Source organism: Eleutherodactylus coqui, chromosome 10 (genome assembly GCF_035609145.1).
Source record: "Eleutherodactylus coqui strain aEleCoq1 chromosome 10, aEleCoq1.hap1, whole genome shotgun sequence".
Classification (NCBI taxonomy): Eukaryota; Metazoa; Chordata; class Amphibia; order Anura; family Eleutherodactylidae; genus Eleutherodactylus; species Eleutherodactylus coqui.
The window spans coordinates 100,772,207-100,916,385 of NC_089846.1; the positions used below are offsets into that span (position 1 = coordinate 100,772,207).

The following is a 144,179-nucleotide window of genomic DNA, read 5'->3' on the forward strand; positions in this document are numbered from 1 at the left end:
GGGGGGTAGAGTAGCTGATTATTGGATATGCAGGTCATTGTATAAAGTTTCACTCTGGGAGCTCTTTCACCAAGCCAGCACAATGTACACAATAGACAATAGACACTCCTGGCCTGTGGGTGGTGGCTGGCTGGTCTCCCTCCCCCTCTTCTTCCCTGGCTTTCTCTTCTCTTCCCTCCCTTACTCTGACCCTCTGAGGTCACCTATTATTTTGCTTTGCAGTGTATTGATAAAATGGATCAGTTGAACACTGAAGGTGGAAGGAAGCCCTACAGTTTGCTTCCCTCTGCCTTGACTTTAATGCAAAAAACTAAATGGAAATCTGCTTTCCATTTTTTGGACAGGAGCGATAACTCTGCAAGCTGCACTTTTTTCCCGTTCCTTATAACTGAGAGTAAATGGAACAGAGTCAAACTGAACCCATCTCAAGGCAAGAAATTGTATTGATCTCTACAAGTCTAGTTTGCTTGAAAACAAGGACAGAGGAACAGACGCCGATCTGAACCCACCATATACAAATGTCTGCCATAAATCATACGCTGTGATATTGGGCCGCTGTTTTTGGCTAAAACAAAAAATCCCTGAAGTTGTCTGTTTGGGGAGAAGTAGTATGATTTGTTAATAACGATGGCACACATCTATGTTCTCTGATCCATTTGTGCTATTTTTGCCCTTGAGTGCACTTTAGATACAAGCTGTTCTCGTCCTTTATGAATGAAGATGCTGGGAATTAATAATTGAACATGCTGCCTGCTCATTTTCTGCTAGCACATCTCCTCCAAGGCTTTCCCTAATCCGCGAACTGCCCTTAGACATTAGCCTTATGCCTGCCGGCCCCCTTGTTTTTGGGGGGATGCAATGTCTATAGGCCTGGTGCCTGCAGGAAGAAAGAGAAGATTGGTAACATGGAATTATTTTTGGATGATCATCTGATGTTTACCCCAGAGAAGAGCTGTGCCAAAGCTGTCAGGCGGCTGCTCATCCCTCCTCCTTCCATACGGTAGATATATACTGCATGTATGGTGCAAGGGAATTGGGGAGGAGAGTTGCCAGCTTTATGACATTTTGTCTTCATTTGCCTAACCCCCATGACATCACTCTGGTCAGCCTTAACCCTTTGTCTGCGTGGCATTACAGACAGACCTCTGGTTGAGTCAAATCTTAATCTATGTATACAATAGGCCTCCTTCACTCGAGTGCATGTGCATTTGTGGGCGCTTCAGCGCAACTTTTTTGCTCGCTGAACGAGGCTTTTTTTGTGTGTGTATCTGTTTATTTTACTGTTCTTTTTGCGCATTCAGGGTATGTTCATTTGTGCGCGGCAAAAAGAGATGTACTAATTGGAATGACCAATTAGTTTAATAAGTTCCAGATGTGTCCTTTTTTCCTGCCGAATTACGCAGGGTTTCACGTATGTCCTTCCGTATTGTGTGCGCATTTGTTGCACTTTTTTTGCGCCCGTTGTTTTCGTGGGAACAAAAATGTAGGACCTGCTCTCTTTTATGCGTATTTGTGCACCAAAGAGCCCCTTAGAAGTCAATCAGAGGTGAGCAAACACGGACATCAGCATGCATACCCGCAATCACTGGAAAGTCGTTAGGCTAATTAGCCATTTAAATCAGGGTGGGGTGATTCCCCCACCTGTGTGAATGTGCGGTGCCTGCACAAACATGCACAGTATTTGCCAAGGCACGCACGCAAAATCCACTTATTCTCTGTGCAAAAAAATTGCGCTCGAGCGAGCATATTGCGAAACACAGTCGTCTGTCAAAGCCCTTAATGTGGTTATCTAGTGCAGTTCTCATATGGTGCATGTGTTAGGACAGAAATGTAAGCATGTGTAGTAGGTGAGGCTGAAGTTTTGGCGCAATATGACTGTTGGGGCTAGTTCACACAGGCGTCATTGTGACACTGTTTGCCGCACTTAAAAATGGCGACTAACTGATGCAAATCTAATAAACGAGGAATAGCCATGATCAAGTCGCGGCTGCAGTGAAGTAACGCCACAATACCGAAATCCCTTGGTCACCAGAACAGCTATAAAAACTTTTAAATGCTTCAACTAGAGGCACCTGTCAGTGTTAAGCATCATTCGTCACCGCTAAACTCCCTCCCACTCCCTTTTTCAGACGGCTCCCATAGACTCCCATAGGAGTCTATAGAGCCTCCTGCGTTGGTCCATCAAAAGATAATCCGTGTCCTATCTTTTAGCGCACCAAGAAATTTTGACATTAAAAGAACGTGCTCATGTCATGCAAAATTTTTTTTTTTTTTTAAGAAACGCCAAAATCGTTTGTCTAAGGGAATCCATAGGAAACAATTGGTTCTCATGAATGCGCCTACATCGCATCAAAATGACCCCCGTGTGAAAGAGCCCTCAGGGCGGCTTCAGATGAGCATGTCCGATTTTGGTCTATAAAGACAGATGCGCTCGTGGTCCCTCCGAATCCTTTATTATATTTCGGTATATCATCTTTTTTCTAGCATGTAAAAAAAAAAACGAAACGAGGCCCAATTTTTTTCTCTAGCCTTGCTCAGCAGTAACCCGTAAAAAAAAAGATGTTATCTATGTGCGCTCCATTTTTTGGTGCAGCCATTGATTCAAATCAGCCAAACCAAAATAGGACACGCTGCCATTTTTCCCCGCAGCCCACCGGCACCCTTTGACTATAATGGGCCGGTGTGCAGTCAGTTGCAAACACAGATGTGAGAATCACTTGTGTGAATAAGCCCGTATTACGGCCCGGAACATCTGAAGACACGGGAAGCCCGGCTATGAAGTGTGTTTCTGCTTCACTATGCCGTTTGATAGAGATTCTCCTCTTCCCTTCCCCCCCTAACCATGGAGCAGCCTTGAATTCCAAACGTACGACATTCATTAGAGCTCGGAGCATGTGGGTTATTACAAATGAGACTGCTATTCAGGTTACCTCCGACTAAATCCTATAATATTGCTATGATTTGCAGAGGAGACTGTAGTATGACACATTGAACTCTCGGTAATACAGATAGGCCAGATTCAAGCTCTCTTGCATTCTGCATGGTTGCATTGATCGAGTTCATTGCATTCATGCATTATGAATTTTTCACATTTCCCTTTTTAACTGCCTCAATGCCAAAACGCAGAAGTTACCAGCATCTGTCTGCTCAACAGATACACTCTTCAATTATACTTGATATTCATGTCTGGTATTATAACATCTATGCAGGGTAAATGTATAGTATATTATTGGATACAGGGTGAAGCTATATCCGTAGTACAGTCATTGCCATAAATATAGCGCACCAAGAAAGAGTTGTTGGAATCCAATGAAACTTCCTATGTATGACTGTAATGATGATATATGGAAAGTATTACAATTCAAAGGGGCGCCTCGTACCCTGTTGGGCCACCTCTAGCCTGGATATGTAATGAGTTGTGGTCAGGCACGGAGGCATACAAGTTCCATTTGTTATCATGCAGCATATTTGCCCATAGATGTCGCAACCAAGCATCTAGATCCTGCACACTCATAGCTGCCAAAGTTGGCATTGACCCGCTTGTGTGTGTGGCTGAGCATTATCCTGCTGCCTCTTGGAAGCCCCCATGAGAGGAACACATGTGGCTGCAGGATGTCCTGAACATATTGCTGAGCTGTCATTGTCCCTCGTACCGCTACTAGGGGGGACCGACTGTCGTATGCGATGGCCATCCATCACACCAGCAAGGGGCAGTGTGCCATTCCACAGCAAAGGCAGGATTGAAGCACTCATCATAAGGTTTCTATACTCAAACATGATCATCATTGGCTCCCAGACAGAATTTGGGCTCGTCCCTAAAGATAATACCGTTTCAGTCTGTAGCAGTCCAGGTTTCTTGTTTACGATACCACTGCAGACAAAGGCGACGGTGTTGAGGTGTTAATGGCGGGGCACGTAATGGGCACGCCAAATTTACTTCTGCTACGCACCTGAAAATGGTCCAGGAAGACACAGGGATCTTCAGTGATGGTGCCACTTGTGTCTGTATGGTGGACAGCAAAGCTATTAGATCTGCTCAAGCTTACTGGCGGATTAAACTATCTTCTTTACTTGTAGTCTGTCTAGGTTATCCAAAGCGTATTCACCATGGGTGAGGAATGGTTAAAGGATCTGGGAATGTATAGCTTGCAAAAAAGAAGGCTGAGAGGAGACTTAATAGCGGTCTACAAATATCTGAAGGGATGTCACAGTGCAGAGGGATCAGCCCTATTCCCATTTGTACAAGGAAAGGCTAGAAGCAATGGAATGAAACTGAAAGGGAGGAGACACAAATTAGATATTAGACAGTGAGAGGGACCAATGAGTGGAACAGGTTACCACAGGAGGTGGTGAGTTCTCCTTCAATGGAAGTGTTCAAACCAAGGCTGGACAAATATCTGTCTGAGATGATTTAGTGGATCCCGCATTGAGCAGGGGGTTGGACCAGATGACCCTGGAGGTCCCTTTCAACTCTACCATTCTATGATTCTCACATAACCACTAGACCCAACACCTCCTAACAGCTTGGGCAGAACAGCCTACATGACAGGCAATTCATTGAAACGATCATCCTGTTTCTCTCTTTCCAATGATGCGCCCCCTCTGTCAGCTGGGCAAAATGTCTTCAAGTGAGTTACAGCAGTCAACAATCTATCAGCAAGAGGTACACTACACAGAAGTAGCCCCTAAGAGCCTTTTTATAGGGTAATGGAGGAAGCACTCTTGCAGCATCAGATGGCAAGACCAAGTGTCTAATCAGACCACAATTGTAAATATGTATATATTGCCTGAGACATAAGTGCATGGCGAGTTTTGCAGTAATCTAACATTTCAAATTGTAAACAGATTTGGACAGTGGTTTGACATATTCAGCTGAACATCCATCTAACACCTATTGACTCACCTGACTATACAATATATGCTGCACTTTATACGTTTTTTTCATGGGGCCCTTTTATTGAAAAGTGTAGTTGATTATTGTGAACTAATTCATTAGAAACATCGATATTGCTTGGAGTGGTCACTGGCAAAAGAAGACCTGGCCACCAAAGAACTCCCTGGATTGATACTATCAAAGCCGACACCAACATGCATAGGATCGAACTGAAAGAAGCCATACAAAATAGAACCGTGTGGAGAGGGCCGATCCATAAAGTGTCTGAGAGTCGGCCCTACTAAATGGATAAAGATAGATAGTTAATTATTATGTTCTAACTGTAGATGAGGAAACAAGGAGAACATTGATAAAGAAGGACACACAAGCTATACCATATTCCGCATTGAATTCTAAATATCTCTGAATATTATTTCAGAACCTATTAAGCAGGGTTGGTCTGGAGCAGCAGAGTACAGAAGGTCCTCACATGGGTCCAGGCTCTGATGTAACAATTGTCCACAAAGGTCCAGCAGTAGACAACTCCAATGGAGCTGATTTCGAAGCCAGTCACTTACCAGCAGGGTCTTATGGATTGATTCACAAATGACCTATTAGTCTTTAGTGATATGTTCTGGGTATATAATGGTAGCAACAAAGTTAAAGTTGCAATTAAAAGTACAGATTCTGTATTAGCTCCTCAGAATTATATCCTACAGTGGACCCAAGGAACGCCAGTCCAACACGGCAAGTAGTGGAAGAATATGTTATACCAGAGATTTGATAACTACGCGTGCAGTTAGCCTTGTACCAGCCTCATATGTTCTGTAGTTGTGCTAAAAGTTGATCAAGAAAAAAGGTTTGGTACGGTGTTAGACAGTAGAGAAAAATGTGATTGTTCTCAGTAAGAGAAACCAAGTAATCTTGTAGATATGATAGCTTTTAAAAGCTAACAAAAATACATGATCTTATTGCGAGCTTTCGGACCTCTCAGGATCCTTGCTGAGGCATAATGAAACATATCTGGATTGGGCATATATATATATATATATATATATATATATATATATATATATATATATATATATATGTATATACAAATGTACGCACATGAAAAGGCACAGATATAGTGAGACTAATTTGCACTTAAAACAATACCGGATAAGATGAGCAGAGAAGTAAATACTTAATTAGTCCACTGGTAGGGAATGTGACAGTTTTATGATCTTTAAATTGGTGTTAAGCCCCATTTACACGCAACAATATTTACTCAAAAGCCATAGTTTGAGCGATAATCGTTGTGTGTAAATGTTCCCATCTTTTACTCTTCAGCTGAACGATGATTTTTAGGTGAGCATAAAATCCATTATTCAGCCAGAGAGTTGATAGCAGGGACCGCATGCTGTGTTCTACACAGGAAGCACTGATTTCATTGTATTCATCTTGCAGTCCTGAGGCGGAGCAAATGAACTGTATGCAGAGAACAGACCACCTGCTGTTCTCTGCATACAGCTTTGGAAGCTAATTTACATGCAAATGAAGGTAATAAACTGCTAATAGACATTAGTGCCTATTAGCAGCTTATGCAAAATGATACCTCAAACTGTCATTCTCCCTGTCTTTTGAACAAAGTTTGAGCGATCATCTTTGCGTGTAAATGGGCCATAAGGGGGGGTCACAGACCTGTGTGTTATCTTTCCTTCTGTCACATATACATACATTGCCTTTTGACTCAAGATATCTCCAGATGAGAAATGCGAGATGACTGGAGGCTTTGCTTGATTCATAGCTAGTCAATTAAAACACCACTCAACTTGAATTATATCGAACCAAGAGCCAAGATAAAGAAGAGCCAGAAGAAAGAAAGCATGGTGCGACTCTTGATAAGGATGTGGTCCAAAAGGTGAAAGTAGTTTTTATGAGATATATAATAAGGTGGTGGCAGTCCAAATACCGTCACCATAGATAACGGGGCTTCACAATGCTAACCAGAGAAAGGGAAGAATAGTGGATGGTAGGCTATATAATGCAAAATACATTCAGATGAGGGGATTGACCTGATTCTCCTTTATTGATTAACAGCCACACATAATACGTTTCGTGGACGCAGCCCCTTCCTCAGAATAGGTTGGATAGAGTATAGAAGTATTGTCGCAGCTTCTTCCGTACTCCAGGTAAAGAAGAATTGGCAGTTTCCCAATTATGGTCAAATTGGACATCCAACAACAGGAAACTGAGTGCATTCTGTAAAGTTTTGTCACTGACTGTTCTATAAGATGGTAGACTTTCTTCCATTCCAGAAACTTTTCTTGTTACATTTCCTGGGAGAGAGGAGAGATAATGGGTGATAATTGGTATACATGTTACCAGCTGCATCTTCCTTGATAGGGTGGAGCATTTAGAAGAGGTTTTGTTTCCCAACTCTAGGCAATGGTAGAGGCCCATTCCAAATTTAGGCGTAATTACATCACCTTAAGCTCTTTCTTTAGTGATTACCTGCTTTCAGAACTGATTCTGCACTGAACAGTTTGAATCCAACAAGGGCCAGAGACCCCAGATTTACACTAATCATGATAAACTATTCTGAGCGGGCAAAGTGGCTTCATTACTATGGTAACCAGATATCAGTAAAGTACTGGAGACCGAGTGCAGGTAATACCAACTTAACTCTTGTGCCACCTCACACTGCAATGTAAAGGCTTTCACGTTCTTCTAACATTCCTTTAAATTAATTATCAAACTAAAAACTTTGTAAGATCTGTGAAATCTATTGATTTTCTGTCCGGCCCTGAAGTTACAGCAGTGGTAGAATATCTCCCTTGGCTGATCCGTGTGCACTCTTGGGGTTTACGCTGCCTTGTTCCTATTTATGTACATAAATAATTAGTGGGTGCAGACCTTTAACCCTTTCCAATCCACTGTCTGACCTCTGAAGACATTATGATTTAAGGCTGTACAGCCCCGATGTTGGAAATCATCCTTCGGGGTTCTCTTACTGTATATTGCCAGCCTCTCTGCTGTCAGAGCCTATCCAACGTGTCACCTCATGCAGTACCGGCTTTAGCCAGCATATAGCGCCATTTTATAATGGCAGAAAAAGAGTAAGCCCCCTAGGAAAACCAGGATACCAATAGGATTTGAAAGGGTTAACATACTGCAATTGTATCAATACAGATGCACATTGCTGCTCCTGTTCATTAGTATTGATACAACCAAGGTATGTACATTTCTACATGACACATCAATTCTGCCAGTGTTTTTTTTTTTTTTCTGCAACGTTAATCATGCAGCATAAATGACATTATAAATGTTTTCTGCAGGTCAATACAATTACGAAGAGACCAAAATTATTATTCTTTTTTTTTTAGGTTTTTCCACTTTTGCACAATAAAAACCTTTTTATGTAAACAAATTTTTTTTTTATATCATTGTATTCAAAGTCCAATCATTTTTTTTTGTCCATGTTTGGAGCTCTATGAGGGCTTGTTTTTTGCGTGATGAGCTGTAGATTTTATTGGTACCATTTTAGCTTTTTTGATCACTTTATTGCGTTTTTGGGAGGCAAAAGGAACAAAATAAGCACTTTTGCCTTGTTTTTTTAATTTTTTGTTTTTACATTTTTCGTGTGTTCAATTTATTGTACAGGTCATTATGGATATGATACTAAATATATATTTTTTTTTAATTTTTATTTTTTTTATACAGAGGAAATTTTTAAGTGTTTTTTTAATACTATTTTTTTTTAAAACCTTTTTTTTTACGTCTCTGTAAGGGACTTGAACCATAAAAGCTATGATCAATATTACAATTCATTGCGGTACTTCTGTTCTGCAATGCAGTATTATTCACAACAGCAATCATAGGCAACGGTGGGCCCAGATACCAGTGTATGGCGTCCAATTCCCAAAGGCTACCCATCGGCGATTACATAGTGGAGTGCTGTTGTGAACCCTTTACGTGCTCCAATGTAGATTGATTGTAGCATGTAAAGGGTTAAGAGTGGGGATTGTTATTTTTAGCGTTCCTCGCTGTTGCAGCTGGAGACTGGCTACTAGTCACAGCCGACTCCCGCTGCCGGATGATGCAGGCGCACTTCTGAGCCCTCGCCATCCACAAGACGTAAGTTTACGTCCTGTTGCGTTAAGTGCCCCCTAACCAGAAGGTACACATACGTCCTGTAGCATTAAGGATTTGCTACATACATATGCTATATCTACTGATTGAACTAAGGAAATAGAAAATGTCACCAAATGTGATGGAAGTTTAACCCTTTCCAATCCACTGTCTGACGTCTGAAGACATTCTGATTGAAGGCTTTACAGCTCCGATGTCGGAAGACGTCCGGCAGGGTATTCTTACTGTAAATTACTGGCCACTCTATTGTCGGGAGCCTCTCCAGCATTTCCCATACAGCAGTACTAGCTCTAGCCAGCAGATGGCGTCATTGTATAATGGCAGAAAGAGAGAACCCCCTAGGAAACCCTGAATCCAAAATTGCATTGCAAAGGGTTAAGGAGAGTTAATAGTAGCATACATGGTCAGGGGATTTGTCCCCCAGGACAGAAGGGACTGGTCTTTGTCTTCATAATCACACCCTTTCCATAAACTTTGGGCAAATTCTCCACCCTCTTGTTGGCTAACAATACACTTCCTCCATAGTGAGGAGTTCTGTAGACGTTTTCAACATCCCATAGAAAAAGAGTTGAGAACAACCAAGACTGATCCCCCTTTTTCAAAGGGCCCACTAGAAGCAGCATGGTCTGCCTCTATGTAACGGAACCCCTTGTCAGTCTATGCTGTTCCACATATGGCTACTATAGTATTGGGTGAACGTAGACAGAATTGATAGACTTATATGCAGGATCATATGTTATTATTTAAGAACACCCCTTCCCCGTTCCTTTATGACACAATTATTTACAAGTATGTCCATAGAGTCGCTTAAAGGCTTTGATAGGATTGTTGGTTTCTTTTTAGGTTATATTTACTACTTTTGCCTACAAATGTGTTAATATTGCAGTTTGAATGTTGTAGTAGTCGTCTATGTATCGCCTCTGAAAACATGTAACAGCTAATAATAAACCTTTATGGAATAAAGCATTTTCTAGGATTTAAGAACTTTTTTTAACAACTTGTATCAATTCAAATTTTTTTTTTTTGCAATTCATTTCTACAGCATTCACAAAGCAAAAGCAGGACATCTGGGACTGTAACATTGCTGTGCCGTGTGCTTGGAACATGGGGGGGGGGGGTGTATCGGAATGATTGGCAGCTCCGTCTCTGCTGTGTATTCTGCGTACAAGCTGTTGTGTTTCTCCATAATTGTTCTGCATTTTCCACAACTAATAGGCAGAATTGCAGCTAATTGGTCCATGAGCTGGGAAGGAGGTCAGCAGGAGTTACACTTCTCCCACTAGCTCTGCCAGAGACTGACCCCTGCTGACTTATATTCCTTTTTCTCTTGGTCTGCTGGGAGTGATTTTTGTGTTTTCCAGTTTTTGCAAACATCTCTTAACTAGAAAAAAAAAAACATGAAAAATCAAAGTTTTGTCTCGCCGCATGAAATCCTAGAATCGGAATAAAAGTACATTGATTTAAGCCTTTATAAGCCAATGACTACATTCCTGTGATAAACAGTTCTTTAGGGGAAAGGCTAACTGCATAGTAATATGTAATAGGTCAAATGCAACAAATTGATGGAAATGAAAATCCCATGTAAACCATGGAATGAATATCTTACATGCCAGCTGTAATTCACAGTATTTACTGGCAGGGATCTCGGACTTGATAATAAGAGGTAAGCGTCATTTCTTATTGTCACTAGAAGGCAACTTCCTTTCTTTTCCAGTCACCAAATCTTGTGGACCCCAGAAGAGGAGTAAGGAAAAGTATTCCTGGAAGATTGTTTTTAAAGTTCTGGGATCCCATTTTTGTAACAAAAATTGTAAGGATGAATGCAAGAGGGCATGTAGGGGTAATAGCCGCATCCAGGCCCCAATGTCCCAAGAAGCCCATAATTAAAAGAAAGACTGTGCTTCAGGAATTAGGATGATAGAGTAGAATCCAAGAACTAAACCAGAGAGGACTCACCTGGTGTGGACAGCCTGACCTTCCTGGCACATCTATGGCCCCCGCAGACATGACCAAGATGGCCGTGACACTCCATCAGTAAGACATCCACAGTGGGAGAACACAACAGAGATGGCCGAGAAGCTTCTAGAGATCTCCGTGATGCAGAAGTATGAGTAGCAAGAAAAACACAACAAACTCCAGTGCTCAAAGAGTGCGTCTCCAAAAGGTGTCTAGAATTGGGTCAAATGAACAAAACAGGTACTAACTTGAAAGGGGGGTCTGATGGATCGCCCTTATATTCCGAGAATGCATTGTATTAAGGTCTTGGTTGGCTTTCCAGGAATTACTTAAAGGGGTTCTGTCACTAAAAAAGAAAAATGCTATACTTATCTATTCCTCCCCCATCAGTCTACTTACCAGATCTTCACCTCCCTTATCTTCTCCTGTCTCCTGCAGTCCAGGGGGTCACTTCACCTCCAGCTGCCTGATTCTTCTCCTTCCTGTGAGGTTACATACATTTGGTTGGCAGTCTTCCAATGTACATTACGTCACAGCTCACAGGCCAGCAGGAGGACTGCCTATCTTCTTCAGAGATTGCTCATGTGAGCTGTCTCTGAAATAGATTACAATTCCTTCCTAGGCAGTGAAGCTACAGCACAGGGAAGTGACCTTTACTGACCCAGCCGGAAGGAATTTGTGATAAGCAGCCCTCATAACAAGCAGGGCCCAGTCTGCAGTGAGCTGACCTGGGGCACTGGAGAAGCTCAACCAGAAGATGTGATAAGAAGACAGACAGGGAAGGAATAGGTAAGTTTAGATTTTTATTTTTTTTTTATGACAAAACCCCTTTAAGTCCACTTGTCTTTGGAAACTATTTATTTAATGAAAATCAATAATACATGGACAGTTCAACGCATTTCGGAGTATAGTTCTGTGCTTGATAAAGGAGAACCATACTCCAAAACGCGTTGCACTCTCCCTGTATGATTCCAAACATAAGTGGACCTGATCAAGTAATTCCTGGAAAACCAGCCAAGATCTTAATACACTGCATTCTTGGAATATAAGATGGTGTGGACGTCCATCCGTCCCCCTCTCAAGTAAGTAACCGTTTTGTTCATTTGACCCAATTCTAGACACCTCTTGGAGACGGGCTCTTTGAGCACTGGAATGTATTGTATTTTTCTTGTTACTCATACTTCCAAGAAGCCTGTAGGCCTCTCTGCATCCTAATAAACACCAGAATTACAAACAACACACGGTAGGTCAGGGAGTGGATCTTGGAGAGTTGACCCTTTGTTAGGCTTGTCTGCTTGATATTATCTCAAGAATCCACTTACCTTAAAACTTCACCAATTTGAGAAGAACATACGATATCGATTATAATCAAATGTTAATAAATATTCTCCCTGCGGCTCTAATCCATCAGCATGTAGAAGCGAAGGTTATCCTGGTCGGGCCACTAAGGAATAAAGTCTTGAGCTAAATGTTAGATGAATAGGAATGTTGCTTGCAGTTGACTTCCATCGTAGACTGTCAGGCCAGACCCGCCGGCCAGATTTTCAGATAATACACATTATGCTACAGTTCTATCTGAGGTACTAACAGCTTGTCCATTCAGGCATTATCTACACTGCATATTTTTGTCTTCCTGTAAATCTACTACTTTATTTGTAATTTATAGGCTGCATTCAGACAGCCATGTGCAAGGTGCGCCCAAGATTCTTGGGCGCAACTCGCATCGGACAGCACACGGACATCCCACCCATCTGCTATCCTCCATTAGATGAACCAGAATAGGACATGCCACGATTCTCTTCACATGGCCATCGGTCTAGGTGTAAAACTGCACATGTGAATAGCCTAATAGGCTGTAATGGATTTGTGTGCTGTCCGTGAAATATATGAACAGCATATAAATGGGAAAACCAGGTCCTTACAGCCTACATTCCAAAATCACAGGCCTGAACAAGCTGCTGCACCCTTTCTACCTGACAGACATATGTTAACGATAGCCATTGGGTGCTATATAGGGCATTGGCATCGAGGAACAGGACCTACATATGCCACGATTGGCAGGTAGCTCTGTGTATATATTGTTTGGCTGTTCATACACCATTGGGAACTATTTGTCCACCTATGCACAAGCTAGTGGTCAATGTATATAGCACTAGAAACCTGTGAACTGCCAACAATGTATCTGCCTATATGACCAGGCTGCCCAAGCAAACGGGTAAACTCTGGTGTCATTCGCTCGTTCAAGCTAGAAATCGGCAGGTTTTAACGGACCGTAAGTTTGCACTGTGTAACTACTGTACAGAATTAGTAGATCTTTGTCCCGTTGTGATCAGTTTATCATATAGAGAGTGTCAATTTGGTCTACTACTTGAAATCAGTCATCATTTGGGAAGCTTGTGAAAGTCTCTGTTGTATGTGTGACTATGTGTTAGCAATTAGAAACTGTATAATATAGAGTATATCCCTCAACACTAGGGACTCAATAAGTTATTATATGTACTGTATGCATTTGCCAAAACATATACCATTAAGTTTTTTAATATATTGTTGGCTAATGTATACACAGCTGGGCAACAGGCAGTGGCCAAGTTATATAGAATACGGAAATTTATAAGGTGTTTATTTTTAACGGTGTTGTCCAGTTGTAAACTACTGATGGCCTACCCTCAGGAGAGGTCATCAATAGTAGATTGGTGCAAGTCTGTTGCCTGGAATCCTCGGTGATCAGCTGTTCTCTGGGCCAATGTGCTGCTGCACTGAGTTTATATCTGCAGGGAGTAGACAGCTTCTCTCCCAGTGCAGTGGCTAAACTTGGTATTGCAGGCCAAGTTCCTATTCATTTCAGTGAGAACGTTGCCTGTAATACCAAGCCTGGCCACTGCAGTGGGAACAGAACTGATAGCTTCCTGAAGAAATCAACTCAGTGCACAAGAAGTTCCCACTGAAATGAATAGAAACTGTGCCTGCAATACCAAGTCTGGCCACTGCAATGCGAACAGAGCTGTCTGCTTTCTGTAGAAATCAGCTCAGTGCATGAGCACATTGGCCTGGCTAACAGCAGAACGACGAGAGTCCTAGGCAGCGGACTAGCCCTAATCTACTATTAATGAGCTACCCCGAAGATAGGCCATCAATAGTTTTCAACTGGACAACCCCTTTAAGTCATATATCTGCTGTTGTATCATATGTGGTCAGTATGTAAGGCAGGGATCATTTTACACCTGTTGCAATTATTAAATATATTCTACACTATGATCAGTCACTTGCTGACATGTTAGTATCAGCGTGACGTTGCAAATGTGTTGATGAGTCTTGCAATGCAGTGGGTGACTATATAGCATCAATTGCTTCGAGAGGAACCGAATATGAATGGTATTTGCGATAAATCTCTTGAAGTTCTGGGGAGTTTACACAAGCGCTCCGCTGCCAGAGCAATATAAAATAATGCGGAGGGGATTAGAGGCATCCATGTGTAAATAAGAAATTCTGAGAAATATTAAAATAAAAGTCTGGTAGATAATAGAATATATCAGGCCTTCGTCGCACATCCAGCGTCAGATCCTAGAAACGTTTTAATCAAAATGCAAGACGCTCAACTTTTAATTTTTAGAGTGGAGCGAAGGAAAAAATGTCGGCAGCAAGCAGTCAGGTGTCGGCTTTTATTCCTAACCCGCACCAGCCAAATAACTTCAACAACAGAGAAAACTGTATAGAAAACATTCTAAATCGATCTGTCAGCACCACCTTGTTGACGGTTTCCAATTAGCAAAGGTTAATTAAAGAGCATTATGAAGTTGCAAGAGCTTTGTACTGGGTGGTAAATGGCCTTTGACTACGTTTCTGCAGCTCATTGTATACTGAAGAAGACTTCTAATGATGACAGAACAGGGGGGAACTGAGCCTCTCTGCTGTCTGAGGTGCACTACAAAACAGCCCCCCTTCCAATAGTAAACTATCAGTGGAAATCAGTCCGAGTTTACTCTTTGTTAATTTTTGGGTGGGGACAGGGTGTAAAAAACACCCATCAGTTCAGACATTTTTGGGGGAGGTTTTGTTGTTACGGCTTTCGTCATGCAGTATATAGGGCTTGATAACGTTTTTCTGTGGGGCAGATACAATTATGATGATACCAAAAACATCTAATGATATCATTCTTTAGGTCTATCCGCTTGTGCACAATAAAACCCTTAGGTCGGGCTCACACGGGTGGATTCCAACTGTGGAATCCGCAATCGGCGTCCGCTGAGAAACGGGGACATTGAAACCATGTAAATTTACTTTTTCACTCACACTTGTGAATACAAATTGCATATTCTGCGAGCGGAGGAAGAATCGCACCATGTTCGGCTTGATCAGCTTCCATTGAAGTCAATGGAGGCCGTCCGGCCCGCAGCCCATACACGTAACATTGCGTATGGGCTGTGGGTATCCGCGTCATCTATAAGAATTTTTTTTATTTTTGGCATCACTCCTTTCATAGACCTAAAACTTTTTAATTTCTCCATTGTTAGAACTGCATCAGGGCTTGGTTTTTTTTTATTAGTATAAAAAGTTGTATCATTTTTATTGCATGTTTCAGGAGGCATTAAAATCAAAAACAGCCTTTCAGCTTCCTCTCTGCTGATAGGGGAGAGGGGTCCTCAGTAGTTTATGGGTACTTTGCAGAGCACCCCTGATAAGTGAATGGGTTTTGCATTTCTCCTGCCTGGGTCCACTGTTCACTTCAGAAACAATTAGATACATTGTCTCCCCTCAGCTCCGCAGTCCTGTTCTGCCAGCAGTTCTACTATTCCTCTGCTGGCAGCGTGAGTCACGGGAGCCGCAAACACCAGTGATTTGTTTGCTGGGCTGTTCGTTTGGGGGGCAGAGTAAAAATAAGCTTAGCACTGACTGGCTGAGGGTCAGCAACCAATGTTAGGCTTAAAGGGGTTGTCCCGCGCCGAAACGGGTTTTTTTTTTTTTCAATAGCCCCCCCGTTCGGCGCGAGACAAACCCAATGCAGGGGTTAAAAAAAAACAAACGGATAGTACTTACCCGAATCCCCGCGCTCCGGTGACTTCTTACTTACCTTGCGAAGATGGCCGCCGGGATCTTCACCCTCGGTGGACCGCAGGTCTTCTGTGCGGTCCATTGCCGATTCCAGCCTCCTGATTGGCTGGAATCGGCACACGTGATGGGGCGGAGCTACAAGGAGCAGCTCTCTGGCACGAGCGGCCCCATTCAGAAGGGAGAAGACCGGACTGCGCAAGCGCGTCTAATCGGGCGATTAGACGCTGAAAATTAGACGGCACCATGGCGACGGGGACGCCAGCAACGGAACAGGTAAGTGAATAACTTCTGTATGGCTCATAATTAATGCACAATGTACATTACAAAGTGCATTAATATGGCCATACAGAAGTGTATACCCCAACTTTGTTTCGCGGGACAACCCCTTTTCAGAATGGATCTTCTGAGCGGGGTTAACCAATAAGCTAGATATGGAGAGCTGTAGTGCGGAGGGCGCAATAACTAGCCTGTGACTGAAAAACTCCAAGCACTGATTAGATAAGAATGGGTTGCCATCAGTCAGGATTTGGCTCAGAAGCTGATATCCAGCATGCCAGGACGAAGTGTAGAAGTCTTGAAAAATAAGAGTCAACACTGTAATTATTGAGTCTTTGCCTATACTTAATGTGTTTGTCAATAAAAGTTTAAAAACTTATGAAAGGCTTAGAATTGTACTTCAGTAACCATAGAAACATCTGACTAAAAGATCTAAAAATACAGAAGCAGAAAACTTTGTGAGAACCAAAATTTCTGCCAGTCTCCAAACTTTTGGGCCACGACTGTGGATTCAGTAGTTATATAATAGTAGCGCAATTATGCCGGTGCTTCAGACTGCTGAGGCAAGACTTTGTGGAGTCATTAGAAAGTCGATTTCCATGTCCTTTCCTACCTGCAGCTAAATCCACATATGACAATGTCTTGGAGATGCGATGCAAAGGATGAAAATCAATCTGCATGGAGCCAAATTTGCAGCACGGAGTATTTATCTCTAGAGGGAATGATACTGAGTTATATCAAGACCCATAGATGTCTGATTACGTGGCTCTTTGTCTGGTATCACCAACTCTGTACACATCTAAGACATATATTACTGCGTTCATTCATAAAATAGGCATTCTGTAGCAGATATTTAACCCTTTCCAATCCACTGTCTGACGTCTGAAGACATTCTGATTGAAGGCTGTACAGCTCCGATGTCGGAAGACGTCCGGCAGGGTATTCTTACTGTACATTACTGGCTGCTCTGTTGTCGGGAGCCTCTCCGGCATGTCACATACTGCAGTATTGGCTCTAGCCAGCAGATGGCGCCATTGTATAATAACAGAAAAAGAAAACCCCCTAGGAAACCCTAAATCAAAAATTGGATTGCAAAGGGTTAACAAATAGAGATGAGCGAACGTACTCGGTAAGGGCGATTTCGCAATCGAGCACCGCAATTTTCGAGTACTTCACTACTCGGGTGAAAAGTACTCGAGTGCGCTGTGGGTGAGCGGGGGGTTGCAGAGGGGAGTGGGGGGGGGGGAGAGGGAGAGAGAGAGGGCTCCCCCCTGTTCCCCGCTGCTACCCCCCACTCCCCTCTGCAACCCCACAGCGCACCCAAGTACTTTTCACCCGAGTAGTGAAGTACTCGAAAATCGCGGTGCTTGATTGCGAAATCGCCCTTACCGAGTACGTTCGCTCATCTCTATTAACAAACTGTATGATCCCAGAATATATCAAGTACTTCAACCACAAGATGAAACATTCTGGTTAAAGGGGTTGTCTCACCAAAGCCTTTATCTGAAATGCAGCCTTGGTGTGTCCCAGAATACGCTGGGCTACATATCAGATAAAGGCTTTGGTGGTTGGACATTTAATGTTCCATCATTCCAGCCGACAGATGGGGGAGAATTTATCCAGTCATTAGTGCCAGAATTCTTGTTGAGAAAACTCACTAATATTGGCGCATTTTTGCGAACATCTGTGACTTTTTTCACTTTTACGTCATGCTTACTGTGTTTAGAGAAAGTGGGCAGGGCTTCGTGAAAGGGGCGTGGCCTTACACGGGTAAGCGATTTCATTATAATTTAAGCCAGAAACTGACATGAACTGTAGCGTAAATCTAAGCCTGCCCATAGCTGCTGTAGATGTACAAAGACCGGACAAAGATTCGCCAATTTTATTATGATCCATGTGCTTTATAATACGTTTTGTGCATATTATTCAGGCGCTGCTGAGGACGGGCGTAAGACCTCTGGCCCGTCTTTACTAGTTTCCCCCAATAGCTTTGTGCTGCAAATCACCCATTATAGCCTCTAACCAGACATGTAGGAACTAGATAGGAACACGGACTTAGGGCTCCTTCACACAGTGTATGCACATTTGCGCACTTTTCAGCGCTATGTTTTTGCGAAATGAACTATACTTTTTTGTACACGCATTGGGAAATTTTACTGTACTTTTTCCGCACGCAGGGCGTATTCATTTGCGTACGGATGTCATCTTTTTCCAGTGCAATTACGCAGCATATCACACATCGCCTTGCACATTGCACGCACGTTTGCGCACCTCCCATTGACTTCTATAGGGTCCTCTGGTGTGCAAAAGTGCAGGAAAATATAGAATTCATTTTTTTTTGTTTTTGCGGTACCTACATACGCAGGATAAATACACGCATGTGGATAAACCCCATCAATGGGTTCTGTTCGCTGTGTATTGGCCATGCAGAATTTGCGTACGTAAATACACCCCTGTGAAGCCGGCTGTAAGACTCGTTCACACTGCTGCTAGCCTCACTTAACCATTTCCGTTTCTCTATTTCATTTGAGGACAAGGGAAATGGAAATAAAAATGGAATTAATAGTTTCCATTGTTTTCCCTAATTGAATGGGTTTTTCAAAAAAATGTGAATATTTCCATTTAACGCCATTGTGTTTCATTTCTGATTTTGAAACGGAACCAATCGCGCGGTCAGCGAATTTTCTAACATTTTTTTTCCTACAAAAAAGTCCGTAAAAAACAATGTTTGATGGAAACCATTTAGGAAGGATTAATATGTTAGGCTATAGCACACTTGTCGGAATTACTTGGGCTCCATCAGCTAGAGCGCAGTGAAGTTCCCATTTGTAGGGTTCTATTAGTGACAATGACGATGATGATGACGGTCTATATCCAGGATAGACAGCAGAAACAAAGGGATAAACATTCCCCCGGCTGAGCTTATTGCAGCTCCAGCCACATGCTCAGTGCTTGGCTTATCTCTCTCCAGTGCTGGTCACAGTTATTGCCAGGGGACCCTTGTTCTGCATACTAATGGAGGCTTCTGATCTCTTTTGAACTGTCTGTCTGCATACTGTGTACAAAATGAATTTCATACACAGTAACTGAATCAGTGCCATCTGTGAAATGGGTATTTATGCTCCGAGCGGAGGATATGTCGTGCATTTTTAAGGAAAAAGAGAGTACAAAATATTGCATTTCTTCAGATGAGCCGGTTTGTCTGAGATGTGATTTGGAAATAGACGGTTCTGGAATCGCGCTCCCCGGACCCGGCTCTGGATGGGCCTTGATGAGGATGGACGCCCAAGAACGGCAGGGCTCGCTTTTGTCTTACGACCCGCGCTGACTAGTGTAATGTCAGTCTATACAGCCCCTATATAGGGCAGTACATCTCGTCCGGGTCTCCGTGACCCAGAAATTCCAACGGTCCAGGCAAAAATAGCTGCGAAGGAAATGTGAAAATGACAAATGCAAAGTCTGAAAGAGATGGGAACATTAAAATGCATCAGACATCCAGCACATTAGAATGATGGAATATATCAGATGATGTAATATGAGTCTTATCATTCCAAAACGGGGTATCTGGCCCAAATAAGAAACTACTTGTTCCGTAGCAGGAATTATTGATAACCCGTACATTGAGTCTACAGTAAGTGTTGTCCCTCCCGTCCCACTAACGTTACTGTTAGTAATGACATCGGAGCATTGCCAATATGATTATACCCGGGGCCGGGCGCGGCTTCCATCTGGGCATGCCCTCTTACCATTCCATTGGAACCTTTACTGCAGTCCTCATCAGTATGAAGAGAAATAAGTTAACCCCTCAAAGACCTAAAGGACCAAACACGTTTTATGCATTTTACCCATCTGGTGGTTTTACTGGCCTTTTTTTTTTCTTCAGCTACCAAAATTATTTTTTGCTCCATTTTTTTTTTTCGTGACATATAGGGCTATTCTTTATACCTTTTTTTTTTCACTGATCTTTTTTTCTGTTTTATTAGAGTTAGAGGCTAAAAAAAGGATTTTAATAAAATAAAATACAGGAATGGGTTCCTCATTTTGTTTTAATATGTAATTTTTATAGTCTTGGAATACATGGTACATATGGCGACGGCTTCAGTTGGCGCTGGCAGTGGGTCATTTTTAGAGATGAGCGAGTATTGTCCTTAGCGAGTACCTGCCCGCTCGTGAGAAAAGATTCGGGTGTCGGCGGGGGTGAGCGCTGTGTTGCGGGAGTGAGCAGGAGGGAGCGGGGGCAAGAGAGAGAGAGAGAGATCTCCAACCGCTGCCCCTCACCGGCACCCGAATCTTTTCTCACTAGCGGGCAAGTACTCGAAAAGGACAATGCTCGCTCAAGTATTTGTCCTTAGCGAGTATGCTCGCTCATCTCTAGTCATTTTCTTTATATATTGTGCGCACAAATACGCCCGTGTGATGGGGGCCTTATTGTAAAAGGGCCCTAAATCATGTGACATTAGTTACGCTAAAATGTTGTCATGCTGCTAGAAATGCCAGAAAAAGTAGAGCAGCGGCAGCAATTATTTTTTTTAGTAAAATGCTGCAAAGCCAACGGATGTGATTCTAGTCAGTGGGATCTACGGAACGCCGGTGGTGTGCGTCACGTGACGGATCCATCCCTGGCCACATTCCGTTCTTCTGTTCCGGTGATGCCCAATGTCCAACACAAATGGCTTATGAGAAAAATGGTTGAAACCACTATGGCTTCCCTTCCCACACAAACCTTCATTCAGCTTTCCCAAAATCCTGAATAGCAAACCTGCCGAACCATTTATTGTCCTCAAACAGTTGTAGAATTCTGGTGTCACAAGGGTTAGGGTAAGCGCATATTTGTGTGATGGCCTTTGCATTTTTGTGCAGACCTGTGTGTGCTTTACTGTATTTTTTGCAAGGGAATTAAGTTAATTAGTTCAATATGTGCTATTTTGATGTGCAAATGTGCAGGATAATAAAAATATAATATATATATATATATATGTAAAATTTAATATAATTTATATAATATAATAATATAGAGCATGCTGTATATTTTTGCACAAACAAAATATATGCAAAATACACTTATGTGAACGAATCTATTGAAATCACTGGGCTCCATTCTCTGGGTATTGTGGCGCGCCTGGAAATACTCGCTGCAGTCACTCACTGCATTGGCATAGATCATGTGAGCAGCACTGGCCAATCAGAGCAGTATGAAGTGTCTAGCAACTAACACATTTTATCCTGGGATGGACCGTAGCTGTAATATATTATAGCCATAGAGCTAATATGGTAATAATTGGATGACTGACTCACCTTCTTGTATCTCTGTAGGTACTGAAGAATGCAGGATGCCGATACGACGAGCCCGACAAGCAGCCTGCAGATTTCACTTGGCGGCCCAGAGATAAGACGGGAATGCACTCTTCAAGGTGAGCGGCGGCATCCCATCTGCACGGTCATCTGCCATAACGATGCCATGCCCACAAACCACTAATGCCGCCCGTTCATTGCTCATGCCCTGAGCTTTGATATATAGTGTTCTCTTAGGGCTCCATCACACGGAGGATAGAACCCATTGATTTCAGTGGGGTCGTTATCATGAGCGTATTTTGCGGTAAAAAGTAGGACCTGCTCTATCTTTCTACATTTTATGTGGAAAAAATCCCATAGACGTCTATGGGAGGTACGAAAATACACAAGGAGAAGGGTGGGACACTGCGCAAAATGCGGGGAAAAGAACACGCCGGCACCTCATTAGGCTTAGCCATTAAATCCATGGAAAGCGTGTATCGTGTGCGCGGTGAACTGCAAAGAATACAGCAACGTTCGCATATCCAACTCCTCAAACCTCCTTCATGTGCAAATATGCTGCGCTGCGACACGAGTTTTTGCGCATAGCCTTGCGTGAAGCTTAGTGAGGTCTAATGCCTGATAATTACACGTACATGTTACCTATAGTGTATACACGGAGGGGCGAGACAACGATGGGCTCTTCTCTCCGGAGCGGCTCTACCGCTGCCCATGGGTTGTGTCTGCCAGTCACATGGACTTACTGCTTAAGGCCCTCATTCCAAAATTGTTCAAACTAGCATAAACAGTAATCCGTTGCTTTTCGTTCGTCATTTTCTGCAGGCATAAAAATCATCGTTGGCTCCTTCGTTAATCATTCAGTTAAAATGGCGCTCGTTCAGTCGCTCTCAATCACTCAGCGATGTGAACGACTGAACGACTTCTCCTTTTAACGAGCCAACGATGTGTCTGCTGTATAAACGTGCGGCCGAGCGAATGATGACGGCGTTCACTTGTTCAAATGATAAATCCTGTAAAGTAAAAAGACCCTTCACACGAGAGTATGCATATCTGCACGCTTCAGCACTGAACAAGGCTGTTTTGCGCACGTATTGGTGTATGTTACCGCACCCTTTCTGCATGCAGGGTATGTTTATTCGCGTGCAGCACAGAAATGCACCAATTAAAATGGCTAATTAGTTCCAAATGTGTTGTATTTTCAGCACAATTTCACAGTATTTCACGCATCACCTTGTGTAGTGCGCACGCATTTGTCCCCCCCCCCCATTGACTTCTATGGGGACATTTGGTGCGTAAATACGCAGAAAAATAAAAAAATAGAGCATGTTCTGCACATGCAAAATGCAGAAATGTGAATGAATCCATTGAAATCAATAAGTTCTATTCTTTGTGTATTGCGCACCGAAATTTTGCCCAATAGAAATGGGTTTTCGGCACCATGTATTACCTGGGACATACTCCTGTGAGAGCGAGCCCTTAGAAGTGCACTTTTTAGGCCGGATTGGCATTTTGTATTTGTGTGCATTGGTGTATTTTTCTGTACTTTTTGCTCAGCTGATCGTGCGCCCGCTGATAGCGCCGCAATTACACAGGGGTCAGAGTGGAAGCAGCAGAGGTCTCTGTTCTGACTGCCGTGTAGTGGCCGGCGCTTGTAACTGCAGGAACGGTTCCCATTGGTTTCAGTTGTAATGGACCCCAGCTGATCAACTATTGACTTATGTCATAAAAAGACAAGTCCTCATGTAGCTGCACTGGTGGAGAAATAAAATGATGGCTCTTGAATTGTTACAATGGAAAAAAACATTGCGTAATGTGCGGTGAATGGAGGCAATGAAAGTCAATGGACTTTCATTCTTCCATGCACACCATGCTGCAGGAGACTCATGTGAACGAACCCTTAGGGGCTAGGAATGCATTCTTGGGTTTAATCAGAATATTAGAACACAGTGAATCAATTGTAAATGATTGATGGCTCGGAGTGGCTCATCCATTACGTGAGCCGCTACTAATGATCTGCATGCATAGTGTGAGAATCGTAAAAGTCTGTTTTGTGTAACCTTATAGCCCAGGGGCGTAACTATAGGGGATGCAGAAAATGCAGTTTCACCCAAGTCGAGGAGCCTTAGGGGGCCCATAAGGCTTCTTCGCTAGAGATGAGCGAGCATACTCGTTAAGGGACAATACTCGAGCGAGTATCGTCCTTTTCGAGTACCTGCCTGCTCGTCAGAAAAGATTCGGGTGTCGGCGGGGGTGAGCTGTGGGTTGTGGGAGTGAGCAGGGGGGGAGAGAGAGAGAGATCTCCCCCCCGCTCTCCCCCGTCGCCCTCCGCCAGCACCCGAATCTTTTCTGACGAGCAGGCAGGTACTCGAAAAGGACGATACTCGCTCGAGTATTGTCCCTTAACGAGTATGCTCGCTCATCTCTATTCTTCGCTTCATATAGGGAGCCCAGTACTATGAATCAAGCATTCTAGTTGGGGGCCCCGTTACAGCTCAGAAGCTACAAGTTACGCTTCTGCTACAGCGTTTTCCAGACCTGCACATCTGATGCATAGAGAACAAGTCACCTGAGCAATTACCCTATAGTTTGTCCGGCACCTTTAATATCAGTTCAGGACAGTGAAATGAGTACGATGATAACCCTACCAGCTTTTACGATGGCATTTCTAGGTATGGTTCAGTGCAGCAAGTGACAGTTGGTGGTCACTGCTTACTCTGGCGGTGAAGCATAGTAAATTGTGCGTGCAAGGGCAAAATGGTGGGTTTGATAAAACCTATCATTAGAGCAGCTAATGCAGAAATAGTTGGCTTGTCACCGCACACAAGTTGGGTATATTTTCCCTTTAATACACTTCTTCCATATGGTTACTCAGAGAAGAACATTTAGATGATTCCACCCCATTTCACTGTCATTAGGTCGCCAGGCTATTATACCTAACACATAATTTAACATTACAAATAAAACCATTTATTTCACTACTGTTAGTTTTCCATTGGAATTAAGTGCTCAACTGAAAAGGCTGCTTAGCGGTTTAAAGTGAGTTTGGGTCAAAGGCCATAAATGGTCCTGTAATAAGCATAGAATGTTGTCAGCATCGCTGCACTTCATATCTGGAGTCTACAGGACAGTCAGTCATAGGGACGTGAAAGAACAGGCTTGTTCTTGGATATCAAGAAAACTAAGACCATGACAACAGCCGGCAACGGGACAGGAAGTATCAGCAATGAAGAAATCGAAGCGGTTCAAGACTTCATCTTCCTCGAAAATCGACTGCAATGGAGAATGATGAATCTGGTAGATCGCAGCACAATGTTAAGTATTGATAAGATCTAGAAAACAAAGATATAAGCATTCCAACGAAATGCTGGATAGTCAACATCACCTACCCAATCACAACTTATGGCTGCGAAAGCCGGACACTGAGGAGAACGGACCGGAGGAAGGTTGATGCCTTCATACTTTGGTGCTGGAGGAAACTTATATGAATTCCTTAAACCACCAAGATCACAAACAAAACAGTCCCAGACCGCAGCAAACCAAAGCTTTCATTGGGGGGCAAAATTACGAAACAGAGACTCTCATGCCTCAGCCACATAATGTGAGGTGGTTCATTAGTAACATCGATAATGCTTGGAGTGGTCAGCGGCAGAAGAAGACCTGGCGGCAAAGAGCATGCTGGATTGATACTATCAAAACCGACACCAGCATACTAATGATCAAACTGAAGGAAGCCACACAAAACAGAACCGCATGAAGAGGGTCGATCCATAAAGTGTCCGAGACTCGCCCCGAATAAAACGGATAGATATAATGTTGTACTTCCTAACCGCCGTCTACAGGACAGCCCACCATCGGTAACAGGCCGCTGATATAGCTCATACTACAGCCTTCGTCCTGCACATGTAGTTGACGTGTCACTGTGTTTCTCCTCTCCGGTGGTGAGCACAAGTGTTCGGCTGTTACCGCTCTACACATATAATGTGCATCTTCAGTATTGATTTTCATCACCGGTGAGCGGCTGAGCTTGTCACATGCTAAAAGGTTTTCAAGGACAAACATGGTTTGTTGTGTGGCCTTTGAGAACACTCTGCCCGACTGCTGAGAACATGACTTCTTTCCCAGGCAACCTGACTAAAAGGTGAAGCCTGCTTACGCATGTAGCGTGTCCGTTCTATGGGGCTCTATTATTAGATCAGATCGGCTAGAACGTTACAACATTTTAATACTGAAGAAGAAAAACACCCTACAGCCACATATGGCAGTGCCGCTGCAGTGCAGAGGGCAAGCCGGCTCAACATACGGCTGCCAGTGACCCCGATTGTGGGGCATCGGAAGCCTTGTCTTCATATATGGTTGTATTGAGAAGTATGGTTGACTACGCTGCCAATGCAGTTGGGGTGATGGTCTAACAATGTCTACCTGTTTAATAGGAGCTAGAAGGACATTCTATTTTAGATTGTGGCTTATGCGCTCATTTAAGGATTTCCCAACCTCTACGCCAAATATAACTACAAAACTGAAGTTCTGTGAATCCGAGATCTCTAAGCTGAGGCTGAGGGCTTGTAATTGTCTACACACATCCAGAGAGTTGTTTATATGGACATGTTGCACACATTGGGGGGGATTTAGCTAAGGACAAAAACACATGGGCATGCACTAATACACTCACCGTTACGGAGCGTATTAGCGCATGAACAAATTTTTTTTCCGATTATTCAAATTTGCGTGAATTTGAAAAAAAAAGCGGAAAACTTTGCAAGAAAGATAGGGAAAGTCCTATCTTTCTTGCATATATTATTAACGCATGAGAATGTTGATAGTGAGAACGAAACCATTGAAATCAGTGGTTTTTGTTTCGTCCCATTATGAGGCCATGATTTTCACGGCCACATAACGGGACTAAAAACACGCCCATGTGTTTAAGCCCAAAGACCGGCATTTCATACACTGATCTCAATCTAAAGTGTGCTGGAGTGAGATGCACCAAATGTATTAAGGGGGACACGCCTCATAATAAGTTTGGCGCATCTTTTTGCCGGCCACGCACCAGAAGATCAAGTCTACAAACTTCTGAACCGGTGTAGATTTGCTTTGTATTCTATACAAGTTAATTAGTCGGGCTGCGGTGACCCAACCTCTTTTAGTAGGGGCGGCTTCGCATTGGTGTATCCACACGCTTCGGCGCATCATTTTTGTGCTATGCATGGTTGATTTGGACACGTATTGGCGCATTTTAATGTACCTTTTGTGCAGGCAGGGCATGTTCATTCGCGTGCAGCATACGGACACGCCCTGATTTAAATGGCTATATAGACTAATGGGGTCCAGATGTGTTCTTTTTTTGTGGAATTGCGCAGCGTATTGCGTATTTGCGCGTGCACTGAGGGCGCATTTGTGCCCCTTCCATAGACTTCTCTGAGGACCTTTGGTGCGGAAATGCACAGAAAAATACAGCAGGTTCTACTTTTTTATGCACGAAAAAAAGGAAAAGAGAATGAACCCATTGAAATCCATGGGGTCCATTTTCTGCATATTGCGCGCACAACTTTTGTACACGCAAATATGCCAGTGTGAAGCCGCCCTAAGTGCTTACTCACATGGGCATATGGGGGCTGCATATTACGAGGGCTTACATTGAGGACCGTCTTTGCAGAAAGTTTTGCAGGCGTGAAAAAATCACGCCCGCAAAACGTGATGAAGTGAAGCCATTGGTTTCAATGGTTTTGCTCTCACCAGCGTGTTTCTCATGCGATATTCCTACACACAAGAAAAGATGGTCCGTGCCCTATGTTTCGGCTATTTTTTTTTTGTGCGCCCAATAGTGTGGAGTTTGAACTGCAGAAAGAAAAGACTTTGGACCTGTTCATGAGCAAATACGCTCTGGAGCGCTCGTCTGTCAAAGCCCTAAAACCTTATTGATCTACTTTGGGTCATTCAGACATGCGTCCTTTTCCATGCGCGTATTACATGCGTAAAAAAAACCCGCAGCAGGTCTTATTTTGGTGGGTATTACAGACATTATAGGCTACGGGGTATAAAGTGCGCAGTAAGGGTGGTTTCAGACGGGCGTGTGCTAACTACGCTCGCTGGTACGGAGCAGAGTTGCGCAAGAACAAGGCTTTTGTTTCCCTGGCTGCCGTTCAAAGTGCGCCATAGTGCAGAAATTTTAAAATTAGTTAGAAGATAAGTCTTGCCCTATCCTTCCCATGCGTAGTTAATACTACATGCAGTAAAGATAGGACATGTCCTTACGCCTGTGAGCCCTAAGCCCTGCATACTTCCAAGGCCCATAAACACGCCAAAAAGTCACAATTTTTTTGGTGTAAATACAGCTTGCACCAAAACTTGCGCCTCCTTTTCAGAACACCGGCACAGAGGTTGTGATGAATCCCCCCATGACCTGCACGTATGTAGCGGGCCTACATAATGTATCTGACCCAGTATAGTGATATACATAAAGGGCTCTGCTAAATACGCGGTCAGCCCTAAGTGCGGAGCCCCCTTATATCCTGCTTGCACACAAGATAACCCATTGCTTTCCTGAATGCACCTTCCATTCAGTCCATGGTCCGATGCATGGGAGCCTGTTGGCACGAATCACAATGCGATCGCTGCGCGCTCGAGGACCAGCTGATGCGCAGAACACGGGGTAATGAAGAGGTGAAAGGTTGCTGTTAGAAGTGATTATAGGGCCAAGCTCAAACACATGCTTGGTCTTGAGAAGAATCAGAGGCACGGCCCTACGGCGATGGCCGATGAGCGCTGCCGGCAGTCACTGCGGTCATGTAACTCTCTTTTACTTTTCTTCTCCCTAAAATGGAGCTCCTGCTCAAAAGTAAGGTGAAATCCCTTGGTGTGAGCACCGAGTCATGACCGACTCCTAGGGTGACGTCACATCGTGATGTTTTCTTGGCAGACTGTTTTTGCGGGGTGGTTTACCATTGCCTTTTTCATCAACCCCCACCCTTATATAACCTCATTCCTCCGAATTACCATATCCCTCTCTCCAACAACCCCTCTCTTCCCCTTTTTCATCCCCAGCCCCCCTTTTCCACCTAACTCTGCAGTAACCCTTTCCTCTACTCCTGATCCCTAGCCACCCTGTCATGTAGGGCCTCCCCTTAGGACCCCTGATCCGGCCCTGTACTTGATAATGGTGCATGTACATAGTTACACAGTAGTGAGCACAGTTTACATCTTACTACATGATGGCCGTCCGCAATCACATATGTCCTCGTCCTCTTATCTTTTTGTTTTGCGTTCTTTAGAATATTTGCACAGTTATTAAACCCAACACATCCGTTATTCAATAAGAGCCTAAATAGATGGGCGTATGCACTAAGACGCTCGCCTCTATGGAGTGTATTAGCGCATGAGCCAGTATTTTTTTTTTTTTTTGACTATCCAAACTATTGCATACGAGTCTGAAAAAAAAGAGGCAGGAAGATCGGTCCTGCTCGATCTTTCTTGCATGTAGAAAAACTACGTATGAGAAAGAAAGGCCAAGTCTTATCTTTCCTCGCTTTTACTATTAACGGGTGAGAATCCCGAAAGTGAAAACAAACCATTGATTTTCACAGCCACAAAACGGGACAGAATCATGGCCGATTAAAGAAGTCCCAGGGAGGTGTATTAATACGGGTTGTTGTACGTAAGGTAGGCCAATCTTTCCAAGAGCGGCACGGGTCACTCGTCAACAAGATGTACACCATCTTGAATATGGTGCGGGAGTTTAATCAACACCATTAGGAGGAAAGTGGTGGAAAAAGCTTGAAAAATGAGTCACACGGAGAGCTTCTTTGAGACCAAGGGCACCTTTTCCAACATATCCGGACATGTTTGGGTTTGTATGGTTTAATCGCTGCTGCCCATATCTCCTAACATAGTATAGTTCCATACTTGAGTACCCCAACCTTCTCTGTAGCACTTTATCCACTTTAGAGGACCACCAGCTTGTAGGACCTTGTTCACAACCTGGACAGCCATTGTAATAAGAATTACCAAGAGCAGGACCAGATTGTAACATCCCAAATAGTCATGTGACCTTAAAGGGGTTGCATCGGATAAGAAAGAGGTGACTTTCTTCTTAAAACCTGGCCACACTAGCCCATGAGTTGTATGAAGAAAATTTGACCTCTACCTCATTGGGGTTTTTTTGCCTTCCTCTGGATCAACATTAGGGGGGGGGTATGGTGAGGGGGGAAAAGCTGTACTGGATGGACACAATTTTTTTTAAATCTAAAATACTATGTTACTTATTACTGACCAATAAGGCTGATCTGCAATGTCAGACACGAGCCCTGGCCATATGGGGGACTGTTTTTGAAGAAAGCAGCCATGTTTTTCTCATCCTCCTCTGATGTCATCGATCCCTTCCCCACATTGTCTAATGCGTCTGCGGTGTAGATGGGTCGCCGGGGGATTTATGGCAGATTGTTCTAACGAATCTTACAGTCATTAAAAATTCTATAACATGAAAATGACACAGTAGTCAGACGATTACTCATCCCGGATTATTACACCTAGAAATCGCTCTCACGTGAATGACAAGTATGAGTTAGATCGCTCCCAGAAAGACGAGGATGATGAATTCTGTCACGAACATGCCTCAGGTTTTCAAACCTCTCATTACAGAGCTTTGTGTTGTGCACAAATGACTCAGGCCGGCTTCACATGGGCAATATACAGTGAATACACGCCACCGATCTCAATGGCTTCATTCACATATGTGTATCTTTCCTGCACAAAAAATAAAACCCAGCATGCTCTATTTTCCTGGGCAGCAAAAGTCCCTGTAGAAGTCAATGGGGATGAGCAAATGCATGCAAAATAGGAGATGCCTGTAACATTGAGCAGGAAAAAGAACTCATTAGACTAATTAGCCATTTCAATCCGCATTTGTTTGCTGCCCACAAACGCACATGCCCTTGCACATTGAAAAAGTATAGTAAGACACGCCAATGCGCATGCAAAAAAGCATAGTTCGTTCCACAAAAATGCTATGCGCAGGCGCGCACAACTATGCATACGCCTATGTGAAGCCGCTGCTAGGGCTTATTCAGACGACCGTATATCGGCCGCGTATTCACGCCGGCCGATATACGGCGTCCTTCTCTGCAGGGGGAGGAGGCTGGAAAAGCCAGAAGCAGTGCACTGACCTCCCGCCCCCTCTCTGCCTCCTCTCCACCCCTCTGCACTATTTTCAACAAGGAGAGGCGGGATGGGCCAGAGCTAATTCCCAGAATGTAGCCCCGCCCCCTCCTGCCTCCTCTCATTGCAAATAGTGCAGAGGGGTGGAAAGGGGGTGGAGAGGAGGCGGAGAGGGGGCGGGAGCTCAGAGCACTGCTTCTGGCTTTTCCAGCCTCCTCCCCCTGCAGAGAGGGACGCCGTATATCGGCCGGCGTGAATACCCGGCCGATATACAGTCGTCTGAATAAGCCCTAAGGGCTCCCACCCACTGGCAATATTTTCTTTCTTGCGCTGCGAGAGCACGAGAAAACTCTCGCATCGCAGCGCAAGAAAGAGGCCGGTATAGAACCGGCATATCGCAAGTGGTTTCAATGGGGCCAGCGACAGCAGCGCTAGCCCCATTGAAAACATAGGGAGAATGCCGCAGGCTTCTGCCACAGCTGTGGCAGGAGTTTCCTTCATCCCCGCGGGGCTAGCGCTGCTGTCGCTGGCCCCATTGAAAAGACTGCCGATATCCCGGCGTCATGCCGATTTTTTTCTCGCACTGCGATGCGAGACTTTAACTTTAGAATCTCATCGCAGTGGAGAATATATCGCCAGTGGGTGGGAGCCCTAAGGCTGCTTTCACACCAGCGTTAGGGTCAGTTCAGGGTTTCCGTCTCTGTGCTCCGCTTCTGGAGGAAAGAAACTGAAATAAAATGGGGAAATAAATCGATGATTTTTATTCCCCATTGATTTTTTGGGGGTTTCTAAAAACGGAAAGGCTTCCGCTGGCTTCCATTCTGTCAGTTTTCTGTTTAGACAGCGCTATTTTTCCATCCAAAGAAAAACAGAAACCTGAAGAAATGGAAGCAAATGGAAGCCTCTTCATTTATTCTCCGTTTTTTTTATTGAAGCCCTGATGAAATCAACAGGGAAAAAACGGATCAGATTTTCTCCATTTTATATCAGTTTCTCTCCTCCAAAAACGGAGCGGAGAGATAGAAACCCTGAACTGACCCTAACGCAGGGGTGACAGCAGCCTTAGGCCGGCCGCACACAGACATATTTGTCTTCCTTTATGCAATATGTTTTTGCGGAATGAATGTTGCACACCTCGGCATATTTCACTGTACTTTTTGCTCATGCAAGTTGTGCGCAAAAAAATACGCCTCAATGCTCTCAGCCATTGGAATGGCCAAACTCTTTAATGAGTACCAGATGTATTCTTCTTCCACACGCAACAGACGTAGCGTTATGGAAAGCGCCGGCCCCGTGTCCACGAGCGGAGAATCATTGCGATTCTCCGCGGTCAGTCTATCTGTCAGATAGGCTTGCTGGCGGAGATTTGTCTCCCGGCTCATACTCCAGGGCGGCAGCTCCCGCAACGCCCGTGGACAGGGGGCTTTACTTAGGAAAATGGATCCTTACACCGCCTTAGGGTTTATTCACACGGTTGTGTTTGCGCACACAATTTGCAGAGAGTAGAACTCATTGTTTTCAATGGTTTCCTTCTCACTGTGATTTTCGCATTTGCATTTTCCTTACATGCAAAGAACGCAACAGGCTCTATTTTCTAAGGTCCCCATAGGAGTCGATGTACAAATGTATACGTGGGTATGCACAAAACACTGTGCATACTCGTGAACACCGACACCTAATTTGGCATAATAGTCATTTAAATCAGGGCAGAGATGCACACAGTATTTGCACAGGCACACACGCAAAAAGACTGGTTCGCTGCGCAAATGTGTTGCGCAGGAGTGAGTATTTTGCACTTAAGCCCTTGTGAAGGAACCCTTAGAAGCAGGCCTTCACACCCTACCATTCTGGGCCCCATGTTCCTGACGAGACAGTCTACGAGTATACCGGTGAAAGTTTTTTCGCAGATGTTCCGTAAGTTTCTGACCTGGAATCACATTGCGTTTGTCGCGGTCGCGCAGTGATTACCCGGTGAGTGCAGAGTGCACAGAACAATGCAGGAGTGACAGGCGGACGGCGGGAAGGGGCAGCGCAGAATATATGTGTACTTTTCTCCTCTGGTATTATTTTAAAACCACTCTCGGTAAACACGATGAAAATGCTCTTTGGGTGCGAAGATGTCATGTTTGTGCTGACACCGTCTTTATTACATCCTGGATGGATGATGGAAATGAAGAGAGCCCTCTTGAGATACAAAGCAATGATATGCCTGTAAATATAAAAGATGCCATCACTTGATTGACGGCGGCAGACCTTGGAGATAAGACGCACCCGCCAGGCTGGAGACTGCTTATTTATCCTTTTAGAAGCCATTTGGACTATACGTACTACAGTATGAGCAGAAGACAAGGGACAGGATCTAGGTGGCAAGTGACACTATTCTAGTAATGTTCTTCATGCTCAACATGGGCTCACATTGAAACCCATCAATTAAATCAATGGGTTGTTTTCTCTGTGTGTAGCCAGCAACTAAAGTAATAACTGGAATGGGCGGACTACAACACTCAGAGAGGTCATCAAAATTGGGGTTATTTAAGTTAGAAAAAAGACGGCTGAGGGGTGATCTAATAACTATGTATAAATATATCAGGGGACAATACAAAGATCTCTCCCATCATCTATTTATACCCAGGACTATAACAAGGGGGCGCTCTAATAACTATGTATAAATTTATAAGGGGACAATACATAGATCTCTCTCATCATCTATTTATACCCAGGACTGTGACAAGGGGGCGCTCTAATAACTATATATAATATATCAGGGGACAATACAGAGATCTCTCCCATCATCTATTTATATCCAGGACTGTAACAAGGAGGTGCTCTAATAACTATGTATAACTATATCAGGGGACAATGCAAAGATCTCTCTCATCATCTGTTTATACACATGACTGTAACAAGGGGGCGCTCTAATAACTATGTACAAATATATCAGGGGACCATACAGAGATCTCTCCCACAATATATTTATACCCAGGACTGTAACAAGGGGGCGCTCTAATTACTATGTATAGATATATCAGGGGATAATACAGACATCTCTCCCACCATGTATTTATACTCAGGACTGTAACAAGGGGGCGCTCTAATAACTATGTATGAATATATCAGGGATCAGTACAGAGATCTCTCCCATCATCTATTTATAACCAGGACTGTAACAAGGGGGCGCTCTAATAACTATGTATGAATATATCAAGGATCAGTACAGAGATCTCTCCCATCATCTATTTATAACCAGGACTGTAACAAGGGGGCGCTCTAATAACTATGCATCGATATATCAGGGGACAATACAGAGATCTCTCCCATCATCTATTTATACCCAGGACTGTAACAAGGGGGCTCTCTAATAACCATGTATAATATATCAGAGGACAATACAGAGATCTCTCTCATCATCTATTTATATCCAGGACTGTAACAAGGGGGCTCTCTAATAACAATGTATAAATATATCAGGGGACAATACAGAGATCTCTCCCATCATCTATTTATATCGAGGACTGTAACAAGGGGGCACTCTAATAACTATGTATAGATTTATCAGGGGACAATACAGAGATCTCTCCCATCATCTATTTATATTCAGGACTGTGACTATAACAAGGGGGCACCCTCTATCTCTAGAGGAAAGAAGGTTTCTACACCAACATAGAAGGGGGTTCTTTACTGTAAGAGCAGTGAGACTATGGAACTGTCTGCTTGAGGACGTGGTGATGGTGAACTTCATAAAAAGAGTACAAGAGGCGCCTGGACACCTTTCTTGAGCGATACAATATTCCATGTTATATCACTGATTACTTCAGAAGGGTCATGTGTCTTTTTTAGCCTAAAATACTATGTTCCTATTCATGAATGGCTTGGGTTATGCAGCTATTCCCTGAAGTGGTATGATCAGATCTGGGTTATTCTGTATGTGCCCAATGCATCGCTTAGTAAAAACCAACTTGCACGGTACATGAAGAGCTCAATCAGACATGGGGCTCTCTAGCACATTTTCTCATGAGGTGCAACGTATAAGGAAGACAAGAGCATAAAAGATGCTGCAGGCTAACAGTGTGTCTATATTCAATATCTGGGTGTGTGGAGGAGCAAATCAAAGCAAGAAAACGGTGCTTCATGTACTTGCTTTGTGTGCTTGTGTAGACTTCTTTGAGGAAGCCTCCATAGATCGTCGCTATTCATGTGGCTTTACTGAATTACAATAATCGCATGTTTTATATTTAGGAAAGTACTCACTTTGGCATTTATATTCTTTTATAATATTTCCCACAATTCCATGCATTGCAGTAGCCTAATACCTGAACTAGGGTGGCTGCCACCTGCCATTTTGAACCATTTTTTTTTTTTTTTTTCACATGGATTGCTTCTGCATGACCTGAATAGTATTATTACCAAGTTTGGCTCCATTTCTCTGGACATGTCTGAATAGGGATACTTTAATTATGATGACCTTTTATATGACTTTCCACTTGATGTACCGTATGTGATGGACATGCTGGCATAGGAAATCTATGGGAAGCGGAATGCTTGCAACTATTTATACTTTGTAACTTATCCAATTTAAGTTAGGTTTGAATTTTAAGAAAAGTGCGCCCTTACTTAGATTAGGAAGTCCTATGCCAGCATGTCCATCAAATGGAAAGTCATATACAAGGCGATCATAATTAAAGTATCCCTATTCAGACATGTCTAGACGTCCTTTTAGGGCACTACAACATTACAGGATATAGACCTTAAATAACTAGAAGGGTTGATGACCCGGGTATCTTCCCACTGCCGGTCTTGGAGTCAGGTAGGAACTTTTCAGATGTTGCTCTAGCGATTGTTCTGACTGCCATTATGGAGACGGGAAGGAACTTTTCCCACAATAAATAAGGGATAAATTGGCTTCTGCCTCATTGGAGGTTTTTTTTTGCCTTCCTCTGGATCAACAAGGCTGAACTGGATAGATATTTGTCTTTTTTCAGCCTAACATACTATGTAGGGTCAGATCTGCAATATGCCGTGAGGAGTTCAAAAGATCATCCCATTTGGTACGTGGCTTTTTTTTATAGGCTTCTCTCAAATATTTAGGAGGATACCCTCTTTAGGGCTATTTCGCAATTGAGCACCGCTTTTTTCGAGTAACTGCCTAGTCGGGCGAAAAGATTCGGGGGGCGCCGGGGGTGAGCGGGGGGTTGCTGAGGGGAGTGGGGGGGGGGGGAGAGAGAGCTCCCCCCTGTTCCCCACTGCTACCCACCGCTCCACCACGCCGCCCCCCGGCGCCCCCGAATCTTTTCACCCGAGTAGGCAGTTACTCGAAAAAAGCGATGCTCGATTGCGAAATCGCCCTAAACGAGTACGTTCGCTCATCTCTAATTAGCATATATAGAGGCGCTAGGTGTCCCCATAGCAGTTTCATAAATTTGATGAAAAAACTTACCAAAATTTTGTGTAATAGTTTTGTGTTAAGAACAAACTCATTGTGACTACCAATCTGAACATCACAAGTGTTTGGAAAACATTGTACTGACCTCAATCCAAAGTCATGGCGAATATAAGCTTTAAGGAACTATCTAGTTAAATAGGTCTCCCCAGAAACAGAGATATCACTTAACTTGCTGATTATATCCTTAGTGTCTCTCAAACATGTTAGTTAAGGCTCTACACGCAACAATTATCGCTCAAAATTCATTCAAACGAGCGATACTTGTTACATGTAAACGCTAAGCCATCGTGCGCTATTTGTTCACATGTTTATCGCTGAGCTCCAGCCTGCATAAAAATACTCGTTAGTTTGTTCGCTTGTCGTTAGATTTAAACATTCGTTCACTCTTTCAATGAGGTGGTGGTGGTGGTGGGGGTGATTGTTTGCCCAGCTAAACACAATGACTTTTTCTTCGCGCTAATTAAAAACCTCCCGGCCAGAGATTCCTCACATAAACACACGCCCTCCAGAGCAAACAACATATACAGTGTTTACATAGTTAACGACGGAAATGGGGAGGATTTCAGACGATTATCTTTATGTGTAAATAAAAAAGTCGTTTGTTCGTTGAAATGACAATCGTTGCGTGTAAATGAGGCTGAACATTACAACAAAATGTGTAAGGGTTAAGTCTTTACCCACATGTAACTTCAAAATCGCCAGCGGCAGCAAGGGGGACAGACAGTGAAAGCCGGCGGCCGCACACTGCAGACTGTCACTGCGGGGAGACCACAGCAGCGTGGGACAGTCGCTGACATGCCTCCCTCGCACACAGCAGTAGGACATCAGGGGGGCATCAGCGCCGGGGGACTGTCACTCATAGGAAGCGTCCACAGGCAGCAGGGAGGGCAGAACTCCAGGGCCGGTGGCGACAGGTGGGTACCTGCAGTCACAGCGGTGCAGCTGAGCAATGGCTAACTTACATGGCACGGCGCTTCTGGCTGAAATGCACTGCAGCAGCTTATAGGACCTTCAGCTCTTAAGCCAATCAGGAACTAGGGGTTTGACAGGGGGTGTTACTCATGGAAGCCCTGTCAAACCCCTAGCTTCCGGTGGTGTCAAGATGCAAGAATACCTCCATCTTCTGCGTGCAATAGCTTTTTTTATTTTTCCGTCAACATAGTTGTGCGAGGGCTCATTTTTTGTCCTTTGTGGTCAAAACATGTTAGTACAATGGCCACTCTGCGTAATATATAATGTATCAAGACCCCTACAAATAAAGGAGCTACAAAAAAGGACCGAAATAACGGTTTGTTAGATGTAGTTCTGTAATAGCTGGAAGGCCAAAGATTGTCACTTTCAAGTTGACTCTACATGGTCGATGTGGCTAGAATAGATGTCATTAAGAAATGAACGGGCTTTGAAATGTGCATAGTGATGGGAGGCTCAACTCTGCATGTGTGAGCATCGACTGAAAATCTAATTGAGAAGCAGAATATTAGAAAACCTTAGCAGCAGTCAGGATAACTCAACGGTGAACAAACAGCAGTCTTGCTCGGCGACAAGCCTTTCCAGCTCCGGAGGGCCCCCAGTTGGCCGACACCAGCTGCGGCTGCCGAGCACCGCTTCACACTGGCATAACAAGTGTTCCTACTCTGTCTGCTGCTGATTTCTGTGCATCACTAAATGCTGGAACACAGTTACTTGGAGGCATGTTTCAGTCCAGCCCTGATGGAGCAGGGGGTGAGTGCACTGGGAGCTCTACTTCATATTCCCATCAAGTGCAGCGCATGTCAGTCTTGCTTATGACCAACTGCAATATGCAAACACCTGTGATATTTCTTCAGACTCTCTGTAGACTGGTACATATGTATTTACTTTGGCCACGTATGTCCAACGGGTGGAGGATCTGCTCCGCAGGCTGGTGCTGGATATGCTTTGTGCTGGTTTTAAATCCCTCTGCTCCTGGGTAATCAAGAAAATAATACTGGAAGTGACTGCGGGGAATTATAGTGCTTGTCTTATGAAGTTCTGCATTTTATTTTCCTTCAATCAGAATGGTTCATTTATCTCTCCGGCTTCTCAGTAGTGATGGACAATATCGAGAAGTGGATTAAAGGCTTAAACTGGTGAATGCATGGCCATATGGAAACTTACAACACTACTGGCATGCTGATTGTAGCATTGTCACACAGGGTATAGCAACAGTAACGTTTTGTTGCCATTTGCCTCTACAAGGATCTGCACACATCCTGGCTTGAGAGTGGTAAGTTAAAACCAAATAGATAACCCCCTCTATAGGTGCTTTTGCATGGGCTGATGATCGGCGCGAATATTTGCACGAATGTTAAATGGGATGTGCTGCCATCTTTGTTGGAAAAACGGGGGGGAATAGTTAAATGATCTCTTACAGCCCCCGGTACACAGGGTGCCTGGTTATATTAAAGAGCTTCTTAGTCCTTTCCAATCCACTGTCTGACGTCTAAAGACATTATGATTTAAGGCTGTACAGCTCCGATGTTGGAAAACGTCTGTCAGGGTTCTCTTACTGTATATTGCCAGCCTCTCTGCTGTCGGAGCCTATCCAATGTGTCACCTCATGCAGTACTGGCTTTAGCCAGCAGATAGCGCCATTGTATAATGGCAGAAAAAGAGTAAGCCCCCTAGGAAAACCAGGATACAAATTGGATTGGAAAGGGTTAAAGCTGTGGATACTTTTGTCTCCTCTACTAATGTTTCCTGGCTATCATGTAATGTTCTCTATGCACCTGTATTCCTGGCTTCTTCTATTATCTTTTTATTTGAGAAAGTATAGCAATTTTTTTGTTTTAGAGGAATTTATTCTTTCTGCTCTTTTTTTGGGAAAATAATATATATTTTTTACTTTCAATTGCTTTTTTTTTTACAAATATCTAGTTGTCTTATGTGGGACAAAATGTTCTGCCTCATTGACCAACCTTTATATGATGTGGTGAGAGAAGCATTGTCTGCATGCGACCACCAACCTTTATGGTCACCTTATTGTGTGCTATGGTTGTTATATAGACGACATCCTTCTGACGTGGAAATCAGATTTATTTTCACCCTTTGAGCATTTGTATTAAAGCTTACTAATTTTTTACAGTTGATTACAAAATTGTACTTTCTACTTTTTATACTCCTTACTATGATCAGATTGTAGATATTTGAAAACACCATCTATACTAGTTATATCAGGATGAAGTCCTACATATCATATATCCATGTTGTTTGTTGTGTGCCTAAAAAAATCCACATTTTTGGTAACTTTTTGTCACCAGTTCCCCCCCCCCCCCCCCTTCTCAGCTTTCTTGGCTTCATTATGAAGGTTTTTTTAAATATGAAACTAGTTGATGTAGTACTTGTAAAAATGTTAAAAATCAACTACTTTTTCATCAGCTGTTACACAAGTCTTACACCAATAATCCTTTTATGACCAAGGGTCATTGATGCGCCGGTGTCCAGGTCACATTCTGCAGTTCTGCCATTCCCAGGTTCAAAAAATCATAACTTTTTGTATTTTTGATATGACATATCTACATGAGGGCTTGTTTTTTGCAGAACGAGTTGTATTTTTTTAATGGTACCATTTGATGTACCATGTAATGTATTGGAAGACTTTAAAAAATTTCTAGGGGGGCTAAGTGGGAAAAAACGTACACTTGTACCATTTTTTATTCTTTTGAGGAGTGTGGGGATATTTTTATGGCATTCATGATGCAGTAAAAATGCAGTATCCACTGGTTGCAAGTCAACATGAAGTAGACTTCACATATTCCGCTGACGGGTCTTAGAAGGCAGCGATGCAAATTCTTTTTTTTTTTTAATGTTTTTTATTCTCCTGGCCCACAATGTTAAATCGGAAACACTATGTGCCATTTGTAATACTGATGTTGTCTTAAGCAGCAAGGTGTTTTTGGCCATCCACAGGCCTCAGGGCCCCAGTACAAATGCTGCCTCTGCTTCCCCTATAACTATTTCCCTGAGAGTCTGTACATATTGGTTAAATCTGTGCAAAAATAAAGGAGAGCTGCCTAAATAGCAATGTCCTAATGTAGTCAAATTATCACAATGACTTCCTTTACAAGTGCAGCATCCGAGGAGCAGGCCCACAGCCTAGGAGACAGCGGGGTAGAGTTTGGGCCTTGTCTCAGGGCTCTACCAGCTCCCACCTTGAGGGTAGCATGGGACTTGTCCAAGGTGCTGCTGGGGTAACTTGCACGGGGGGTTATCCAATACGTGATTTACCTTAAGCAGTCGTGTCACGGGTGACGCCACCGTTCCTTCCTCCACAGTGAATCTGGATGATGAAATAAGTGATCCACACACACGGGTAAACTTTTAGTAGTAAAGCCGGGAACGGTCGACAGAGCTCATTTACTTCTAAACTCTTTACATTCCAATACTAGAATTATACACGCCAGGAGGAAAATGGTGCAGAATCACGAAGTGGTGCGACAGAGAGGAAATCACAGGATATCAGAAGAATCTACAGTCCACGTTATCTGTAGGGTTCTGTTCTCGGTACCAACTCCTTCACTCACACCAGCTCTCTACCGGCCAGCACTCACATTGGCAGGCAGGCACTCTACACTGCATGGCGGCTCCACTCTCACTCTTCTCCTCAGTGGTTCAGGATACCACTGGCATCTCCTGGGTAAAGCAGGCCCAGGGAAGGCTGAGGATACCTTTCAGCCTCTTCCATTCCAGCCCACATAAACCGGAAGGTGTCTGTGTGGCTCACTTGCAGATCCTCACAACGCTCTTCACTCTTGCTGGACCAGGACAGAAGACCAACTCCTCTTGGAGAACACCTTGCAAATATATATATATATATCATGATCACATGACAAACAAAAAGATACATTTTGCAGACATCTCACATATCAGACAGTTAACTCATTCAGTGCTGCAGTTTTACAATACACATCATATTCATACAACTTAAAAGACACTAACAACACATAGGCACAAGACAAATGCATTTATACATTATGGAGGGGCCCTGCTATTCCTGGCCACTACACAAGTGGCAGCTATCCTCTAATAATTGTACATGAATAGACGGAATCCAGACTCCTGCTATTGTTGTAGTACTGCATCAGCAGAGGGCAGGCTGTCATTTACAGTAGACTGTAATCTGTGAGTATGGCGTGGGTTACAGGTCTCATAAACTGTTCTCTAGTTTGTGAGACCACAATGAATTTGAATTGTCTCTAGTCGCATACTGTTCTCTGACTACATTCAGCATATACAGTACTATGCACTTGTATGCTGTAACATCCGCATAGGCTTCTGGAGCCAGACATATGCGAGTGTTCTTTTTAGCATACGTTTGGCTGGTTTACGTCTGGACTCCTTTTACTGAAAAGCATAGTTGCACTTTTTGTTTTACTTTTTAGTACAGCTGGACATGATTTAGAAACGTCTGTCTGTGTAGTAGGTCCCATAAACCCCTGACTAATCCATGTCCCATTTTACCCAATAAAGACAAATGCATAACTTGGATAAATTGGCCACAACAGGTTCTTTAGTTAAAAAAAACCCTATTAATGTAAAATGTATAATATGTAAATAACCATATAAAATATCATATAAATATTCAGTACTGTATATGAAGAATATGAAGGGGTCTTTGAGGTCCACCATATTTTATGAATTTGCAACATCAGTACATCCTCTCCAACTCTCAGGATTATTGAACCACCACCCCACCCCGATAGCAGGTGGTAAGAGTACATCAATTAAATCAATGGGTTCTTTTCTCTGTGTGTAGCCAGCAACTAAAGTAATAACTGGAATGGGCGGACTACAACACCCAGAGAGGTCAACAAAATTAGGGTTAGTTCAGAAAAAAGACGGCTGAGGGGCAACCCAATAACTATGTATAAATATATCAGTGGACAATACAGAGATCTCTCCCATCATGTTTATACCCAGAACTATAACAAGGGGGCGCTCTAATAACTATGTATAAATATATCAGGGAACAATACAGAGATCTCTCCCATCATTTATTTATACCCAGGACTGTAACAAGGGGGCGCTCTAATAACTATGTATAAATATATCAGGGGACAATACAGAGATCTCTCCCATCATTTATTTATACCCAGGACTGTAACAAGGGGGCGCTCTAATAACTATGTATAATATATCAGAGGACAATACAGAGATCTCTACCATCATCTATTTATTCCCAGGACTGTAACAAGGGGGCGCTCTAATAACCATGTATAGATATATCAAGGGACAATACAGAAATCTCTCCCATCTATTTATACCCAGGGCTGTGACTGTAACAAGGGGGCTCCCTCTATGTCTAGAGCAGCATTGCCCAAACTGTGCTCCGTGGAGTCCTTTGGATTCTGTGAGCGATAGTCAGGGGCTCCGACCGAGGGTCTTAGGTCCGTGGTGGCGAACCTATGGCATGCGTGCCAGAGAGGGCATGCAGAGTCCTCTTTGCTGGCACATGCACTGACAGCTGCTCCCCACTATAGTGATTACCGGCCGGGGTGCCGCGACTCCTTGTAGTCAGTGCCACTCCTCCTCTTCTCGGCACTGATCCCAGGTACTACTGAGGCCACTATGGGGGTCACTATTACTACTGAGGCCACTGTGGGGGTCACTATTACTACTAGGGCCTATATACGGGTCACTATTAATACTGGGGCCTATATAGGGGATGCTATTACTACTGGGGACAATATAAGGGATGCTATTACTAGTGGGGCCACCAGTATAGGAGGTTGTTATTGCTACACTGGCGGATTTGCTGTGGAATTCACAGTAGCTGTAGCAGAAAAGTGAATGAGATTTTGAAAATCTCATCCACACGCTGTGTGGATATTGACATGTGGTGCGGGATTTAATTCCAGAGCAAGTTAATTTTAAATCTAATATATATTAATAGCCCATCCAGCGCTGCAGCATTTCTCCATGTTTTTTTTTATCGGCCCTGTCCTTTTTATAAAGACGGAGGTAAAAATCATATGTGGTGATAAGTCACGCCCCTAACCCCTCCCCTGACCACACTTTCTATGGGGCTCCATGAGAAACTTTTGCTTCAAAAAAGGCTACATGGCTGAAAAAGTTTGCGAACCACTGATCTAGAGGAAAGAAGGTTTCTAGACCAACATAGAAAGGGGTTCTTTACTGTAAGAGCAGTGAGACTATGGAACTGTCTGCCTGAGGACATGGTGATGGTGAACTCAATAAAAGAGTACAAGAGGGCCGGGACGCCTTTCTTCAGTGTTGTTATAATGTTACAGGTTATAGTCGCTAATTAATTCAGAAAGGTCGGTGATCTGGACATTATTCTGATTGCCAGATTGGAGTCGGAAAGGAATTTTTTGCCTTAATTGGCTTCTAGCTAATGTTTTTTTTGCCTTCCTCTGGATCAACATTGGGGGGATAATAGGCTGAACTGGATGGACGTGTCTTTTTTCAGCCTAACATACTGAATTATACTGCTTCTATTCTAGCTGCTGTGATGTGGTTTTCGGAGAGTGATGCTCTGTCTGCATGTCATGTTGCCGCTGACCACCTGCACCCGTTCAGTATTCACAGCGTCTGTGTCAGTAATTGATAACACTGAGTGAAGGGAAGGAGGCGCGCGCTGGCATAATAGCATTACATGAAAATAAAAACAATTAGAGGAATGATGGTAATCTAAATATAATTGAAAACACATGCTGGGCTGAGAGAGTTGGGGCTGCGGTTGTTACAACTGCAAGATCTGTGTTCCTTTGGACTGAATGGCAAGAATGTGCTTTATTATTCTGGGTTGTGGCGAAATATGGTAACTTGGGTTTACAAGCTTCGTATGTAATAATAATCATGTTAATGTCAGAAAGCATCTATTGTAGAATATACAAAAGAACAAAGTCCATTCCCCTGAATTCTGGGGACATTAAGGCCGAGCTCACACGCACGGACGACCTCCATGGCAATCAATGGCAGCTGTCCGAACCGTAACACTGCGTATGGGCCATGGGAACCTGCGTCATCGCTAAGCAATGGCGCAGGAAATACAAACATTGAAAAAAAACTGTAATGCACATGACTGACGGTGAGCCGCCACGGTCATCCGCAGTACAAAAACAGTTGGTACGCAGGATCACCATCTGGGCTCACAGCCAGAATCCGATCCGTCTGTGTAAGCCCAATCGTAAGGTGCTGTCCGGGACTTTTTGCATCTATTCTGCTGATGACCATCCTCAGGATGGAGGACTTCAACAGATGGTTGGTGGAAGTCTTCCACCAATCAGCAGATTCCCAGTGCCGCTAATATGATGGACAATGCTGGAAGCAGATCGCGCCCAGGTTGGTGCTTCATGCACAGTTCCTGCAGTACCAACACAAGCCTCTGCGCTATGGTCAGCACAATATGCTTCCTGCGCTGTCCAGAGTCACAGAAGCACCAGGAATCAGCTGATCGTCAGGGATCCCAATCAGCAACTGAGTTATTGATTGGCGTGAAGCTCAAGGAGGTTCTGCAGCTACCCTATAACACACAGCCCGGCTGCCACACAACCTCTTGTCATGTCAGTTACTGCAAATGTCCATGAATTCATTGCTTGAAGCCCCCGCTGCTTCTCCTTTGGAGGTTGTGAATGTATCATATAGGTTATATGTAACATATGGTTTATTGCACAATAAGGAGTTTCATGTGAATTTTCTTCTACTGCGTACTTGAAACAGATGGAACGGTCTGTGAATGGGAGGTGAAGTTCAAGGAACAAGCTGCGGCAGATTTATTTATATGGGTTTAAAGGAAACTGATCAGATCCATTTTAGGGTCTCCACCAATGGGGTACGCAGAGGGGTGCGGGGTGTAGACGAGTGTCCGTATACCTGTCCTTCCCTGTACAGATCCCAGAATGGTAGTAATGTAAACTACTAGCAAACCGCCTGCTGGTCTGCGACTAGTCTGGGCTTACTTCCTTCACCCCACACACACCCTGTCCCTTACCTAATCATCCGTGTCTCTGGCTCCCTCCACCTCCGGGCATCAATCATTAGGCAAAGGGAGAGAGCCTGGAATAGTCGCAGCTAGCGAAACGCCCATTTGACAGTTTGTTAGTAATTTAGATACTCGTTGCACGCCATCATAAAGGTGAGGACAGGGCAGGTATGTTGGCACTTGTCTACACAGCGCCCACCTGTGAATACCCCATTAGTTTAGACAGATTTCATTGACTTATAGTTGGCCTACATGAACCTAGAGGAGTTGGGCTGAAGATGTGGCGGCTTTATCATTAAGGCGCAGGCTACTCTATGTGATAGATTTGGCGCATGTTAAACTCTTCACCTCTTTACAACGAGGTGGATTACTTTAACCCCTTAATGACAGCTCTGCATTAGAAGCCCAGTCCCCCATGCCAGGAGGAGTGGTTTTTGGCTGTCGGATGACATTAGGGACCAAAGAAAACATGGATTCCCAGTGTTTAACCCTTTAAACGCTGAGGTCAGTGTGACTGCAGCATGTAAAAGGCTGACAGAGGGAGGGGGCTCCCTCTGTCACCCATCAAACCCCTGCAATGTGATTGTGGGGTCCCGAGGGGTTGCTATGGCACCCAGAGGCTTGGATACTGCCTCCGGGTCTCCAGCTACAGTGGCCTATGAGACCCGGCCTCTGGCTAAGCTTTGTAGGCTTTCTAATGCACTACTGTACTGAAATATACCTTTGCCTATCTCGCCTTACAAAAAAACAGAATAGAAAGCAGTTTGCAATGGCAGTGGGTGGGGTGGGATGGGGGCGAAGCTAAGCCCCCACCCCCTGTTCATAGCCAGCAGTGGGAGTGGGCGGGACAGAGCGGAGCTTAGCTCCACCCCCCATTGCAAACGCCGGAGTGGCGGAGAGAGACAGAGAGCCGGTGAGGGGGAGGGGGGAACTGCATAGATGCAAGCATATATCGGTAGGCTGTGAAAACGCCAGCCGTTATACGCTCGTGTAAATAAGCCCTAATGGAGGCTTCACATGGGCGTATTTGGGCACATTTATGCACGCACAAAATGTGCATGTGTGAAATGCGGAGAATAGAACACATTAATATCAATGAATCTGTACACATTTCCGCATTTTGCACCTGTGAAAAAAGACGCAGCACGCTCTACTTTTGTGCGCATTTGTGAGCAGTGTGTAGATACTTGAAAAACAGTGCAATTCCGCTGGAAGAAGAACATATAGGTCTCATTAAACAAGTTAGCCATTAATATTAAGGCGTCGTTGTGTCCCGTGCACAAAAAAAAAACCATGCCTTGTGCGCGGTAAAAGTATAGTAAAATACTCAGACTTGCACAAAAAAGACTAGTTCACGATGCAAATAAGTTGAGCTGAGGTATGCGCAATTGTGAATACACCTTTGCGAATGAGCCTTAAAGTCCAATGTCCACGGGCGGATTGGATTTGTGTAATCCGCACGGGTCATCCACGCGGAAGATCTGCAATTCAAAGTGCCCATAGGGAAGCATTGGCATCCGCAACTGAATTTAAGCATGTAGATTTGATTTGTGGACAGTTTGGTGCGGAAAACAAATCGCAGCACGCTCCATATCAGTGCGGATTCCGTGCGGACGGGCTCAATAGAAGTCAATGCAGACAATCTGCAGTTCATCCGCAAATACAATTGCGGATGCACTGAGGATTTGAAAGTTAGAATCAATTAGGAAGGTGGACAAAAGGCTAGGAGGTGCGGTTGAGGGTTTTTTCCCCGTGCGGATGATCCGCAGTGCATCCACACGTAGAAACCCTTACACCCACGATCTCCAATGGTTTCCGCCGGTCTTCCGCTGCGGAAATCTGCATTGCAGAATCCGATCCGGCCGTGGACATGAGGCCTAAAACTGATAATAAATGTGGTCTATGTCATTTGCGCCCGTTTTTTGGCACAAGTCAGAATTCTGATGCATTGGCTTACATATGTACTCTTTGTCCAAATCTGTTGGGATCGGCACAGTTTTGGCCATGAAGTTTACTCAGATGAGACTAATATGAAGAATTATGTATTAGGGATCTTCTATGTGAAGCGGGAATCACTTAACATCCATCCACAACCCGCATAAGAAGTGCACAAATCCCCGATGCGCCATTCTGTGCTCGCACATGTACGGTAGCAGACGAGACGTTCATTACTCGCTGGGACGCGGTTACAATGGCTCTATGAATACTGAGCGGCAGGTAACACCTCCAGCCCTGCACCCGTATAATCACAGTGCACATTGTCTTCTGCTGATAAACAGCTATCATTAGCACAAAGAGAATTGATTGTCAAGTTCTTCCTGGCTTATTAGTGCGGCACGCTCGTTTTTAAAAATGGGAAATGTTGATTTTAAAGGATTTTTTTTTTCGTTGCGCTTAAAATTTAAAGCCATATTCCTTCTCACAGAGAATAATGTGATATGACCATGGAGGATATCCTGGGGTCATACCCATATGTAGTGCTGCAGAATTCAAGACCTTATGCCTCGGGGCGTGTTCACACGTAGCGCAAATACTGACGTGGCACATTCTGCAGCATTCCCGAATCCATCGGTGCAGATTTTGACTTGAAATCAGCTGCGGATTTCAGAAGATGCCGCGATCCCCTCGCCTCCGAAGTGATTTTACTATCAGTACTTCTCGGAACCCGGTGGCCTGTAGTAAGTGCACCGCCGCTGGCCAGGTCATGTGGGAGTGGCTTCACGTAAGCAAAGCGTTGTGCTTACTAGAGGCCGCCAGGTGTCGAGGAGCGCTGACAGCCAGGGGCGTAACTATAGAAGGTGCAGGGGATGTGGTTGCACCCCGGCCCAGGAGCCTTAGGGGGCCCATAAGGCCTCTCTTCTCCATATAGGGAGCCCAGAACTATGAATAAAGCATTATAGTTGGGGGCCCTGTTACAGGTTTTGCATTGGGGCCCAGAAGCTTCAAGTTATGTCTCAGTGCAGCATGGTTTAGGTATGGGTACAGGTACAGATACAGATAGAGGGGGGCCCCAGCTCACCTTTTGCATCAGGGCCCCTGAGCCTTTAGTTACGCCCCTGCTGACAGCACAAATGCGGAGTTCCACAGCATTATTGCTACGTGTAAGCATACCCTTGAAGGTACTCGGTCAGCTTAAACATTATGTCCAAACTGCAGGCAGGATGTTCTAGAGACGGATGAGCTCAGCAGATGGATATATAGTTTTATGGGGAAGATTCAGTAGAATTTGTATTATATTCATCTAAAGAGACTCAGTCACCTACTTTTAGTCTTATGAGCTGAGCTTATGGGCTGAAAGTAGGTGACCCACCGGGTATGTATTATATGGGGGAGGTAAGTATTTATATCCCCGGACTCAGCCGGTCACCTACTTTCAGCCCATCAGCTTAGCCCATAGGACTAAAAGTAGGTGACAGAGTCTCGTTCCTCCTCTGCTCATTCTTAGTGAACAGTCCAATGGGCGGATCTATCAGTCATCCATAGCTTCCCTGTATGTACAGTCATACACAGACAGCTGTCAATCACTGATAGCTCCGCCCACTGGACTGTTCAGTTTAGAATGTGCTGAGATATAAGTGAATATAATACAAGTTCTACTGAATCTTTCCCTATAAAACTATATATCGATATGCTCAGCTCCTCCTGCTCTATACCATGATGCCAGCAGTTGGGACAGTGTGTTCGGCCCGACAGACTCCCTTTACCCCTAACAACACAGGACAAAGTAGAGCATGTTTTTTTTCTGCACACATGAAAGCAAAAGTGAGAGCGAACCCCTTTAAAAACAAATGGGTTCTATTCTCTGCGTATTGTGCATGCAAAAACGTTCGTGTGAAGAAGCTCTACGGCTTGAGTCAAAAGGTTGCTATACCATCACATGTTGGCGTCCTCTAAAGTGCTTTTAGATCCCATAAAGATGAAGTTTCAAAAAGTAAGGGCTTCTTCACAAGGGTTTAAGCTTAAACCCTTTTGATTTGTATTGGGTTGCTCAGATATGTGTTTTTCAAGCGCGCATTTCATGCACGTGAGAATATTGGCAGCGTGTCATATCTTGGTTATGGTCTGAAATTGCTCATTGAGGTCAGTGCGATTCGATACATACGCAGTTATTATGCATGATATATGCGTATTTAGGCATGAAGGCAGGAGAAACAATGGGACTAGAGATGAGCGAGCGTACTCGCTAAGGCAAATTACTCGAGCGAGTAGTGCCTTATGGGAGTACCTGCCCGCTCGTCTCAAAAGATTCGGGTGCCAGCGGGGGTGAGCGGTGAGTTGCGGGAGTGAGCATGGGGGAGCGTGGGGGGGAGAGGGTGAGAGAGATCTCCCCCTGTTCCTCCCCGCTCTCCCTTGCCGCTCCCCGCCCCCCACGACACCCGAATCTTTTGGCATGTACTCGAAAAAGGCACTACTTGCTTGAGTAATTTGCCTTAGCGAGTACGCTCGCTCATCTTTAAATGGGACCTTTTAGTGGTTTTTTTTTGTGCACGTGTGAAACACAGTGAATATGCTGGGAATGCGCTGGGAATTCGCACAGTTGCGATCCGTGAAAACGGTGCATATTTCACATACTGAATCTGCCGTGTGAATGAGCCCTAATAGATGGTTGATAAGATTCTGATGTAGCAATCTAGTTGCTAAATGAAAAGTAGCAAAAATGACTTTCATTAAAAGTTGCTCCAGTTGAGTTTGGAGTTGGAGCAGCGCTCTCTGGATTTCTGATAGCGGTATGCGGTTTCCTATTGTTGCTTCGGGAGAACATGTCACAGCTAATGATGAAAGGAACTGCCACTCTAGGGGCCATAAAGTGTCTACGAGGCCTCGTCATGCCCTGCTTGGTGAATAGTACCCAGTGTGGCTAGGAGATATTGGGACATCTTGTCTCCAGCAGTCACCGGGCTGTTATGTTGCTCGGACCCTCATAGGACTCCTCTTCACGTTTACTGTAACCCTCTGCAGCCATTAACAACCTATGGTGTCGGCTATTCACTAATAACTTACAAGTATTGCTGAACATTTTGTGAAAGTACTTTTTGTGATGACCCAAACCGTAAATCTCCCACAGTTGATGGATGGGTTGATTCATAGCTTTTATTGTCTGTACCAGCAGAGTTTTAGCACTTTCTCCAAAGCTCTAAATAGCTACTTTAACACTATACTGTCATTGACGATGATACACTGTGTCCAAGCAAAGAGCGACAGATGATATAAACATGGTAACATTCAGGGCAGGGAGGTGGGAGCCCCCCAGGTCGGTCCCCCAACAAATAGGGCAGCCGCTTCAGCAAATGGTTGCAGCAAAAGTCAGGCCCTCGGAAAGCCCTGTAGTCTACAAGACCGCAGAGACACCCAAGGCCAGGACTTTTAGTGTCCTGGCGCAGTGGCACAATGGCATCAGTCTATCATGTCGCCTGCTCCAGGTCGGAAGAGGAGTCTGTGCTGGTTAAGTTTAGATAAGTGTATTCTTTTTTTTAAAGCTATTTTCCGGGCACTGTTGCTATTAACTTGAAGGCCTTGGGCACTATTACTATTAAGGGGGTTCTTGGGAGCACTATTACTATTAAGGGGGTATCTAGGGGAAAATTTACTATTAAGGGAGCACTTGGGGATACTACAGCTACTAAGTTGGCACTTTGGGCATTCTTACTATTAAGGTGCACTATAACTACTAAGATGGCACTTGGGGACACTTTTACTATTAAGTTTCCACCTAGGTGCACTATAACTACAAAGAGGTCACTTGGGAGCACTATTACCATGAAGGGGGCATCTGGGAGCACTTTAACTATTCAGAGAGCACTTGGGGACACTACAACTACTAAGTTGGCACTTAGGGCACTACTACTATTAAGGGGGAGTATGGGGGCACTATAACTACTAAGAGGGCACTTGAATACAATATTACTATTAAGGTGACACTATTTTACTATTAAGTGAGCACTTGGTGATACTACAGCTACAAAGATGGCACTTGGGGCACTATTACTACAATGGGGGCACTATAACTACTAAGATGGCACTTGGGGGCACTTTTACTATTAAGGGGCACTTGGTGCACCATTAGTATAAACGGGGCACTATAACTACTAAGAGGTTACTTGGAAGCACTACTACTATGAAGGCGTTTTCTGGGGGCACTTTTACTATTAAAGGAGCTCTTGGGCACACTACTAAGATGGCACTTAGGGCACTACTACTATTGAGGGGGCACTGTAACTACTAATATGGCACTTGGGGCAATATTACTATTAATGAGGCATCTGGTGGTACTATCACTCCTGAGGGAGGAGTTTTGGACACTTACAATTTTGAGGGCACTCTTACTGTTGGGGGTTTTCTTAGGGACACTATTACTTTGTAAAGGTCACAACAGTGGGCATTATTACTATATGGGGACACAAAAGGGGTGTCATTACTTTGTGGGAGCACAAGGGGGAAAATATTACTGTGTGGGCATCAAGAGAAGCACGTTTACTGTCTGTGGCCCAGTAATCAGCACTATAGTCTGCACTATTTTTTAGGCATACTACTAACTGACATTACTGTTTTCCAAGGTGCTGTCTGTGTGGTACTATAGTTTTGCATAAGTAATTATAGTTATGACAGTTATACTTATTTCTGAAGCACAGTATTTGCAGGCACTATGTCACAAAGCAGGTACAGTAACTGGGTCAGATAGGGCACATAATTGTGGTAGCAGCAGAGTTTTTATAGGTAGGGGTTAATGGGTTGCTGTAAATGTGAGGAACCAAAATGTCTTTGTTGCAAATTTAAGAGAGATAAGTCAAAGTGATAGAAAAGTGACCTCCAGAGAGGACGTCACCTGTAAATCACTAAATATAATGATACTGTTATAATGTATATGCTCTGTAAATGTTTTTTTTACAGTTGGTATATACTGTTAGAGCAATGGAGCGCTATGGGTATATTCCTGTTCCCTAAAACAGGGTTAGTGCAATCTACTTGGAGAATCACAGGTTACACAGCATTTGTATAAAAGGATTTCCTTTATTTGTTAACCAGCCAAAGTATTTATAGTCAAATACATTGAAAGCAAGACTAAAGATCACCTGATTTAGCATACGCATAACTTGTTACACTTCTTGATTACTGATATTAAACTTAGCACGTGCGGTGACATCAGTCTCTGCGCAAACCTATTCTCTAGTCACATGCTGTTTACTAACTGTCTGAGATTCCTAATTGGTAATCTATAAGCATTCCTGAGTTTTGGTAAAGTTTACATATATGTATAGAAGATCAAATAAAAAAAAACTCCTTGTAAATTTCTGAACAAGATATCTGAATACGTGTCAGGTAATTTAGAAAATGGACGGGAAACAAGATGGTGTTCAACAGACACTATGGTTTCTCTTACAATACCACTACATTGTCACTGTAAGGTGGTAATTAGAGATGAGCGTGCATACTCGCTAAGGACAATTACTCGATCGAGCATTGTCCTTAGCGAGTACCTGCCCGCTCGGAAGAAAAGGTTTGACTGCTGTCACGGGTGAGAGGTTAGTTGCGGCAGTGAGCATGGGGGAGCGGGGGAGAGAAAGGGAGAGAGAGATCTCCCCTCCGTTCCTCCCTGCTCTCCCCTGCCGCTCCCCGCCGGCAGCCGAACCTTTTCTTCCGAGCGGGCAGGTACTCGCTAAGGGCAATGCTCGATCGAGTAATTGCCCTTAGCGAGTATGCTCACTTATCTCTAGTGGTAATATCAGTCTTTGTATAACCACTCTGATTAGGAGAAATCTCTGAGTTCAGGTCAGTAGACCCAAGGTTGGGCCGAAACATTTGTCTGGATTTTGGGCATGAAAATGCAGTCGAATCTCCTTGTCCTAATATCCTGATCTCTACATGGCTATGACTTGGCCAGTTAGAGATGGATTATAGTTATTGGTTTGGATGCCATATTTATGGTATTCGCCTGGTTCTGGTCCTCTATTTATGTAATGAACTTGGTCAAAAGTTTTCATTGGGACAGAGAAAGCAAGATACATAATGCATCCCAAACTGTTTTCCATTAATAGTGCACATGCACCTTACAATGCACTAACTTTCACACTCCTCTGACTCTCGACTAAGGAGCCTGTTACTAGTAAATTATGTAATGAGCTTGGTTCTGGTGCTATATGTAGACACTGACCCTTGTTTTGCTATTGTATTTGTTAACTAGATAAATAGGCTAAGGGTATAAACACATGGTGTGCTGGCTGTATGCTGCCAAATTATGTCCAGCCACGGTGGCCAATAGCTGCACAATATTGGCAATAAATTGTGCGGCTGTTGGCCGCAGCAGGTGGACATGGTTTGGCTTGGTGCGGCTATCCGCTCCATGTGCTTCCAGCTTTATGACGGTCCTCTACTCATGGACGCATGCTGTGTGCTTGTTTCCCAGGCTAAAATCTGCCAGCCAGCCTTGGGTAACATTGAGGTTTTATATATAGTTATGTTTTATAATATCACAAAAGGTAAGAAGAAATTGGGAGGAAGAGCGTTATTATGACATACTATATTTATAAGTTGACGTTTCATAGTTTTCATGGAGGATTTAATTGATATTCCCAGCATATACAGGGTCGGCCATAGAAAAGAAGCCCACCTCCAATCCTGGCGAAGTCATGTTGTCCCATGTGGAGTGTTCCAGCCTTATTTTACCCTACTGTATAGTCTTTCTGTGCATGTCACGTCAGAAAGATGGTTTTCTTCCCATATAATCAAATAGTTATTGTGGAAGTCTATGTGCAAAGTGGATCAATTAAGGAAACAGAAGAGGCCTTTTGGTACGATACCACCTGCTAAAGATTGTATTCAGAGCCTGGTTCAGAAGTGGTTCCCAACCGGGTCTGTCACAAACATGAAGAAACCAATGCCTCTGTCAATCTGGACATCTGAAGCCATCTGTGACATTCAGTGGCGGATTGCAAATAGCCCGCAAAATCAACTCAAAGACAGTCCCAGCAAGTTGGTGTATCATTAATGATGTATCAGCGGGTGCTAAAATATCCGAACCTGAAACGATACTGAATAGCATGTGCAGGAACTGAAGGAGCTCGACAAAACAAAAGATGTAAATTATTGTACGTGGGTGCAGACTATGGTTGCTAGAGGGCTTTTGGACCCCTTGCTGCACGTTATGATGGAAGAAGCATGGTTTCATTCATCAGGTCATGTCAGGTCACTGGTAGGGCTTTCATTATCACTCTATATACATGCTCCATTTGACTATGATTGTGTATTGGGGTGATGATTGTCTTTTACTACACTTTTCATATTTGTTCAAGACATGCTTGGTGCCCACTACAGTTCCTTTTGGTATTTTTGAATTTTCCACTAGAAGTGACCAGCTTCCGCTTCTTCTTTACTATGGTTTAAAGCAACCCACCAGTTTTTGGACAAAATTCTGTCCGAGAGGGAGGGGAGTATATTACCCACAGTAGTTGTTCTCTGCCGTCCCTCCAATCTGCATGTTCTTGGTCATTTTTCAGCTGTCTAAGATGGCCGATGTAAGCTTTAGACTACCTATTCCCCAAAGTGGTGATTAACCAAGGAGGTAAGTAAAAACTGGGTAGGAAAGTGCACGGCAGACCGCATAATTAGAGTGGGGGAAGGGGGTAAACTCGTATAATTAAATCCTTTTATGTGTCCATTTTTTTAATTCAGACCCATAAGCTAATGGATAACAGGTTATTTCTGGCATAATGACATTCCTTAAAATAGGAGCATCATTAAAATGCAGCCATTTTTTTCTTTAGGAAACTAATTAATAAACTGATGTGGCACTTATGCGCCAGTTTTAATGTCACCATACCATCAGCTATAAAGGAAAGTGTCATCCCCCTTCATTCCATTTATCTACTCTCCCCAGAGGCAGATTTATATCCCTTCTCTAGCAGACTTATTTTTCCCCATGAGCTAAAGGATTTAGGGATCACATATAATGCGTCTAACACACATCCTCGTATTTATCTGCGGTGAAGTGAATTAGCTTCTCCAAGATTTATTGCTTGTGATGGCAGAGAACAGGACATGGCTGAAGACTGTATCTCCTCTCTGGATGTAATGAGCAGTTCATCTTGATGAAGTGACCGATGACATTCAGCATTTCCCAGGTCTGCCGCCGAAATAAAAAACAAAATCTGCCGAAGCTCGGGGTTTATTAACTCTTATGGGGTAATCTTCCATTTAGGACAGTTTGGGATTTCCTGACATTTACTGTCTTTGCATCTTCTAAATTGTATATTATAATGGGAAGTGTCCTGTTCCATTGACCAGTCACTCTTGTCACTCAGAAGCACAAAAACATTCAAAGCGCAAAACCCTGCCGAGTCGGGAGCCGGAACCTTTGTGTACAATTATTGCAAGACTCTTTTGCTAACCTGCATGAGCTCTTCTACACTACGATCAGGCTATCTGAGGGTAGTGATCGATAGCAGACCGTCTGCACGTAGACCAGGAGAGAAATACTAGGAATAACGGTCAGGGGGATGGAAATCATTTTAGGGAAATGGGCACCTCTAAGGCCATATTTGCACTGGTGAATTTCAACTTCTGTTCTGTCTGATTGTAAGATGGATAGAACTCGCACATGCAAAGAACCTATTATTTTCAATGGCTTAAAGGGGTTGTCCCGAGGCAGCAAGTGGGTCTATACACTTCTGCATGGCCATAATAATGCACTTTGTAATGTACATTGTGCATTAATTATGAGCCATACAGAAGTTATAAAAAGTTTTATACTTACCTGCTCCGTTGCTAGCGTCCTCGTCTCCATGGTGCCGACTAATTTTCGCCCTCCGATGGCCAAATTAGCCGCGCTTGCGCAGTCCGGGTCTTCTTCTTTTCTGAATGGGGCTCCGTGTAGCTCCGTGTAGCTCCGCCCCATCACGTGCCGATTCCAGCCAATCAGGAGGCTGGAATCGGCAATGGACCGCACAGAAGCCCTGCGGTCCATGAAGACAGAGGATCCCGGCGGCCATCTTCAGCAGGTGAGTATGAAGACGCCGGACCGCCGGGATTCAGGTAAGCGCTGTGCGGGTTGTTTTTTTAACCCCTGCATCGGGGTTGTCTCGCGCCGAACGGGGGGGGGGGGGGGTTAAAAAAAAAAAAAACCCGTTTCGGCGCGGGACAACCCCTTTAATATACGTAAGTGGTTTTTCTCTTTGACCGAAAGTCTTGTCCTTTTTGAGAAATTCTTGTTCAAGAATCATCCATTGTTTAATTATAGCAAAGAAAACCCGCATTGTATTTGCATGTCATGCGATTTGCATGTGATTGCGTTAAAAAGATGGCTGAGGGGCGACCTAATAACTATATATAAATATTTGGGGGACAATACAGAGATCTCTTCCGTTATCTATTTATACCCAGGAACATAGCAAGGGGGCTCTCTTATAACTATGTATAAATATATCAGAGGGACAATACAGAGATCTCTTCCACCATCTATTATATCCAGGACTGTAACAAGGGGGCGCTCTAATAACTATGTATAAATATATCAGAGGGACAATACAGAGATCTCTTCCGTCATCTATTTATACCCAGGAACATAACAAGGGGGCACTCTAATAACTATGTATAAATATATCAGGGAACAATACAGAGATCTCTCTCATCATCTATTTATACCCAGGACTGTAACAAGGGGGCGCTCTAATAACTATGTATAAATATATCAGGGGACAGTACAGAGATCTCTCTCATCATCTATTTATACCCAGGACTGTGACTGTAACAAAGGGGCACTCTCTACATCTAGAGGAAAGAAGGTTTCTACACCAACATAAAAGGGGGTTATTTACTGCAAGACCAGTGAGACTGTGGAACTCTCTGCCTGAGGATGTGGTGAACTTGATAAATAAGTACAAGAGGGGCCTGGATGTCTTTCTTGAGCGATACATTATTACATGTCATATCACTGATTACTTCAGAAGGGTTGGTGATGCGGGGATTATTCTGATTGTCAGATTTGGAGTTCGGAAGAAACTGTTTTTCCCCTAAGGGTGACTACCCACTACAGTTTTTTTTTCACTGCGAAATTCGCAGCATTTTGTTTTCTGCAGGGGTCTATGGACATGTAATGTGAAAATCGCAATTTCGTGGGAAATTGCGATTTTGCGCGATCGTGATTTTAACATTACAAGTCTTATAGACCCCTGCAGAAAACAAAAATGCTGCGAATCTCGCAGTGAAAAAAAGCCTGTAGTGAGTAGTCACCCTAAATCAGTCAAATTTGCTTCTGCCTCATTGGGGTTTTTGCATTCCTCCTGATCGACATTGGAGGGGATGGGGGGGGGGGGATAGGCTGAACTGGAACAACTGATGTCTTCTTTCAGCCTAATATATTATGTTATTATGTATAGTCATTGGCTGGTACTACCACCCTTCCATGGTCATCTCTACAGCTGATGTATTGTATGCACTTCTTGAACTGTTTTAGTGAAAGAAATAAGAAAAGTATTCCTCGAGGAATCCGTGATCCAACTCAGGGCTAGATATATGGGTGGTATATATTATTACACACTTTTAATGAATGTGGCAATATTTTCACTTTGTGGTATCCCCTACCAGCCATGTTCACTGTTAAGGTGGCCATAGACATCTGATATTTGTGGTCTGCCAATTTGGTAATCTAGTGTTGTGACACACTACACAGAATTATCAGCAGATCCCACTAAAATTGGCTGCATCAGCCAACAGATGTGTTAGAGTGGTTCAGAGGGGACCTTCACGTTATTACAGATCGGACATATAACATAAGCAATCTGTCCTAGATTACTATCATATTGTGGTTAACGTGAAGACAAAGTGACTCTGTTTGGGACATTGGACACTCTATGTCTTTCAGTATTTATACCTTTACATCTTTTTGGATCTGATCCCCGTTTTGTTGCCTCACACCATGTTACAACTTCTATAGTGTGTGAGAATGGGCAAGGGTGTTACTGGAGAACTATGTATAACTATAGATTTAAAACCGAAGTTCCACCTCTGATTAGGGAATTGTAGTAGTTAATATAATGTTATAAAGGGAGCATTTTTGGGCGTCCTATATTTTCTCAATGTCCTGCAAACAATGGCAAGCTCCACCAGAGATTAAAGGCTACTTTACATGGCTCCTGTATACTGTCAATGGCTTCCACAGGGCAGTGGATGGGGTGATTATCGGATTCTTCCAGCTTCTCAATGGAGCGTCTCCAATAATAACTTTGTTTAGAGAATTGCCCAAATCTAGTTTACCCTCTTAGCCTATTTTGTGCCTAAGGGGTTAACGTCTGAGCCCGGCCTAAGTGGTTAATGTGGCTACAATGGAGCACCTATAAAACACTAGTAAGGTGGATGATTAACATTGGGGCTTGGGTAGTAAGAGTACCAATATGTATGTCATCACAGGTTTGGAACGAATTTGACCATCATGGTGCATTTTTTGCAGATTTTCAATGTGGGAGCCACAAAAGTGTAAGATACACTTTTTTCATACCCAGTGTAAACATTCTCTGTGAATTTGAAGGCATTTTGTGGATTTTCAGTTCTGCAGAATACCAATTATGTCGCAGATTTGTGAAAACGTCTGCCAGATACGAACTTAACTTTTTTCATTCTTTAATCAAATGACCCCAGAAGAGTGAAATAACATTATGACTATTGACATGCCCTTAGAATAAAGATGGCAGTTGAGTATGTACCTGGTATGTAGTGATCATGGAAGAACATATCACACGCCTAGTCCGTGTTGAGGTCAGGCTGTCCTCCAGCATTTTCTTGGACAATGGTTTTAATCTGTCTTCTCCTCTGTCACAAGTACCTTTAACCTCAGACAATATTGCCAGTTTCTTCCTCCATACATTATTGAGTAGACCCAAAGATATTGTTGACAGCAGCATCGGCACAGAGACACAAGACTCTTATCACGGCATATATTACTGGGGTTAGCGGACACATTGAGGCTTTGACACTTTGCTAGACCTTGACAGATGTCTTAGAAGGACATAAGCATGTACCTTCACTCCCAGGAGACCGCAGGCTGGTGTCTAATACATGCGCTGACACAAAGGCGAAAGTGGACAATTAGAGTAGCAGCTCCGTCTGTACTGATACAATTCTCATGGATGGATGGACAGTGTAATGACCAGGAACATGTCTTTTAAACATGATTAAATTAAAGAAACTCTTGTTCTGGATCTGAAGGAGATAATATTTATGCAAACACATGGTATAAGACAGCAAAACCAAACTCCATTGTATGGATAATAGAATCTGTTATCAAATCAGCCGAAAAACAATACATTTCCTAATGGCACCTCGACATGGGACATACTATTCACAGCAGAAAATCCTTGATGAATCAGTGTCAAAATCCGCAAGTGTTACACCAAAAGGGTGAAATCTGTAGAGAAAATGCACACGATAAATTGTCATGCTACATGTTGGAAATCCACACCACGGGTCAATTTATGTTGTGCATTGTTGCAGCGAATGAATGAGATTAGTAAAATTTCATTCATTATGCTGCAGATTTGCTGCACACAATTCCATTGCTGCAAAACCACAGCATTGATTCCCTATATGGTCGCATCCTTATTAAAGTGTGGGTTCTCTTTAGATATAATACAATATATTTACTAGAATGCATTTGGAAAGTCTTCAGACCCTTTCACTTTTTTACGTCTTGTTATGTTGTAGCCTTGTGCAAAAATAAAAAAAATTTACTAATAGTCCTTCAAATGTTGTCATTTTGAATGGGAAGGCATGCAACTAAAAATAATACTGTAGAACATGTCAGAAGGGAAAAGGGGGACCTTTTTCTATTTTATTTTTAAAAAATTAACTAATTCAGAAACTGATGGCAGCAAAACATCTCACAAAAGTTGGGCGGGGCCATGACTACCATTGTGTAGCCTCCCCTCCTATTTTTACAACAGTCTGTAAACATCTGGGAAGTGAGGAGACCTATTGCTGGAGTTTTGGGAAAGGAATGTTGTCCCATTCTTGTCTGATGTAGGATTCTAACTGCTCATCAGTTCTGGGTCGTCTTTGCCAGATTTTTAGTTTTATAATGCACCCAATGTTTCCTATTGGTGAAAGGTCCTGACTACAGGCGGCCGGTTCACCACCCGGACTCTTCTTCTGTGAATCCATGCTGTTGTTATTAATGCAGTATGTGGTTTAGCATTGTCTTGCTGAATTATACAAGGTCTTCCCTGAAATAGACGATGTCTGGATGGGGCATATGTTGTTCTAAACCTCTATATACTGCTCAGCATTGATTTGTGCCTATCAAGATGTGTGAGCTGTCCATGCCATGGGCACTAATGCAACCCCATACCATCAGAGATGCAGGCTTTTGAACTGTGCTCTAATAATAAGCTGGATGATCTTTGTCTTTGAGTCTGCAGAACACGGCATCCATCATTTCCAAAAAGAATCTCAAATCTTGATTCATCTGACAACAGAACAGTTCTCCATTTTGCTTAAGTTAATTTTAAATGAGCTTTGGCCCAGAGAAGACGCTGGCGTTTCTGGATTGTGTGGTTGTATGGCTTCTTCTTTGCATGATCCGGCTTTAACTTGCATTCGTGGATTGCACGGTGAACTGTGTTCACAGACAATGATTTCTGCGCCCAGTGCAGTGATTTACATTACAGAATCATACCTGATTTCAATGTAGTGCCGTCTGAGAGCCCGTACAATATTAAGCTCCTGTTACGGCACTCTGCCCCCCGAGCGCCAAGTGGGATGCCCTGATCTTCCCGCACCCCACTGTCCCTGCCTACTTGCCTCGGCCCTGGCTAACCCCAGGCGGACAACTGGACGGCGGTCCCTGCTCTGGCTAGGGACCTGGCGGCTGACAAGCAGGAAACTACCTAATGGGGGGAACAGAGTGCCGACAGAGGAGGCAGATGAATCAGACCAACAAAACTGACGAGGCTGGAGATGGAACTCACAGGCAAACTGGCAGGGTGCTGGATAGCAACTAGTGCTGACTGGGCCAGACTAGATTAGAGGCAAACAGAACCAACAAAAACAGACTGAGTGATAGGGGACCAGAGGGAGCTGACCGACAACTAGGGACTGACTGAGGGGAACCACAGACAGACTGGCTAGGTGCATGCAGAACCAATAACTGGCAATGAGCTCAGTTCACTGCCAGTCTTTTAACCACAAGGTTCCTCCCAGGGGCGGAGAGTGGGAGGAGGCAACTCCACCCACTGCTGTATAAGAAGCACAGAGGAGTGCGGGCGGCACCCTACGGGCGGGCACGCCCACGCCGCCGCCCACTGGCCAACCCAAGCTGCTGGGATGACCTCGACACAGGGCTCCAGGCTGCTGGAGCCGACGCCGGAGCGACGCGCGCCGACCGCGGGACCCCATGCCGCACTGTATGGTAACAGCTCCCTTGAGCACATGAATTTCTCTAGATTATCTTCTGATGATATAATGTACTATAGATGGGGAATTTTCAAAGCTTTCACAATTTTACATTGAGAAACATTTTTCTGAAATCGTTCGACAATGTTTAGACATGGTTTTTCACAGATTAAGGGTGGGTTCACACGAGCATGTTTTTGTGCATACTTAGGTGGATACATACGTGCACACGTAGGTACGAGCAAAAACGCAGGTGAACACAGCTGCATGCTTGTTGTCAATTACTTACCTGTCCAGAGCTGCTGTCCCCCCCGCGGGGATGAATAACACATCTGTTGCATATGGCAGATGTTTTCTTCATCCCCGCTAGTTAAAAGAATTCCCTGCTGCTACATCTGCCACATCTGTGACAGATGCAACAGAGGAATTCTTCAATTCTCTACCGCAGCTGTGACACATGTCAGCTGCTGTAGAGGATTCTGCTGCCAGCAATTGATTTTAGGGAAGGCCTTTAAATATAAGCCCTTCCCTGAAAATCAAGTAAAAGTGGTTTAAAAAACAAAAAAAATAAATACTCGCCTCCCTTCAGCTGCCGGGACTCAGCCGGGTCTTCTCCTGCTGTCCCCTGCACTGTGGTGCTGATATATCAGCAGCCAGGGATTTAAAATTCCCACCTGCTGAAAGTGCTCAGCCAATCACAGGCAGCTCTCGCCCGTCAGTCATTCGAAGCACCTTTTATGGGACTGTGAGTATTTTACTACTTGTCTATCCTGGATGCAGTTTAATCTTTGGATATACTTGCTATTCTCTGGGTTGATACAATTACAGCAAAACCAAATGTATATATTTCTATGTTTTACTAATTTTCCACAATTAAAACAAGAAAAAAATATTTTCCTTTCTGTTATTGCATTCCTTCATACTTTTATAGTTCGATGAACCCACCTTGTATGAGTGCTTATTTTTTGTGGGACAAGTTGAAGTTTTCTTTGGAACCATTTCCGGAGGTACATAGGATTTTTGACCATTTTTTATTCCATGTTTTGTGATGTGGGATGAACAAAAATCAACATTTTTTTCACGCCCGGACGATATACAGTATCCCTTTCTGCAGGGGAGGTGGGCCGGCAGCAGTGCACTGAGCTCCTGCCCACTCTCTGCCCTTTGCCACTATTTGCAGTGGGAGGGGCAGGGTGGAACTTAGCTCCACCCCCATCCTGCCCTTCTATTGTAAACAGTGGCGAGGGGCGGGAGCTCAGTGCACTGCTCCCGGCCAGCCCGCCTCCTCCCCTGCAGAAAGGAATAAGTGAATAAGCCCTAAGTGGGAAGCTGAGAAGCAGCTCTTGGGTTTACTCTCACTGACTGATTTTGAAAATCTACAGTACCTTGGAAAAGAATAAAAGCATAAAAACTAAACAATCAGAAATTTTTAATGAAAACCAATTACTAAAAGTCTTCATTTACAAAGACACATTGAATAATAAAAAAAAAGGATTGCAAAAGTGCACACAGCGTTTAAGCTAATTCCAAATGGACCAAAAAGGTAAGACTGCAGCTTAAAACGGAAAAATTTAAAAAAAGGCATGGCTGTCAGAAGATGGTGGACGAAAATCATTTTAGTTTTTTCTAAATAGTAAAGTAGTACAGAAAAGAAGAACTAAATTAATTTGTACCAATGAAATAAAGTGTGTCTGCCAAAGTAACAATCCCCCCCACCCTGCCCCCCAAAGATAGAGAGGCTACAAGGGATCTGCTTGATAGGTGTAATGGCTTATTCAGACGACCGTATATCGGCCAGGTATTCCCGCCCGGCCGATATACGGTGTCCCTCTCTGCAGGGGGAGGAGGCTGGAAGAGCTGGGAGCAGTGCACTGAGCTCCTGCCCCCTCTCCACCCCCTCTCTGCCCCTTGGCACTATTTGCAATGGGAGGGGCGGAGCTAACTCCCCTCTCCCATTGCACATAGTGAGGGTGGAGAGGAGGCGGAAAGGGGGTGGCAGCTCTGCTCCCGACTCTTCCAGCCTCCTTTCCCTGCAGAGAGGGACACCGTATATCGGCCAGGCGTGAATACCCGGCCGATATACGGTCATCCGAATAAGCCCTAACTGTAAAGGTGCTAAAGTTGCATCTGTGTGTTGTGGCGGTGTGCCCAGAAATACTCTGTTGCCCCCACCTACCATGTGCCATTTGTATCTTCTTATATGCCAGATGGGCTTTTGAGCCCCCCTCACATACCAGGCCCCGATATGACTGCTACGTCTGCACCACCTATTGTTGCATCCCTAACCTGTAGCTAATCATCAGCTATTTACCAGCTCCAAATATTAACATGTTGTCCCCATTTTTCAGAGAATGAATAATTCAGGCAGTGACCGACACAGACTACAGAATTCAGAGAAAAACAGATTTTTTATGGAAACACCAAAGCGGAAGAGGCCCATAAGATTGAGCGAGGTCATATACAATAAAAGCATGCAGTACAGTATTTATTATCCACATGCAGTTTTTAAGAATTCATTCTTTCATTCAGCTTACCCAAACAACTGAATTTGCCCTCCATGACCTTCCTCTTCGTTAACCAAAGCTTATTTTCGGCAAGCTGCAATTACAGGGTTTTTAGTGCTGAGGAAAAGAATGATCAGGTGAAGGCTAGCAAGTTACAAAATATTAATGAGCTGGTTAATAGATGCTTCCGTGGGGCTTTTCATGGGGAGTGCATCTCAACGGCCAAAGGAATTCAGAATATTCAGAAATATTTTTGTTAGTTTTCAAAAACTTTATTTTTAAAAGAATGCAATAATTTACAAAAGTTAGCAAGAAAGGAAGCAGAGGCCACATAGAACTGCAGCAAATACATTCCAACGAGGAGTACAGCGATTGTTCTCAGTAGGAGAAACAAAGTCATATTATAGATGTGATAACGTAATGCTTTAGCATTACGTCATACTGCATTCTGACAAGCAGCCTATCAAGCCACCCCACGGGGATGGCTTGATACGCAGTCTCTCAAGGCAGCCCTGGGGCCTTTCAGAAGGCCCCCAGCAGCAATGACACCTGCATGGCTCCCCCGATCTCACCGCGTGTGAGGGGCGTACGGATTTAAATGCCGCTGTCAGAGTTGACAGCAGCATTTAAAGGGTTAATAGCCGCACTCGGGCCCGTGCAGCTGATCGCAGCTATTGCTCGCGGGTGTCAGCTGTAATAAACCCCCACGCTCCAGGATATAAATGTACGCCCTGGAGCGGGAAGGGGTTAAACACTTGAAGTTCAATGTCTGATATAAGAATGTGAGTCTGGAGGGGTAACATCACTCCTTAAGGAGAGCACCAGGAAGGTAAGTGAGGAGACTTGTAAGAGGTGATGATCCCCCTCCCAACCCACATTAGAGGCCTCCTTACCAGCCAAGCCAGGATCCTACTGCGCACTGATGAGGGTCAAAACCCTGAAACAGCTGTCTGTGCATGGACTCTGGCTTCGTTTCCAATTCCCAATCATTGCTCTAAAGATCTGTCTAAAGGGTCGGGCATTGATATCTAGGAATGCTTTCATCCAATAGGTGGCGCTGCAGAGATATTGTTCCATCTCCCTTATTTGCATATAAGAATGTGAAGCACTGAACAGGAAGTGGACGATTCTCAACGATGATATGCCTGTCTAAGCAGGCTGCATGAGTTCGAACAAGATGACGTCACCAGCTTGTTCGCTCCGACAAGCGAGAATCGTGCATTTCTCTTTGTGTGTAAAGGGGCCATAACAGGGTACCAAACATTTTTTTTAACAACAATTCTAACCCTTTCCAATCCACTGGCTGACGTCTGAAGACATTCTGATTGAAGGCTGTACAGCTCCGATGTCATAGGATGTCCGGCAGGGTATCCTTACTGTATATTACTGGCCGCTCTGTTGTCATGGGCCTCTCTAGCATGTCACATATCGCAGTACTGGCTCTAGCCAGCAGATGGTGCCAATGTATAATGGCAGAAAGAGAAAATCCCCTAGGAAACCCTGAATCTAAAACTGGATTGCAAAGAGTTAAAGGATGTTAGGCCGTAAAGGATAAAGATATCTAGGCACATGATTTATGTCTTTTACGACATTTCTGCAGAGTCTGCTGCTGGGTCTTTCTTTTATTTTTACGGAACAGCAAAAACATAAGTGTCGCTGGAAAAATTAAATCGTATTGAATAGAATTGATCTACTATTAAGAAATGATTTCAGCATGGAGACAGCACAATTAGTCAGACAGATGTATTAACACTAAGTGCCTGGTCCTTGTCTACCGTGAGATATCCCATTGTATGCCGCTAATTATGAAAGTACAATTCTTGATTCAACAATTTGAAAATTCGTGAATTCTGACCGCTCCTCAAAGCGCGGAGTGAAAGGCCCGCATGTTTTACAGTATCTATGAAGCAGACACTTGTGTAAGGTGTCAAAACACTTTATCTAGGCGCTTGTGCTGACTTTGACCTACTTGCCGGAGCCGGTGATACGTCTGAGGGTTTTACTGCATAATAACAAGAGTGGCAGGGCGCACACACACATATTGTGACAGCTATTGATTATATTACGCCTCTCTTTTTTTTTTTTTTGCCATTTTCTCTGCGTCAATTAAGCTGCCAACTTTGAGCTAACTTTAACCTTGTTGCCAGAGAAACTTCAGCAGATTCTATGTTTCTTGAAAGTAATGCTTTTTCCCGATGAAAGATGTGACAAGATGGAACAGAGAGGGGCCGACCTGCAGCTTAGCCCTCAAATTTACAGCTTTTTGCTACAAAAATAACATTCCTCGAGTCTTCTCTTGCCGGTTGATGTTCTCGACGCAAACTCCGGTAACAATCTATGTCTTATAGCTAAACAAATAACAATTATTTATATAATGGCATAGCTTGTTTAATTGGAGTGGTTCCCGTTTTCGTTTTGCGCAAGTCTTTAATATATGTAGCATGAGTTTCATAATGTTTGTTTACTGACTTAAATTCTGCTGAAGGGTCCTTCAAAGACTCTTCACATATGACCAACTTGATATTCACCGCTCGTACAATGAAATATCTATACTCAGTCCCCAGGCATGCTGAATACAAAGTGTGTATGCGGGATATCATGGGGGGGCTTTGCCGCTTATGAAACTCATAGAGGGATGTGCATTTTTAATATGTAGATATGCAGAATGTGGTTGGTGTATTTTCTCACCAGCCAAGCCAGGATCCTACTGATGAGGGGCAAAAACCCCGAAAGAGCTGTCTGTGCATGGATTCTGGCTTGGTTTCCAATTCCCTTAATCAACTATTAAGAAAACCTGGAAGTGATGGAAGAGAGAGTTGGAACAGAATGTACATGCCAAATAGCACTAAAATGAGTTGTGCTTATTGAGGTCTAAATGGGAAAATACTGTTAGGTCACTTTAAGGGAAACCAGCCGGCCCATATATGCTGAGATTAGTATGAAGTAGTGACAGGCCCACTGATTTTAGAAGTCTGTCACTTATGTGTTCATATGTTTTCATTGTGGAGAATTTACAGGTTGTTATTACAGCATGATGCACAGACTTCTCCCCACTCCTGTTACTGATTGACAGCTTTATGCCCATTGCTGTGCATAAGGAAATCCATTAACATCTTGACTACTGTAACTCATTACTGATTGGCCTTTTCCTCACTAAACTATCCCCTCTCCAATCTATCCTGAATGTAGCAGCCAGGTTCATCTTTCTGTCTAACTACCCTGTGCCGATCATAGCACTAGTTGCCCGTCTATTATAGAACACAATATAAACTCATCACTCTTATCCATAAAGCTCTCCACAGAGCTGCACCTTCCTATAACTCCTTGCTTATCTCTGTTTACCACCCTACCTGTGCTCTCTGTTCTGCTAATAGCCTTACACAGTCCCGCCATAGATTGAACATCCCACTCCCATCTCCAAGATTTTTTTTCCATGCTGCACCAGTTCTCTGGAGTGTTCTACCCCTAACAATTAGGTTGATCCCCAACACCCACAGTTTTAATTGCGCCCCAAAAACAGATCCCTTTAGGGAGGCCTATAACATCCCCTTATCTAGCATTTCTCCAATTACCCATCTTCTACATTCTTTCCTAGAACATGATCATAGAATCACCCAAACACCCTAAGTGTGTTAACACTCTAATATGAAGTGCATATATAGATACTGGCTAGTGTCTGGCTCAGAAATAATAATAGCCCTATGCAAAATCTGCCATTAGTATGAGCAAAATCTGAAATATTTTTGTCCTAAAGCCAGAAGTGGGTTCAAAGGGTATGGAAATCATAAAAGAAGGACTTACACTTTTGCTTCCTGCTGGATCCACTTCAGGCTTTCGCTCAAAAAGCTGCATGAAAGATTGCTACAAAATCCTTCATATCAAACACCCCAGTGGTACAGATTGGTAGACTTACATTACATCTATATATATAAAATTGAATGTATGCGCGTGTGTCTGTCTGTCTCTCTGTATGCGTGTCTGTTTGTCCTTTATGCGCTGCTACACCATTCATCCGATCGCCATGAAACTTTGGGAAGTTGTTGAGTACACTCCTGGGAAGATTATAGGCATAGTACAACTATCCTAAGATAAATAGCGCGCGTGCGAGCGTCGACAGTTACGCCCCCCCCCCACGTAGATCGTTTGATTTCCATCACTGCCACCAATTCTCTCACTTCCCAATGTCATAGAAACATGAAGTTTGGCACGAGCATTGATTATGTCATAAATAAGAAAAGTTAATGGGTCCCAACTCGATTATTCAATTCTAAGCACCAAAGAATTAGCGTCCAAATTTTACGTACGGAATCTAATTTTCTCACTTTGCGATGTCATAGAAACTTGAAATTTGGCATGAGCATTGATTATGTCATAAATAGGAAAAGTTAAAGGGTCCCAACGCGATTATTCAATTCTAAGCGCAAAAGAATTAGCGTCCAAATTTTACGTACGGAATCTAATTCCATCACTTTCCAATATTGTAGAAACTTGAAATTTGGCACGAGCATTGATTATGTCATAAATAGGAAAAGGTAATGGGTCCCAACTCGATTATTTAATTCTAAGCACCAAAAAATTAGCGTCCAAATTTTACGTACGGAATCTAATTTTCTCACTTCGTGATGTCATAGAAACATGAAATTTGGCATGAGCATTGATTATGTCATAAATAGGAAAAGTTAATTGGTCCCAACTCGATTATTTAATTCTAAGCGCAAAAGAATTAGCGTCCAAATTTTACGTACGGAATCTAATTCCATCACTTCCCAATGTCATAGAAACTTGAAATTTGCCACGAGCATTGATTATGTCATAAATAGGAAAAGTTAATAGGTCCCAACTCGATTATTCAATTCTAAGTGCAAAAAAATTAGCGTCTAAATTTTACGTATGGAATCTAATTCCATTGCTTCCCAATGTCACAGAAACTTGAAATTTTGCACGAGCATTGAATATGTCATAAATAGGAAAAGCTATTGGTTCCCAACTCGATTATTCAATTCTAAGCGCCAAAGAATTAGCGTCCAAATTTTACGTACGGAATCTAATTTTCTCACTTCCCGTTGTCATAGAAACATGAAATTTTGCACGAGCATTGATTATGTCATAAATAGGAAAAGTTAATGGGTCCCAACTCGATTATTCAATTCTAAGCACAAAAGAATTAGCGTCCACATTTTACGTAGTACGGAATCTAATTCTCTCACTTCCTGATGTCATCTATCTATATATATAAAATTGAATGTATGCGTGTGTGTCTGTCTGTTTGTCCTTTATGCGCTACTACACCATTCATCCGATCGCCATGAAACTTTGGAAAGTTGTTGAGTACACTCCTGGGAAGATTATAGGGATAGTACAACTACCCTAAGATAAATAGCGCGCGTGCGAGCGTCGACAGTTACGCCCCCCCCCACGTAGATCGTTTGATTTCCATCACTGCCACCAATTCTCTCACTTCCCAATGTCATAGAAACATGAAATTTGGCACAAGCATTGATTATGTCATAAATAAGAAAAGTTAATGGGTCTCAACTCGATTATTCAATTCTAAGCACCAAAGAATTAGCGTCCAAATTTTACGTACGGAATCTAATTTTCTCACTTCGCGATGTCATAGAAACTTGAAATTTGGCACGAGCATTGATTATGTCATAAATAGGAAAAGTTAATGGGTCCCAACTCGATTATTCAATTCTATGCGCAAAAGAATTAGCGTCCAAATTTTACGTACGGAATCTAATTCTCTCACTTCTCAATGTCATAGAAACTTGAAATTTGGCACGAGCATTGATTATGTCATTAATAGGAAAAGGTAATAGGTCCCAACTCGATTATTCAATTCTAAGCGCCAAAGAATTAGCGTCCAAATTTTACGTACGGAATCTAATTCTCTCACTTTCCAATGTCATAGAAACTTGAAATTTGGCACGAGCATTGATTATGTCATTATTAGGAAAAGCTAATGGGTCCCAACTCGATTATTCAATTCTAAGCGCCAAAGAATTAGCGTCCAAATTTTACGTACGGAATCTAATTCTCTCACTTTCCAATGTCATAGAAACTTGAAATTTGGCACGAGCATTGATTATGTCATAATTAGGAAAATATAATGGGTCCCAACTCGATTATTCAATTCTATGCGCCAAAGAATTAGCGTCTAAATTTTATGTACGGAATGTAATTTTCTCACATAGAAACTTGAAATTTGGCATGGGCATTGAATATGTCATAAATAGAAAACGCTAATGGGTCCCAACTCGATTATTCAATTTTATGCGCCAAAGAATTAGTGTCCAAATTTTACGTACGGAATCTAATTTTCTCACATAGAAACTTGAAATTTGGCATGGGCATTGAATATGTCATAAATAGAAAAAGCTAATGGGTCCCAACTCGATTATTCAATTCTAAGCGCCAAAGAATTAGCGTCCAAATTTTACGTACGGAATGTCATTTTCTCACATAGAAACTTGAAATTTGGCACGAGCATTGAATATGTCATAAATAGGAAAAGTTAATGGGTCCCAAGTCGATTATTCAATTCTAAGCGCCAAACAATTAGCGTCCAAATTTTACGTACGGAATCTAATTCTTTCACTTCTTGATATATATAAATGAATGTATGTCTGTCTGTCTGTCCTTTATGCATTACTACACCATTCATCCAATTTCCATGAGACTTTGGGAAGTTGTTGAGTACACTCCTGGGAAGATTACTGGCATAGTACAACTATCCTACGATAGGTGCCGCGTGTGCGAGCGTCGTCGACAGTTATGCCCCCCAGACAAAGATCGTTTGATTTCCATCTCAAGCAAGAATGCAAAAGGCATTACGAGCAACGGGATGAGTGTTCAACCAAAAAAATGATGCATCCGCCGAACGTTTCGCAAGACAATTGCTGGATATTGAGAATGCTGAGGTAAAATGAAAGCTGTGCTGTAATTGGTTGCTATTTCTTATACTGCTGAGGTAACATGAAAGCTGTGCTGTGATTGGTGGCTACTTCTTATACTACTGAAGTTGTATGAAAGCTGCGCTGCGATTCGTTGTTATATATTATACCACTGAGGTAACATGAAAGCTGCGCTGTGATTGGTTGTTATATATAATACCGCAGAGGTAACATGAAAGCTGCGCTGTGATTGGTTGCTATTTTTCATATTGCTGAGGGCGCCTACCCACTGGCGGTGCCGACTTTCGTGCGTGAAAAACGCAGCGTTTTCCGCATGTTTTTCGCGGCTTTTTTGCGCGTTTTCCGTTAATTTCCATTGACATTCATGGGTGCATTAAGAGAAAAATAAGGACACATATGCAACTGACAGTTCCTATGTGAAAAATTGCAACGGACCGAAAAAAAAAACACAAATTGACAAGGACACATTCTATACTAATTGCTCTTCAGAAAAAACACAAAACGCAAAGGAAAAAAAATCGCCAGTGGGTAGGCGCCCTGAGGCAGAATAAAAGTTGCGCTGTGATTGGTTGTTATTTCTCTTACTGCTGAGGTAACATGAAAGCTGCGCTGTGATTGGTTGTTATCTAGATATATAAAAACGAATGAATGTATGTCTGTCTGTCTTCGCAGCAACGCGCGACGGATAAGCTAGTATGTTATAAAAAAAAGAATCACTGAGAACAAATGAGTAATGCTGCAAAACGAGCTAATCACTGAAAATAGCATTACCATTAAAAATCAACCTTCAATAATGGGGTTTTCTGCGACTTAAAAAAAATTCCAAACATAAAATTGTGCAAATTGAAAAAAGGCACACTCACCTGTTTCAGCACTGAAGCCCTGGTGCCCGCTGCTTGGAACCTAGGAGAAGCCAGAAAGCAGTCATGTGCCATAAATTGTGCCCATGACCATACAGCCAATCACAGGCTTCATGGCCATAGAGGAATTACCACTGAAACCTGTGATTAGACTTCTGTATAGCGGCTAAGTAGAGTGGTAGACAGAGATGATGGAGGAGATATAGGGAAGTGCAGCCTGTGGAGAGCTTCATGGATGAGAGTGATGAGTTTATATTGTAGTTTATGGTGGCATCAGTGTAGTGACTGGCACAGAGTGGAGGCATTAGTGTAGTGACTGGCATGGGGTGGAGGCATCAGTGTAGTAACTGACACAGGGTGGAGGCATCAGTGTAGTGACCGGCACAGGGTGGAGGCATCAGTGTAGTGACTGGCACACAGTGGAGGCATCAGTGTAGTGACTGACACAGAGTGGAGGCATTAATGTAGTGACCGGCACAGAGTGGAGGCATTAGTGTAGTGACTGGCACAGAGAGGAGGCATCAGTGTAGTGACTGGCACAGAGAGGAGGCATCAGTGTAATGACTGACACAGAGTGGAGGCATCAGTGTAGTGACTGGCACAGAGTGGAGGCATCAGTGTAGTGACTGGCACAGAGTGGAGGCATCAGTGTAGTGACTGACACAGAGTGGAGGCATTAATGTAGTGACTGGCACAGAGAGGAGGCATCAGTGTAGTGACTGGCACAGAGAGGAGGCATCAGTGTAGTAACTGTCACAGGGAGAAGGCATCAGTGTAGTGACTGGCACAGGGGCAGCCATCGGCGTAGTAATTGCACAAAAAAATAAGACTGGCTGCCGCATCCAGGACTGGAGATTGGAGAGAGTTTAGTGAGGGGAAGGCCAATCAGCAGTGAGTTGACCCGGAAGCCAACCATCAAGCTTCAAACAATTAAACCAAAAATCCTCTAGGCCGCGCAATAGACTCATGAGTTGGTATTTATATAGTACTGTCTGGACTATTTTGCGCTACAACGTGCACCATCCATCCGACTTCACACCTTCTCTTCATCCACATGACTCTTCCTCTACCGCCGACATATGCCTCCCCTGGGTACATTGCTGAATTATTTAATGTGTCTGAATATTTGTAGTCTATCCAAACCAGACACATTAATGAATGGCTAAAAATTAGCACCGAGCGCTAGAAGCCTAAATAATTCAGTGCTGCCATTGACGTAACAGAGTGCAGTCTGTGATTCAGCCAGTCATTGTATATTTATTGTTATAGATGCAATGCAAACTAATGTTGGCTCTCGTACTAAAGTGTCTCATAAAATCACTGCTATTACATAATGGCGTAAAGGGCATGGACTAAGAAACCCGATAAATGTACATGTAAATCTATAATTGACCCCTTAAGGACCAGGAACACAAAATCTACACCACTTTGTCCTGGGCTTTAATCCCGATAGGAAAAATACGGTGTGGGATTAAAGCTTTTGCTCCTGCAATGTAGCAGAAGCAGGTCTGATCCTCAGCTGTAAGTCACAGCTGAGGACCCAGAGGAGAAGGCAGGAGTGCAATGAGTGCTATGTAGTGAAGAGAGAAAACAGAAGAGCCACTTCTGCTCTTCAACCAGGCAACCATGTGCTGCTAGGTGCCCCTTGCCAAGGCAGTGCTGCAGGGTCCTTGCAGACCCAGATCAGCTCTGTTAGTGACTACTGTCACCCTAGGGGGATGTTTTCCCCTGTAACTAAAGCTCCTATAGATGCTGTTCCTATGGATGCCCCAGTTAAGAGTGGAAAAGTGTGAAATTTAAACAAATAAGACAATGCGAATGACTCCCAGAGGTCTTATATGACGTCAGAAGGGACACAGGTGTAAAAAAAGGTTACAAAAATAAATTTTAAAAAATTACAGGGTAAAATAAAAAAATGTATATAAAAAGAAAATGACCCACCGCCAACCTAAACCGTCGCCATATCCAGTCTGTAATCCGAAGCTATACAACTTACATATCAAAACGTCTGGAACAAAATGAGGAACCAATTCCCGTACTGTATTTTAGAATAAATATACTAATTTTAAGAATAAACAACGTATAAATAAAAAAATCTTTTTGTTTAGCTTTTTACTCCCAATGAAACTAAAAAAATAGGGGAAAAAGTCATTGAAAAAGATAATAAAAAACAGTCCTATATGTCATTAAAAAAACGCAGCAAAAATTATTTTGGTAGCTGAAGAAAAAAAAATAAGGCCATAAAACCACCAGATGGGTGAAATCCATAAAAAGTGTCTGGTCCATTAGGAGAAAAACACCCTTAATGGGTAAAGCGCCTACTTTTTAGCCCCTGGCATCCTGATGCCAGTGTAAGCTATGAAGTACTGCATGCATGTGGAGGATTTTTGTACCATCACCACTTCAGGAAATTCAATTGCAAATGTGAGGTATCCGAGCCGAGAATGAGACGAGCAGTCAAAACACAAAGCGCGTTGATTAAGGCTGGATATGCCAGGAGCGGCTTTTGCATTTCCGAAGACACAGCGGATTCAAGGGGGCTATTTCTGCTGCGCTGTATATTCATAAATTACACCTTCTCGCTAATAGCCTGGAATTGTCTCAGTAATGAAAATAGACCTTACAGTTCTCAAGACCTATATTGCCTGTTCTACACTTAGCATGCCTCTTGTAATGCAAATGAAAGCCCCTTTAGGTGCCAGGCACAATAGATTGGAGGAGGGAATGTCAAGAAGAGGTTGGCTGCTGGAGACGGTTGATGAGACTGCAGGTTAGTAAGAAGGGGCTTGCTTGTTGACAAAAATGGAAAGAATTGGAGAATAAAGTACATGAGATGAATGATAACGAGTTGCGCCAGGGGCCTCTATAGATCGGGCTACAGATGCAGCATTGCTTACTCTCCTTACTCATGATAATCACCGGAAATTTAGGTCTTTGGCTTAAATTTCACTTTTTTTCTTTGCCCCCCACCCCCTATAATTCCACGTCCTGCCGCTCTTCTGCTATCTGGAAATGGCCTATAGCACTGTGGATCCCAAGCTTGCTGCTTCATAAATAAGTTATCCGAAATGCAGAACTGCCAAAGCTCCAGCGGCCGATGGAGAGGGAGCAGGTGGATACAATGGGTAACAGTGAAGAGTTATATAGTTACATGCATCATATGGAGAGTCACTGGGGATAACAAGAGGAAGAGGCGAGTACACTGACTACTAATGGTAGTAAATGTGGGGCAGCACTCAATGCCAAGCAGGAGCTGCAAAAGCAAGTACGATGATAGGATCCTTACAGATAAAAGCTGTGATTCACATATATTACTGCAAATCACTTTTAGGGACTTATATAAGTGTACGAATATATACAAGAGCTGAGCGGTGGACCAGGGCATATATTGGCGCTCACTAAATTTGCATGCGCAGTGAATAGAACCCGTTGATTTCAAAGGGTTCATTCACATTTCCGTGTTCGTTGCGCAAAAAAAAGAAAATGACTTGATAACTGAATGCTGTGGGTCGGTACAGTTACTATGATATCAACTCACCTGGAAAAAGAGTGTGGCTTTGTGAAAGGGGCGTGGCCTAAATTGCTACAAATTGTATCAAAATTTTGGCACAATTCTTGATGTAACTAAGCCAACTAATAGGCGGTATAAACTTAGACTAGGCAGTCTTAAAATTGGACAAATTTACCATCCAGGCTGTGATGAATCGGGTGCATTTTAAGACTATTTGTCTCAATTTGCACTGTTTAACCTTTGGACCGTATTAGTAAATGTGTTCTTTGTAGCACATTTTATATTTTGCTGTTGACTTTCAGCTAAGATCTGGCTGCAGTGTTTTGGGGGAAAACATGTTAAAATGAAGCATGTTGTGTTCCTACAAATCTTCTTCCATTGGAGTGCATGTGAGGATAATAATGAAACTGACATAGTAAACTCGCCTAGGATGTGAGTATGAGTAACCTTGATATTAGACAAGTAATTCCCATCCATGGTACCCGCTAGAGATAAGCGAATATACTCGTTTCGAGTAATTACTCGATCGAGCACCGCGATTTTCGAGTACTTCCGTACTCGGGTGAAAAGATTCGGGGGGCACCGGGGGGCGGGGGGAGGCGTGGCGGAGCAGGGAGTAGCAACGGGGAACAGGGGGCAGCCCTCTCTCTCTCCCTCTCCCTCCCACTCCCCGCTGCAACTCCCCACTCACCCACGGCGCCCCTCAAATCTTTTCACCCTAGTACGGAAGTACTCGAAAAAATCGCGGCGCTCGGGTGAAAAAGGGGCGTGGCCGAGTAGGTTCGCTCATCTCCAGTACCCGCCAGGAGTGCCGCAACACTCCAGAATTGGCAACATTAGGTATGAATTAGCAACTAATTGGCAGTGGGTGTGGCAGCATGACTGTGCATTTTGGATGGAGCTTGCCTGCGGCGCTTTCTCTAGTCCCACTTTCCATTAGTTCTCACTAGAGATGAGCGAACGTACACGTTTAGGGCAATTACTTTTCGAGAAACTGCCTAATCGGGTGAAAAGATTCGGGGGGCGCCGGGGGTGAGCAGGGGGTTGCAGAGGGGAGTGGGGGGGGGGGAGAGAGTTCCCCACTGCTACCCCCGTTCCACCACGCCGCCCCCCGAATCTTTTCACCCGAGTAGGCAGTTACTCAATAATAGCGATGCTCGATCGAGTAATTGCCCTAAACGTGTACGTTCGCTCATCTCTAGTTCTCACATATTCCGTGGATATGCCCTAAACAAGTGAGATGGAAATACCCAACCAGGAATATCCCTTTAATGAAAGAGTATGTTACAAGTTTTGTGTTTGTCTCATAATTAATGCAATCCGCCGCAATCACTCCAGGAGTGACCTCCACAACCTCTTAGTTATGCCGATGAAGAACAGGACAATAGCATGTGATTGTTACGCTGCATTGACCGGTATCTACCCTCATGCTTTCTGCCACTTCATTTTTCATCAATTCTGACTAAAATAATTCCTAGGGACCCGAGTACTTCTCCGCATAATGGCTTCTCAACAACTGTTTTTCTAGTCCAGCACAATGTCACACAGCGCTTAGCGTATTTTCTGTGGTTATTTGCATACTTTTGCAATAATTGCTGGTTCTCCACCAAGACGTACCTCTGAAGTGTTTTTTTCTCCAAACTAATCATCCATTGGTCAAGAATAGGCTTACAAAAGTTTTAGTTTTTGTTTTACGTATATAATGAATGCAACGCATACCGTAATCTGAATTGTCCCGTAGTTAAAGCTAGCTGTACATAGCCAGATGACACTGACTACTAAGAGGTATTGGAGTAAAGTACCCTAAAGCTAATTCATAGATATGTAAGGATACCCGCAGTTCATCAGACTACGACCAGTAAGCTCTTAAATCCACAATGAAGAAAGAGGCAGCATACAAAGAATTGATTTACAGGAATGCTGCCATCCAATAGGTGGCGCTGCAGAGGTATTGTTCAATCCTCCTTATTTGCAAGTATTTCCCAGAGGAGCTTATAAGTCTCCTCTCCTCCTAAGTGTCTCCTTAAGGAGTGATGATCCCCTTTCCCACCCGCGTCATAGGTCTCTCACTGGCCAATCCAGACTCTACTGCACACTGATGAGGGGCAAAACCCCTGAAACAGCTGTCTGTATCTGGTTATCTGGCTTTTGATTTTCAATTCCCACTCATTATTATAAAGACCTGTATAAAGTGTCAGACATTGATTTGCAGGAATGCTGCCCTCCAATAGGTGGCGCTGCAGGGGTATTATTCCATCTCCCTTTACAAGAAACATTTCTTTTTCTAACATTGTTCAATGTGCAGTTCTTCTCCACAGGAAGTCTTTTTCAAGTTTGCTAAAACTAAGTATACTGTGGACAGGGGTGTAACCATCACCATGTTAGGAGCCAGCACCTGAGGGGGCCTCCGAGGTGAGGGGGCAGTCGTGGATGAGAAGATAGAAAAAAATTGAGTGTGCACCTATGAGAGAAAGTAAAATCCATACTAGTCATAACCTGAACTCCCTGCTGATGGAAGTCATGGGGCCCCATTGTTATTTGTTACACTCTCGTGTATGATGTGTGACTTGTGGGCTCATTGTTTATAAGTGACCGTGGATCTTCAGCAATAGAGCAGGAGGGGATCTTTAAGAGTCCTTTTCTCCTTTTTTCTTTTAACCAATGGAACTCTTAACGGATCTATAGGTTTTCAATGGGGCTTCTGTCAAAGTGGCCGTCTAGGATGAAGAATAAACAGGCCAATGGTGGGAAAAACTAGTACATGTTACCTATTTTATTATCTTGCCAAAAGTGTCCATTTGCCTCCATTTGATAAGTTTGAGACAGAAAATAATTTTTCTGTTCTGTTCAACAATAGGATCCATTTTTTCTACAATGGAAGTCTATGGTAAGAGACGTCTTTGGCATTTGCACACGCAAAATTTGAGCGCCCAGTATGCAGGGAATAAAACTCATTAATTATAATAGTTTTGTTCTGATTTCCTGATTTTGTGCATGCATTCCGCTCATGAGCAAAAGACTAGGACATGTTCTATTTTTCTGTGCATTTGTGCAGCAAAAATCCCATAGAAGTCTATGGGAGGTACGCAAATATATACTCAGTGCACGAACAAATGCGCAATTCTGCTGAAAACAAAGCACATTTGGCCCTTATTAGGCTACATAGCCATTTAAATCAGGGCATGTTCTTCTGCTTTATGCAAATGAACATGCCCTGGGTGCGCAAAAAGTGCTGGGTATTTGTGTAGCAAAGGTCCGTCCCCATAGAAGTCTATGGGAGGTGCGCACAAAAATGCACAATATGCTGCGCAGTACCATGAAAAAGAGAACAAAGCTGCACCTCATTAGGCTAAACAACCTTTGAATCGGGGTGCATGTGCAAGAAAGAACAGGACTATGCGCCGATACGCACACAAATCAATCTCGTTCGCTGTGCCAATACGTTGCGCTGAGGCGAGCATATTTGCGCATATGTTTGTCTGACGAAGCCTCAAAATATGGTGGAAAGCAGTGGAGATTCAGTGCTTTGCGACATAACACTATTACCTCCAGCTGATTTGTTTTTCCATTTGTATATTTATTGGCTGAGAACGCCCTTGTCTATATCTATATTCAAAAACGAAGCCTGGTGAATAGCGCCCCCTATGGGAGCTTTAACACTAGATGGAATATTCTGCAACTGCATTGTGGAATGAGCCCTCCTGCGGAATATTCTGCATCAAAATCCGCAATTGGGCAAGTGGATTTTGCTGCAGAATTCCAGGATGGCATACTACGCAACATTGTTGCAGAAGATTCCGTCCCGTGAGAGGTCCATGATGTAGAAGCAGAGCGGGCAGCGGTGCCCAGCTGTGGTGAACAGCCGTTGACCCTCGTACAAAGGCATGACTATGCGCCCAGATCTTCGCTCCAGATGGGTAATGGCAATGATAAGTATTGACCTTAGCATACCGCACGTACTCTTCCCAGGGCAAGCGGAGATCTTCATGGCGCACCGAAAGAGTTAATCGCTGCCTGTCCTTTCTAAATCAGAAATGAATCATTTCATCGGTCTCTCTTGTACTATAAATATCTATTTTTTCCTCTTTGCAAATCTCAATAAATCCTAATTTAACAGCTCGGCTTGCTGCACTGTGTGACGAAGCTGCCTCGCAGCGGTGCTCTGGAATCCGTACATCTGAATAGTTGAAGCAATAATCCAGCGTGCTTGTGATGGCCTGATCGTGTCATTTGTCATGACTGCTCAATCTGCCTGGGCTCATTACTCCAATAATGGCTGCACACAGGCACAACGTTGCCTTTCTATGGGAGTAGGAGGCTGGAGTGACCTTTGTGGATTGAGCTACTGACCTTGCCACTGTGGTTTATCTCCGCACAGCACACTACTTCTCTGGAAATTATACTAGTACTAATTTGTATCTCGCAGGGCAATGTGAGTTATTGTACGGTTCCTTGCTAGACTGAATAAAGTGTGGCACATGCTCCATAGTAGATGACCCAAATGGGTCCCTTAAAAGCAAGACATTGGGGCATATGAACGTCATACAGGGAGGATCCCGCTTTAATCCAAGGCCGCTTTAAAACCCAAGTCAACCCCAGTGCATGGGTATTAAAACAGGCGCCCTCCGCTACCATCCTCCACCGCCAACCTAATTCAGCAGGTTGCGCTACTCACCGTGGTCTCCGCTCTCTTCCTGGTCCAGCAGTTATGTCCACGCCCAAGCTCAACAACTACTAAGATTGGTGATTGGCCGCACCAGTCATGTGCTTAGACCGCTGAATCTGGAAGTGACCAGAGACTGTGGAGACTGGAGCAGTGGGTGCATGCAAGAGGGTAGGATTATTATTTATTAATATTATTTTTTTTTATTTGTACTATTATTAATCATTTATTGATTGATTAATTAGTATTTTATTATTTTTTATGCTTCTCAATTCTTTCCAACTATGTTGTATCCAAAGGACATAGATATAGTTAACAAGTGGTGCCACTGCTGGGGCACTACTAATGCATAAGCACCATTTGCCCTATGGTTAAAGTGGCCATGCTGGAGCCCCCCCTTGATGAGCGAGGGCAGAGAGTTCATCTGGCAGACTTGAGCCATCTATGTATCACATTCTTCTGTAACACTACATGCCTGGCTAGCCACAATTTCTTCGCCAAAATTAACTACTTTACAGAAGCGGGATCAGGACTATCAGCTAATCACTCTGGCAGCCATATTTTAAAAATGCTTGCCTCGGATGAGACATTCTCTTTAGGTTAGGACAATTAATTAGTCAAACTACTAACGACCACTTGTCTGTTTGTGTGTGAGTGCTTCTCATGCTCCACCCCTGGTGATGCCATCAAAGGTCCTACAACATATATAAAACGCAGAGTCTGACCGACAGAAGAACAACACAGTTAGGGCTCTTGGAAAGGGGGGGGGGGGGGGGACAAAAATAACACACTGAGAATACAACTAAGCTGTTATTATCTCAGAAGACACAACTCAGCGGTCCTGGCAGAAGAGATTGACCTACCTCCTCCACAGAGATCCTGTGGGCTAAAGGACCTGTGCTGATGTCACTGCTATGGGAGGAGCCAAGCTGTATGTGTGATGGGTGGGGTGTAGTACAGCTGTGTGTGTGCATGTACCATGTCGCAGTGCTGTGTGGCGCATTGCGCCACCAGAAACACTAGTGCTATAATATCCTACAACTCAGTAGTCCTGACAGAACACTCTGACCTACCACCATCACAGAGATCCAGTGGGCACAAGGACCTGTGACGATGTCACTGCTGTGGGAGGAGCCAAGCTGTGTTTGTCCTTTGTGGTAATCAAGTTGCTTTGAGTGTGATGTGCCACCAGAAACACTGGGACTATAGTGTCCTAATAATTACTAGTATCTTAATAATGTCTAACTAGACGGGTACAACTTTACTTACTAAATGAGTTACCAAAGTGCCAGTCTGGGGCAGGAGAATCATTTGCCAAGTACATCCATTCCCTGTGTGAATTCTCCCAATGTCTTTTTTAGTAATACATCTCTTTGTCTCCATTTCGTAATAAGCAGTAAAAGCCCTTCTTCTGATTGGTCATATATAAGCCCTACCCCAAAAATAAGCCCTATCTGCCTTTAAAAAAGAACAAAAAACAGTACATCACCTAACAGGTGCTGTCCGCTATGACACACTTCTACTCCACAGCGCCAGCACCTTTCTGTAGTCTTCAGTCAGCACTTCCTGGAAAACCTCCGCCTCCAGGAAGTGCTGGCTCTGATTGCCTGAGCCGCAGCGCTTGATGAACCAATAACAGTAATTCAAGGCGATGGCTGTGATTGATTCATCGAGTGCTGCAGTGATTGGCTGATCCGTGGGACTTAAGAACCAATCAGAGCCAGCGCTTCGTGGAGGTGGGATTTTTGGTACCTCCTGACCAGGAAGCACTGGCTAAAGACTACAAAACAAGTGCTGGAGCTTCAGAAGAAGTTCAGTGGAGCGGACTGCGCCTGTTAGGTAATGTATAAGCTTTTATTTTTTTATGCAGCTAGGGGTTATTTTAGGGATAAACAGTAGGACTTCCTACTGTAAAAGTTGCATCGCACCACACAAAAACCTAATTTGCGTACCAAATGGCACCATAGAAGTCTACAGGGGGATGCACAAATGTGTACGCAATATGCAACAGTATGCGCAAAATACAGCACAAAACGGTGGGGACCTCATTAAGCTAAATAGCATTTGTAATCATGGCAGGGGTGTATCCTGCGCCCATGTGAACATGCCCTGCGTATGCAAAAAGGTACAGTAAGATGTGCCGATATGTGCACAAAAACGCCTTGTTAATGGTGCAAATGCGCTGCGTTAGACGCTTGCAAAACGCATACTCTTATATGAGGGAGCCCTAAGGGTGCATTCCACGAACAGCACGCTGCCCGTAACAGTCCATGAGGCTGTTCAGATGAATGACTTTTCACACAGGTAGATGCTCCTTGTGGAACAAATTGTGCCATGTGCTATTCTCATACATTTTCACAGATGCAAATAGAACATGCAATGATGGCACACAGATGGGTGTCTGTGTGCCGTCTGATGCCAGTTGTGCCCAGGCGTAACACAGATATGGCTGTGTGAACTCTGCCTTGTGCTGTGCCTCTTTTATTGGTCCTGGAAATAACTGAATAAATTGACAGCTGGGTGTTACTATTCCCCCTGTGAGTGCTGATTGGACAGTGCAGACCGTGGACACATATCTCATTGACAAGGAAAATGGTGACACTGAGTGGTCTCTTCCTACCGTTCTAAGAGCCATAACCGAGAAATGTCATTTTCACCTACTTATTTAGTAATTCTCAGCTCAGTAACAGATGGACATTAAGTACGCATTGTAGCAGAGTGGCCACTGTAGTAATGTGGTTGTGGCACTAGGGGACCAAAGTGTAGAAGAGCGGTCAATGGATTTCCCTGCAGTTGTGTTGGCTAACTTGAGCAATTAGCAAGTAGGTTTTCTCACAACTTAAAATTGCTTCACAACCACTTTGTCCTTCCTAGTTGCTATTGACTAGGACATGTGACTGCTGCAGCCAATCACTGGGTATAGAAAGTCGCTGCTGTGGCCAGTGATTGGCTACAGCAGTCACATGTCCTAGTCAATAGCAACCAGGAAGGACAAAGTGGTTGTGAAGCAATTTTAAACCTTGGAAAAACCCTTTAAGAGAGAGGTGAACCCTTCCCACAATACTCCCCGTCTGCGAATAGAAACAGACTAAGCACAAGGCCTGTAGGAGCCACGTGTCAGTGGCAAATAAGGTAAAGATAAAGGCGCACCTTCAGGTGATTTTTGAGGTACTATGGTGTAGACTGAGTGCCTGGTTTAGTAAAGGATGCTAAGTGTGAGTTAGTGGCCAGGTGGCCAGGCTTTGTTTTGCTATTGTATGTGGAATGATATGAATAACATTGGTAGAAGGACTGTGAGTGAACTTCTGTGTGTACCAACCATCTTAGAGTGGTTTCTCGTCCGCCGCTGTTCGGTTCCATTCTGAAATGGAGCCGTTCGGCAACCAGGATTACCCCTGCTCCCCGAATGGAGCAGGCAAGTGGAACCCCCAACACAGATTTGAAGCCACCTTTACCCAAGAAGACCGTGATCCCCGTGAGCTCACAGCACACAAACACCAGCAGGCCATAGACAATAGTTCATGACTCCTTGGACATTGGGTCTCACAAGTGTCTCGTGTTCCAGGTTGATGTCCATTACCGCTTGGTTTGCTGTTTAGTTTTTGTTAACCTGCTATTACTTGTATACAAAAAGTTAAATGAATACCCAAAATGATAGATTACATACAGATTTAGTAAATGTGTTTGCCCAGAAATATGAGGTTTGTGTCTTCTGGCATCAGCGTTGGTCTCACTGGGTGATGTAGCCGTCATTGAAGCCACTGCTATGTTCGTAAAGCCAAGCATTCTAATGTCCTCATCGCCTCGCTAACCATTGTGCATAGTAACGTGCCCAGGATGATTAGAGCTGACAGACTCTTGCCTGGAATATTAAATCTCAATCTCTGAGCTTTAACAGGTGCACTTGTCAGAAAACCAAATCTAGGCAATCTGCTCGCGCCTGACGTCCCAACTACTCTCAGTGCTCCAATCAATCTTCTCATGCCCGGCACATGCCTGCAAGTATGCCTCGTAGTCGTCCAACTGCCAGGCCTTGCCTACTCATATGGAAAATGCTGCATTATTACATGCGGCCAACCTTTACTCTTCTGCAGCAGATCTCCCAAGATCAGTCAGTAAATCTCATTGATCTGTCTTTAGCCCTACGATTGGTACCACCAAACCCTACAGTGTGTAACCAACTGGCGCACGAGTTAGATATTCTGCACCACGTCCTTTCACATGTGGTCTAGGAACACCGTTTATTACATGGCATCTTGGACGGGTCGCCAACCTGAATTTTTTCTTTTTTTTCTGGACAACTTATCCAAAAATCACGGCCGACCAACATTTTTTACGGATTTTTTTCATTGGCGTATTTTACTGTACTTTTTGCGCACACAAGACATGGGCATTGTGTATTGGCGCGTGGCTAAAAAATATGTACCGATTGAAAGGGTAATTAGTTTGAGTAATTAGTCAGGACCCCATAGAAGTGTATGGAAGGTGCACAAATGCGTGTGTAATGCGCACACAAATGTACAGTACGCTGCACAATTCCGTGAAACAAAAGAACAGCTGGGACTTATTAGACAAAATCGCCATTTAAGTCAATGCGTGTTTGTCTGCCGTATGCAAATGAATATGCCCTGCATGCAGGAAAAGTACGGTAAAATGTGCTGATACTCGCGGAAAAAAAGACTCGTTTATAGCGCAAGTATGTTGCACGCAAAAACAAATACACTCGCTTTAAGCTGCTTTTGCGCAGTGTTTCACGCATTTTCTAGCATACTTTGTGGGCATTTGCGCATCCCCATTGACTTCTATGGGGACTTTTGGTGCGAAAATGCGCAGGAAAACAGAGCAGCTGCAGGTTCTTTTGCGCAATGAGATTGCGCAGGAAAATACGTGCGTGTGAACAAATTAATTGTAATCAATGCGTTCTCATCACTGTGTAGTGTACGAATTTTGCGTGTGCAAATATGCCCCTGTGAATGTGGCCTTAGGGCTTAAACAGATGTGTGTGTTTTAGTCCCGTTATGCGGCTGTGAAAATCATGGGCGCATAACGGGACGAAAACATTTTCTCGCGTAAGAAAAAAAAATAGGGCGGAGTTTAAATAGTCCGAAAAAAAGCAAAGAAACGTTTCATGCGTTAATGCGCTCCGTAGTGGCGAACGTATTAGCGTATGCCCCATGTGGTATTGCCCTTTCTATGAGCTGTAAAATGATGATTATTACATACACAATCCCCCCTCAAGCGGCAGCAGCCTCAGAAAAAATCACGGAAACTTTTCTTTCTTCGGCCACTGGGAAAAAATGCGGTATTTTTACGGACGGTCCAGAAATTTATGGGTTGGAACAAAACGGTCGTCCCGCTGTAGGTGAGAGCAGATTAAATTACGCAGATTGCCCTCCATTGTAGACAGAAGGGCACCAAAGCCCGCGACATCTTGTGTTATAGGGTATAAACAGGTACCGCTACATTTATTTGATCAGCCCTGAATGAGTTACTTCAGTTTGCACTGGGAAGGGAATTCTAGCCAGCAGTGAAACTGATAGTCAGTGCGAGGTTTACAAGGAAATCTTTGAAGAAGGATGTCTAGCGCCAGCTGGCAGGGCTCTGTTATTCTCTGCCAGCTCTGACCTGCAGCCCCACCTGCCGACGGGAACAGCAGGGCTCTCCTTAGCTGGGCCAGCTAATCATGATAGATTGCACTTGGCTCCGGGAATGGCAGCTCCAAGCAGTCTATCATGTGCAGCACACGGGGAACAAGACCATGGACTAATGGCAAATGGAACAGTTGTAAAGAGCGAAGCTGTACCGGCTTTCTAGCTGTCATTGAAAAATGGAAAAAATTCTGAAAAACAAAGACTTTGGATTGTAATATTAACATTTTCTGGGATATACAAAAATTATACAATATACACTTATTGGCAAAACCCAATACCTCCCCTAGAAGTTGTCGGAGGGAATGAAACTTGTGTGATTGTAACAGTAATATAAGTAAGTGATTACAGAGCAAAAGCAACATTTATTGTGGAAAACAGGTGGGCATGGAGGCTCTAGTACCCTGCTGTACCACATCCAGCTTTGATACAAGATGTGATACGGGTGGGCATGGCGGCTCAAGTAACCTGTTGAACCACATCTAGCTTGGATATAAGATGTGATACGGGTGGGCACGGAGGCTCTAGTACCCTGTTGTGCCCCTCTCCAGCTTGGATACAAGATGTTATACAGGCAGGTATGGAGGCTCTAGTACCCTGTTAGGCCGCCTCTAGCAATACACCTAAGGGGCACTATGAAATCAAATGTCCTTTAGCCAAGTGCCTGGAAATGTTTCTGCCTTCTGTGTCTGGATGGCGGACAAGGAAACAGTTGGAGCTGCTCATGCTTGTCGGAAGATCAGATCCTCTACTGGTGTTCTGTCGAAGGCATCCTGAGCCCAGTCACCTTGTGTGCCCTCACGCATCCACTGGTCCCAACACCTCCTAACAGTCTGGTCAGAATGACCTAGGCGGTGGATAATTCATTGATACGGCCATCCAGCTTCTCCCATCCCAATAATGCGCCCCTCTCAGACTTTGGTAACAGGTGAAATCTCTTCTCTGCGTCGTAGAGGCGTCTAGTGGCCAACAAGCTCTACACAAGCGGAAGAAGAGGTCACTACACACAAGGAGCCTCTGAGAGCCTTTTATAGGCCAAGGGGGGAACCACTTTTAGGGTCGGGGCAAAAGTTGCACTGCAGTGCCTTCACTCTTTCACTACGACATATAGAGGAAGAGCTTCTTCAATACATCAATATTTTACCAAGCCAGGTAGTAAATAATCTGACTAGGAGTTTAAACATACCTCCCAACCACTCAAAGAATAGTGAGGCATGAAAGGTTGAATTTACTCCTTCTTTAGGGTTTTGCTAAAATGAATAGGATGGTCTGGCTGAGGGACAATATATATACATATAGTTTAATGACTACCAGTTGCTCATCAGCATTACAGCACTACAGAAACTGGTTCAAGTCACGAGTTCCTGAATCAAATGGTACTAGCAATCTAATATCCCTAGTTCAGAAAAAAGGAGTTCTGACTGAAGGACCCCCTTATATAAGGATTATATGCTCTAATAGTCCATATAGACAGATGATGTCTAATAAACTCTTTACAGACCACAAATCTTTGCCCACTTCACATCCGCGCTGGAACCTTCGTTTAGAGATTCCATCATAGATATGGCACTAAATACAAATAATTCTGCATGATCGGAAACCAAACGGACCCCATTATAGTCAATGAAGTCCATTTGGCGTTGTTCAGTTCCATCATAAGACAGAGCCATTGCGTTAGTTTCCGAACGGTGCGGGAAAACGGAACCGCCGTCACAGATGTGAAAGCAGCCTTGGCGCAGGCTCACACAAACGGGTTGGATTCCGCATACGGATTTCCGCAGAGGAAAACCTGCTATACATTGTGAAAAGTAATTGTGAATGGTCGCGGATGCGAGCGTTTTTCTGCAAGGATCTATGCATATGCACAGCATATCATTCGCGCGGAAAATAGATGGAAGACAGAGAAACAACACCAGAAAGTAGTAGGACATCCCTCAGATGAGATTCTCTCTGTTTTTCCTTTCTCGTCTTCTATGCAGCTTTGAGCGATTCCAACTCCCGTACGCAATGTTCATTGCGTATGGATGGTGATTCCCTCGCACCCATAGACCTCAATGGATACTGTCCGCGCAGAATCCGAACTAAGCATAGAGCATTCTACGATTTTTCCTCCGTACCTGCTGGTGTGAAGGAAACTTCGAAAATACATGCCTTTCAGTGCCCGCGTATTACCGCGGATCCTCCATGGCGGAATCCGTAATTCAAATCTGGTTGTGTGAGCGTGTTCTTACTTGGTTTACTCCTTTTAACTATGTTTTGTAAATCGTAACATTGTTTCTAATGCTGGCCTCTGATTGGGCAGGCATTGTCTACTTTGCACGGATTGTCACAAGATCGTATCCTGTTTCCTGACGGCAGTGTCGGCTTCTACATTTGAATTGCAGAGTACTTGGGATGTAAAATGCCTGCTTTGCTATGACAGCTTTGATGAATAGTACACTATGAATTAAGATTTTTCTTCTGTAACCTTGTCATTTCTAGAGGCCGGCCACACTGTCATAATATTATGCTACGTTATTGAGGCTGACAGCGACAAATAGGATCAAGTGACATTATCTGACATTGTTTCTTATTTTTGCTTCTATAATCTTATGATGTAAGTCGTAAGCAGACAAATCCCATGAAGGCATTAAGATGTTCTTTATTGTCGTACTATCGGAACTGCGTCGCTGTAACCTTTCTGTTTAGTGCAAAGTCAGCGTCATAAATATGCGGATTAGAAATCTAAGCACGTTCACATTAATGATATTTTCTTGCCTAATGCAGGCAGAGGTGGGTGAGAGAAGACCCCAAAACATGTTCCTCGTTACAGATGATTAATGACTGCTACATTGTCCAGTTCACAACTTAGAAGCACATAGGTTTGTTATATGCAGGCACACCTAGTACTTACAAGCTTAAAGGGCTCAGTCACACGGGCGCATCGGCGCTGGTGTACGGGTGCCGATGTGCCCGTGTGACTGAGGCCTTAGGCCTTATTTACACAAGTGTCTTTAGGTGGGTAATTGCGAATATGTGAAGCATTGGACTCCAATGCATTCATTCATATGGCTGATTATTAGCCTCGTAAAACCACCCAGATGGCAGAGATAGGGCAAAATATGCCAGCCGATGTTTTGAGGCGGACAGAAAAGATAGTTTTTTTCCTATCCTTCGATCACGATCAGCCGGCAGCTCCCATAAGCTTCTATGGGACCTGCCAGCAAAGGGGGGAGGGTGTTTATCCGCGCCTAGTGCTGCTAAACCATGTCAGCTCGCTCTCCTGGCCGAAGGAATCCCTGGCTGCAGTGTATATATGCTGCACCCAGCCGTGTGAATGGGCGAGAAAAGGTATGATTTAGCTATGACTTGGTCGCGGCTTTCTGTCGTTCAAGCGTTTTCTGACCGTGCTGCGAGTGGACGAAAATCATAACGTTCGTGTGACGAGGCCTTAAAGCGAACCTGTCATCAACCTTAGGAACTATAAACTAAATTATGGTGCTTATAGTTTAGGTGACATGGGGTCCAGGGAGCTGTGTTTGAAGGCCTTTTTGGACGGCCAAGGCGCAACTACGCTCGCCGGCACGGAGTGTAGTTGTGCCTAAACTAAGGGAATCTCTTCTCCCTCACAGTTTAAAATCCGTGTCAGATTGCGGAAGTTTGAAAATAACAGCGGGAAGACAGAGAAGTGGAGAAGATGGCGCAGGTCCTATCTTTTCCTGGCCGTACAAATCTTGTCTGGGAAAAGAGGGGGTGAAAACGAAACCATTGAAACCCCACAGAGATGAGTGGTTCTGTTTTGTCTCATTACACAGCCTTGATTATCATATCAGACTACTCTGGTACCAAAAGTTGAAATTTGTGAATCCACATTGAAAATCTGGAAGTCTATGTAATTCCAAATCCGAGAACCTTGCCATAGAAGTGGCATTGGTGGACACACCGTTAGCCAGAAAACTCTTGCTATTGGATTCTACTGATGCTTTAAAGTAAGATAGCTTAGGGTGCTTTTACATCTGCACTGGGGATTTTGCTTTCCTGTTCCATTTGGGGAGCAGGAAAGGGGAATCCCTGCAGCCGAACGGTTCCATATCTGGACAGAACCAAACAGCATCAGGGGAACCCAATTGACTATAATGGGGTCCGTTTTCTGCTCAGTTGCCTAGCTTTTGATTTTAAAAAAAACAAACTTCATGCAGCACTTTTTCTTCCGGTATTTTCAGCCGTATCTGTGATGGAACTTCCAGCCAGAGATTCCAACGCAGATGTGAAAGTGGCCTTAGAAATGTATATAAGGCTAAGGCCTCAGTCACACGGGCGCATCGGCGCCCGGGTTACTGCAGGAAAGAGACAAACGTACGTGAAGACGGCCGTCTCTCTGCAGCGCCGGAGGAAAGAACATGTGACCGTCTTCATTGCCGGTCATGTGTTCTTTCATCAGCGCTGGAGAGAGACGGCCGTCTTCAGGTACGGCCGTCTTCTAACTGTCAGTCATACGGGCGCATCGGCACCGGTGTACGGATGCCGATGCGCCCGTGTGACTGAGCCCTCACTCTATGATACCACTTTGTATTCTATGATTTATGGTATGTATATCACTGTACCCATTGCCTATCTCATTTTTGTATACTCAATCTTTCCTTTCTTAACTGTTAAAATCTAATAAAAATCACTTAAATGTATTTTGTTAGTCGTCACCTAAAACGTAACCTTTTATTTCTCAGATTGGACGCGAGCGGAGAGGTATGGAGTGAGCCCCAGAACGATAAATTGATGGACGACCAGGACAGTAGAGAGTCTGCCCCCCAATCAGCCACCACACTTCTAATTAATGAGATTACAGGAAATGGTAAGACTTTGTTTTATAAGTGATTTGTAAAGACTTTATGGAAAACTATGTTTACGGGTAAAATGTACAAAGCTTCTTCTGTGGACGGATTATTCACATATAGGTAAAACTTTGAGAGCTCTTATGTTCTCTAGTGATCAGGTCCTGAGGAGGCCATGTGAGCACTCTTCTGTGTGTAATGTCTTCTTCTATGCCATTAGGGCAAAAGCAGACGACCGTATGTGCAACTACGCTCTCTGCTACTAGAGCGCAGTTGCAAATACGGACGTCTAGAGCGTAGTTGCGCATGAACAGAGTGTTTTTTTCTTCTCTGACTTTTCGAACTCCGCATAAAGGCCCATTTAGACACAACGATTGTCTTCTGTATCCAGCTGTTCCCCTGCTCGGAATGCCCGGCTGTTATACAGCCAGGTGCTCCGAGCGGAGGATGCAGAAGACAAGCGGGGTGTCCCCGCTTGTCTTATCCATCCAGCTGTTCCCTGCACGGAGCACCTGGCTGTTATACAGCCGAGCGCTGCGAGCGGAGGATGCAGAAGACAAGCGGGTGTCCCCGCTTGTCTTCTGCATCCAGCTGTTCTCTGCTCGGAGCACCCGGCTGTTATACAGTCGAGCGCTCCGAGTGGGGTATGGAAAACAGAGCTGGATCGCTCTGTTCTGCATACCCAGTCTGTCTTCAGTGAGCCGGGTACAGCTGAAACAATATCCCACTGTGAATTCCTGATAAGGCTGAAAGACATTGATAAGCGAGGGCTTAATGAAAAATGCACGATGTCAGTGCAGTTACACACAACGATTATCACTCAAAAGACGGCTTTCGAGCAAATTTAGAGCGATAATCGTTGTGTCTAAATGGGCCTTAATGCGCGCGAGTTTGATTAAAAACTAGTGGAAAGATAGGTCCTATTTTTTCTCGCCTGTACTATTAATGGGTGAGAATACCACTAATGAAAACGAAACCAATTAAATCAGTGGTTTTGTTTCGTCCCAATATGTGACTGTGATATTCATGGCCGTATAACGCCCATGTGAACAAGCTCTAAGATGTTACTATAACATTTACAAATTAAAGCAGTGGTCTTAGGCCGGCTTCACACGAGCGTATTTGTATATATGTGCGCTGCATATTTGTGGAATGAACTGTGCTTACTGTTATTTGTGCCCCCTTAAGGCATGTTCATCTGCATGGCCAACAATGACGCACCAACTGAAATGGCTAATTAGTCATAATGAGTTCCAATTGTGCTTTCCTGCACAATTGCACAGTGCTTCAAGCATCTCCTTGCGTATTCGCGCGTGCATTTGCGCATCCCACATTGACTTCTATGGGACCTTTGGTGAAGAAATACGCAGAAAAATGGAACATGTTCTATTTTTTCTTCTTCTGCGCAGCCAAAATGTGTGCGCAAAATACAGAAATGTCAACAAACCCATGGAAATCAATGGGTTCTATTCTATGCGCAAAATTTGTGAAGCCGGCCTTAGTTTTTTTATTTAATTAGTGCTCCCCATGGCAAATAAAACGGCCTATATTCACCTCTCCTAGTTGCCCGTATTTCCAGTGCCGCAGCTCCCCTTTGACACTTTGTTTACAGGCTGCAATCAGCCTGTATACAGAATATCACAGGCTACTGCAGCCAATCACAAATCTGAGCATTCGAGTGCTGAGCTCTCTGATTGGCTGCAGCAATCAGTGACATCCCATTCCCATAAACAGACCCAGCGGGGGGCAGGTGCAGTGCTGGACATGCAGGGAACCCCAAGAGATGAGTATAAGATGCCTTAATTAGGATTTACGATGGGGAGCACTAATTCAAAAAGAATGGCTCGGACACCCCCTTTAAGTTCCTATTCGGCTACTAACAAGAGGTAAAGGGGATCAGGATATAATTTTTAAGAGCATGCCCACACATAAGTAATGTCATTATGTGTGTTTGCATACGTATGTCAGATAATTATCGATCCAATCTTTATTGAAATATAATTAGTTTACATACCTAGGGGTCCGTTCTCTGCAGTGTCAAGGCTATTAGCAATCTTTAGCAGTCATTCACTTGAATGGCTGTTAACGATCGTTAATAGCTTTTGTATTTTAGTGACTGTATCCTACTGTGTATTGATGTTTATATACATTTCTACAGTGAATAGCTTCACGAACAAAACCGCTAAAACATTGTATCTTTCCCCCCCCCTTCCACAGAGCCACGTGATCCTGTGGATGATGTGAAGTCCTTCGATGCTGCAGATGCTTCAGTCACATTTCCAGCCTTAAATCAGAAAGAAATCCATGCCTGCCACAGAGCATTGCCACCCATCATTTCCAAAGAGCCTTGCTTGCTGGGTCCTCCTTCTCCACTACGTTTGTCCGATACAGCAGAACATGTTAGCAGTGACCCATCAGCTCAGGCCATATCCTTGACAAGCTGTGTCACCAAAGGCCTCAGTTCTTGGTCTTTGCCCAGCGACAGTGAGAAAACACCTTTCACCATTATGGAGCCTGGGACCATGTCAACCTTGACTGGAGACTGCTTGATGCAGCAAAGTCGGACTTGTTTGGGTTGTTTTATAGAAACCAAGGATGGAGTAGACCCAGAACCTGGCGTCAGTTTGAAAATGGGAGATATAAGTAGAGACTATGACACATGTCCAGTTTCTGACATGGGGATTCACTGCATGAGTACAGCTGACAGTCTAAAATATGGAGATCAACTGCTTTCGGACCAACTCTTAAGTTTCCCTGTCCATAAATCACAAGAGTCCGATAAAAGGGACCATGACAAATCTGACAGTGATTCGGAGGACCCTACTCAAAAGAACTATTATGATGGTTTACTACTGGACAAATGCAATGGAGATGAGGCACTGCTGGCTAACCCAAACCAGGAATGGGGCTACTTTGAGTCATTTATTAGCGAGAGTAAAATTGAACTACTTGACTTGTGCTCTAAAAATGAACTGTCTGTTAATTTGTTTTCAGAAGAAGATGTGGATAATTACATGTTTGATGATGATGATTCAACACTTGGCAGTGACGTGTGCTCCTTGAAAATCAGGTATGAATCATTTCAGGACAATGTGAGAGAGAAGACAAATGCCCTACAAGAAGATGCTCAGTTTAATTTCTTCCCAAGTGTCTTCACGAATTGTCCCAAGAAAGAAAGTAAAGGGTCAAAAAAGAGGTTAGTTGACCCTTCTCAATTCAAACTGGAAGAAGGTGGGATCTGGGAAGATGACGATGCAGAAGAAGACGATGAAGAAGAGGTCGAAGGTGTAAAATCAGGCTTAAATAAGACCTGTGGAAATATGGACGTGGTGCAATATATAAGCACCAAAAGAAGTCATTTTCTGGATTCCATTAACTCAGCTGAAGACTCAGGAGAGTACAGCGATGATAGCTCATGCAGTGAATCTTCATATGATATGCTAGGAGACATCAAGGACTGTACAAGATACCTATCCCGTGAGCACTCTCATTCCCTGATCCAACCAAATTATGGTTTGAGGGTGAAAAGGAAAGTCAGGTATAGCGATGACTACTTGTATGACGTGGATTCACTGGAAAATGAGAAGGTTGTTGAGAAGAAGGAAGGAGCACCAGACGGACCCAAAGAAGAAGACGATGATGACTGGTGTCCTAAGAAACGCCGGAAAGTTTGCAGGAAGGAGCCACCTGTAATAATCAAGTACATCATCATCAATAGGTTCAAAGGAGAGAAGCACATGTTGATCAAACTTGGAAAGCTTGATGCGAATGAGACCACAGTCAATTTGAGTGATGATCAGCTGGGAAAATACCAAAAGCTTGCCCCACTTAAAGACTACTGGGAAGAAAAAAGGAGGAGCACGTCAGCCATCAGTGCGCAGAGAAGTCTTAATGGAAATCAGAATGCCATTCCACCGAGGAAGAGGAAGGCACAGCTAGCGAACCGTCACAGGTTACAGAGGATACAAACCATCGAGCAACCGGTGACCAGAGAGATCCTCTCTTCTTTCGACCACAGACAGGGATGCAGTAGCAAAGATGAAGCTGGCCTTAATGAATTGCGCTCCATAACTCTAGAAACCCCGAACTGTGTGAATGGATTACACATCAGTGACATAGCAGCGGTTGCCCCTGTAAAATGTAGATCATTAGAAAGGGAATTAAAATGTGCCGACCGGAAAGTGATCCGAAGAATAAAATTTAAAAGTGAAGCCAGATTGAAATGCAAACAGCTGAAGCTCGAGCAGATGAGTGAAATTAGTGCCGCCGATCCAATTGAAAACTTCCCTACCATTGAGAACCAGGACTCTGCCGTCCTGTTGAAAGAGGAAACCATTCACAGCGCATCAGACAGTTCCCATCCATCTCAATGCCATGCTGATAACGAAGTTAAAAATTCTCCATTTCTGCAAGCCACCTGCTCTCCCGACAAGCCATTACCATCTGCTCACATCACTACCAATGTACCAGTTATCCCTGGAGGGTATCTACAGACTTTGTTAGATGCATCAGATTCATCTAGTGGCACTGGTATAACATACTTTGCCCCTCATCCCTTGGGGCAGCACTCAGTTAACATCATGCAAGCAGAAAAACAGTTCAGTTCCCTTCAACTTGCACAAAGCTGTGTGCTGTCCCCCCCTTCGGAGTCTGAGCTGCAGCAGTCACCCCATCACTTAGATATGGAGCAGAGCTTCCCAGACATGTGGCATGGCAAGCCTCCTAGCAATCAGGCTGAGTTCATATCTAACCTTAGGGAAGTGTCCATCATATCAGGAGATTTTGTTGGTTCGGCTGCTGTATCAGATACAGACATGACAGCCTCTGGATATAGTCAAGTTCAACCGAACAGCAGCAAACAGCTGTACCACAAAACATATTTGCAGGAAGGCCAGATTCAGCAGGATGACTCTTATCAGTCCTGTCATTATAACAGTGGAGATGGGCATTTTGTTTTGCAGAGAGGCACACTTAGTACAGACAATGGAAGGCTTATTAGTTTTGATTCAGTGGGCTCATTGTCAGTTAGTTCTAGTAATTACAGCTCTTTAAGCATGAAATCTTGTGAAAAGGATGGAGACGATGAAATAAGTGATGATTTCTTAGCTCACTGCAGCCCCAAACTTATAATTCAACAGAGCATTGATGAAATCACCCCATTGAAGGAATCTACTGACCTCCTGGACATCTCCAACTTTACCCCTGACAAATTCCGTCACTCATCCCTATCAGAGATGTCACCACCAGATACACCCAACCTCTCCCCGCAAATTACAGCCACAGATGCAAAGTCAGTAGGGACCATAAAGGCTTTTCAAAACGGTACCCAGGTAGTGCTTAATGGACCAGAGAAGCCTAAGTGGAACTGTAATGTTCTTCCTCCCCAGGAGCAGACCAATGGTGGCTTTGCACTAAATAACCATCAATTTCAGTTCCATATGTTTAATGATGACGATTCTGTCAGTGTTCTAGAGAAAGGCCCCGGTTTGCCAGCATTTGATGAATCTGTTGTTCCTGTCCATGCCAATGGCAAAGCCTCAAAGTCAAAAAAGAAACTGTCTACTAGCAAAAACACAGGTGCCAACCAAAGTTCTTCTCCAAAAAGTAGCAAGAAGAAAACCCCTAAAGCCTGCAAGGGGGCAGATAAAACACAAACAAAGACTCCTCGACAAACAACCCCCAAAACACCTAAGAAAGGAAAAAATGTCAACAGTGAAAAAACCCAAAGTGCAGGAAGTCGATCAGGTCTATTGAATAATGCAAGCCCTACAAAACAGGCTTTAACTGACTGCATGCAGCTTTACGAGCCTGGCTCATCCAAGATAGGAAAGCACATAGCTGGGGTCAACAAATGGACGCTTGATAAAGGTAACAAGACTCCTTGGCCTGAACCTAGAGTAGGGAACGGAAACAATCTCCTTGACGATGATCAGAGAGAATTCGAGGAACCTTCTAACATTCTTTCCAACATCGCATCTGGAATGGCTGATGTTCAGAGGTTCATGATGGCATCGATGGAACCTTTTTACAACCCTGTAGGGCCCAGTGACATCCCTGATATACTACAGTCTCCAGAGTCAAACAGCCTAAAATTGAAAACCCTGAAAATCTTGGCTGGGACACCCCAAGATTTAAAGAAAAAGGTAAATGGCAGTGCGGTGGGGGGCTCCAAGAAGTCAACCAATAAGGGCTCAGGTAAGAACAATGCTAAGTTTGGAGTCTTTGATCCAAGCTGTACATTAGGTTATGGAGCCAACCTTCATGCAGCCTTCTTTGATAAGAACTTTGGAAACCTCAGTATTTTAACCAATAATGTACCAACACACAAAAAGTTGTATCGTCATAAATCGACATCTAAGTCTCTGCGAGATGAAAACTGTAAAGGGAAAAGAATAGACCAAGCACACAAGGAGCCCATGGTCACAGCTGCATTTGAAAAACTGAGGTAATGTTGCACCAAAAGCTCTAAAGCGCATCTTTTTCTTTTCTTCGCATTTGCTAAGCCTGCTGGCCCTTGTTTATTTCTCTTTTTAAATCCAATCTTCTAAAAGCCTAAAGCTGCATGATAGTCATTGCCTTGCAAATAAAAGAAGAGGCTGCGCATGAAAAATGCTAACAATCTACCTAAAAATCACTGGTTCCTGACTTGGCTGGGTTTTACAATGACTGGAGGCTAACAAGAACTTCTATTTTTTTCTGCTCTTCGGCTTCTTTATTTACATTTTTTGTGCTTCTTTGTTTCTAACACAAAGATTTACTTTCTTTTTTTTTTGTTCTTTTTTTTTTCCAAAAACCTTGTAAAAATAAACATAAAAGGTACAAAAAAGGAAAATTATGCATCGCAACACCACAATGTGGAGTCTATAGGATTTGAAACACATGTGTTGGTTAGGTTCATGTGGTCCCATGATGTGTTCTTCAGCTCCCCCTACTGCACATTTACAAGATCTGCATAGGAGATTGAAAATGCGTTAAAACTATTTTATTGTCCACCTACTGTAATGAGCTGAAACCAAGCATTTTTCCTCTGCGGGAATTCGAGAATGCATTCGAAGCAGAAGAAAAAATTTAAAAAAACGTTTTGAATTAAGAAAAAAAACAAAATAATAGACTTTCCTTTTTTTTTCTAGAAAAAAAAAATACATCGATGTTTATGTTTTGTTTCTTTGGAAAAATATATGCCTTGTGGTTTGTTGATCTGTTAAGTGCTGAAATCCAGGGTTTACATTGTGATGACTTGTTCGAAGGGCAGCTTAATCTGGTATTCTCTGTGAAAGACTGTTTTAAAGTCATACTGTTGTACAGTAGTTAATGCACTATTACAACCCACAAAAAGAAATGAAATCGTGCCAAACTCTGATCTGTGACTGTACATATTTTTATTAAATATATATATAATATAAATATATATATATAACATATAGACACAAATATATATTACTGCATTTCGCTGGTGGGTATTCTCAGTCTGGATCTGAGCCTTTTGCTTTACTGCAAACATTCCAAAACACATATAGTAAAAGTCACCGGACAATGAAAAAGCACCTGAAAAACCTAAAGTGACCATTATGATAAAAAAAAAATGGAACATAGTGAATATAGTGCCATATTACCTTACCTCATATCATAGTCTGATTGCTAGGGACATAATATTTTGACGAAATATCAGTTTGATATCATCTTACGAACCCACAGAAGACCAAAGGTGACAACGAATCTTAATCCCTTGTCTTCATCTCATTCTTAAACATTTCAGCACGGAAGTGCGGAGCAATATGCTGCAAGGCCCCATTATATGGAAGAATGGGGACATAGCTAAGTCTTAAGTACTGCACAGACTTTGATTCCTAATGCCAGTATTTTATATAAAGCAATGCTTCCTGAAAGCAACTACTGTAAATCTCTTGAGTCTAAAGCCTTTCCTTTAGAATCTACTGAATAGGAAGGTTTCCTGCACTTGGATAGGGTTGACTTTCTCTACTGAGCCAATGACTGACGTACAAGCAGAACGCCCCTCCTTTCTTACTGAACAATCATAGAGCGAGACTAAAAGCAGAATGTGTTTATAAGAACTTATTGTATCTTTTACTTTGGCTTAATGTTAATTTATTACTCACTTTATGGCATTGCATGTTGGACCATGCCATTATACTGTATGAAGGGATTTTACCCAATGATATATATGAAAAATTGTGATGTTGGTAATACAGCTGCATGTGTTGTAAAGCAATCGTGGATCTATGTATACAAGGTTGTGGTTTATACAAGATATGCACATCGTACATATCAAAGGCAAATTCCAGCACAAAAGCCATGAAAACCTGGAAACAACACTCGACCTATACACGATAATACAGAAAATTCGCAACTTTGTGTTGTCGGGGAGCTTTCATATATGTCAACTAATGTCCTGTCACTCATTTGGTGGCAGGTATTTCCATAAAATCCAAGATATGTCGTTGTCCTTGTTTTCTACAAGTCATACAAATGAAGGGAAATGGATGTTTCATCTGACCATGGCATGAGTATTCTTATAAGGCGTTGGCAAGGGAAAGCTCCTACAAGTTTTTGAGTTAAGCCTAAGAGTCTTCAGCAAGTGACATTACAAGTTTTCTATGAAAGGAGCTTCTTGCCTTTTCCATCTGAGCTTCATCATTGTCATTGCTACATGATGTGGATTCAGATCTTCCTTCACATTGACGTCTTTATTCTAGTATAAGTGATATAGATGGCCTCCATTGGTCTCCGTGATGCTGCACTGCCGAAGGTCATGTCATGTGGACTCAAGGTAGAGAAGCTCTTCTCACCGGCGATCTTAAACTTCAGTTGCTGACAACTCTACGCGGAAAGTTTTCTTTCCACATTGTAAAGGCAACGTCATGTAATACTTGTTGGAGTTTTTCTTTACCGTACTTTTTTTTGTGGCAGCAATTTTAATGGAATTGACCAAGCAAAGACATTTTGACTTTCTGCTGGTACATCGTATACAGGCTCAATCCTTAACCAGCTAATACAATAACTATCATATCATATTTTATTAAATATAGGGATCATTTGCATGCTCATTAGTGATAATGACTTGGAAGCACTATCCGCATAAATCCAATCACTAAAATTAATCCGAGTTTCCTGTCTGATAGAAGACCTATATACGGTTTAGGCATATTGTCTCCGTTTTCTGTAGAGCAGATTGATTCAGAGAATGCAGTGTCAATGTATAGCCAAGTGACCATAAAGGACTTACCAAAACAGCTCAGGCATGCAAATATATTACAGCTCTGCACAACCGGTATGAAGTTGTACAAAGCGGTAATAGAGGCTTCTATTAGGGTTCTACTCTACTTTCACATGCCTCCAATTTCATATAGATGCATACAACGTTTTTCTTTCTGTCAAAGTCTGTATGTATCCAATGGAAAGAAAACCATGGCATAGTCACTTGGATGCCGTCTTGTAGAAGTATTGTTTCTAGGGGGAAATACCTGTCATTTGGTTCCATACGGATGTAACATATGGAAGCACACAGAGTACAGGACTCCTTGTGCCTCCAAACATGTTATGTGCATTAGGTCTAAGGCACCGATAAGCCGGACTCTTCTGTAAGAGTCTATGAAACTGTTTTTGAGCCATGTGAAAAATGCTGCTGTCATTTGGATCATTAATGCCTATGACATCATTTTCTGTACTAGTTGGTCATATCTTGTATGCATTTATGCTTGGGAGATTCGGAAGGTGCCACACAGTCAGCAGTATGAGTAAGACTTTAGGGATAAAATCGAAAAGCATTTGGAAATGTCACAGACTAGAAAAACACATTAATCGCCACATTCTGAAGATATACATATGCTGTTATCTTTCAATGCAATATGTAAACCCCAATTCCAAAAAAGTTTGGAGGCTGTGTAAAATGTAAATGTAATGGGAAAAGAATACGATGATTTAGAAATCTCATATGACTATATTTTATTCACAGTAGAACACAAATCAGAAGCTGAGAGGGAGACATTCTAAAAAAAATTAACTCATTTAGAAATTGATGGCAGCAACACATCTCACAAAAGTCGGGTCAGGGCCGTGTCTACCATTGTGTAGCCTCCCCTCATCTTGTACAACAGTCTGTAAACATCGGGGAAGCCAGGAGACCAATTGCTGGAGTTTCGGAAGATGAATGTTGTCCCATTCTTGTTTCATCTAGGACTCTAACAGTTCTGAGTCTTTTTTTACCCCAGTTTTCGTTTCTTAATGCACCAAATGTTTCCTACTGGTGAAAGGTCTGGATTGCCCGCAGACGGTTCAGCGCCCTGGTAAGCCATGCTGTTGTGATTGATGCAGTATGTGGTTTAGCATTGTCTTGCTAAAATATGCAAGGCCTTCCCTGGATGGAGCATATGTTGTTCTGAAACCTCTATATACTGCTCAGTATTAATTGTGCCTTTCAGGATGTGTAAGCTGACCTTGCCATAGGGACTTATGCAACCCCATACTATCAGAGATGCAGGCAGACTTTTGAACTGTGCACTAATAACAACCTGGATAGTCCCTCTCCTCTTGAGTCTGCAGAATACAGCATCCGTGGTTTCCAAAAAGAATTTCAAATCTTGATTCATCTTACCACAGAACAGTTTTCCATTTTGCCTCAGTTCATTTTAAATGAGCTTTGGCCCAGAGAAGATGCCGGCATTTCTGGATTGTGTGGTTGTATGGCTTCTTCTTTGCACAATACACTTTTAACCTGCATTTGTGCATTGCACGGTGATCTGTGTTCCCAGACAATGATTTCTGGAAGTATTCCTGCACCCATGCAGCGCTTTGCATTACAGAATCATGCCTGTTTTTAATGCAGCACCACCTGAGGGCCTGTAGATCTCAAGCATCCAAATTGTCCTTTGGCACATGAATATCTCCAGATTATCTGAATCTTCCGATGACATTCTGTACTGTAGATGGTGGGATATTCAAAGTCTTTTCAGTTTGATATTGAGGAACATTTTTCTGAAATTGTTCCTCAATTTTTAGATGCAGTTTTTCACAAATTGGTGAACCTTTGACCATCTTTGCTCCCAAGAGACTCTGCCTCTCTAACATGCTTGATACACAGGTATGTGACTCAATAGAAAATTGACCCATCAGCTGATTTTCATTAGCACCACTTACGTTTCCAGCCTTTTGTTACCCCTGGACGAACTTTTGTGAGATGTGTTACTGCCATCAATGTCTAAATAAGTTCATGTTTCTCAATGAAATGGAAGAATGTCTCCCTTTCACCTTCTGATATGTTCTATTGTCCATAACTTATGGTTATATTAGATTTCCAAATCGTTGCATTCTTTTTTTCGTACAATTATTTACATTTTACACATCGTCCCAACTTTTATGGAATTGGGGTTGTACATACCAGGGCATTTGTGCAATGTTGAGAAGATGTCCTTCTATGTAGATCTACTGTACACAGCAATGGTTTACATGTATGTTATTTGTATTGTTGCCTCCTAATACAAGCTGTTTATGTCCCCTTTAGATATACATATCTGTTAACTGAAATATACATTTGATGATGTTGTTTGCACCAGTGAAATCACATATAATGTATTACGAAACAGTGCCAATGTTAAGCATCTAGTGCCAGTCCGGCTAGATGTGGGTAAGACAGGATGGTATATGGACATAGGTTGATGCCGCTATTTATCTGCAAACTATACAGTAGGAACAAAAATATGGGAAATCATTTTGCATCTGAGGACCAAACCATAACTACTGAAAATGCACTCTGACCTTCATATATGTGACATTATCCAAAGCTGTCCAGCTAATCCGTTCACCAGGATCCGCCTTGACTCTTTTTTACATAATCAGATCTAAACCCTTATGTACAATTACATCACAGTAATGTCAGCTGCACGAAACAAAGTGCGCCCCTTCCATTTTCTAATGTTTTTTTTACCATGGCATCTGTTGAATAAGGCATTTTCTGTTCATTCTTTTTATATATTCTGGCAAAAAAAGCCTTGAAAAATATTCTATGCGGAAAAATAGGCCTTGAAAAATCACTTATCAGCCTTTTTTTAACCGAATCCTCATTTTTTAGATAGACTACGTAACCTTTATCCTTCATGCTGCATTTGTTAGCACGCAGTTGGCAAGTGTAAAATGAAGGGTACCGAATTAGAAATTTTGATTGTTATCATTAAACATGCAGTCGCGTAGTACGAGAGGCCGCCGCTAGAGCTGCGCGACGCCAGGTTTGCACTTAATAAAACGTGTTCTTTATAGAGATGGTACTAATGACACCTACAGGCTCAATAAGGTACTACATAAGTGTACGGCTAATTGAAACACAAATTACACATATCTCTTATTTTATATAATGTACTACATACATTTATACTATATAGCTGATTTCTCATTAGAGTTAAATATAAAATTGCCTATAGAATACAAGCATAAATGGGTAATTTTTTTACACTTTTTTCCAACGGTGTGCTCATACAACCAGTGCTATACAGGGGTGGACACAAATATGGAAACACCTTACGAAATGCATGGGATTTTAACCATTAGCAGTGAGCTGCCCTTTTGACCCCTGCTTGGCTGAGAGCTTTACCTCCAAATTTGTGTTTACTTCACCTCTTGCCCTGCTCTGGGTGGTTTTGGGAGCCAGCTGGTAACAGAAGCTGAGTGGCTCAAACCCATGACCAATGGAACCTCGTTGCTCAGGTAGATGTTCACTTCTGCCCGTTAGCATCTGTGTCATATTACCTCCACTTAAAAACGGCCTCTACATGTTTTATTGAAGTATGATTTATAATCTCATGTAACTTAAGTCATGCATTTCTTACGGAGTTTCCAAATTTTTGTCCACCCCTGTACCAGTATAATAAATCTCTTGGAAAAGTTCCCATATGGATATGGTCCAATTTAAGGTGTAATGTGAGGGCCAATTCAGAATACTGTATGTTTTGGCTGTGTGCTGTCCATGTATAGCCCCATAATAGCCTATGAGACTATTCACAGGAACGTTCTTTCATATGATGGTGTATGTGAAAGAAATAGCTGCATGTCCCATTCTCATCCGTTTTCACAGACAAGTATAACAGGCAATATGCAGGGTCTGTGTATATCGGAGAACATACGGACTAGTGAGTGTATGCTTTCCCATGCGAGTTGCGCCCAAGAGTCTCGGGTGCAACTTGCAAAAAGGCATCTAAATGTGGGCTAAGTACGAAGCTGTTGACTCCAATGTGACCTGTACTAACATTGTTGTTCCAGAAACAGTGCCAGGTCTGTTCAAGGACTGTGTCTGGTATTGCATCTCATCCCCATTCAAGTCAATGGACAGATGTGGCTCTATTTCTAGAAAAACAGCAGATCCTTTTTTCTAGTCCTGGAAAAACCCTTTAATTGGTTGTTGTGTATGTACTGTATACCATCCTCACTAAGAGCAGCATACAGTAGTGGCAGACTTGCTGATTTCAGCGGCCTATCACTTCTAGGGTAATGTGCAGTACTTTTTAAGAACTTACAGCTCGTTCCTGCAGCTTCCAGCAAGAGATGAATCCTTGACAGCCTTCTAGTTATTACACTACATACTTAGAAAACTACCAATCAGAGTGGACGGTCAGGGCTGCTAGGTCCTCATGAATAAAGTAACCTCATCTCTTGCTGGAAGCTGCAGGAACGAGCTGTAAGTTCTAAAACAGCACTGCACATTACCCTAGAAGTGACAGACCGCTGAAATCAGCAAGTCTGTCACCACTGTATGCTGCCCTTAGTGAGGACGGCATAAAGTACATGACAGGGTCCCTCTAACAGCAGACATTATAGAAGCACTACGGCAATTGTAGTGCAGCCTATGCTGTGATTAAAGAGTAATGTAGAGGCTCTTGTGTATGCTGTGTGTGCTTCTGCTTCATATGGGTTGCGTGTCATCTTGGTTCCTTCTTCCCTTCTGATATGTTTCACCTAAAGCAGCCTACATTTTCCATCATGCCCCTGACTTTGCAGAGACAGAGGGACGGATGCACAATGCACTTGGTCTGCTTCAAGTCCTATCTAAGGGTGGTTTCACATCTGCACTGGAACCACCAGATGGAGGTTCTGTCGCAGATCCGGCACAAAATACTGGAAAACAAGGGCTGCATGCAGCGCTTTTTCTTCCAGCTAGGAGCTGTCTAGAGATGGTGGGATCTACATCACATTTTTCCACGCGGATTCTGCCTCAACATCTACAGCAGAATTCAGCAACTGAACCGTGTATTTCTGCCACAGATTTGCACTTAAAGCGACCCTTCGGTTTCAGGACAGATTTCTTTCCCGGTGCCGGAGGGTGAAGTATATTACCTGCTGCTGCGGTTCTCTGCTGATCTTCTGCGCTTTGCTGGTTCAGCTGTTCCAAGATGGCATCTTCAATTTTCTAGCTAATTAATGCACACTGTGCACTACTCTCCAATTGGCCAGCACTCATCATGTGATCAGTGCTGGCCAATCAGGGAGCAGGTACAGTATATTAGTAGTTTAGGGCCAGTTTAACACTCTGCGTTGGAACTTCTGTCACAGATCTGTCTCAGAATACTAGAAGGAAAACCACTGCATGCAGCACTTTTTCTTCTGTTCAAAAGCCGGGCAGCTGGGCAGAAAGCAGACAGACCCCACTACAGCCAATGGGGTAGTTCGGTTCTGTCTGAACGGAGCTGGAAAGCAGAACCCCGAGTGCAGATTTGAAACCACCCTAAGACTGCATGTCCACAGGCGTGAATCACGCTGTGCGAAGTTTTCCAAAGCGTTGCTATAAAAAAGCACAGCCGCGGCTTCCACGAGCAGAGAATCACTGCGATTCTCCGCTTGCAAGATCTAAATCGCGGCATGATACGATTCTCCGCGGTGAGCCTATCTGTCAGATAGGCTCAGCGCGGAGAGCTGTCAGCTCTCCCCTTCTCCCCGGCGGAGCTCTGCCGCGGGATATCACTACTCCCGTGGACAGGAGGCCTAATACTACCAGTGCACTGGGCAGATTAGGTCTAATCTTGGATGGCTGAAAATGGGACCCAGAACTAGCAGAATGGGGGTATCAGAACAGAAGACAACAGAACGTAGTTTAACTGCCATCTTTGGTCTCCAGAAGGTTGCTACAAATCTACATGTGGATTTAGCCCTTTTCAATAGGCAAGTTTGGGTTTCAGTTTCTCAACACAAAGTCCACCCAGATTTGACAGGGAATCCTCATCAAGAAGTGTCAGTTCTTTGAGTATAGACTATGACACAGATTCTCATTTAAGTAAATAGGACTATTAGAGGCCGTGGATTTGATGCAGAATCGGTGGCAGAAGAAAAGCCATGTGAACATACCCTAACATTGCAAAGCCTTAGTGTGTCCTATGTGATACGGCTTCACACTGCTTCTCCCTGTCTCCTGCTTGCGATAGATTTCTCCCTGTCGGGGAGGTAGGAACAGCAGTGTGAAGCTCCATCTCATAGGATATACCATAGATCCTGCACACAGATAATATAAACAGTAAAGGCCCATTTACACAGAGCATGATCGCTCCGAAATCGCTAAAAAGCGATCGTTTGAGCGATCATCAATGCGTCTAAACGCGCATCCATCCTGCACTTTTCGTGCACTGCTAGCTGATCGCTGAATTCAGGCCAACCTAAAAATTGCCATTCAGCCTTATCAGCAGTTCTCCATGGGTAGTGCTGATAGCATTGTTTCTCGGCGGAGGATAAAGGAACTGAAAGCAGAAAAGAGCCCTCCGGCTATTAACTGCTTTCAGCTAAGGCTTAATTTGCAAACTACATTGCTATTAAGTAGCTGAGTAGCTACTTCATAGTTTATGCAAAATGATCGCTCAAAGCTGTCACTGTCGTTTGAGCGATCATCGCTCCGTGTAAATGGGCCATTAGTGTGAATCGGGAACGTTGTATACCTCTGCAACTAATGACTGTATGGGCTCACCTATTGTATCACTGCTCTCCTGGTCTCTTAGATAAGGCAGACATTATATCTTCAGCAGCCCTCTATACACTGGGGGGCATACAGAGGAACAATAAAGATGGAACTTAGTGGAGAGGGTAGGTGTCTGAGAGCTGCCAGTATGGATTTAAGAGATGCCGATGTTAGGCTCTGTTCACACTGCACTCTCCACTGGGCTTTCCAGCTGGGGGTTACTTTTCAATACCCAAAACAGTATCCAAAGATATTCCACTGCAGATCCATTCATTTAATGATGCAAATACAGTTTAAAGGTCCATATGTTGGCCTTTCTTTTGGACTTCATTTCACCTGCTTTCCATTTTTTTTTTGAGGATAGACTATACTATTGTGTCTCCAAAAAATGTAAACAAGTGGAAAACACAAGTGGAGTCCAAACTTTGCACCTTTGGACTCTGTTTGCCTCATGAAAGTGAATGGATCCACTGTGGACTATGGCTTATATGCGAGTTGCGCCCAAGAGACTCAAGCACAACTCACATCAGACAGTACACGGACACCTCTCTGTGTGCTATCCCATGTACTATTCTTCGTCTGTGATGAATATTTTTACACGAACCATCGGTCTGCATGAAATAAACGTCAGTGTGTATGTCCACATAACCATACAATGGAGCCGTGGATTAAACTGGACACCACATGGCCCCAAATATGCTAGTGTGCCAGGGGGCCTAAAACACAGCATTGTGATATGGTGTAACAGTAATTGCGTTTAAAAAGAACGACTTTACCTCACTGAGCAAAAGCTCTAAGGCCAGAGACAAGGTGACCCGAGGCATGGCCACTATGCCGAATATACCCTAAGAGTATCAAAGCCAGTGATGAGGCGGACTCTGCATCAGGCTGGATTACACATTGTGTTTTGTAATATTTTTCATGGCTTTTTAGTCGGCATTTTTAACATCAGTTGTTGGTCAGAAACCGCGTGAAATGGTTCTTTAAAGTCCATAGCAAATTATTGAATAATCTGCGCACATTGGAGCAAATTCGCTAGTACTGTCTAATAGTTGGACAATGCGAACTCAGACTAGACAGTCATTAAATGCGCCAGATTTATCACAGTGGCTTATACTGAATGCTGAATCTGACATCTGTAGCTGGTCTAGTCTAACTTTATACCAACTATTAGTTGGCAAAGTTTGTGCCAAAAATTGCGCCAAAATTTTGGTGCACTTAGATCACACAGGTATGTTGAAAAAGTGTCCGAATGTGTCTAAAACACACCATAAATGTGAAACGTATGCCGGATCGTTTATTTTGGAGTTTTTTTTTCACAAAGGCTTCTATATAGAACGATAAAAACACAAGAAGAAATGCATGTTAAAAAATGTTAGAAAATAAAAGCACCAAAAAAACATAAAAATGCTACAAAAAAATTTGCAGCATTATTTTACAAATTTTGATAATGCCCCAAAACACCATGTTTTTGCTTTGTCCTTCCTGGGTGGTTTCGGTGGGTTTTCGCTCTGTGTTTTTAATTCACTTGTCTTACATTTTTGGCTCTTTAAGCTAATTTCACCCGGACGAGTGCGATGTCAGGCCGTGAATCACCACCCAATATCGCGCTCGTCAACATGCGATTTATTTGCGGATGCGAGGCGTTTTTTTACTTCAAAACCGCCTTGCATCGATCCTCCACCACGGCTGTCAGCAATCCTCCGCCACGGTGCAATGTGGGAAAAAAAATCGCTCATGTCAATGACCCCATTCAAGACAATGGGCTTCACATTTGTGCATCTCACAACACACAAATCTCATGGGATTTTCTCAGCCGTGTGAAAACAGCCTTGGGGTTTTTAGGCAAATGCAGCATGTTCCAGGGGTAGCAATTTCCAACAGTTTTTGGCGTTTAGGCCTCATGCCCACGGCTGTGTCAGACTCCGCCAGCGGAATATCACAGTGGAGTCCGACACGGCGCCCCCAAAGACACCATACTCACCTCTCCGGATCCACATGACGCACCGGCATTGGGCGATGACGCGGTGGGCGGTGACGCGGAATCACGCGATACTTCTGCTGTGATTACAGCGGAAGTATCGCGTGATGGACAGCTTCCATTGACTACAATGGAAGCCAGCTGCGCATTTTCCCATGGCAATTAGAACATGCCGCGCTCTCTTTCACGCTACGGAATTCCATGGTAGAATTCCGCAGCGTGAACATTGAACTATTAGGTTCAATAGAACGTAATAGCTGCAGGATAATGCAGCATGAAACAAGGCAGAAATCCATCTGTGGGCATTAGCCCATAGAGGGTAGACAACAATACAAATGTATCCAGTGAAACATTCCACATGGTATCGGGGTAATATATCTTATATAGACTTTAGGGCGGTTTTAGACCGCCCCACAGTGTAGTGCATACTATGTGCGAAAAAGATTAGGCGGCACCTATCTTCAGGCATTTTTTTTCAAACTCCTGCACTTGTTCAGGAGCAACAATGCTCTGTGGCGGCAAGCTTAGTTGCGCCTACGGCCGTCTGAAGCCGCCCTGTTATAGGCTAATAGATGCATATGTGCCAAAATAGAAGACAATTCAAGAATTAGAGATGCATATAACAATGTAGGCTACGGGGATTTAACATACGCAGCAAATACGTATGCACAGGTGTATTTTACATGCGTGAAAAATACGTGTGTAATACGCGGGACCCATCCGCCTGTCCTTATGCTACAAACAACTTATGTGTGGGTTCACACATCGCTGATTTGGTTTGGATTTTGTTGATTTTAGTGCCAATTAAATTCAATTGAAAGGGTGAAATCTGCAGCCAATCAGCAACATGTGAACGCACCCTAAAGAAGGAACATCAGAAATCTGCTTTAGGCCCCCTGCACACGGGCGGATTTGCATTGCAAAATCCGAAGTGTGATTCCGCCTCCCGATTCTGCAGCAAATACCGCCCATAGCATGCTATGGTAAATCGCAATTTCCTGCCCAAGAGCAAACATTGATTGCGATTTTCCGCTCGCATTGGAGAAATCGCAGCAAGCTGTGATTTTGTGCGGGCTACGCATGGTCGGCTTCCATTAAAGTCAATGAAAGCTCTCCGTCCTGCGGTCATTCTGCAATTCTGTTATTCCTCCTGGAGACTTATGAATTAACAACTGTGTGTTACCATTATCCGGGTCAGAAGAGTGTGTCCTGCACAGTCTGACTCTGCCCACGCTGATTGGACACTATAAGACTTCGTGGAGACGCCCCCAACTGGTAACACCCAGATGTCAATTTCTTCATAAATTTCTAGAAGGAATAACAGAGGAACGGCGAAACACAGAGTTCTAAAATAGATGCTCCAGCATTGTTATATTATGATGAATGCATCTAGTTACTAAAAGATGGGTGACAAGTTCTCTTTAAACACCGATGCCAATGTAGGGAACCATGAGGGCATATCAGGGGGTCAATAATCCGATGAGTAACGGCGATGTCTGCCTGTCTCTATGTCTATAGATTCTTATATCAGGGTTGTGGTCAAGCAGTAAAAGCCTTTGGGCTTATTAATATAGAGTCTGGCTGCATAGCCCAACTGTGCCAGCTGTCAAGCAATCACAAACTGGTAAACTGTTTACTATATTAGAAGTATCCATGCTAGTCATTGTACGTATCAGTAGGTAACAGGCAACCATGCAAGGCTTTAATAGATCACTTAATTAACCCTTACTGTAAGTCCTCCTTACTAGAGATGAGCAAGCACGCTCGGAAAATTTAGTTACTCGAGCGAGCATCGCTCTTCTCGAGTAACTGCATTCTTGTCCGAGCAGGCTCGGGGGGTGACAGGGGAGAGAGTGAGAGATCCCCCCGCTATCCCCCACCGCCGACTGCTCACCCCCGCCGCCCCCCCCCCCCCCCCCGAGCCTGCTCGGACAAGAATGCAGTTATTCGAAAAGAGAGATGCTCGCTCAAGTAACTGACATATCCGAGCATGCTCGCTCATCTCTACTCCTTACATCTTCCTTTTAACTACAAATCTTAAAGGACCCGATAGACTTTATTCAAGAGGTTCCTGTATTTTTAGCAGAATGAACAGCTCTGCAGACTGACGAAAGCCCCGGCGGAAGGTCTGGGTGCAGATCTGAACAGATTATTTAAAATATTGTCTATCACTGTATTGCAGTTTATCTAGTATATGCATTGAATTAGATCATGTTATCATAACGCACAAGTTCTCAGGTTTGCATATTAGGCAGTTGAGGGTCAATGTTAGGTGAAGGTCATTCCAAAATATATCAAAAGTTAATGAACTGTTTGGAATATATTAACAATTTGTTAATTCTATACATTGATTAGGTAAATGGTCTAATTTTGGTGAAAGACTTTGTGGTGTAGTCACATGGTGCGGCACAGCTAAGAACCACACGGCTAAAAATCTCTTTTCCTGTAATATGCCATCGTTTCTGTGCTAGCTGCAGAATTGTGGCAATTGGCTGTAATACCGCATGCGGTCTATGCATTGTGATTCTTGCCTGCTCTGTTTGAATACCGACAATAAGCCCATTTACATGCAACGATTATTACTCAAAATTTCTTAAAACAATGGCTTTTGAGCGATAATCGCCGTGTGTAAATGCTACCATTGTTCACTTTACATCTGACTGATGATTTTTAGGTGAGTTTAAAATCCATCATTCAGACTGCAGGCTATGTTCTCCAAGGGAGCAGGAGATTACATTGTATTCTCTCTGCAGCCCTTGAGAAAAAAAAGACTGCAAGCTGTTATCTCCACAGGAGTGGCTGATCACATTGTATTCCCTTGGCAGCCCTTGGCTGAACAATGGAGCTAATTGCAGACCCCCTGCTGAGTTCTGCAAGCAGCTCCAGGAGGCGCATTTGCACGCAAACGAAGCTTCTAAAGTACTAATGGGCCTTTGTTCCCATTAGTACTTTATGCAAAACGATCGCTAATCTTTCAATTTTTTGAAAGATTATCTTTGCATGTAAATGGACCTTAACATCCCTAAATCACTTGGGCAGATAATTGTGCGCATCCTCCTATTTTCCAGGTTAGTTTTCCAACAGCATCATTCGAATTGAAGTCCTTTAAATCACATTTGCATTGGGATTGCAATATATCATGTCACTAAATCTAATAGGACAACAGACATTAACGTCATTCATTCCTGCCAGCCGTTGGCATCAGATGAGCCGCATGTCCAAATTTGACTTTTTACTGGCACCTGTAGTAACCGCTCATTCATTCCAATGTAGAAAACCAACGGATATCTTCCAACTCACCAACTCCACACATCAAACTTCAGAGACGCATGGCCATAATATATACTTTACATCTAAATGTAGCTTCTTTTTAAAGTTTTCAGCTGTAAACCCACATTGTTTCAAAGTTTCGTCATCATCCCCCATGCAACGAAAACGCTATCGCCAGCAGTGTGACTTACCGAAACAGATGTAAAGCCCAAGGTCAGACACATCCACACGTACCATAGAAACCTCTGCCACATTCGGTATTCCATTGGCCTTCTACAATCTGCTTCTTTTGACTACAGAAAGTTGAATGTATCCCCTTCTCATTTTTGTTTCTTATCATTGCATGCACTTTTAAGGAGTTGTTCTTGTTATTCTTAAGCTGTGCAGTCCTGAAGAGGTTTGTACTTATACATATTTTCTCACAACCTCCTGGCAAAAAAAAAAATAAAAAAATTTTAAAAATCTATCAAAAATGTTAAAAACTAAAACAAGGGGTTTCAAGGTGCTAACGATGACATTTGGTTTGCAGTACTCTCCTTCAGTATTACATACACTAACGCAGGCCCCGTTATATGAATGTAACAACAGATGTTTTGTTTTTAAGATGAACTTCTGCAATGTTAATGTTTTTGGTTTTTGCCTTTCTTTTAGAATAAGCTTTATAAATATCTGTAGAATCAATCGAAGTATAATTCTTTAAGGGATCACTCGAAGACGCCTACAAAAAAACTTGTATATTTTTAAGTGTGCCAATTTGTAATATATTTTGTAAGTGTATATTTTTCTTAGAGAAGTGCTGTGAAGTGTCCGTATGTGTGGGTATTCCTTTTCGGGCACCCTGGGGTGTCACTTAAAAGGATGTATATTTAAAGGTTCCTGGTTTTAAAAACCAAAATACAAAAGAAAAAAAGTAAATTTTGTTGGAAATTTTGTAATAAAACAAATATTGTGAAAGAGTGTAGTGATTTCGTGTAAAGATTCATTGAGAATTTTGTGAGCTCTTTGCTGTTTTATAGATTCCCTTGTAAATTATTCTTGTAAGATTTGAGGTTTTGTTGTTCTTGTTGCAAAGTTTTTTCAATATTTGTGATTGATCCTGTATGGTGAAGATGTCACATTGTTAACATGCTGAGTTTTGGTATATTGTTTATGGAATAAATAAAAACAAACTGTTCTTAATTTGAAATCGTCCTTTCTTTCTATTCTTCTCACTTTATTTCTACTTGAAGTCATAGATTTGTACGTCTTTCTATCCGTTATTAGTAGAGATGAGCGAGCGTACTCGCTAAGGCAAACTACTCGAGCGAGTAGTGCCTTATGCAAGTACCTGCCCGCTCGTCTCTAAAGATTTGGGTGCCGACGGGGGGCGGGGAGTGACGGGGGAGAGCGGGGAGGAACGGAGGGGGGGGGGGGGGGGGGGGAGATCTCTCTCTCACTCCCCCCCCCCCCCCCCCTGCTCACTCCTGCAACTCACCGCTCACCCCCGCCGGCACCTGAATCTTTAGAGACGAGCGGGCAGGTACTCGCATAAGGTACTACTCGCTCGATTAGTTTGCCATCTCTAGTTATTAGCTATCCGGCCCTGCACAGTAGGAGGCAAAGAAATAGTTCAGCCCTGAAGTTGTGCGTTTTCTAATTGCCATGCGAAAAATGTATTGAACATCCCTTTATCTCAACAGCTTTATGGTCAACTCTTCAACCCTTTCATTACCGGAAATTTGGATGCTACTATTGCTTAATCCCTAAAAGACCAGGCTGTTTTGTACCTTAAGGACCAGACACTTTTTAGGGATTTTACCCATGTGGCGGTTTTACTGCCCTATTTTTTTTTACTTTAGCTACCAAATTATTTTTGCTGTGTTTTTTTCCGTGACATATAGAACTATTTTTTAAATATCTTTTTCACTGACTTTTTTTTCCCGCTTTTTAGTTTTATTGGGGGTAAAAAGCTAAAAAAAATGATTTTTTTAACATTTCTAGTTATTTTTTTTAAATTAGTATATTTAAACGATAATGCAGTATGGGACCGGGTTCCTCTATTTTGATATATAGTAAGTATGGTTTTGGTTTACAGGGTGCATACGGTGATGGTTTTGGTTGGCATCGGCTTTGTGTTATTTTCTTTCTTATGTATATATTGTTGTTTTATTCTGTAATTTTGTTTTACTGATGTATGTAATTATGTTTTTTACTATCTATGTCCCCCATGACGTCATGTAAGACCTCTGGGGGACATTCACATATATATATTTTTTTTATTTGACACTTTCCCACTGTAGCTGGGACATCCATAGGAGCCCCAGTTACAGGGAAAACAGCACCTGCAGTGACATTAGTCACTGGCAGAGCTGGCCAGGATCTAGTATGACTCCGCAGCTCTGCTGTAGCAGGGAACCCCGGCGGTCACATGACCCCCCCCCCCCAGGCTCCCATAGTGAAAGCTACACTTCCGCTTTCACTTTCTAGTACACAGCGCTCATTGAGCACTGTGTACTCGGGGAAGCAGAAGGCAGAAAGGGTTAAAAACCCCTCATGCCTTCTCCTCAGGGTTATCAACTGTTACTAACTGCTGATAACCCCTCCTGTCTGTGATTGATTGCAGAGCCAGGAGGCTTAAAGTGCCACCGTAATTTTACATCCAGTTAAGCTTTAAGCCTAGGACCAGGCACCGCAAATTTACAGTGCCTGGTCCTAAATGGGTTAAGTGGCCAGACATCTGTTACAACCTATATGCAAATACAGGGGGTGGACAAAAAAATGTGGAAACACTGTACAAAATGCATGCCTTAAAAACGGTCTCTACATGTCTTATTGAAATATGATTTATAATCCCGTGTAACTTAAGTGGAGGTAATATGATACAGATGCTGCCGGGCAGACGTGAACATCTGCCCGAGCAACAATGTTCCATTGGTCAGGGTTAGCTGACTCCCAAAACCACCCAGAGCAGGGCAAGAGGTGAAGTAAACACAAATTTGGCAGGAAAGCTCTCAACCAAGCAGGGGTCAAAATGGCAGCTCAGTGCTAATGATTAAAATCCTATGCATTTCATACGGCGTTTCCATATTTTTGTCCACCTCCTGTATGTTTTTTTTGTTTGTTTTTTAATTAAAAAGACTTTTGGATTTCACACTAATGTATGTCACATGTAAATAAAATAAACACAAATGAATTTCCATAAAATTGCTAGCAATAGCTCTAAAATCATAAACTTTGGGGAACTGTTATCAAAACTGGCAACAAAGGAAGGTGAAGTAGTTACCCATGAGAACCAAACAGGTTGATTTTTTCATTTTCCAAAGGGCCTTTGTTTAGGCTAGAACTTTAAGGTAACTTGGAGACAGCAAGTTTCCGACAAGTGTGAGCAAACACATTTGTGCAACTTAACTATTTTAGATCTGCAGTTAGGCTAGAAATAAGTGCGGTGGCTCAGTGGGTAGCACTGTTGCCATGCAAGGCTAGGGTTCTGGGTTCATATCTGACCAAGAGTACCATCTTCATAGAGTTTGTGTGTTTTTCTCACACTCCAAAACATATTAATAATTTAAACTGGCCTATGATTGAGATGGGGAATTTAGATTGGGGGGGGAGGGCGGGACTAATGTAAATGTGCAGATAAAGGCCGTAAGTGTAAAGCGCATGCATAGTACGCGGTGACAATACACCTGTGTGAATGACCTTATGTTGATTTTTCAAACTACTGGAAAATGCCTTTAATCTCTTCTGGACCATGGTATACGCAATATATACATACATATAAAGAATAGAGACTAACATATAATATATATATATATATATATATATATATAGTTTAGTCTATAAGATGCACCTCAGATTTACGGTAGACAGAATTAATGGGAAGCAAAGTATTCCATACTAATTGAAACTTCCAGAAAGGAGAGGAAATCACAGGTTTGTAATGCAGAAAACCAGAGTTTCAAACATTAATAAGGTGACTGTAGCAATGCTTCAGACATTCTGTTCTTCTTCAAGTGGGGAGGCCGTGCAGAGAGGTAGAGGAAATCATGGATGCACAACTACAAAATGCAAATTCAACACTTGGAATCAACTCAGACCTTTTATTTCCTTAATCCGTGATGAAATAATGGGGAAAAGGCCATTACTGATTACTTATCAGACAAGGAAAATACAGAAACTGTAAAAAATGGCTGCCACTCCTGAGTGGCTAATGCAATATTTTTATTAAACCCCTTGAGTTAAAGCTGAATGTCTATACATCAACCACATTGTTTCAATCACTTGTTTCAAACCCGTACCATGCCTGCTCACCTTGCATACTATCAGCATGCACTGGACAACTTTCCATTTCTGCAGTAGGGACGTTTACATTCTTCGTGGTAAACCTACAGAAGTTTCTGATTTGCTGTTTAAAAAATAGGGTGTCTTCAGGCTTCTCTTCTGGATGGTATATATATATATATATATATACACATGCACAACAGTGCCCCCAGAACATGAACAGAAGTATTGGGTCACACATTGGAGAATGATGAAATTCAATTTTATTCACATTTTTCAATATGGTGTTGGGCCACCTTTGGCCTTAGTGGCTGCAGTAATCTACCTAGGCATGCTTTCCACCAAATTCTGATGGATGTGTGGAGAGAATGTATTAGGATGGTGTCTGCACTCCAAGGAGGAAGATGCCGTAATATCTAGCATATATGATAAATAGAAAAGATGGACTCACCTGGTGTGGGGCCTGTCAGATGATAGGACACCACACCTTTGGTTCAGGTAGGCAGTCACAAAACCAACACAGGCATATAATCCCGTCCAGAGGGGTGGCAGGGAGAGCATCAATAAAGAAACCCGAGGTGGATAGCCTCAGTTGTAGACAGTGAAGGGATCACAGGAATAAAGTGGAAATTAAATTCACAAGGTGAGAAAAAATCTCCAGCACTACTGAATGCTGTGTGGAAGTAATTAGCATATGTACATAGGGACTTACTTCACCAGGGGGACCTCACGATCCAACAGTCCCACATTCCTGGTCAGTAATCAGAATATAATGTCAGATGCTGTAGATCTTGGTTACAACACTTTAATTCCAGACAAGTAGTCAGATGAACAGAAGAAACATATGACATAAATACAAGGTTGCATCGTGAGGTCCCCCTGGTGAAGTACGTCCCTATGTACATATGCTAATTCATTCCACACAGCATTCAGTAGCGATATATGTGTGGAGGGATTTGCCTCCATTGCTTGAGGAAGGCTTCAGATAGTGATGCAGGAGATGATGGGTGTGTTTGGTGTGCGTGGATGTGGCATTTTTAATTTGTCCTAAAGATGCTAGATGGGATTAAGATCCAGACTTTGGGCTACCAATGAAGTTTGCAGACATGCTGCTTTTCAAATCAAGCCTCAACACTGCATGCTGTATGACATGGTGCGAGTTCATGCTGGTGGAGACATGGAGCTGTAGCAAAGAATTGCCACAGGGTAGGTAATGCCACAATGTTCAGAATGACTCTGTACCCATTGGCCTTGATAATGCACGTCGTTATAACTTTCCAGCAGAAACTCCCGCACACCACAATAGAACTTCCTCCAAATTTTACTGTTACAAGGATACAGTCGTGTAGAAACCACTCTTCAGGCAACCCTCACATCCAAGTTCTGCCACCCGATCGGAAGATGGTATATCGCGATTCAGATGTCCACAACATTTGCTTGTACTTATTTACAGTCCAAGAATGACACTCCAAGCATCATCAAAGGGGCTTCTGTGCATTTGCTGCTGTGATGTTGGGTTTGTGTGCAGCTTGTCCATGGTGACCCTTCGCATGCAGTTGCCTATGAATGGTTATGGTGCTAAGGGATTTGTACATGGCTTCGTTGTCCACTTTGTGTAAATTTAGGAGGTCTCCCCCAACATGGCTCCACTGCACACAAACCAGATGCTTTTCATTTCCAAATAACATGGCCAACAGTGGACTTTGAAAGATTCAAAAGCACTGCAGTGTCATGTACTGATTGGTTGCTCAGGTGACATCCCATACGCTGTTAGAGGTTTGTGAACTCTACATCTCATGACATTTTGATGGTTTTGCACTGGGATGTGCCTGTGTGATATTCTCCTTTATGTTCATACATCCTATTTGCATATTTCCGTCATCTGACGGCAAAGAATTGGTGAGCATCCCAGTGTGTTTGTCAACGTAGTGCATATATAATATTCTGATATGCTATGCTGAAAATTTTTGCTTGATGAGTATAATGAGCATAAAATCCGAGAAATTGAAGATGATGGATGGTGTTTGATGAAAATAAACCCCACCTGTTATGAAAAGCTAACGTGACTGTATATATTTGATGTCTTCAAGGTTAATTTGGCTTTATCCTCTAAACATTTTGAACTGGCCTACTTTTATCCTAGGAACAGTTCTGGAGAGAAGTGTGATATTTGCCACTTAAGCCTGTGCAGGAAAGGCAGATGGACACAGTTTGCTCAAATTAAACATGCCCCATCCTCTTGTAGTGAGGGGGGATCTCCTGGAAGATGAACTGTTGAATAGTCATAGTATTTGCCTCCTCATTACCTCACTGCCCATTTCTAAAAATGGGGTTTACTTAAGGAACTAATGGGCAGTTCTGAAACCTGAGTCAAGGACTGGAACTTTAAATCGTAGAATCATAAAGTTGGAAGGGACCTCCAGGGTCATCGGGTCCAAGCCCCTGCTCAGTGCAGGATTCACTAAATCATCCCAGAGAGATATTTGTCCAGCCTTTGTTTGAAGACTTCCATTGAAGGAGAACTCACTACCTCCCGTGGTAACCTGTTCCACTCATTGATCCCCCTCACTGTCTAATATATAATCTGTGTCTCCTCCCTTTCAGTTTCATCCCATTGCTTCTAGTCTTTCCTTGTGCAAATGAGAATGGGGCTGATCCCTCTGCACTGTGACAGCCCTTCAGATATGTGTAGACAGCTATTAAGTCTCCTCTAAGCCTTACTTTTTTCAAGCTAAACATTCCCAGATCCTTTAACTGTTCCTTATACGGCATGATTTGCAGACCACTCACCATCTTGGTAACTCTTCTCTGAACTCGCTCCAGTTTGTCTATGTCTTTTTTAAAGTGGGGCGCCCAGAACTGGACACAGTATTTCTATTCTGCCTATGGAAGAGTAGAGGGGGATAATTACCTCACGTGAACTAGACTCTATGCTTCTCTTAATACATCCCAGAATTGTATTTGCCTTTGTGGCTGCTGCATCACATTGTTGACTCATGTTCAGTCTATGATCTATTAGTATACCTAAGTCTTTTTCACATGTGCTGCTTAGCACAATTCCTCCCATTCTGTATGTGCTTTTTGTTTCATTTTTCTTGCCCAGATGTAGGACTTTGCATTTCTCCTTGTTAAAGACCATTCTGTTAGTCGCTGCCCACCGTGCAAGCTTTTCTAGATCTTTTTGAATACTCTCTCTGTTTTCCCTAATGTTAGCTATCCCTCCTAGCTTTGTGTCTTCTGCAAATTTGATCAGTTTCCCATCAATTCCTACTCCAGATCATTTATAAAAATGTTGAACAACACTGGGCCTAGGACAGAGCCTTGTGGTACCCCACTTGATACATTCTTCCACTTGGATGTGCAGCCATTTATGACTACTCTTTGAGTATGATCACTCAGCCAGTTGTGAATCCACCTAATAGTCACCTTGTCAATCCCAGATTTGGTCATTTTTCCAATAAGGATGAGATATGAGATACTTTGTCAAATGCTTTACTAAAGTCAAGATATACTATATCCACTGCATTCCCCTAATCACCCCAGTCAGTGATTTTGTCATAGAAGGAAATTAGATTTGTCTGGCATGACTTGTTTGTTACAAACCCATGCTGGCTCTGGTTAATTACTGCATTCTCATCCAAGTACTTGCATACATGCTGTTTAATCATTTGTTCACAGATCTTTCCTGGTATAGAGGTCAGGCTCACAGGCCTGTAGTTTCCTGGATCCACCTTCTTCCCTTTTTTGGAGATAGGGATAACATTTTCCCTTTTCCAATTTTCTGGGACTTCTGTTCTCCTGAAATTTTCAAAGGTTATGGCAAGTGGTCCAGCAATTACCTCTGCTGCTTCCTTTAGTATCCTAGGATGTAATTCATTTGGACTTTGAGACTTAGATTCATTTAAGTTAGCTAAGTATTCTCTCACCATCTCTCTGCTTATAGATAGTCTGCATTCTTTTATTCCTCCAATAGCACAGGGAAGATCAGTTGATGTTCCATCTACTTTCTGAGAGAAAACAGATACGAAATAGGAATTTAAAAGTTCGGCCTTCTCAACATCATTCCTAACCAATTCACCGTTTTCATCTTGTAAGCATCCAATAGCATCTTTGACTTTTCTTTTAACATACTTCCAAAATCCTTTTTTTGCTTTTGGCCTCTGTTACAAGCCTCAATTCATTATTAGCTTTTCTGACACTTGCCTTATAGTTTTTGCAAACCGCATTATATTCTTCTTTATATATTCCCCCTCTTTCCATTTGATAAACATATTTTTCTTCCTTTTTAACATGTGTGCAAGTTCTGTCTTCATCTATCCTGGTCTCTTTAAATGCTTTCCAATTTTCCTTCTTTTAGGAATTGTTAACGATTGTGCTTTGAGAATCTCATTTTGCAATATTTTCTAACCTTCTTGGACATGTCTGTCCTTAAGAACATCCAGCCATTGGATTCTTCCTACCCTCTTTCTGAGTTCATTAAAAGTCTACCTTTCTGAAATCCAACCTTGAGGTCTGAGTCTTCTCAGGTCTTCCTCCCCTTTTTATCCAAAATTCAAGGATAGCATGATCACTGCCTCCCAAGGTCCCAGCCACTCTTACTTCCTCAACCATTTCCTCCCTGTTGGTAGGAATTAGGTCCAAGATAGCAGATCCCCTTGTTTTCTTTTCTAGCTTTTGGAAGATAAAGTTGTCAGCAAGAGAAGATAAGAATTTTGTGGATCCATTACTTTTACCTGAGAAAGATTTCCAACAGTTAAAATCTCCCATAATCACTATGCCATGCTTTTTGAGAGCTTGACCATCTGATGTAGAAAGAGTTCATCCATATCTTCTGCTTGTCCAGGTGGCCTATCGTAAATGCCTACAATGGTGTCCTTTCTGTTGTTCTCTCCTTCTATTCTTACCCAAGCAGTTTCTACAGAACTCCCATGCTCTGAAGCTTGAATCTCTGTTGAGATTAATGTTTCCTAGCATACAGCGCAATACCTCCTCCCCTTTTTTTTAGCTCTGTTTCTTATAATTAGGTTGTATCAGTCAAACCTTGCATTCCAATCATGTGTATCATTCCACCAAGTTTCCGTGATGCCTATGACACCATATTTCTCGTTTTGTGTTAGGAGCTCCAATTCTCCTTGTTTGTTTCCCATACTCTGTGCATTTGTGTAAAAACATTTTAGTTTGTGATCGGTGTCTCTTGCTCCTCTACTTTCCTTCAGAATTTTTTGTCTTTGTTCTTTCTTTCCACTTCTAATAGAAAGGTTCTCAAATGTATTAATTAGCGGTATATTTTACCTGGCCTTTCACTTCCCTTCCCATAGTGTTCTAGTTTAAATCTCTCCTCATAAATGAAAGATACCAGATTTGGGATTTCCAGCCCAAGTGTCTGATTGACAGAGTTCCTGGAGTCAAAATGGGACAGTCCATATGCCACAGCATACCTCTGTGATCTATCAATTTGAATAAGGAACCCAATTAGTTTTAAAGCCTCCGCAGAACCACACCCACAGCAGCCTTTTTCTGATGTCATCAAGGGCAGGTTGAGTATATGCATGAAAGATCTGTAGGAAACCCTGATTTAATACTTTGGATATATTTTCCCAGGCGGCGCTCCAATGGGGAAGATATGGCCGTCATGTTTAATATCAGGAATTTACCTATCCATAGATGCTAAGAATGATAGGGACAGATGATCGGCTACGCCTATAGGCAATTCTGAGGGTCGCACAGAGATGGGAGCAGTGTCCTCTCTGTTCTGAAAATGTGCCTGACATTGAGCTGGGGCCTTCGTTTGACCCATAATCTCCAATGTTAAATTCTCCTTTGATACAGACATTAGCAGTGGCTGTGCCAGCATGTCTACGAGAAATATCTGAGGGGGTCAATTAACATCTACCTGTCACTGCCTTCACTTTATTGCCATCATGATCAAAATACTTCCTGAAGAAGAATGCATATCAGAGGCCTCTCAAATCTGAGGGAGGAAGGGGAGATTATAACATTGAATTCATCTTTCTCAGTTTCCTGAGCAGCAAGTTTCTATTATTAGTTGGGGGACACTTTAACAATATCTCTATATCATACACAGACCCTTATTTCTTATATTTAAGGACTCTATAGTGATGGGGTCTGTTGTACTAGATTGGCACATAACCAATTTGGTGCTAATATTCAAAAAGGGGTGAAAACGTTAACCTGGAAACTATAGGCCGGTCTTACTTCTATTGTGGGTAAAATGTTTGAAGGGTTCCTAAGATATGCTATCATGGAGGACCTCAAGAAGAATAACTGTATAACTCCATATCAGCATGGGTTTATGAGAGATCGCTCCTGTCAAACCAACCTGATCAGCTTCTATGAGGAGGTAAGTTCTAGAGTAGACTGGGGAGAGTCACTGGATCTTGTGTATCTGGACTTTTCCAAAGCGTGTGTCTATATATATAAAGACGAAAGCCCTCACTGACTCACTCACTGACTGACTGACTCGCCACTAATTCTCCAACTTCCCGATGTCGTAGAAACATGAAATTTGGCACAATCATAGATTATGTCCAAAATAGGAAAAGTAAAAGGGTCCCAACTCGATTATTCAATTCTAGCGCAAAAGAATTAGCGTCCAAATTTTACATACATAATCTACTTCTCTCACTTCCTGATGTCATAGAAACATGAAATTGGCATGAGCATTGATTATGTCATAAATAGGAAAAGCTAATGGGTCCCAACTCGATTATTAAATTCTATGCGCAAAAGAATTAGTGTCCAAATTTTACGTACGGAATCAAATTCTCTCACTTCCCGATGTCATAGAAACTTGAAATTTGGCACGAGCATTGATTATGTCATAAATAGGAAAAGTTAATGGGTCCCAACCCGATTATTCAATTCTAAGCGCAAAAGACTTAGCGTACAAATTTTACGTACGTAATGTTATTCTCTCACTTCCTGATGTCATTTTATATAAAGGAAACGTCGCATGGTTACCTCCACGTGGTGTTTCCTGGGCAACACAAAGAACCATGCAAAATGGTGAACATATTTTTTCCCGGTTTCTCTAAAGTAACCACGACTTCATAGGATTTGCCGTGTGAACACCAGATAAACACCAGTACTAAATTAACTCGGGCAGAGTCGGATATATCAGTTAGTTGGTATATAAAATGAGAATGCTTGGTCTGGGTGAGAATGTGTGTAAGTGGGTAACTAACTGGTCAGTGATAGAAAGCAGAGGGGGGTTATTAATGAAGGAGAAAAGCAAGCTCCTTCAAAACTCTTCTTTGCTAACAAAAATCCATAAAATTATACATGGTAGGTACTATGTAATACCATGTCAATGCACAGACACATTTTGAAAGACACTGCTTTCTTGATCACAGCTAACAGACTGACATGGTACTTTCCCTTAAAAGCAATTACAGACGAATCATTACACATTTAAATCATATGTGCACATTTCCACAAACTTGATTGCAACACCCAAAACTAAAAGAATAAAGAAAAAAAAGAAAATAATAAAAATAAATACATAACAATATGGTTATTAATGGTACATACTTTAATTGGGTCACTGTTACTAGTGGGGTGCCACAGGGGGGCATACTGGAGGTATCACAGTTACTGGTGAGGTACCACAGGGGTCAGTATTGAAAGGGTCACCATTACTAGTGGGGTACCACAGGGGTCAGTACTGAAGGGGTCACAGTTACTGGTGTGGTACCACAGGGGTCAGTATTGGAAGGGTCACTGTTACTAGTGGGGTACCACAGGGGTCCATCCCATAGGGGTCACAGTTACTAGTGAGGTACCACAGGGTCAGTATTGGAAGGGTCACCGTTACTAGTGGGGTACCACAGGGGTCCATCCTGTAGGGGTCACAGTTACTAGTGAGGTACCACAGGGTCAGTATTGGAAGGGTCACCGTTACTAGTGGGGTACCACAGGGGTCCATCCCATAGGGGTCACAGTTGCCAGTGAGGTACCACAGGAGCAGTAATGGAGAGGTCACCATTACTAGTGGGGTACCACAGGGGGCCATACTGGAGGGGTCACAGTTATTAGTGGGGTACCACAGGGGCAGTATTGGGCCCTATTATTTTTTAATATATTTATTAATGACCTGGTTATATGATTGTGCAGTAAAATAGCAATATTTGTAGATGATACAAAATTATGTAAAATAATTAACACAAGAGAGGACAGAATGGGGTTAGAAATGGTTCTGGATAAGTTGGGGGCAAGAAAGTGGCAAATGAAGTTTAAGGGTGAATACCCACTTGCGTTTTTCTTGCGCTTTTTTTTTTACGCGATTGTCAATGGGACTTTCTAATGTTAAAAATGCATCGCAAGTTGGTGCTTTGCAATTTTTGAGCGATGCGTTTTTAACATTAGAAAGTCCCATTGACAATGAGTGAAAAAACGTGCAAGAAAAACGCAAGTGTGCGGGAGCCCTAACACTCATAAATGTAAGGTTCTGCACGTGGGCAGAGGAAATACATGTCACCATTACACACTAAAGGGCAAACCGCTGGGGAACACTGACATGGAAAAGGACTTGGGGATTTTAGTTAACTGTGAGCTTAACTGGAGCAATCACGTCAGGCAGCTGCTGCCAAGACAAATAGGATCATGAGGTGCATCAAAAGGTCTAGGGGTACATGATGAGAACATTGTTCTTCCTCTTTACAAGTCACTGGTCAGACCACACATGGAATATTGTGGACAGTTTTGGGCACTGGTACTCAAAAACATATCAGAGCTTGAGCGGGTACAAAGGCGGGCAACAAAAGTAATAAATGGAATGGGTGGACTACAATACCCAGAGAGGTTATCAAAATTGGAGTTATTTAGTTTAGAAGGAAGACGGCTGAGCAGCAACCTAATAACTATGTATAAATATATCAGAGGACAATACAGAGATCTCTCCCATCATTTACTATACCGAGGACTGTGACTGTAATAAGGGGACATCCTCTACGTCTAGAGAAAAGAAGGTTTCTACACCATCATAGAAAGGGGTTCTTTACTGTAAGAGCATTAAAGGGGTGGTCTCGCGAAACAAAGTGGGGTTATACACTTCCGTATGGCCATATTAATGCACTTTGTAATATACATCGTGCATTAAATATGAGCCATACAGAAGTTATTCACTTACCTGCTCCGTTGCTAGCGTCCTCGTCTCCATGGTTCCGTCTAAATTCGCCGGCAGCTTGCTTTTTTAGACGCGCTTGCGCAGTCCGGTCTTCTGCATTCAGCACGAGCCGCTTCAGTGAGCTCCCCGCTACAGCTCTTCTGCGCATGCGCAGACGAGCTGTCACTGCTCGGGAGCGCGCTGGAGCGGCCATTCTGTACCTTCCTCTGTTAGAGGAAGGCGCAGAAACTGGAGCTGCCCAGCGGAGAAGCCCAGCCCAGCCCAGCAGCCCCGAGAAGCGTCCCAGGTAAGTGATGGGTCGGGGGGGGGGCTGCCGCTGCGCCGGGCTGGCGCCGGGGGAACTAGAGCTGGGCCGGGGGGGGCTGTCGCTGCGCCGGGGGGCTGCCGCTGTGATGGGGGAACTAGCGCTAGGCCGGGGGGGGCTGTCGCTGCGCCGGGGGGGCTGCCGATGTGATGGGGGAACTAGCGCTAGGCCGGGGGGGGGGGGGCTGCGCCGGTTACCTTCTGCCTGGCGGTGGGTGACTGGTCGGCGGCTGCGGGGCGTCCGGTCGGCGGCTGCTTGGCGTCCGGTTGCCATGGAGACACAGCTGGCAGCGTCTCGGGAGCGCGCACGTCGGGCTGCAGCGAGCGACGGGGAAAGAGCCGGCGGCCATCTTGGGGAAACTTTTATAAGTTGCTGAAACGCTGGAACGGTAAGTACAAACCAGCTAGGAAAGTAATTTACAGGGGTAATTAGTAATGTATGCTTAATTAGGGGGACTGGGCAAAAAAAAAAATTCACTGCTTCCTCGAGACATCTCCTTTAAGACTATGGAACGATGCCCTCTATGGAAACCCTGAACAAACAGGATGTAAATTTACGTCCTGTGCTATTAAGGGGTTAAGAACGATTTCAGGGAACTAGGATGTAGGCTTAGGACAAGGACCTCCAAAGTAGTATTTTCTGAAATACTACCTGTACCACGTGCCAGACCAGAAAGGCAACGGGAGATTAGGGAGGTAAACAAGTGGGGCCAGAGTTGGCGTAGGAAGGAGGGGTTTGGGTTCCTGGAGAACTGGAATGACTTTGCTGTTGGCTACAGGCTCTACTGTAGGGATGGGCTACATCTCAATGCTGAAGGAGATGGCTAGAAGGTTGGAGGAGTGTTTAACCCCTTAATGACACGAAGTATGTTTATGTCATAGGCACATGATACTTAACGCAACACGACATAAACTGTGTTTATAGTGTTTCTGCATTGCCAATTGGGGAGACACTGCAGTGATGGCTGCTAACATAGTTAGCAGCCCATCACTACTTGCCGCTGGGGGATGTCAGGCTTAGCTAGTGAGGATGACCCTACTTTTCTGCATTACCCTCCTTATCATCACGTGAGTCTGAACCGCCTGTAACCCTGAGTAGGTGTCCAAGGACTGCCACTTCAGAGGATCCCAATTCATCTGATAAACAGTGGATTACCCCAGAAAATTTCGGACCTCAGACCCCTGACTTTACTGGAAACTCAAGGATACAATTTAATACAGCAGGGCTCAGAGGGGTAGACTTTTTAAAGAATTTCATCCAAGAGAACCCAAACTCCAGTTTTGCAAAATCCCCCAAGGTGACCTCTATGAATGCATCAGAAATCACCAAATTTAGGGGAATAGCATTATTTATGAGACTAGTAAAGCAGCCTTGCATTAGGGCCTACAGGAGCACAGGTATTTTATACCACACCCCAATGTTCTGCATGGCGATGTCAAGGGTGCGTTTTGAAGTAATCATAAAATTCCTGCGCTATAATGACAATACATAGTACCCACCCAGCGCTTATATAAAATCAGGCCAGTAATGGAGAATTTTAATACTGAGATTGCCAGGCGTACACCCCTGAGAAAAACATTTGTGTAGATGCGTACATTTCAAAGGGAGGCTTCGATTTTGCCAGTACCTGCTCAGTAAAAGGGCACTGTATGGTGTGAAAATGTACAAGCTATGCAAGAGTACATCAGGGTACACCCATAAGTTTGGGATTTATGAAGGGAAGGACATCAAATTCCCACCCAGAATTTCACTGCTTCCTGGGACTTTGGGAAACATTGTATGGGAACTGGTGGCCCCACTGCTAGACCAGGGGTACCATATCTACCTGGATAATTTCTACAGCCTTGCTTCCAGAAAAACTGTGCATGTAACACTGTTAGAAAAAAAACAGAAAAGCCTCCTGTTACCATGCAGGGCAGCGCCGGGTCCCGCGGTCAGCGCGCGCCACCCCGGCGTCGGCGTCCTGGAGCCCTGGCGTCGGGGCTCTACCGGCGACGTGGAACGGCTGGTGTGCGGTGGCGTGGGCGTGTCCGCCCGTAGGGCGCCGCCCGCATTCCTCCATCTCTCTTGTGCAGTAGTGGGGGGCTGGCTCCTCCCACTCTCTGCCCCGGGGCGGAGTCTTTCGTTTATAAGGCTGGCAGTGACCTGAGATCACTGCCAGTTATTGGTTCTGTTAGCCAATAGTCAGTTCTGCCTGTGTCAGTCTGTCAGTACTAGTTGCTAGCCAGCCTCTTTCTAGTGTGCCTTTTTCTCAGTCTGTTCTGGTTCTGTCGGCTACTAGCTAGTCTGCCTGCAGCTACTCTTAGCTAGCCCTAGTTTGCCAGTCAGTTTCCTTCAGCCTGCCTGTAGCCTCGTTTGTTCTGTTGGTCGTTCCATCTGCCTCTCTGTCGGCACTCTGTCCCCCCATCAGTTAGTTTCTCTTGTCAGTCGCCAGGTCCCTAGCCAGCGCAGGGACCGCCATCCAGTTGTCCGCCTGGGATTAGCCAGGGCCGAGGCAAGTAGGCAGGGACAGTGGGGTGCGGGAAGTTCAGGGCACCCCATCTGGTGCTTGGGGGTCAGAGTGCCGTAACATAATAACTGGCCCTTAAAACTGTTTTTTTTCCATGGCGGCGATCAGCGCCCTCGCAAACCAGCTGCAAGACCTGGTGCCGGTGATCCGGGATTTATCAGCTCGCATGGTGGCCCAGGGGCAGTGGGCGTTGTCGCAGGAGCGGGACGCGTCAACCAGTCCCGAACCCAAGTGCCCTCTCCCTGAGGTGTTCTCCGGGGAGAGGAACAAGCTTTTTGTTTTCCAACAGGCGTGTCGCCTGTTTTTTCGGATGCGTCCCCATTCTTCCGGCTCGGAGGCCCAGAGGGTCGGGCTTATAATGTCCCTGCTGCGGTGCTCTGCCCAAACCTGGGCTTTTTCCATTCCTGAGGGGTCCCCCTCCCTGCAGTCGGTGGACTCCTTTTTTCAGGAACTCGGGGGTATCTTTGATGAACCGGACCAAGTGGGGTTGGCGGTTTCACGGCTGTTGGTGTTGCATCAGGGGTCGCTTTGTGTGGAGGATTATTGCTCCAATTTCAGACGCTATGCGGGTGATACTGCATGGAACGATAGCGCTCTGAAAGACGTTTTTCTGCAGGGGCTCTCGGACGCGGTTAAAGAACTATTGATTTCCCATCCCGTTCCCGGGTCCTTAAAAGAGGCTATGGAGCTAGCGGTGAAGGCAGATAGGAGGCTCAGGGCTGGGAAGCAAGATAGACAGGGCCGTAGAGTCAGCGAGGTTGTTTGTCCTGTTCCCTCCTCTTCCGTACCAGTCTCTGTTCCCGAGCCTATGGAAATGGACTCGCTGGACCCCAAGGAGCGACGCCGGATTCGTTTATTGCATCATCTCTGCCTCTACTGCGGGAAAGCTGGACATCGGGTGATAACCTGCCCCCTGAGGCCTCAGCGCTCACAGTCTGAACCGGCGGAAGAGCTCCAAGTCCTAGGCGATTGCAGGGAGGATCGCCTAGGACTACAGATACGTCCTAAACTTCTGGTACCGTGCCAGGTTAGATTCCGGAACTTCTCCCGCCCAGGGCAGGCGTTTATTGATTCCGGAGCAACCGCTAACCTGATAAGCATGCGTTTCGTTAGACCCCTGATGGCTAAATTTGTGGTGTTGAGGACGCCAATTCGTTTTGCTGGCATTGATGCTACCCCTCTCACTGCGGGCTCGGTACGATGGAGGACCCCAGTGTTACAATTCACGGTGGGAAGTTCCCACTCGGAAGAACTATCATTCCTGGTGATGGAGAAAATGCCGGTAGACATGGTACTAGGGATGCCGTGGTTGGCGCTGCACAACCCCCAATTCGATTGGGCCACTGGGGAACTGACCCAGTGGGGACCATCCTGCCATAGCCATCTTGCTCCCCTTCCTCTCTGCTTAGTTGATACCACGCTCAGTCCCCGTGGTCTGACTTTCCTTCCTACCCCGTCTGCCTGTCCTGCTGCTGATGTCGTCACCGATGTGCTGCAGGGGGGATGGAAGGAAGTGCAAAAGAATCTAGAAGTGGTGGGGTCTCGTATGCAGTTGCGTAGTGGGAAGAGTCTGTCTGTATCTGAGCCGTGCAGGGTGGGACAGAAGGTGTGCCGGTCCTCTGGAAATCCCAAAAGGAGGGTTTGCAGGGTGTTCCATCAGTCTTTATCGAAACCTTTTGTCCCGTCGCTGCACAGAGCAGGGCACTGTGCAGCGACAAAGTACTGTGTGTAAAGAGGGTTGCCCTTATACTGAGCACAATATACAGCCATAGCAGTACACCCTGCCCAGTACGAGGTACCAGTACAGAGACCCTCAAGCCAGGCTGAGTCCTTGGCTACAGTAGGTACATGGGAGGGGTTGACTTGTCTGATCAAGTACTCAGAAAACAAGTGTATGGTATAAAAAACTGGCTCTGCATGTCATAGAGGTGGCACTGTATAGTGCCTATGTGCTATATCAATGTGTAGGCCATAGTGGCACCGTTCTTAAATTCCATGAGGAGGTCATCATGGCCCTAATATTTGGCACCAGGAAGAGGGGGGAGCCAAGTATTTCTGGAAGCGGGGTCATACGTATAGTACAAGGGTAACACTTTGCTAGTGAAATTTCCTCCACTGGTAAGAAGGGAAAGACCCAAAAGGAGTCAAACGCGGGTTAAGGAAGGACACAATTTATCACTGTGAAAAGTGCCCCACACAACCCAGCCTGTGCATAAAAGATTGCTTCACCATATACCGCACGCCCTTGGAATTTTAATTATATTATTGTGTTGAACCATTTTATGATTTCCCCTGATGTACTCTGCACAGATTATACATAAAGCTACATGCCAGTCCTTCCCTTCTGAGCCATCCTATATGCCCAAACAGCAGCTTCTGTCCACATATGTGCATTTCTGTACTTGGGGGAAATTGAAATTTTTCATTTTTAAATCAAAATGTTACAAAAAATTCACAAAACGCCTGTGGTGTCAAAACGAACACTACACCCCCCGATGAATTCCCTGAGGGGTCTCGTTTCCAAAATGAGATTAGTTCCTGAGAATTTTATATGTACTGGTTACCTCAGGGGCTGCAAATACAACATGGTATCTGAAAAATATTCCCTTCCCTTCTGAGCCCTGCCATGAGCCCAAACAGTAGTTCATGACCACATATGGGGCATTTCTCTGCTATTTCCTGCTATGTTATGAAAATCTGCAAAAGAAAAATTGGAACTTTTCTAAATTCTGATGCACTTTTCTTTAATGAATGTGAAACATCCAAAGGGTTAATACACTTCCTAAATGCCATTTTGAATACTTTGAGGACTGCAGTTTTTTAAAGGGGGTGATTCATGGGGGTTTTCTATTTTATAGGCTCTTTAAATCCATGTCAGAACTGAATTGGTCCTTAAAAAAAAATCTGATTTTGAAATTAGCTAGTAAATGTGAAAAATTACTGCTAAAGGTATATACTATGTGCAACCCTAAAAAAATAAAACATAAAAAAAATTATTGCAACATAAAGTAGGCCCATGGTTAATATTAATTATTAACAATTTTTTTTCATATATGTATTCTTCATTTTTCGATAAGAAAAGGGGGGAAGGTTGCAAACAGAAATAGGAAAAATCAGTGGGTAATCACAAAATAAAACAATCAATCAATTACTAACAATTTTGTGGTTTTTAACTACCTGTCTTACAAGGAAAAACCTAAAAGTTTAAAAATTGCAAATTTTTCCAAATTGTCTGTAAATTTAGATTTTTTTTTAGTAATAAAGACAGAATTTATTAATGAAAATTTACCACAAACAATGTGTCACGAAAAAACAATATTAGAATCGTGTTGATAAGTAAAAGCATTCAAAAATTATTACCGCATAAAGTGACATGTCAGATTTGAAAAAGAAGTCGATGCCCTTAAGGGGTTAAACTAGGGACTGGGAGGGGAGGGCAACCAGAAAGATAGAGGGGAAGATTGTGTGGATAGTGATCTGAGACTAAGTAACAGAAATGGGGGGTGGAGCTGTGGGATGGCTTAGTACAGTTAGAACTGACAGAACAGTTATTAGGGATGCACTGAAAATAAAAAATAACCCAAATCCTCTAAACTGTATGGTGACTAATGCCATGGTGACTGTCTGACCAATAAGGTTGATGAACTGGTAGTAATTCTGTCTCACAAAAACTGTGACATAGTGGGAATAACTGAGACCTGGTTGGATAAAAGCTGTGACTGGGTGGTCAACTTAAAAGGTTACAGTCTGTTCAGAAAGGATCGTAAAAAACAGAAAGGGGGGGAAGGGTTTATTTTTATGTAAAGTCTTGTTTATAGCCCACACTGCAGAAAGATAAATGTGACAGGGTTCCCCAAGTGGTGCCTCAGGATATATCCGGAGGGCTATAGCCCTGAGCTAAGCCAGTGTGTGGCAGCTTGGACCTACATCTGTCTGCCTGACGAATGGGAGCTGTGTAAACAATGTAGTAGTGTGAGCGACACTGATCCGCATCTGAAGTTATGGAAACAGTGTAGCTTATTTTGCTATACTTTTTACATAACTCCCATTTACTTCTACAGCAGTTTCAGAAATAACGTTGAACAGCGAGGTTTGTTGTTTTCATTTATTCCAACCACCTGGGATACTAAATCCTTGACTGCTAGATTACTCCAGACTAAAATGCAATTAATTTTGTTTACTTTCCTATCTTCTTCTTAAAGAGTGCATGCACTTTTTTAATATACAGAATAGGCAATTCTAAGAATTTTTGCAAATAGTTTTAACAGCCTATTCTGTACATGTTTCCTGCAAAGTCTCTCTTCATCTATGCATCCAGGTGAAGACCGGGCCGTAATATCTTTCCCTAGCTGTCCGTTTACTGTCCTCTCTTGTGCTAATTACTTAGCTCTGTATCATCTGCAAATATTGATATTTTACTGTGCAATCCCTCTAAAATGTCATTAATATGTTAAAAAGAATAAGGCCCAATACTGCCCCCCTGTGGTACCCCACTAGTAACGGTGATCCAATCAGAGTATGTAACCATAACAACCACTCTCTGCTTTCTATCACTAAGCCAGTTACTTACCCACTTACACACATTCTCAGCCAGGCCAAGCATTCTCATTTCACAATATCAAACTGTTTGAAAAAAATCAAGATTTATGAGATCCAATGACTTTCCCTGATCCAGTCTAGAACTTACCTCCTCGTAGAAGCTGATCAGATTGGTTTGACAGGAGCGAACTCTTACAAACCCATGCTGATATGGAGTTAGGGTGCATTCACAAAACCGCGCACCCAAGTACATGCACAAACAAGCGTGAATACAGGTCCATAGCCATTGCCTTCAATGGGGCTGTGGCTACTGCCGGCTGCCCCATTGAAAGCAATGGCCTACCGGCAACCCTTGCAGTGATTTTCAGGGAAGGGCTTGAAATATAAGCCCTTCCCTGAAAATCATCCCTGGTTTGTGTAAAAAAAAGTATATATATATATATATACTCACCTCTCTGCTGCTTCCATGTAAATATTCCCGATGGGGAGTCCCCTTGTCACTGAACACTGTGACAGCACTGTCACAGTGCTCAGTGACAAGGGGACTCCCCGCAGGGAGTAAAGAATCCTCTGCCACAGCTGTCACAGAGGATCACAAAGTTCTCCCACTGATTTTTAATAGGCCGTCGCTCAGGCAATCAGAAACAGCCCTTTCAGCAGGCGGCAGCACCGCATTTCCTCCTGTGTTAGTCTGGTGACATTTAATAGAGAGTTTACTTTATCAATCTGCCTTTCACCTGAATACCATTTTCTTCTGTAAATAGACTGGCAAAAACACTCTTTAATATTGCTAGGACTAAATAAATAGTTACAGCATATCTAAGTTTTTAACATGTTTTCAAAAATATAACAAATTCTCCATACCCACTTATATGATGCTGTTTGCACCCTGTTTAATGTCTGTAAGTTCTAATTTTTTGGTGTTCCTACCCATTGTTCTGTTGTTTCCAATCCATTTTCAGGGAGGTGGTGTGTAGCAAGCCTAGCATTGTGCCAGTGGTTCACTGATCTGCACTTCCTTGCACTTACTTTCCATGCTGCATTGCGCAGTTTGTGGTCCAATCAGCGTGGACGTAGTGAAGTATCTAAATGCCCGCACCTTTGGTCTCCCAGAGACATTCCGACCAAATGGTTAGTAAACCCACTATAATATGTGTACACAGACATACACAGGCACTGTAACAGAAGGAGAGGCAAAGACTGTGAGATCCTTATCGCAGTGTCTGCAAATCTGTCAGCCTGCAGCCTGTAAGCACAATAAAGCTGCCTATGAAGATAGCCCCTCACCCTGTTACTATGGAAATATCCCTGTATACTTGTTACTAAGGAAGCTCTGGACCTCCCAACAAAGTGGATTGCAGAGAAGCTGGTAGGGAGACCTTTAGTGGCAACAACGTCAAACATGATTTACAGTGATAAAGCAACAACATTTTTCACGAAACGTTTTTTGAAACGTTAGAGTCCCGTTAACCTATTTGAATAAGTTGTTTTTGCATTTTTGAAAGTATACTACATCAGCCAGAGGAAACCACACAAACATGGGCAGGACATACAAACTGAATGTAGGTCTAACACTTGTTTGGCTTTGAACCCATGGCCAAGTGTAGCAAGGGAACAACATCATCACTAAGTTACAAAATATGGTTCAGGACTAGAGATGAGCGAGCGTACTCGCTAAGGCAAACTACTCGAGCGAGTAGTGCCTTATGCGAGTACCTGCCCGCTCGTCTCAAAAGTTTCGGGTGCCGGCGGGGGACGGAGAGCGGCGGGGGAAAGCAGGGAGGAATGGGGGGGGGGAGATCTCTCTCTCACTCTCTCCCCCCCGCTCACTCCTGCAACTCACCGCTCTCCCCCGCCAGCACCCGAATCTTTTGAGACGAGCGGGCAGGTACTCACAAAAGGCACTACTCAATTGAGTAGTTTGTCTTAGAGAGTACGCTCGCTCATCTCTATTCAGGACCTATAGATTTCAATTAACAGCATTTACTCATCCAGAATTAACTCATCCAAGCACAAGCTTCATTGCATGGGGACCCTAGAAAAAAATATTGACATACTACTTGCAAATTTTGTGCCTGCAAATTACATTTTGTAGGGCAGCAATCATTAAAAGGCATCTGTCACCATGGAAAAGCATCCCAAACACTGTAATGGATGAATAAGTGAAACTACACCGATAGGTCAAAAACAACTTAAAAACTTTTTTATTTTATTGTTTTGTCATTTTCACACAAACACCTGCCAATACGAAGTCTAAAGGAAATTGATGAGTTTATTAATTAATCAAGTAAACCTTTTATCCTCCTCATGTAAAAGCTTAATGAGTATCTCTATTCTGGAAGGTATCTAGTAATTCTGACGGAAAAGTGTGCATCAGCCGAGTGGCTTGTATTAAGCTGTCTTCATAATCTACAATGAGAGAAAATGAGAAACTAAGCCCTGGTTTTCAATATGTGCTGATTAAATGTCACACAAATTAAAAATAAAACCTGCACGCCATTGGCAAATCTGGGAAATAGAGCAAATATCTGAAAACCAGCTCAGAGGAGCTTTATACACATTAATAACTTGAATGCTATGCATGTGAACTTTTTTTGGGCAAGAAGTTTTAACCATTTTTTGTGACTCACAGTTTCCCATCCTCACTTTACTGGAGTTTTGCACAAACTGTGTTATGATCATAGTTACATAGTTCGTAAGGCTGAATGAAGACAATGTCCATCTAGTCCAGCCTGTTTATCCTCCTATGTTGTTGATCCAGAGGAAGGCAAAAAACCCCAAGAGGCAGGAGGCAATTAGCCCATTTGGGGGAAAATTCCTTCCCGACTCCCTAATGGCAATCAGACTGTTCCCTGGATCAACCCCTAAGGCCTCATGTCAACGGGGGAAAATCAGGCCCGCTACGGATTCTACATGTAGAATCTGCAGCGGGTCCCTCCTGCCCCGCGGACATGAGCACTGAAAATAAGAATAAATGAGAATAAACTCACCTCCCATCCGCTCCGTTTCTTCTCTTCGCCGCGGCGTCGTCTTCTCTGCGTCGCGGCCGGATCTTCTTTCTTCGGCTCAGCGGTGACGTGCACCGCGCATGCGCCGTCCCGAAGAAAAAAGATCCGGCCGCGACGGAGAGAAGACGACGCCGCGGCGAAGAGAAGAAACGGAGCGTGTGAGTAAATTCCGAATTTTGTCTCCCGCGGATCCGGACGGCTTGCATAGGCTTCAATAGAAGCCCACGGGAGCCGTCCCCGCGGGAGACCCGCATGAAAATGGAGCATGGTCCAGATTTTTTCATGCTCCATTTTTTTTTAAATCCCTTTTATTGACCATCCGCGGGTATTTATCTACCCCGCGGGTGGTCAATGCATCCCTATGGGGTGCGGATCCGCGGGCAGGAGAAGAGTTAAAATCCGCTGCGGATTTTAATTCTTATTTTGCCCGTGGACATGAGCCCTAATAGTTCCTACCTGCCTGTATACCCGGATTAACAATTAACCTAAGATTTATATCCTGTATTATCCTTCTTCTCTAGAAAGACATCAAGTCCCCTTTTAAACTCCTCTATGGATTTTGCCATCACCACGTCCTCAGGCAGAGAGTTCCACAGTCTCACTGCTCTTACAGTAAAGAACCCTTTTCTGTGTTGGCAATGAAACCTGCTTTCTTCTAGACGTAGCAGATGCCCTCTTGTTACAGTCGCAGTCCTGGGTATAAACAGATCATGGGAGAGATCCTTGTATTGTCCCCTCCTGTATTTATACATAGTTATTTGGTCGCCCCTCAGCCGTCTTTTTTCCAGGGTAAATAATCCCAATTTTGATAATGTATAAATACACCAGATAAAGCTTTTATTGCAATGCATCATATTCCTATCACAGCAGCTCCAACATGTGTTTTGTTCTGTAGAAGGGTCTGTCTCAATATTCACAACATTCTGAGATATGTAACACAGCGTTCTACCAGAAGGGCGCACCAGATAATCGAAGAGGAATCCATTCAAGATCAAGATGCAGATTTATACAGTGTTGTGCAACTTTTAAAAATTCTCAGCCACATTTGCATAAAAAATTAATTTGTTTTACGAGCCATTTACAAGGAACGATGATCACTCAAAAGTTGTTCAAAGGAACAAAATTGAGTGATAATCGTCTTGTGTAAATGCAAAAAAATTCTTTACTATTCTTTCACTTCTCTTTTTTGCTGAATTTCACTCAATATAAAAAACATCGCTGGATTGCGGGATTCTGTGTAAACACTCCCCGCTTCACATGGAATGTGAAGCGCTGAGTGAGAAGTCCGTGATTCGATGGTGAATTCTACCGATCTAAGGCTGCCTGCAGACAGGCGGGTCGGATTCGGTGGCGAGGATTCTCGCCGCGGGACCCGACCCGAGCCCCTGCAGGGAGCGGCGCGTACTTACCCACGCCCGCGGCTCCGGCTATTTGATGTGCCGACTTGCCAGGCAGCCGGCGCATGCGCAGACCAGAGCCCACCGCCAGGCAGTGACGTTTCTGAGGGGGACTCTGTGAGCCCCGCACAGAAATGGAGCATGCCGAGATTTGTTTGCCGCGCGAGATTTCGCATGGCCAAATTGCGGCTGCATAGGACTGCGTTTGTTAACGCAATCCTATGCAGGCTTCCAGCGGTGGAAATTCTGCGGAATTTCTGCTCATGTGCAGGCGCCCTAAATGCTCTGCACTAACACTAACAACCTTAACAGTGATGTCAGCACTCATGCAGTTGTTTAGACGGCTGTAGTCCTGTCTAAATAGGACAGTCCTAATGACCTGATTTGTTGTGTTCTGGTCTGTAAAACAGTTGAGATCTACATGAGTGCTTGAAGGGGTTTTCTCTGTCTTAAGGCTGGTTTCAGACAGACGTATTGTAACACTTCTGTAATACGGATCCGTATCCGACATTATAACTGTATTTCATTAGTATTTGATTTGTTTTGCCTCTGTATATTTTATTTTCTACTAGCTTACCCGTCGCGCGTTGCTGCGAAGACAGACATACATACATACATACATTAGTTTTTATATATCTAGATAACAACCAATCACAGCGCAGCTTTTTTAGGTTACCTCAGTGGTATAATATATAACAACCAATCGCAGCGCAGCTTACATGCTACCTCAGCTTTATAATATATAACACCCAATCACAGCGCAGCTTATATGTTACCTCAGCAGTATAAAATATAACAACCAATCACAGTGCAGCTTTCATGTTACGTCAGCAGTAAGAGAAATAACAACCAATCACAGCGCAACTTTTATTCTGCCTCAGCAATATAAAAAATAGCAACCAATCACAGCGCAGCATTCATTTTACCTCAGCGGTATAATATATAGCAACCAATCACAGCACAGCTTTTATTTTACCTCAGCATTCTCAATATCCTATTTATGAGATAATCAATGCTCGTGCCAAATTTTGCGCTTAGGATTGAATAATCGAGTTGGGACCCATTAACTTTTCCTATTTATGACATAATCAATGCTCAAGCCAAATTTCCCATTTCTATGACACCGGAAAGTGAGAAAATAACATTCCGTACATAAAATTTGGATGCTAATTCTTTTGCGTATAGAATTGAATAATCGAGTTGGGACCCATTAGCTTTTCCTATTTATGACATAATCAATGCTTGTGCCAAATTTCGAGTTTCTATGACACCGTGAAGAGAGAGAATTAGATTCCGTACGTAAAATTTGGATGCTAATTCTTTTGTGCATAGAATTGAATAATGGAGTTGGGACCCATTAGCTTTTCCTATTTATGACATAATCAATGCTTGTGCCAAATTTCCCGTTTCTATGACATTGGAAAGTGAGAAAATTACATTCCGCACGCTTTTGCGCATAGAATTGAATAATCGAGTTGGGACCTATTAACTTTTCCTATTTATGACATAATCAATGCTCCTGCCATATTTCAAGTTTTTATGACATTGGGAAGCGAGAAAATTAGATTCCGTACGTAAAATTTGGACGCTAGATTCCGTACATAAAATTTGGATGCTAATTCTTTTGCGCTTAGGATTGAATAATCGAGTTGGGACCCATTAGCTTTTCCTATTTATGACATAATCAATGCGCGTGCCAAATTTCAAGTTTCTATGACATTGGGAAGCGAGAAAATTAGATTCCGTATGTAAAATTTGGACGCCAATTCTTTTGTGCTTAGAATTAAATAATCGAGTTGGGACCCATTAGCTTTTCCTATTTATGTCATAATCAATGCTTGTGCCAAATTTCAAGTTTCTATGACATTGGGAAGCGAGAAAATTAGATTCCGTACGTAAAATTTGGACGCTAATTCTTTGGCGCTTAGAATTGAATAATCGATTTGGGACCCATTAACTTTTCCTATTTATGACATAATCAATGCTCGTGCCAAATTTCAAGTTTCTATGACATTGGGAAGCGAGAGAATTAGATTCTGTACGTAAAATTTGGACGCTAATTCTTTTGCGCTTAAAATTGAATAATCGAGTTGGGACCCATTAGCTTTTCCTATTTATGACATAATCAATGCTTGTGCCAAATTTCATGTTTCTACGACATCGGGAAGTGAGAGAATTAGTGGCAATGATGGAAATCGAACGATCTACGTGGGGGTCGTAACCGTCGACGACGCTCGCGCACGCGCCATTTATCATAGAATATTCGTACTATGCCTATAATCTTCCCAGGAGTGTACTCAACAACTTCCCAAAGTTTCATGGCGATCGGATGAATGGTGTAGTAGCGCATAAAGGACAAACAGACACGCACACAGACAGACAGACATACATTCAATTTTATATATATAGAATAGACACATACTGATCTGTATTTGCCCGATACAAAATAATGGCAATACGAAGGCAAATACAGGAAAAAACAGGTCATGTGAAGAGAAACGTATGTAGTGACCCAGATGTGTCACTTCAAAAGACACTGGAAAGACAAGGGGAACAGCAGCACTGCAAAACAGACACCTTTGGTGCGAGGCAAAAAAAGTCATGCACGCTCAAAATAGGGTCTTGATTCCAAAGTCCCAAGTCATAAGTAGAGAAAAACAGAAAAAGAGCAGCATTTGCAGAGTGTCTTGATAAAATCAGTACATCCACTAAAAAACAGAGAGTACACGCAACTAGAGATGAGCGAACGTGCTCGCTTAAAGCAATTATTCGAATGAGTATCGCTTTTTTCGAGTAACTGCCTAATCGGGCGAAAAGATTCGGGGGGCGCCGGGGGTGAGCCGGGATTTGCGGGGGGAGAGAGAGAGCTCCCCCCTGCTACCCCCCGATTCTTTTCGCCCGCGTAGGCAGTTACTCGAAAAAAGCGATACTCGTTTGAGTAATTGCACTAAACAAGCACGTTCGCTCATCTCTACACGCAACGTTTCAAAGTAAAGTAACTCACACCCGCCCAACCATATATATATGCACACCAATCACAAAGCACATCATTAAAATAATTATAAAAATAAGAAGATGGAAACCGGAACTGACAGCGGGACATGCAGGAGCCCACTATTGGGCCAGGTACTCCCTTCAATTAGCCGGCATCTGCGCGCCGCACTGCGCGGGAATATGTCAGTAGCACGATGCTACAACCAAACATGACAAGTAACCAAGCGAACCTGAAGCGTGGAGACACTGCACATGCGTGGGACAACGTTCTCACGGTACTCTAACTACAGATGTACTGTCGGCCCCAATTACCTGCTGACATATCTCATAACATTTCAATGATGCAGCGGGAGCTATATACAGTCCATACTAAAGATATCAGCGTTCAATCAATGCATAATTATCCTAGCATAATGGCTCTGAATGGTCACCGCCATCTGGGTAGATCATCAAGGTGACAGTTTAACATCGGTTAGAAGCCACCACCATATAATACCCCAAGTTGCAAATACGGTATAATCCAATATTAGTTCGACATCTGGCAGCCTAAACACTCTCTAGATCCATATAGTTTTAAGTCCCACCCCAAATTAACCTGTTTATGGGGTATATAATATCAGTGGGTGGTAACTGTAGTATTACATAACAACACACATAAATATCGGAAAGGAGACATATTGCCTTCATACAACAGTGCCACTTATACAAACTACTGTAATGCGCAGTGTCACCATAAAGCCACGGTCACAATAATGTCCAAGTTTTTCTCTACGTGTCACTTCAAAAGGACCAAAAAGCCCAGAACTAGGGGGTAGACTAGACCTCTGCCTATTCCCCGAGCCCTATGCCCGTGGAAGGACCCAAACTATATAAATAGACACACTGGAAAAGTTTGGAAGTTAATGGATAGTCAGTGAGTTGTGAGTAGACTGGTGTCATGAACTACAACCCCCATCATCCACCATTACCCTTTTATTTGTAGCATAGCAAATGAGAGTCAGAGTAAATCAGTCACCATGAACCCAAATTGACTCTCCCCAACTCCTGCACATTACGCATAGGTTTATATTAGCTCTGTACTACAGTGCGCAAAACACAAACCAAATATAGAGCTAAAATAAATTTGTATAAAAGTAGCCTTAAAATAGTGTAAAATAGATTTAAAAAAACATACTTATCTACTTCAGTGGCCTCCTGTCCAGCGCTGGAGCCTTGATGCCCATCACTGGAAATCCAGAAGAAGCCAGCAACTAGTCATGTCTCGTTTATTGTGCATGTGAACACTCATCCAAATGTGATTGTTCTCAGTAAAGGTCCATTTACATGGGACGAATGTCGAGCAAATGATGCCCAACACTCGTCCCTGTGTCTCGGCGCTCCTGTGCTGCTGCACGGGAGCTAACAGAGCTGGCTCGCACACAGAGCGGTCAGCAGGGGGGAGGGGCAGTGCGGGAGATTTCTCTCCTCTCGCTCCCCCGCATCTCTCCATTGAGATAACACAACGGCTGTTCACTACTGAACGGCCGCTGTTTAAACTGAACGATGAGCTCATCGTTTATGCAGCATAAAAGATCACCGATGAGCTCATCGTTCAATTGAAACAGCGGCCGTTCAGTAGTGAACGGCCGCTGCGTTATCTCAATGGAGAGGGGCAGGGGAGCGAGAGGAGAGAAATCTCCTCCACTGCCCCGCCTCCCTGCTGGCCACTCCGTGAGCAAGCCAGCTCTGCTATCTCTCGTGCAAGAGCACGGGAGTGCAGAGACACAGGGGTGAGTGTCATGCATCGTTTGCCCGTCATTTGTCCTGTGTAAATGGACCTTAAGAAAAACCAAGTAATCTTGTAGATATGATACCTTTTAATGGCCAACAAAAATACATGATGTTATCGAGTTTTTGAACCTAGTCAGGGTTCTTCCTCAGGCTTAAATGGAATAGATCAGAAGAGGCATGCATATATATACACACACATACAAATAAAAAGGCACAGGCATGGAGTGATTAATTTGCACTTAAAACAATACTAGAACAGAATAAGTAACCCCATTGGCCTCAAGGTGTGCCTGGCAGGCGGTTAGTCCATCTTTGTGTGGGATGTTGGAGTATAAGGATTCCACATCCATGGTGGCCAGGATGGCACCATCAGGGAGGGGACCTATGGTTTACAGTTTGTTTAGTAGGTGTGGTGTCCTACAAGAAGCTGGTTGTATTTCTCACCAATGGTTTGAGGACACCTTCTACCCATCCTGAGAGTCCTTCAGTGAGGGTTCCCACACCTGAGATAATTGGTCTCCCTGGGTTGCCAGCGTTGTATAGTTTAGGAAGCATGGGATAGATGAAGTTCTCCGGTATCAAGTCCAAACGTTTTGTGGAGCTCACGGACAGACTTCTGATGATGCTTCCCAATTCCCTTACATATTTTTGAGTCATCTTAGCACAGGCTTCAGTGCATGTGCACCCTGGAAGAAATTGCTAGCATACTATTTGCAAATTTTGCACTGGCAAATTACATTTTGTAGGGCAGCAATCATTAGTGGGAATCTGTCACCATGGAAAAGCCTCCTAAACATTATATAAGCTGAAAAAGTGAAACTAGGCTGATTCCAAATATCTAATTTTAATCTTACTGGCATTCAGCCACAGTAAGCGTGGAAACAGTCAGTATGCTGATGCCTTCTTAACTCTGTGATATATTAGAGAGAACTCCTAAGTGCTAAGACTAATTGTGGGATTGCAGCAGAGAGCGGCGCGTACTTACCCACGCCCGCGGCTCCGGCTATTTGATGTGCCGACTTGCCAGGCAGCCGGCGCATGCGCAGACCAGAGCCCACCGCCAGGCAGTGACGTTTCTGAGGGGGACTCTGTGAGCCCCGCACAGAAATGGAGCATGCCGAGATTTGTTTGCCGCGCGAGATTTCGCACGGCCAAATCGCGGCTGCATAGGACTGCGTTTGTTAACGCAATCCTATGCAGGCTTCCAGCGGTGGAAATTCTGCGGAATTTCTGCTCATGTGCAGGCCCCCTAAATGCTCTGCACTAACACTAACAACCTTAACAGTGATGTCAGCACTCATGCAGTTGTTTAGACGGCTGTAGTCCTGTCTAAATAGGACAGTCCTAATGACCTGATTTGTTGTGTTCTGGTCTGTAAAACAGTTGAGATCTACATGAGTGCTTGAAGGGGTTTTCTCTGTCTTAAGGCTGGTTTCAGACAGACGTATTGTAACACTTCTGTAATATGGATCCGTATCCGACATTATAACTGTATTTCATTAGTATTTGATTTGTTTTGCCTCTGTATATTTTATTTTCTACTAGCTTACCCGTCGCGCGTTGCTGCGAAGACAGACATACATACATACATACATTAGTTTTTATATATCTAGATAACAACCAATCACAGCGCAGCTTTTTTAGGTTACCTCAGTGGTATAATATATAACAACCAATCGCAGCGCAGCTTACATGCTACCTCAGCTTTATAATATATAACACCCAATCACAGCGCAGCTTATATGTTACCTCAGCAGTATAAAATATAACAACCAATCACAGTGCAGCTTTCATGTTACGTCAGCAGTAAGAGAAATAACAACCAATCACAGCGCAACTTTTATTCTGCCTCAGCAATATAAAAAATAGCAACCAATCACAGCGCAGCATTCATTTTACCTCAGCGGTATAATATATAGCAACCAATCACAGCACAGCTTTTATTTTACCTCAGCATTCTCAATATCCTATTTATGAGATAATCAATGCTCGTGCCAAATTTTGCGCTTAGGATTGAATAATCGAGTTGGGACCCATTAACTTTTCCTATTTATGACATAATCAATGCTCAAGCCAAATTTCCCATTTCTATGACACCGGAAAGTGAGCAAATAACATTCCGTACGTAAAATTTGGATGCTAATTCTTTTGCGCATAGAATTGAATAATCGAGTTGGGACCCATTAGCTTTTCCTATTTATGACATAATCAATGCTTGTGCCAAATTTCCCGTTTCTATGACATTGGAAAGTGAGAAAATTACATTCTGCACGCTTTTGCGCATAGAATTGAATAATCGAGTTGGGACCTATTAACTTTTCCTATTTATGACATAATCAATGCTCCTGCCATATTTCAAGTTTTTATGACATTGGGAAGTGAGAAAATTAGATTCCGTACGTAAAATTTGGACGCTAGATTCCGTACATAAAATTTGGATGCTAATTCTTTTGCTTTTAGGATTGAATAATCGAGTTGGGACCCATTAGCTTTTCCTATTTATGACATAATCAATGCGCGTGCAAATTTCAAGTTTCTATGACATTGGGAAGCGAGAAAATTAGATTCCGTATGTAAAATTTGGACGCCAATTCTTTTGTGCTTAGAATTAAATAATCGAGTTGGGACCCATTAGCTTTTCC

At 43.4% G+C, this 144,179-nt stretch overlaps 1 protein-coding gene across 1 annotated transcript; it reads left to right on the forward strand.

Annotated features, from left to right (window-relative positions):
• The first annotated feature begins 11,074 nt into the window (after positions 1-11,074).
• Positions 11,075-96,884, forward strand: NEXMIF (neurite extension and migration factor). The gene is made up of 5 exons (XM_066582107.1): positions 11,075-11,112; positions 12,082-12,157; positions 21,602-21,699; positions 90,313-90,437; positions 92,635-96,884. Exons 1-5 carry the CDS (start codon positions 11,075-11,077, stop codon positions 96,864-96,866), a joined length of 4,569 nt encoding a protein of 1,522 aa, XP_066438204.1. The 3' UTR covers positions 96,867-96,884.
• The last annotated feature ends 47,295 nt before the right edge of the window (positions 96,885-144,179 follow it).

Coding starts and splice junctions, on each gene's coding strand:
- NEXMIF (XM_066582107.1), top strand. CDS start 11,075: ATGGCCGAGAAGCTTCTAGAGATCTCCGTGATGCAGAA. Junction 12,158..21,601: donor CTCATACTTCCAAGAAGCCT/GTAGGCCTCTCT, acceptor GTATCTCTGTAG/GTACTGAAGAATGCAGGATG. Junction 90,438..92,634: donor TAATGAGATTACAGGAAATG/GTAAGACTTTGT, acceptor CCCCTTCCACAG/AGCCACGTGATCCTGTGGAT.